Below are 121,896 nucleotides of genomic sequence, written 5' to 3'. Positions count from 1 at the left end.
TAAGTCTGATTAGTAGACAATGAAGTTCATGGTGTGAACAGGGCATGGATGGCATGAAGGCATGCAAAGGTGACTGGAAAATTGAGTGGAATAAGTGAATATTTTTGTATTGGAGGTGTACGCAGTTTTGGTGAATACTCCTGGGCAATTTATTTGCTTTAATAATGTATTTTTGTAGTTTGATATAGGCAACTTTGTGTCTATTCAAAATATGGTTTCAAAATATCAACAGTTTGGTCTTCTTTTCCTGATAAAAATGTAAGAAATATATATAATATAATGGTGCAAACAGATCATCAAAATGACATACGGTTTACGAGAAATAAGCATTTGAAGATAATCCAACTGCCTTTTTCACGTGTTCACACTTACTCCTAGTCTCCAAGGTGCTGACCGCATCATTTTTTAAACTTGGGTGTCCATGAAAAAGGCTCCTGTCGGTTGAGCCTCATGAAAATGGTATTTTTGTGATGCCATATTCATGAGAGGATTTTCATGAGAGTTGAATGTTATGGACTATTTTCGTGACGGTTTTCGCTATTTTCATGACTGCTTTGAGTTCTCACGAAATCTCTGTTTTGTGGTAGTGAACACGAGAATCTGTCGAACTGGTGGCCATTTGATACAGAACGAATGATGAAACGTTTTTATTTACACTTTGTTATATGAAAAAAAAAGAAACAACAACTTGTAGAATCAACAAGTACTGTATATCTTTGGTTCAAAACAAGTATGCATGAGGTATTGGATCCTGGCGTGCAGACAGCGATCACTTGAAAGAGACTAGCTATAAAGAGACATGAATAAACAGCAGAGCCGATCTGGAAAGGAGAAGGGAATAAAGCCTAAAATAAGATGACCTTCTCAAGTGATGCCATGCATGTCTAGGATACACGGCACAGCGATGCTGGTTGCACCCGCTGGATCGATCAGCTCTATAATTTCGTAGAGCTCTCAGCTCAGCCCATGGCTGCCACCCAAAGTTCCACTCAAGCAAGGCACCCAACACTAGCCAAGAATGCTATGGCGGCCGACGAACAGAACCTGGGATCGACGGAGTACCAGCTGAAGAAGTATCTGCTGCTTCTGGCGACCCTGGTGGCGACGGTGACCTACGCGGCGGGGCTCAACCTGCCGGGGGGTTCCTGGCTGGAAGGTGGGCTCGCCGGCGACTCCATCCTCCGGGAGACCAACTACCGGCGCTACATCGTCTTCTACTACTTCAACGCCATCTCCTTCGCGGCGTCGCTCCTGCTCAGCCTCCTCCTCCTCTTCCTGCAAAAGGACGGCAGCGACACCTACCTGCTCCTCATGTGGACGGTGATGCTGGTCGACGTGCTCGGCCTCATGGGGGCCTACGCCGCCGGCGGCAGCAACGACGAGTTCACCACCGTCTGCGCCTCTGTGCTGGTGTCCGGCGCCTCGCTCTACGCTGCCGTCGCCTTCCTCATCTACGTAGAAAAATACTATCGCCGCCGTTGGGCGCCGGCGCGGGGAAGCCAAGACATGGGGACAAAGAAGCTCGGGAAGAAGCATGAGGTCCTGTTGGTCCTCGCCATCTTCGCGGCGACCGTCGCGTACATAGCCGGGCTGAACCCGCCCGGCGGCTTCTGGCGCCAGGAGGGCCACGGCGGCGCCGCCGGCCACCCGGTGCTGCAGGGCTCCCATCCCCGCCGCTACAAGGCTTTCTTCTTCTGCAACACGACTGCCTTCGCCGCGTCCCTGCTCGCAATCATGCTCACCGTGGACTACGAGAAGCTCGACCTGGAGGGGGATATCAAACAAAGGGTCGTTGCGCTCTACGGGCTCATCGTCACCGCGCTTTTGGGGCTCGGAGGTGCCTACGCCGCCGGGAGCTGCAGGGACGGGAAGCACAGCGCCTATGTTCTTCTTCTAGTTCTCCCGGTTGGTGCCTGCATTGCTCTTCAGTATGCTCTCGTGCGACTTCGTCGTCAAGGCTGTTGTGGATCACTCATCAAATTGTTCAAGGAATCCAAGTTTGGCAGGTATATATGAAGTTCGTTTACAAGTCTTTTAAGATGATTTTGCATTGATATCGCATTTCCTGCCTACATAATGTTTATATGCAGTAGTATGGCTTTGTGTATGCAGTAGGGTTAGTTCCTACGTAATGTTTTATCTTACTATTACTAATTGGAGGCTCCTTTTAAAGCCTCCAGATGAAGCCATCTAGGATTCTTAGGTGGACACTCTAGAAAAAGAGAGAAATCCTAGAAATTCTCAAAAAAGGCAAAATATCCGACCATCAATCGACAGATTCAAATTATCATAACCGTTGCATCTATTATATTTTCTAAAAAATTACCCATCTGTGCCATTATAAAAATAGCCTAAAGTAACCTCCTAAATCTCTATATAAATTACCCACCTCTGCCATTATATAAAATAAATTAAAGTAACCCCCTAATCTTCATCAAAATTACCCACTTATGCCATTATAAACAATATTTAAAATAACTCCCTAATTTGCAACTAAATTGCCTACCACTATTACTTTAAAAAACTTAAAGTAACCCCTTAAATTTGCATCTATATTACCCACACATGCTATTATTAAAAATAACATGAGGTAACCCTACGTTTGAATCAAATAACCTTAATTAAAAATATACAACAATATATGATTCTAAATCGTCTATATCTTACACTATTGGTATACGATATAATAATTAAGGTCTATACGCATGATGTGTGATGTGTGTCACCATTTATAAGGATATAAACTTATGGGAATGTACATTTGTATGCTAAAATTATATTTAGCATTATGGATAGTTCTATTAAATTTATGAGCACTCAAACTTAGGGTTCATTAAACAAATTCAAGCCCATACATGCGGTCCAAAGTGGAAAGTTATAGATTATAAATGTCGATGAAAATATTATAGAGTAATTACTAATTGAAATCTATCACAATTGGATGAAGATATTAAGTATAATATCTACATAAGTATTGTGTTCGAATATTTAACAAATGAGAGGTAGCTTATGGTACCATAGTTTTGTAGCAATGTAATCTCATTTTTTTCAATTAGAGACTCCGTATTAGTTCCCATGAGACAAGCAAGAAAAAAGAGAGATTCTCATAAAAATTAAAAACATCAAACACCAATCCTGTAAACTCTAATAATCATAGCCATTGATTTATTATATTTTCTAAAAAGTTATCCACCACTATCATTGTGGAAATATTCAAAAATGAGCTCTAAACCTATATCTAAATTACCGAGCTCAGCTATTATAAAACATAATCTAAAGTAACCCTATAATCTTCATCCAATTTACTAATGCACATCATTGTAAAGCATAACTTAAAATGTCATTCTAAAATTTTATCTATGTTACCCACGTATGTCGTTATTAAAAATAAGCTAAAGTAAATACCTAAATCTTAATCTAATTATCTTCATGTGCATCATATAGAAATGTCAAAAAGTAAACTAATATATGATTCTAAATTACCTATTTATGTCATTGTTAATATAAAAATACTACATTAAAGTATATACACATGATGAGTACCACCATTAGACCATGTATACATGTATGTGCGGAATCGATGAAAAATATTGATTTGTACGCTAAACATAATGTATAGAGGATTGGAGGTGCGATACAAAATGGAAAAAGTATGAATATGAATGAAAAAGTGCATAGAATAATTATTAATTAAAAATCAATCACAACTGGACAAAGATAGATACATATCTATATAAGTATTATGTTAAAGTATTGGAAAAATAATAGTAGTAGGTAAACAAATTTGATTATTAGCTAAGAGTTTAATTTCTAAATAATTTTCAAATCCAATAACTTATAAAAATATTAGCCCGTGCGGGAGCACGGGTTGATGGACTAGTTAACATAACACTAGAAGCACTTTTCTCATTCTTGAAATCATGGTAGTCATTCACATAAGATGGTTGTATAAGATGTATTCACGTCATACTAGACAGTGGTGATGACAAATAGTGTGGTGGGGCTAAGATAGTGAGGGAAAATAGTTAGTCAAAATTAAAATGGTAAATAGTGATACAATTTTAATTTGTCACCTTTTTGTTTCTTCTCACTAATGTGGCATTCTGTGGCAATATAATAATCTTTTACTAACAAATTACTATGCAATAGTAAGAGAAACTAATTTAGTGACAATTGCCATGGTGGAAGTGTCACCAATGACATGTTACGGCAATATAATGTTTAGTCACAAATAGACATGCCATAGGGTATAAATAGTGGTTTTTGTTGGGCCAACAACGATCCAGGACAGCATATATTTCGTCAGCGTTTTTGTCACTATTAAAATAGTGGACAGTGACAAAACAGTTTTATCACTAATGATCGATGATATACATGTTGTGATATAGAATTTAATTTGTTACAAATAGACAACGTAATATGTAGTGACAAAATTAAATGTTGTTTCATTTCATCATGGTTACCTTGTGGTTAAACAAGATGTCGTCACTTTTTCCTTCTCTGCTAATGATCTGCTGCTTTAATTTCTTGTAGGTTTATTTGTTCAATTAAGAGGGATGGCATGAGCGAAGATCTGAAAAGGACTAGTGAATATATTCAGTTGCTTGCCACTCTTGCAGCGACCATTGCTTACCAAGCAGGACTAGATCCACCTGGTGGCGTCTGGGCAGGCAACGGGGAGGGTCACAATGTGGGAGATCCAATACTCCTCACAACCCACCCTGGGCGGTACAAGATCTTCTTCTACTTTAACTCGGCGGCCTTCGTGGCATCCATAGTCATCGTGATAATGTTGCAGAATGAGCATCTGGTTCGAGGCCACGCACTGGAGGTGGCCATGATACTGGATTTCTTTGGCCTCATAGGCGCATACGCCGCCGGAAGCTGCAGGGACACGAGCACCTCCATCTACACCGTCGCCTTGGCTGGCAGCGTCCTTATCTACGTGGTCATTCACATTGTCTTCTTCACATTAGACCACAGTGACAACGGCGAGGAAAAAGACAAGTATGAGAACCATCGTGAGGTGCTCCTCCTTCTTGCGATCCTGGCCGCAACACTCACCTACCAAGCCGGCATGACCCCACCGGGTGGCTTCTGGGAAGATGATGACAAGTTTGGGCGGCACCACGCGGGCTTCCCGGTTCTCCAAGACAAGTTCCCTCGCCGCTACAAGGCATTCTTCTACTGCAATGCGGTGAGCTTCATGGCGTCCGTGGCTCTCATCGTCCTGCTTCTGAACCCAAATCTGTACAAGCCGGGCATACGGTGCTCTGCACTCGTTGTCTGCATGGTAGCCGGCTTGTTCGGCCTCCTGGGAGCCTATGCTGCTGGAAGCTCCCTGCATCTACGAACCTCCATCATCTTCTTGGTGTTGGTTGTTGTAGGTTTTGCAATTGTAGTCTGTCTAACAATCCACCACCGTTGTGTGCAAAAACAAAAGCCTCCCGTGACAACCAAAACTCCGAAACCCAACTCCAATATTAATCCACCACCACCCACAAATGATGTGAGCACCAATGCACAAAAGCCCAATAATCCTCCCAATTCCAATAATCCACCACCACCTCCATCCAATGATGCTGAAGAAACTGCAATAATGTACCTGATGCTGGTAGGAATACTGGCTGCGAGCGTGACCTACCTGACGGGCCTGAAACCACCTGGTGGCATGTGGAGGGACGACGGTAATGGGTACTCTGCTGGCAACCCGGTCCTCTACGACATCAACAAGTCGCGGTACAATGTTTTCTTCTACAGCAACTCCATTTCCTTCGTAGCTTCCATCATCATCATCGCCTTGCTTATTTTACGGATGATGATGTTGCCTGCTAAGAAGAATCACGAAGATCCTGCTAGGAAGCAAATCGAAATGCCTCTTGGGCCGATCCACGCAGCCATGGTACTAGACATGCTCTTCCTCCTGGTAGCCTACGCAGCAGGCAGTGTCCGTGAGTCGCGAAGATCTTGGAAAGTCATCATGCTCTTCCCCCTAGTTGTCTTGGTTGTGTTTTTCTTCTTCCTCGCGTCCAGGAAACAAACACAGAAACCAGAAGACGGAAAAGTTGATGGAGGAGAAAAGGCATTAGCAGAAGTCCACAACTCTACTGCTACTACAGAGTTGCAAGCTTCTGCTTAAGAGTGGTCCGGTATCAGATGTCTCTCATGTCTTCGGATAGTGCGAATTACACAAATAAAAGATGTGTGGCACAGTCGTTTGTTTGCCTTTATGAAGTAGAAGTCAAATATGTGCTATGATACCGAGCTATTTGCTCTCATATATATGCATTCCAACCAGTTCCCTCCAAACAATATTGACTAAGGCCAGGGTCATTTTCATAATTGTTGTTATGATATAGCATTTTGTTACAGATAGATCACATATATTATATATTGACAAATTAAATGTTGTTTCATCATGGTGAAAATTTCTTTGCTTTTTTTTTCTGCTAATGCTCCACTTTCTTGTAGTTTATATTTGTGCAATTAGGAGGGATGGCATGAGTGAAGACCTAAAAAGGACAAGTGAATATATTCAGGTGCTTGCCACTCCTGTGGCGACCATTGATTATTACCAAGCAGGACTATGGGCCTATTTGGATGGTGACCACAAGTTAGGCATGTCGCAACATTTTAGGCTAGTGTTTTGTTTCTGCCACAGTTGTGGCTTGCCAGAATTTTTCAACTAAATGACCCACCACATGTGATAGACTCTTCTCTTTGCCAAACCTTTCTTAAAGTGCGGCTAACAAATTTTTGGCCACTACACCTTTGGTGAAGTTTTGCAAGAAAGTGTGGCAATGTGTGGACACCATCCAAACATGCTCGCCTGATCTAACACCAGGGAGGATCAAATTGTAGGAGATCCAATACTCCTCACAACACACCTAGTATAGGGCGGTACAAGGTCTTATGCTAGAATCAGTGGCTTTTGTACTTGTGGCATTCCGTATCATCATGGTAATGGTGCAGAATAAACTCCATGCGATGCAGGCGGCCATGATACTGGATCTGTTTGGCCTCATAGGCGCATACGCTGCCGGAAGTTGCAGGGACACAAGCACATCTGCTTACACGCTTGCCTTGGCTGGTGGTGTCCTTATGATCAATGCGGTCATTCACATCCTCTTCATCACACTACTAGACCCCAGTAAGAAGCCTGAGAGAAGTGAGTTGGATCATAAGAAGCTAAGCATGAAGAAGACAAGCTGGAGAAGAAGCGTGAGGTGCTGCTGCTTCTTGCAATCTTGTCTGCAACGCTCACCTACCAAGCCGGCTTGACCCCGCTAGGCGGCTTATGGGAAAACGATAGGTTTGGGCACCGAGCCGGCTTCCCAGTCCTCCAAGACAAGTACCCTCGCCGTTACAAGGCCTTCTTCTGCTGCAAATCTGCAATGCAGCAAGCTTCATGGCATCCGTGGCTCTCATCGTCCTCCTCCTGAACCCAACTCTGTATAGACCAGGCAAAAGGTGCTATGCGCTCTATGTCTGCATGGTTGCCGGCATGTTCGGCCTCATGGGTGCCTACGCTGCTGGGAGCTCCCTACATCTGGGAACCTCCATCGTTGACTTAGCAACCATCTGGGAGTTATTAATAGAAAAATCCTAAAAATGGAAGCGATCACTTCTTTTTTGAATATAAAAATAGTGGTGCACCAGCAGCACTGTACGTTTTTCAAAAAAAAACCGTTCACAATAACGGCCGGAACATGACCGGCGCACCGTGCTGAGGGTGAAGTATCATGAGCACCCTCGGCGCGTGCACGTACGCCGGCGACAGCCGGAGCTCGAACCGCTGCAGCACGACGGCCAGCGCCACCTCTTGGCCTCCATCAGCGCCAGGTTCTGGCCGATGCACGCCCGCGCGCCGCCGCCAAACGGCATGAACGCCGCCCCCGGTTCGCCTCCTTGGCCCTCGTCCGCGAAGCGTGCGGGGTTGAACTCCGTGGCGTCGCCGCCCCACGCCTCGGCGTCGTGGTGCGCGGCCATGATCGGGATCATGATCTCCATGCCCGCCGCCCAGCTCCACGTCCTGCTTTGCCTTCCGGATCATCGCCACCGCCGGCGGTGTACAGCCTCAGCGTCTCGTTCACGATCATCCCCACCTGCAAATTAAACGCCGTCGCGCATGGTTGTCGATCAGCCAAGATATCGATCCATCGTTTTATTACCGTAATGACACATGACAGTGCGTTCGAATTCGTACGGTCCTGAGCTTGGTGATGTGATCCTTGGTAGGGAGGCTCCGGCGGCCGCAGACGACGACGACCTCCCGGCGAGCGCGGTCCTGCCACTCCGGATGCATGGCGAGGGCGACGGTGGCCCAGGTGAGGAGGCTGGTCATCGTCTCCTTCCCGACGAAGAAGAGGTTCTTGGTCTCCTCGACGATCTCCAGCGTCCGCCGCGCCGCCTCGCCGGCAGCACGAGCTCCTCCAGCGTCCGCCGCGCCGCCTCGCCGACGAGCGGCACGAGGAGGTTGGTGTTCTCCGCGTGGAAAGCGGGGGCGAGGATCGCACGGCGGCGCGCCCCACTCGCCGCCGTGGAGGTTGCTGAGGCCGAGGCCCTCGAACTGGCGGATGAGCGGGTGGGCCTCGTACCGGTCGAAAGCGCGCGAGAGAAGCACCACCTTCCGGATCAGCTCCGGTTCGCTGACGATCTGCCGCGGCGTGCTCCCAAACCAAACCAGGTGCCACAATCCACAACACACAATTTAGCACAATAATACCGATCATTCCGTAACTGACCAAGAACAAGATTCGCAATATCATGCCCTGTAGTATGCAGTTAGGATTGTACATATATTATTAGTTTGGTTTGTCCGATAGAATAATGGCAATCGAGGTTGATAATTGATGAATAAGTTTTGGTCAATCTGTTCCGAACGAAATCAAAGGTGAGGTAGCGAGAGGAACACACAGAAGATGGAAAAGGGATCGTGAAAGATCGGTGGTGCTACCTCTCTTGACTTGATCAATGAATTCGGATGTTCCTCTGAGGACGAGCCCTTGCCACGACCACGACGACGACGGCCACCACATGACGGAGACGGAGGCGTGTAGACGTACGTGGGAGTGCTCTGAGCGGACCTCCGGTAAGGGCACGTACGTCTCCAGGCTCATATATACTCTGTTTTTTGTTTTTATTTGTAAAACGCATATGCATATTAAGATTCAAACTTTACGATGTCTAACAATAATTTAACTATTAATATTTTATTTTTATAATATTTTATTTTTATAATGTAAACTTTATATGCAGGCATGGCTCTGACCTCAGGGCAGCTAGAATTCTATGTGTACAAGTACATGTGTATACCTGCATTTGACCTCGGCGCTCACGCCTGCCGGTCTGCACCGCATCTGATTCTTGTCCACGATTCCGCAAAATCGAACTTGATTAGCAAATCAATCCAATTAACGAGTTCATCTTCATCCTACTCTGCTCCGGTGAGTGAATCTTTACTTACTTCCTTAACAGTTAGCACCCTAACAGGTTATTGACTTCCTATCTAGATTTCATGAGTTTCAATCTTCTGTTTCTAATGTTTAATGTCCTTTGAAATTTAGGTGCTAGAATCATATAATGTTACCTAAGAAATATTTGTCAGATTTTCAGAAAAAGGAAAAAATAAGTTTGTAGTATTGATATGGTTTTTCAAAAGTACAGGTTATTAGTAATACTATTTTCTTTTTTAAGTTACAAATGAAAAAGAAATATTTAGATCAAAGGGCTCATAGTTTTTAGTCTGCTCAAGGGCCCTCAAAATCGTAGAGCCGCCCTGTTTATATGATTAGATTCGTAATCTAATATACTCTACAATGATCATAAGTTTATAACCATAAATAATACTCCCTCTGTTCCAAAAAGAATGACTTCCTCGGATTTTTCAGATAGATTAGGGGTGAATAAAAAAGATGCATGTATCCTTAGTTGGTTCAGTTTGCATATGGAAAATGGAGAAAATATGTTTCAATTTAATCATGCATGCACGAGATCAACACGTTAAATTATGCATGCATAAGATTTAAATCCGAGAACATCATTCTTTTTTGGATAAATTTTGAATACCAAAACATCATTCTTTTTGGGGCGGACAGAGTATAATATAAGGTAAATAAATGGTCAAATGTAAGTTGGAAGACCGTGCCAAGTCATACCATACCTTATAAATATAAACGGAGGGAGTAGCTGCTTGGGGAGATTGTGAGCTTTAATTTCCCTATTTGATTTGAATATATCTTTTCACACAATACTCTCAGCGCGTTGTTATATCGCGCATATTAATTAGATATTTATATCTGGGCAACATTGGATTATTTGATGACGTGAAAAATGGAGAGAATGTTCATAACTTGTGTGTACGCGGAATCCTAGATTCAAAAACCGTTTAGCTCCATCCATCAATACAAGGTATCACTTGATTCAAAAAGTTAAACTACAACATTTTCGAACAAGTAGTCAAACTTGTTTATGTTTAGCATATAAAGTGGCATCAACTCATTCATGTTTTCAAATGAATTATATTTTAGAAAAGGTTACAATTTTATATCAATCAGTAATATATTGTAAGAGAAACTAAAATTTTAAAATAATACTTTTAACGGATCCACTAAAAATTATGTTGAACACTAATGGGCCGAGGTATATTATATTATATAATAAAGAATTTGTTTTCAAAACACAAAATGGTCACCTCCCGCACCTAGCCCCTGAGCCTAGGAGGTCGGCCGGGTGATAGGAGGCATACCGAGTCAGTTTAATCTAGTTAGAAGATGGAAGGTGTACCACCGCTATCATTATTAATTACATGGTATCAGTTTAATCTAGTTCAAGTTCCGTGCTTCGATATATGATGGCAGGACACTACTAGAGAAGAGAGCATCATACCAGTCGGAAAACCCCCTTCACTCCTAGAAAGTAAACCGAGAGTGATGAGACACTACCGGAAACAGTAAATTCGCCGAGTGTAAAAATTTTGCCGAGTGCTTTCTTTCGGGCACTCGGCAAACAACCTCTTTGCCGAGTGTATACAAGGGGGCACTCCGCAAACATATTACACTCGGCAAATAGGTTGTTTGCCGAGTGCCAGAAATACAATACTTGGCAAACCACTCCCAGACACTCGGCAAAGTTTCGACACTCGGTAAATCAGCGGCGTGTGCGTCGCACGTGCACCGTCCTTCAGCGGATTGGGCCGGCCGTTAGTCCTTTGCCGACTGTTGGACGCCGACACTCGGCAAAAAGGACGTTCGCCGAGGGCCACCCTCCCACACTCGGCAAAACCAAAAGGTCGCCGAGTGCCACTGCAAGACACTCGGCAAACCTATTACTTCGCCGAGTGCCGCACCATAGACACTCGGCCAACACAAGATTTCGCCGAGTGTTTCTGTTGGCACTCGGCGAACAAAAAAAAAATTTCCGTCCCCTAGCCTCCACACTTTTTCTATGACCCACGTATGAGATTTTGTAATCCATAATAAAAGTTGGTATATTTTGTGGTCTGTTTGCTATTTTTAATGAAATGATTGCATTAATAGGAATTTTTTTATTCATGTCAGATTTTAACTGCAAGTACTTGAAATAATGGATTATAATCAGTGAAAAAATTATATTCATATTATGGAGTCCGGATTGAGGTCTCAACCAGGAAATGAAAAGAAATTTTGAACATTGTTTTTAAAAAACACGACCACGAACATTTGGTTGAATGGTTGTTAAATTCTAAAAAAAGCAAACGAAATCTGAAAATCATAAGATTTGTCAAGATGTCATGATATTATGTGTGGAGGCTGTGGTAAAAAATTAAGAAGGTTTCACCCAGTTTTTGACATATGATGCTTAGAAGCCGACTCATCTCCTGGAAGGATTCATAGAAGTTAGAGAGAACACAATAAGATTTGGCGTCCAAGTGACACTTGAGTTAAGGTTTGGGTTCAAATCTTTTTGTATAGGCAACATACAACATAGATTGGTTCATGTCAAAATTTGGAAATTTTTTCGGATCGTTTGCTATTTTTTATTGATTAAATGCAATTATAGATTTTTAGTAGATATAAATGCAATTTGCGTTATAACTGCATGAAATAATAGAACAATATCAGTAGAAAAATAATTTAACCATCGTTGAGTGATGTTGACACGATTTTACCCAAGTATATTAGAAAAAGTTTTGTAAAACACGTTATTGAAGAAGGTACATGAAATGTCAGTGTATTTTGCCGAGTGTATAGAAAAAACACTTTAGCAAAGGTACCTTTTGCCGAGTGTTTTCCTTAGACACTCGGCAAAGAAGGTACACGGACCCACTGGCAGTATTTTCCTCTTTCTTTAAAAAAAGATAAACATGGGATTGCAGAGTGCCTTGAATCTGGCACTCGGCAAAGATAGAAGGTTTGTCGAGTGCCAGATCGCAGGCACTCGGCAAACTACCTGCCAGGCCGACATTCGTGCGCCAACTGTTTTAAAAAAAAAAATAAATCTTTACTTTGCCAAGTGCCAGATCACGGGCACTCGGCAAAGAACAAGACTTAGCTTTTTCTCCCGAACCGCCGCGCGTGGCCCTTTATCCCAAAAATTGAAACCACTCATGCCTCGCCCGCCGCTCTTGCCCGTCGCCGACGCCCCGGCACCCCCGCCCCCGGCCCCGGCGCCCCGCCGCCCCGCCGCCCGTGCCCTGGTGCGCCGCCGCCCCGCCCCGGCCCCGGCGCCCCGGCCCCGGCACCCTGCCGTCCCGACGCCCCGCGGCCCCGGCCCTAGCGACCCCGCCCCCGGCCCGGCGCCCCCGCCCTCGGCCTCAGCGCCCCACCCCGCCGCGCCGCGCCCCCGGCCATCATCGACTTCTATGCTGAATACAGAAGGATGAGGGTCAAAAAAGAAGAGGCCAGGACAATGAACCTGACCAAGGAAGAATTCATGACGGTACGTACAGAAAGTAAATATTTACTATTTCTGAGATTAATTACGCTTAATTTCTTTTGTTATATGTCACACACTTGATGATGTAGGTGCCTCCGTGGTGGTGCCCGATCCTGTACCCGGTGCTGGGAACAAATGGTGGACGTGTGGTTGCAGCCCGGGTGGTTGGAGAACCACGTTGCTTGCCGGGAGCGGCGTCTGCAGATGCCATATACACCACACCATCAAGGCAGCTTGAGCCTTGATGAATACAAGGAAAAATGGGTACGTGAATTCATTTCTTTATTCTCACACATAATACACATAATACTGCATATTTTGTAATCCTTTTGTATTTTTACCGCAGACGTCATCACATGATGGCCAGGAGTGCTCCCGGTTCAAGGCATGGGTTATGTCCAAAAAGGGCAAGGCCACGGCAGACATCAACTTCAACCCGGAGGACCCGCCCGAGTCATACAGCCATCCCAGCATCCACAGCCGCGTCACCGAGTACACAGCAATGGCGAGGGAGGTTCATGGGCCAGAGTTCGATCCGAGCTCTCAGGATATTGATGCTGAAATTGTGATGAGGGTGGGAAGAGGGAAGAAGCATGGCAGGTATTGGATTGGAGATAGCGTGATCGACACTGCCAGTACTCCCACTCTCTCCCAGATCCGAGCAAGGAGCACGGACTCGAGCCCCACGATATGGGCACGGCCTACCGCTGCACAGTTACAGATGCAGGCTCTGCAGGTTATTCCTGTTTCTTTAAATTTTCCTTCATTTTGTACATATCTTTTGCTTGGAAATAAGACATTGGGATGAAATATTGTAGGCCCAGGTGGAGGTAGAACGGAAGCGCCGGGAGGAACTAGAGGCGAGGATCGAGGCGGATCGGCAGCTAGAAAGGTAGAGGACGGAGCAGATGTTCCAATACATGCAGAGTGTCTTTCATAGTTTAGGTCAGACTCCACCACCTATGCCACCGAACCTATTCCCGCCACCTCCACCACCTCCTGCAGCTACTCCTGTGAGTCACTCTCAACCTTACAATCAATCTAGAGTTAAACTAGAAACTACACGCACTACAGACTTACACTAGAAAAGTGACTAATGCAATCTCTTTAACTTTGTGCAGAATCAATCGACTACATCCAATGCAGAATCTTCCTGAGGGCAGTGGCCACCTGCACATCCTCCTCAGCCTCCTCATCCTCCTTAGTGACTTGTTATTTGTGTGTTTGTGATGCAAAACTTGTGAATTACTTGTTTAGACGAGAACTTGTGAATGTTATTTGTGTGCTTGTGATGCTTGTGGTGCAATTTATATGCCTGTGTTTCTGTGGTTGTTTTTTGAGAGGGGTCCTTTATACGTAACATTTCTATTTTTTCAGAAGGTGGGTGGATACTTTGCCGAGTGTTAACACTCAGCAAAGAGGCCATTTTCTGTTAGTGTTCGACGACTTTGCCGAGTGCATTGCCAAAACACTCGGCAAAGGTGTCATAAATTTTTTGCGGGAGGGGCCTCTTTGCCGAGTGCCAAGGGTCAGGCACTCAGCAAACTATGTATCTTCGCCGAGTGCCACTGGAAAACACTCGGCAAACAGCACAAAAAAATCTGGCGGATGGGGCCAGTTTGCTGAGTGCCACGAGGCAGACACTCGGCAAATCATGTACCTTCACCGAGTGCCGTTTGAAAATACACTCGGCAAAGATTTTCTTTTTGCCGAGTGTCATTTAAAATACACTCGGCAAAACTTAAGTATTCGCCGAGTGTCAGCCGTCTGGCACTCGGCAAATGAGCTATTACCGTGACAGACCGTTATCTCCTTTGTGCCTAGTGTTATATTTTGCCGAGTGTTTTCTGGCACTCGGCAAAGCCTTCGCCGAGTGCCCGACGATAGACACTCGGCCAACACACTGTTTGCTGAGGGAAAGTTTGCCGAGTAAAGTTCGCCGAGTGTTACACTCGGCAAACCCTTTGCCGAGTGTATTTGGGCCTTCGCCGAGTGCCTGGGGCACTCGGCAAAGTTACTATTTCCGGTAGTGAGATGCCTATGATCATCAGTTCCGGTTAATATAAGAACCGGGAATGATGCTCTAATTCGTTCCTGGTTTGCGGTACAAACCGCTTGCAAGAACCGGGAATGAGCATTTTTCATCAAAGAACCCTCCACCACCACCCTTCCCCACTTCAACAAATGCAAGATCGCCCATTTATAATTCAAGTCTCTGATGCATTTGTAAATTATACTATAATACATGCACGACGGTCCAACTTACACATCATGCTGAGCAATCTATAGTTGCACACTTGCACTGACATCCCACAGTCACCACCGACGACAAAAGCAAAGAAAGCAAGCTGCCACTGCCATGGCGCACGGCGGCGCAGCAGCAGCGCCGCTGCTCCCCTCTGCCGCCGCGGCGCCGGACGCGTACGCGCCGCGCCGGAACAGGTTCTCCTTCGTCTGCGCCACGCTGGCCTCCATGACGACCATCCTCATGGGCTACAACCTCGCGCTGATGAGCGGGGCGCAGCTGTTCATCCGGGAGGACCTGGGCCTCTCCGGAGTGCAGGTCGAGGTGCTCACCGGGTCCATGAACGTGTTCATGCTCGTGTCCATCCTCGCCGGCGGGTGGGCTGCCGACCTTCTCGGCCGCCGGGGCACGCTCGTGCTCGCCAACGCCTTCCTCATGGCCGGCGCGCTCGCCATGTCGGCCAGCGGCAGCTACGCGGAGCTCATGGCCGCACGCTTCGTCACCAGCGTCGGCGCCGGGTTCGCCCGCGTCGTCGCTCCCGTCTACAACGCCGAGATCTCGCCGGCGTCCACCCGCGGCGTCCTGTCGTCCTTGCTAGACGTACGTGTATTATATGCCTGGATCCTTGTCTAGGTTCTCCATTTGAAAGCTTACTTCTGTACTCGTGCAGATGTTCGTCAATGTCGGCATCTTGCTCAGCTACGTGTCGAATTACGTTTTCGCCGGCTTGCCGGTGCACCTTGGCTGGCGCGTCATGTTCGCCGCCGGCGCGCTCCCGCCGGTGTTCCTCGCCGCGGGGGTGCTCGCCATGCCGGAGTCGCCGCGGTGGCTGGTGATGTGCGATCGCCACGCCGACGCGCACGCCGTGCTCGTGCGCACCTCCGACACCCCGGCCGAGGCCGACCTCCGCCTCGCGGAGATCAAGCAGGCCGTCTCGGCGCCGTCGCAGGCCGGCGCCGGCGCCGGCGGCGTGTGGAAGGAGATGCTCGTGCGGCCGACGAAGAGCGTGCGCCGGATCCTCGTCTGCGTGCTCGGGCTGCAGTTTTTCCAGCAAGCCTCCGGCATCGATGCCATCGTGCTCTACAGCCCGCTGGTGTTCGAGAAGGCCGGCATGCCGTCGAGCACCGCCGTCCTCGGCGCCACCGTCGCCGTCGGGGTGGTCAAGACGGGCTTCATCCTCGTGGCGACGTTCCTCTCCGACCGCGTCGGCCGGCGCCCGCTCCTCCTCGCCAGCGCCGGGGGCGCCGCCGTGGCGCTGGCCTCCGTAGCCCTGACGCTCTGCGTCGGCGCGCGGCGATGCGTCGTCGTCGTCCCCTCTGACGACGGCGGCGTGCGTCGCGTCGGTGCTGGCGTTCGTGGCGGCCTTCTCGGTCGGGCTCGGGCCGGTGGTGCCGACGTACAGCTCGGAGATCGTGCCGCTGCGGCTGCGCGCGCAGGGCACGAGCCTCGGCACGGCGGCGAACCGGGTCACGTGCGGGCTGGTGACCATGACGTTCATCTCTCTCGCCGACTGGATCACCATGCCTGGGTGCTTCCTCCTCTACGCTGGCGTGGCGGCAGCCGCGTGCGTCTTCGTGTACATGAAGCTTCCGGAGACTAGTGGGAGGAGCTTGGAGGACATGGACGTGCTTTTCGCCAAGTGATGTTGGTTGCGTAAATTGGACAGTGAAGTGAGGTTTTGCAGTAAAAATTGGGCAGTAAATTGCGTAAATTGTGATTAAGGCATTTGCTAGTGTATGGGTTTGTGTCTGGGATCGATTTCAACTTAGAATTTGGCAACAAATCATTTAGGAACCACCCGTAATAATTCATATAGCTTTGAGTATAACGGTCTAGTTCTTTTTTTCCTCCCTATAAATAAAACATTTGAAATAATTTATGATCATGTCATTCCAAACATTTTTTTGGAAAACATGCAAAGTGCAACCTGATATTTCAAACAGTTTTTTTTTAAAAAAAATCTGTTTGTAAAGTTTGAAATGTCATTTTAAAGAACTGCTTGAAATGTTTCTATTCACCGATGATGGTCGACGGAACTGCTGACCAGTTCATTCTCTCTTAATTATTTTCTGCATCTTTCCACATTAAATTTTGCTAATATGTCTTGACTTGACATATGTTAATTAGCGTTGACATTACTTGCTCTTAGTGTTGATCTGACCTCTGGCTCAGTGCCCCACCTTTTGTTTACATTGGTTGCCTGTCCTGGCGTCACATGCATGATTCACATCCCTTCTCTTCCCTTTTCATTGCTCCATCGCCCTCCTGCAGAGTTGGCAAAGTCACCTCTTTTGCTAAGCAGGAGAGCTTCTCCAGGTAATTACATTTTTGTTCTTCTGTAAACGACCTCCTCCTTATGGTTCAGTTGGGAGCTATTGCAAATGCTCTTCCCATATGATCTCTATTCTCTAGCTGTGGAGCATTAATCCACATGTTACAAAGTAGATTCTACCCCTCCGTATATCAAGCATCCGCAACAGGTCGATAGTAGCTCTCTACAACATTGCCACATCAGCTTTTAAGGAGAGAAAAAACTGTGGCTAGATGTAGCAGGAGCCACTAGCACACGGCTCAATATCGAGCGGGCTGCACCCACACGGTTTCCAACGCCAAGCGGGAGAACCGTCGAGGCAGAGTACGGGCAAGGTTGAGGGTGGGGTGCGCGCGCCGCCGAGCGGGCCTGGCACAGCTCGACCACTGCTGAGCGGATGAGGTGGGGTTCAACTAGCCACCGGGGCCCGCGTAGGAGCTCACGGCTGCGGGCGTGGGGAGACGTGTGGCGGCCACCAACTTGGGGAGAGATGTGTCGTCAAGCTTGTTCTGGTCGCCGAGGGGGCTCTTGTCCATGACCTTCATGGTGGAGAGGAGTGCTGCAGCCGGCTCCACAGCGAGGAAGATGCTACCGACTTTGCCACAGTGCAGCCGAGCTCGGCCGCTGAAGGCGAGGCTGACCTCGCGAGCCGCAGCAAGCGAGGCTAATATCAGGGCAGGACGGATCACCAACTGAGGATTTGAAAATATTGTGCGATTCATGCATTTTCTAGTGATATGGTTGTGTCTGGAATTAAACATAGAATTTGGCACCAGCATGCCATAATATATAATTCACAATAGCTAAGATATCTTATGATGGGAATGGAAATAAATGATAAAAAAGTTGGTATTCAATATATATCGATGAAGCCAACAACCAACAAACACTAGAATCGAATTGGGTTGTAGATTTGCATACAAAATATTTAGCCGCACTGCAATTGGGATTCACACGAATTTCATTTCACCATGAATTGAGTTAACCAAGTGGACCGTACCATGCTTACTTTTTCCTATTTCATTTCGTTACTAAAAGTTCCATGGAAATTTTTTACCTACTAAAAAGCCCAAGAGTTCATGCGGCCCAGCACAATTTTGTTGTCCTCCCATCCATTTACTGGCCCAACTAGATTAATAATACTTGAGATAATTCCCTATTTGACACTGATAAAATGACTCATTCCTTCCTTGACCTTCAAAAGTTTTTCGTTCCTTATTTGGTCACGGTTTCAACTTCCGTTCCCAATTTGACACTCCGTTTGAGTTTCGGTCAAGCTGCTGTTAGATGCCATGTGAAAAGACCAATTTGCCTTCCCCTCTCTTATGGCTTGAACAACCCCGGCCGTCCCTGTGCAGTGTCGCGGCATAGCCAAGCCGAGCCCCCAAAATCAAAGCGTCGTCGGCCCCCACCGTCGTCGTCCTTGTGCAGTGCTGCCATCCGCCGCCGCCGCTAGGCCTCGGGACGAAGCCTCCCGCACGGCAGGCCCCTCCTTGCTCGTCCCCGTGCCGCCGCTTGGCGTGCACCCGCAGTGCCCCCATGGCTGGCCACACGCCCACAGCGCCACCGCCGCCTGCTGCGCCCGGCTCGATCCCCGTTCGTCTCGGCGCCACCTGCCGCCCGCCGCTAGGCCTCAAGACGGAGCCTCCCGCGCGGCAGGCCCCTCCTGCTCGTCCCCACGCCGCCGCCGGCAACACCCCCACGCCCGCACGCGTGCCGTCTGCTGTAGATGTGCATTGCCGTGGAGCTGTTCAGGCCATGAGATAAGGGGAGGGAGGAAGGAGAAGGGTGGTTGCGGTGGAGCCTATGTTCTTCAAGGGGCAAAATTATCTTTTCCTAGGAAATTTAACTGTGGTTGGATAGAAAATTGAACGGAGTATCAATTTGGGAACGGAAGTTGAAACCATGACCAAATAAGAAATGAAAAATTTTTGAGAACCAAGAAAGGAATGGATTATTTCAAATAGAGAATTCTCTCGTAATAGTCGCCTAACCCATCCTTATCATAAAGGTAAAATTTGCTACACGATACGAAGAATGATGTCGGTTTGCTGGAGGAAACTGATGACTACACACTATGCTGCGAGACACTCTACTTTTGTGCCAATTTGTTGAAAGGCATTGGCTCGATCAAAATAATATTTCTGAGGTGAGCAGGAGAGAGAAAGGGAGTGCCTTTTATACAGGAAAAAAGAAGCAGCAAAAGGAGGTGCAGGAGCCGCCAACCAACAGGTTTCTTCTGCATAAGAGTGATGTAGCCTTGTTATTACAAGGGAAGTCTACATTTTTTTTTGCGAATCAAACAGTACAAACGTAAACGCTCATACATACATACGCACACTCGCCCTTATGAACAAATACACGCAACGCTACCCCTATGAGCATCTTCGAAAGACTGAGCCGACAAATCCTCAAGATTGAGAAAGTCACCACTGAAAAAATAGTGCCCGGTTAAATCCTAGAATAAATGTAGGAAAATACGAGCACAAGTGACGAGCTGAGGACTTAAATCTTGGTGGGCAGGTTCCACCACAAGGAACCTTACCAGCTGAGCTACGCACTACATTTTGTAGAACAGTCACCACCCAACTACAAAAAAGTTGTTACAGGGTCGTTAGCTTGCCTCAGGCTTTTCTGAAGTAGGACTCCAATAAGATATCGAATTATTTGCTCCCACATACAATTTTTTGCTTCTCCAAAATATTGAATAAGGTAGATTCCTCAATGCCATTGTGGATTATGAATTATCTGTTCCTGTAAAGGATATTAATTTCATGGATAGTTTCCCCAATGAAGTGTTCTCAGTTGCTGCATGTTTCAAGAATAATTGAGAGAAGAAAGTGTTCATTCTCATTTCTTTTGTTTCTCCGCCGCCAGCCTGCCACCGCTCCCCCGCCCTTGCTCCCCCACCGCGAGGTCCCCGCCGGTCGCCCTCAGCGTCACCTGCGAATCCCGCTTGCGCCAGCCCTCACTCCTCATGCCGCCACCGCTCCCTCCACCCTTGCTCCCCCCGCCGCGAGGTCCCCGCCGGCCACCGCCCGCCCTCGGTGGTTCGACCATCGAATCCCTCCGCGAGGTCACCCCCCCTCCACCGCCGTGAGGTCCCCTGCCACCGCTCCGCCCGGTGCCCGGCCACCTTCCCGCCGCCACACGGTCCACCGCCATCTGGCATTTGGCTGGAGGGTACGGGTGTGCCCGCGGGTGACAGGTGCTGGTTTAAGTTTGTACCCGTCACGGGTCGCGGGCGCGGGTGCGGGCACAGGGTTTGCCTCGTGGGTGCGGGTTTATAAACCCTCTACCCGCGGGTAATGTGCCCATTGCCATCTATACCCGAGGAGGAGGAGGAGGAGGAGACTACGGAGGAGGCTGAGGGGCCAGTGTAGGGTAAGTTGATGTGGTGCGTCCATGGAAGGAATCATCTTCTAAGAAACTCGATTTCATCTCTAGCCTCTAAGCACCATTATGTTGAGGAAGTAGGGGGAACAAAGAGAAGGGTGAGTACAACAAGTTGTACTATGCAATTGTAGCAAAATATGACATGAGGCCAACAAATTGTACTATTCTATAAAACTCCTAAGCCAACATGTCTTCTTTGCAGGCCCGTATAGGACCCAGTGCAAGTGGGGTCGTCGACTCGTTCGTCCCGTCATGTTCTGCCTGACACCGCAACCGCAACACCGATGGCCCGGCGCTAACCAGAAGGCAGCAGCGCAGAATGCAGTCTGCGGGTACGTGGCTATGGATGAGTGTCTCCCTTTATTTGCATTTTGCAAATCGTCAATGCATGTCTCGATGATTTATTTGCAAAAACCTGAATAGCTCATGGCTGAAACAACTGCTCGGTGCCGATGATATCTGAATTGGATTGGATTTCAGTATAATTTGCGGAGCAAGTGTATAGATGACATGAGGAACTGAAACCTGGCGTGCAGAGCCCATTTACTGTTGCGTGGGCACAACTTAATTAGGCAGAGCTGCAGAGATACCTTGCATTATATTGCCTCTGCGTTACATATATAGTACTTGCAGTTTGCAAAACAACCTGAGAAAAAAAGGTGCTAGCATTTCAAAAAGACCACCATTTTATTTGAACGCATGAATACGACTAAAAATCACATGATTCTTTTAGAGCTTTGCTCATGCGAAAGAAAAAGGAAAACAACTTGTACAAATGTATCACACACACGAGGTATTGGAACCTGGCGTGCACACAGTGGTCACTTGAATGAGACACTACCGGATACAAAAGTAGCACGAGACGAGAAGGGAATAAAGTTTAAAAATATGGTGACCTGCTCAAGTAATACCACGATTGGGACACACGCATACAGAAAGACAGACAGACGCGCACAGTGATGCTGTCAGCTCTATAAATAGAGAGAACTCGATCGATAAAAACCCATGGTTACGGTGTCACTCAAAGAACCCAACAGTACAGAATGAACTCCCGCGACCAGCGGCCGCCGGGCAGCAAGCCGCAATCGACGGAGTATGAGCTGAAGAAGTACCTGCTGCTCCTGGCCACCCTGGTGGCGACGGTGACCTACGCGGCGGGGCTCAACCTGCCGGGTGGTTCCTGGCTGGAGGACTCGCCGGCGGAAGGGCGGCTCGCCGGCGACTCCATCCTCCGGCAGACCAACTACACTCGCTACATCGTCTTCTACTACTTCAACGCCATCTCCTTCGCCGCGTCGCTCCTGGCCGGCCTCCTCCTCCTCATCCTGCACCAGGATGGCGAGGACAGCTTTGGCGGCTGGCTGCTGCTCCAACTCGTGCGGTTAATGATGGTGGTCGACCTTCTGGGCCTCATGGGGGCCTACGGCGTCGGCAGCAGCCACGACAGGTTCACCACCACCTGCGCCGCCTGCCTGCTGGCCTCTGGCATCGCCGCCTTCGGGGCCATTGCCCTCGCTTTCATCATCTCGCTCCGCCACAGTGGGAAAGGGAAGGCGGGCGAGGACAACGAGCAGCTCGAGAATCTCGAGACCCTGCTGGTGCTCGCCATCTTCGCGGCGACGATCGCGTACGTGGCCGGGCTGAACCCGCCCGGCGGTTTCTGGCGGAGCTCCGAGGCGGGACACCACACCGCCGGCGAGCCGGTGCTGCAGGGCCTCCATCCCAGGCGCTACAGGGCTTTCTTCTTCCTCAACACCACCGCCTTCGTCGCGTCCCTGCTCGCCATCATGCTCATCGTGAGCTACGACAAGCTGCAGGACCTGCTCCAGCAGAAGATCTCGGCGAGCGTAAGGAAGGTCGCGCTTTATGGGCCCATCGTCGTAGCGTTGCTGGGCCTCGTGGGCGCTTACGCCTTCGGGAGCTGCAGGGACAGCAGGCACACCACCTATGTTGTCCTTCTGCTTGTCGCCTTCGCTGCGGCCTCCATTCTTCTTCAGATTGTTGCCCACCGGTTTCAAGCCAAGATCACTTCTTGCGGTGAAAGGATCAAGAACCTTTTCAACAAGGTCCTTAACTCCAGCAGGTACATATATGCACTGGCATTCAAACTTCAATTATCGAATTTTTTCATCTCTGCATTCACCCTACTTTATTAGTATATATGACGTGCACGTTTCTTTTAGAGAAATTTATTTACATTTTAAAGAAGTCCAGGGAAAAAATCATAGATGTACTCTCTCTCTCCCCCTCTCTCCCCTCCTCTCTCTCCCTCCCTCCCTCCCTCTCCCTCTCTCCCTCTAGCATGCAGCCGTGACTTTTTGTATAACACACACAACTACAACTACGGGAAACTCGGCGTTTGCCGAGTGTTTTATTTTTACCGAGTGCAATCTCTCGGGCACTCGGCAAACAAAGGATTCGCCGAGTGCATACACAAAAACACTCGGTTAAAAAAACACACGGCAATCAACGGGTTCGCCGAGTGTATACATAAAAACACTCGGCAAACAAGGGTTCGCCGAGTGTTTTTTCTCCCACACTCGGCGAACCCGTGTTCCCGCAACCGCACCGTCCCCCCGGCCCCACGCCCTGTCCCCCCGGCACGCACACCGTCCCCCTCCCACCACACGCCCCGGCCCCTCACCTCCCCCCACACACGGCACACCCAGGACCACGACCCTCCCCTCCCTCCCACACTCACGCCCCTCCCCTCCCGTACCACACCCCTCTCCTCCCCTCCCTCCCGCACTCACGCCCCTCCCGCACGCGAGCCGGGAGCCCCCTCGCCTCCCTCTCCTCCAGCGTGGGGGGCGTCCCTCCCCTCCCTCTCCTCCTCTGGCGGCGCGAGTCACCTCCCTCTCCTCCGGCGGGAGGCGGCACTCGCCCCCTCTCCCGGCTGGATCTGGCCGCCGCCCCCTCCATCCCGGCCGGATCTGGCCGCCGCCTCCTCCATCCCGGCCGGATCCGGCGGAGGCCGTGGTGGGCGGGGGCGGGCGTGGCGGCCGGGTGGTGTGGTGGTGCGGTGGTGGTGCTGTGGTGGTGCGGTGGTGGTGGTGCTGGTGGCGTGGGTGGTGGTGGTGCGGCGGTCGTGGGTGGTGGTGGTGCCGGCGGCGTGGGTGGTGGTGGTGCGGCGGCCGTGGGTGGGTGACGACGGCCGTGGGTGCGTGACGGCGGCTGTTTTTTTTTTTATTTTTTTCAAAAAAAGTACGCTGAGTGTTTTTTTGGGCACTCAGCATCTCTTTGCCGGGTGCCCAACAAAAAACACTCGGCAAACTAGTGTTTGCCGACAATTTTTTTGCCGTGTGCCCTTTGCCGAGTGTTACACTCGGCAAAGGGTTCACCGAGTGTTTTAGGGGCTTCGCCGTGTGCCCTAGGCACACGGCAAACCTTCCGTTTCCGGTAGTGTACCTTTGATCTTTATTAGTGACAAACACACAAGTTTTATAAAAAAAAAAGGAATAGACATATATAGGTTTTAGCAGGGGCGGATCCAGAACGGAACTACGCCCCGAGCTGAGCTGCTGATTAACACCTCCTGAGCCTCCTTTTCTCTGATGAGATTATAGTTTTTTAGCTAAACACTATATATGTTAAAGGGGCTACATGGGCTCGCCCCGAGCTGCAGCCCGGGCAACCCGAGCCCTAGGTCCGCCCCTGGGTTTTAGGGCACGTTTGGTTCTCGTTGCAGCAATTCGCCGCCAAACCGTTGGCAAGCCAAATTTTTGGTGCAGCAATTCGCCGCTAGCGTTTTGGCGCAGATCGAGTTGGCGTGAAAATGAACTGGCTGCAGGTTTGCCAAACCTTGGCTGCAATCCAAACGGCGTGGGGGGAGATGAGGTCATCAATGATCAAAACATTGACGGAGAGCTGCCATTGGAAGCAATCCAAAAGCATCGTCCTCAGTCACCCGAGTCTGATCCACCCTTAAGTGATACATCGCTTTTTTTATCCACATTTGAAAATTCTTTAAAAGTGATTTTGCATTGATTTCATTTCTTATTAGACCATCACTACCGGAAACGGGAGCTTTGCCGCGTGCCACTCAGCGAACTCTTTGCCGAGTGTTAGGCACACGGCAAAAAAATTTAAATGGCAAACTAACTTTGCCGAGTGTTTTTCGTCGGGCACTCGGCAAACACTTAGCTGAGCATCCAAAAACACTCGGCAAACATTTTTCGCAAAAAATAAAAAGAAAACAAATTGCCACCATCACACGCCACCACCGGCCGCCGCCCACCACGGCCGCCGCCAATATCAGCTCCCTCGCCAGGCTCACCGCCGCCGCCTGGATCCACCGTGGGCGAGGCTCGCTAAGGCCCACCGCTGCCCCGCCACCACCACCCGCCTCGCATACACCGGGCGTGGAGCTCCCTCTGCCTATGAGCGGCCTTGCCTGCGCGTCACCGTCGGCATCACCCTGGAGCCACGCCACTCCGCCACCACCGAGCCGCTGCTGCATGCGTAGCTCGCGGGGCCCGGCCATTGCTCCCTCCGGGCCGTGCCGCACGCTTGCACTGAGGACGCCGCCCTCGATCCGCGCACGCTCGGCGGGAGGAGGGGAGGGGCACCGCCCCTGGAGAAGAGGGAGGCGGCGGATCCAAGGTGGCGCCGGCGAGAGGAGGCGGCAGCGGGGCGGATCCAGGGTGGCGCAGGGCAAGGAGGGGAGGGGCCGGGGCCGGCCGCCGACGGGAGGAGGGGAGGAGGCCCAGGAGAGGGAGGGAGGGGAGGGCCGGCGGCGGCAGGAAGGGGAGGGACGCTGGGGATCGGGCGTGTCAAGGAAGAAGGGATGGGGATGGGAGGGGTGGGTGGAGGCACTAGGGACGGGAGGGGTGCATGGGGTGCTGGGGGGTTAATAGGATAGTTTTTGTTTGCCGAGTGCCCCAGATCGGGGGCACTTGGCAAAGTTTTCTTTCATTTTTTTCTTCTCCTTCTTTTTTTTGCCAAGTGCAAAAAAGAAAACACTCAGCAAACTCTTTGTTTGCCGAGTGCAAAAAAGAAAACACTCGACAAACTCTTTGTTTACCGAGTGTAATTATTTTGCCGAGTGTTTTTCGCATAGCACTCGGCAAAGAGCTCTTTGCCGAGTGCTCGAGGGAATGCACTTGGCAAACATAATTACACTCGGCAAATTAGAGGTTTCCGGTAGTGCATCTTGCACTGCTCCCTAGATATTCAAACAAAAAAAATCTAGCAGCCTAGCTCCATAATTTTACATGACTTCTGAGTCTTGATAGTATGGCTTTTTGTATCACTTCATGTGCATGATTAAGTCCCCTTTTTGTTTATGAATGGTGTTTTGTCATCAAAAGGTTTTGCATAGGCTTATCTTTTTCCCAGTAACTTTGGAAAGCTCTAGAGTTTCATTCTTGAAGTCATGCTAGGAGATCTTGGCACTCACTTAAGAAGATGATATAGTATTTATTCACATTCTACTAAATACTATTGAGGACACAGGCTACAATAGCCAGGACAAATGGTCAGTCACAATTAATATAGTATATAGTGATATAATAATATTTTGATGACTGATAAATACTACATAATAGAAAGGAAGAAATAGTTCAGTCACAATAACATACCATGGCGAATACTGAAAAAACAGTATTTTGTCACTAATAAAGACATATATTGTGGTGCTATAACAATTTTTTTTTCACAAATAGACTACGCCACAGGGTGGAAATAGTCCGGTTTGTGGCGACCAGTGACCCAATAATATTCCGTAACTAACTTTTTTAATCGCTGATGTGATACGAGCAAAAAAAATTGGTGGAAATACTATACATTAGTTAAGAACAAAAATATATCTCAGTCACAATAAACAGGCGGTGAGTAGTGACAATACAGTGTTTTGGCACTACAGACATAGGAGTATGCTGTCGCATTATGACACTTTATTACCCCAATTAACAGTGACAAAACAATACTTTGCCACTAATAATAGTAATCACCTAAATATATATTCTGGTTTATTTGTAGCGGTACATCTGCGGAGGACAATAGGACACCAGTGCAATTACTGCTGGAAAAGACACGTGAAGATATTCAGTTGCTTGCCATTCTTGCGGCGACCATTGCTTACCAAGCGGGAGTGGATCCGCCTGGTGGCGTCTGGGCAGAAAGTGGGGAGGGTCACAAGGTTGGAGACCCAATACTCCTAACAACGCACCCTGTGCGGTACAAGGTCTTCTTCTATTTCAACTCGGCAGCCTTCGTGGCATCCCTAGTCATCATGGTAATGTTGCAGAGCGAACGCCTGGTTAGACTCCATGCGCTGGAGGCGGCCATGATACTGGATCTGTTTGGCCTCATAGGCGCATACGCTGCCGGAAGTGCCAGGGACACAAGCACCTCCATTTACACGGTTGCCATGGCTGGTGCTGTCCTCATCTATGTGGTGATCCACATCGTCTTCTTCACTCTAGACAGCACGCCTGCGGGCAGCACATCAGGCAGCAGTACGACCAATGAAGGAGAAGAAAAAGAAGAAGAAGGCAGGTTGACGAAGAAGCGTGATGTGCTGCTGTTGCTTTCAGTCTTGGGCGCAACGCTCGCGTACCAAGCCGGCTTGACACCTCCAGGCGGCTTCTGGGAGGAGGATGACAAGTCTGGGCACCGCGCCGGCTTCCCGGTGCTCCTGGACAAGTACCCTATCCGTTACAAGATATTCTACTACTTCAATGCGGCAAGCTTCATGGCTTCCGTGGCCCTCATTGTCCTCCTCCTCAACCCAAATCTGTACAAGCCTGGAATAGAGTGCTATGCGCTCTACGTCTGCATGGTTGCCGGCATGTTCGGCCTCATGGGTGCCTACTCTGCTGGAAGCTCCATGCATCTGCGAACCTCCATCATCGTGTTGGCACTGGCTTCTGCATTGACTATTGCATCTTTTGCGGTTGCAATCTATGTGAGATGCTTCCGGAGTAAGGGTGAAGCCAAGAAGAAGAAACAAGCCAAGGAGAAGAAGAATGCACAAGACGATACCATGATCATGTTCCTCATGCTGGTAGGAATACTGGGTGCGAGCGTGACGTACCTGACGGGTCTGAAACCACCTGGTGGTATGTGGAGGGACGACGCCAACGGACACTCGGCCGCTGGCTACCCGGTCCTCTATGACACCAACAAGCGGAGGTACAATGTTTTCTTCTACAGCAACTCCACCTCCTTCATGGCGTCCATCGCCATCATAGCCTCGCTGCTTTTACGGATGATCATGCACGTGCCTAGGAAGAGCCATAAAATTCATCTTTGGCCGATGCACACTGCCATGGTGCTGGACATGTTCGCCCTCCTGGTAGCCTACGCGGCAGGCACTGCTCGGAAATGGGGTACATCCACCAAGGTCGTCCTGATGCTCGTTCCCATCCTGCTCCTGATTTTGGGGGTTCTGTTCCTCTGCAACAAATGCCAAGGATGCATGAAACAGAGGAGAACCCAATCCTCATCCGTATAGTACAAATTCTGAAGGTCGGTTTGGACATGGTACGGTTGTAAGTAATAACAGCTGTGACACGGTCGTTATTAGTTTGCTTATTTAAGAGTTTGTTGGAGTCCAATGTGTGCATGGACATGTATGTATTATTCTTTGTACGGTATGATCCACCCAATGCGTATGTATTCTTTGTTTATCTACAAGTAATGAATAAAAGGGTTTGCTCGATGTCATTATGCCGTGCATTATTCTCTGATGCTTAAATGGGTATTTCATGGGCATTTCTACACCAAGGATCCTCATATAGTAGTACGTTTCTAAAATAATCGAGAAGAGGAAAAGAGTTGAGACTACCAAATACAAAATATGGGCATAAAACACAGTCCATTCCATCTGAGAAAGCAGGGAGTCTATGAAGTCTAAAATAGCAAAAAATTAAAGGACACGACGTGTTTCTAATGTTCTCAGCACCCGGTCTTTTTGTCTGTCTGATCACACCCCTCACTCGCTCCTTTTGCACCATATGATCTAGAGCTACTCTGCCGGAGAATATTTTGGTACAGCGTATAATGTTTTGGTAGCCGTGCCCAAATTTTCTCGAATCCGTCTTTTCATTTTCTTCGTATCTCTCCTACCTAGAGTAGAGGAGCAAGTCCATGATGAGGCTATTCTAGGGTTCATTTATTTGCATGAGACTACCGAATGCAAATAGAGGGCATAAAGTAGGCCAGAGAAGAAGGGACATGGGAATAAAGTCTAAAATAAGATGACTTGATCAAGTAATGCCATGATTGGGTCACACGCAGACATGATGCTAGCTGTGTGCGCCCCATAAATTCATGCATAGAGAGCCCATGGGTGTCGCTCAAAGTTTTTTCTTCCTGGTAGTCGCTCAAAGTTTCATTTCGCCAAATAGAACAAGAGTACCAGCTCCATCGTCGTCAATGGAGTACCAGCTGAAGAAGTACCTGCTGCTCCTGGCGACCCTGGTTGCGACGATGACCTACTATACGCGGCGGGGCTCAACCCGCCGGAGGCAGCCAGGACAAGTTCACCACCATTTGCGCCGCCGTGCTGGTCGGCGGCACCTTCGCCGGGGTGGTCTTCGCCGTCCCCAAATGTTCACTAGACAAGGGAAGGAGGCGTCGTTGGACGCCGACGACCTCGAGAAGCACGAAATCGTGATGGTGCTCGCCATCTTCGTGGCGACCATCGCCTACGTGGCCGGTCTGAACCTGCCCGGTGGCTTCTGGCGGGGCACCGAGACCGCCGGCGAACCGGTGCTGCAGGGCCTCCACCCCATCCGCTACAAGTTCTTCTTCAGCAACACGACAGCCTTCATCACGTCCCTGCTGGCCATCACCATCACCGTGCACTGCGAGAAGTTCCACCTCAAGGATATCAAGGTCCCGCTCTATGGTCTCATCATCACGGCCACCGGGAGCTGCAGGGACAGCAGGCACACCACCTACGTCCTCGCCCTAATCGTCCCAGTTCATACCTTTAATATGCCTTTAATATTACTAGGTAACCCTGGAGAATCTTAGAAGACATAAGTATTAGAGGTCCATGGATAAATTTAATATATCTATATAACTAATCAAGATTGCTTATCTTTGTTCTCTCTCTGTTCAATTTTCAATCAAGATTTGTGCTTAAATTTTTGTTTTAGTTAAGCTGAACAATAAATTCGCAACATACCTTTTATTCAAAACTCTCCTTTTCTATTCTATTAAAAAATGTGATTTAGGTCCTATTCTACGCTTTAAGTTACTACAATGGCGTGAATAGTCATTTCAGTAGCATGCATGTCACACCCAGAAATTTTTGAATTTCAGGATGTGATTAGAAGAAATAATTAAACAATAATTTTCTCATAATTTAAAAAAAAAGTTCCAACATTTATTTTTCTTCCCAGGAAATTTAGTATAGAAAATATAATTGTTTATTTTTTGGAATTAAATAATGTTGTTCTGTGTCTGCAGATTCATGCCAGTGCATCTTGGTGTTTCATTAGTGCAAAAGTTTCAAAAATGCGTTTAGACGATGCCCAGACCCTTCTGAGAGTTTTTCAATTTTTTCTGGAATTTATTCTCCTTTTCCTAGAACTAAATCCAAATTTTTGGAAGGATCTAGAATCCTTTTCATGAGATCCAAGTGTTTTATTTGGACTCCTCGTGTCCCAAACTATCTCTAGGAATTTTTAGGATTTTTAGAGTATTTTTTCATGAGTTAAATGATTTATCTAGAATTTTCTAGATTTATCTTTACACGCAAAATTATTTCTGAAAATAATCTATCTTTTCTATCGAGCCGAGCCTGTGGGCCCGACCCGCTCCGATCGGCCCAGCAGACAGCAGGCCACCGGCCCCCTTCTTTCGCCAGCCCATCTCCCCTTTCCCTCTCTCCCCCTCACCGCTAGGTGGGCCCCACAATTAAAAAAAAGGGTAATGCTTGGGATAGGGTGTGTGACGTTCGGGTGAAATATCGGACGTGGCCCCACCCACCACTCCCATGCCTCATATGGATGTTACCCACCGCTCATTTCACACCACCAAATCTCTCTCTCTCTCTCTCACACACACACACGGATGGGGGAGGAGCTCCGCCGGGGAGGGGCATGGTCGTCGGGAGGTGCTCTGCTGGAGGAGCTGCGCCGGCCACCACTCTCCCACGGCTAGGGGCGAGCTGTGCTGGCTGCCGAAGGAGCTCCACTGGGAACGGCGCCGGGCGCCGCTCGAGTGCCAGGGGCATGGGCCGCTGCTGCCCCACGGCTAGGGGCCGAGCCATGCCGGTCGCCGGAGGAGCTGCTCCGCCGGCAATGGGCTTGGCCGCCTGAGGAGCTCCACAGGGAAGGGTGCCAAGCGCTACTCCCCTACAGCCAGGGGCGAGCCGCACTGGCCGCCGCCATCCTCCTCCTCCACCATTTCCTAGCGTCGGATCCCGTTGTGCAGTGCTCCTCCTGCTAGGGTTTGCTGCATGTTGCAAGCGTATGTTTCAAGTGTTTCAAATATTTTCAGAAGCATGTTGCAAGTGTTTCATGTGGATGTTGCAAATTAGATCTAGATGTTGCGATGTTGCATATGTTTCACACACATGTTGCAAGTGTTTTATCTGGATGTTGCATTTTCAATGAGAGATTTGAATGTTCCATGCAACACGAAATAGATATTGTGGCAGGTTTTTTCTCATCATCAACAGATGGCTAATAAAGTTTTTTCAACATGTTTTTTGATGTTGCAAATGGTGATTTTCTATGTTGCAAACATTTATTTGTATGTTGCAGACGTTATTTTTTGATGTTGCGATGGACCAATGGAGCGTTTGATGGGAAGTTTTCCCATCGGACTTCCAGGCGCTAGCAACACCTTTAAAAAAAAAGAAAAAGTACTTTTTGGGGTCAAGAGAATGGGCTTAGAGCAACTCCAAGAGTATCCTAAAAAATTCTTCCCCAAAACTATGTATTGGGGGTTCTTCCAAAAAAAATTTCCCCCAAAAACATATCAGTCCACAGCAGATCGCTAATAAATAGCCCCCAATATTTCAAACACACGCCACGTCATCGTATTGGGTCTATCGGAAGGGACGCGTGGGCGTGCGGGAATCAGGATTGGGGGAGGAACGCCAACGCTAAAATATACGCGGTGGCAGGCTGTTTTTTAGCGTCGCTAAAAAATTGGGGAAGGTTTAGGTGGATTGTTGGAGTTCATCTTTTCTCTCTTTTTTCCTTAAAAAAGATATTGGGGGTAAGATTAGCAGCCTCTTGGAGTTGCTGGCCCGGTTCGTTTCAGTTCTAGCGTTCCTTTGTTGAGGACTATACGCTAGCATGCCTTCATTTTCGGGCATAACTAGGTCGGCCTGAGTTACATGCACAAGTCTAGTTTTTTTTCTAAAGTACTCAATCCAGTACGATTTGTGGACCCAGAATAAGGGAAGCAAATTGAGAGAAATTGTTACCTCAACTCTGCTGCATTTGTTGGAGCACCGGATATTTTTTCAAATCCCAGCGAGCACGTTGCTTCTTTCACCAGCATTACCTGAGCAACTTGAAAACAAGAGAAAACGACTGCCTTCCTCGCAATACTTTCATGGTGACAGTGGAGAACCCTAACATGGAATAAGTTCCATTTATACACCGATGTGGAGCCATTGCCTCAGTTCCATGTACACGCGCGAAGTGGTCGTAACTGCTACATGGCCTCCTTCTTGGGAACAGAGACAACTCATGTCAATGGATTGTACATGGAAAAAGAGTTGAATTGGTGTCTTTTATAGGGGCTTATGAGAGACAAATCTCCTCACTGCATATGCTCAATCCCAAACCTGAACCATTCATTGTTCAGGTTCTAGTTCATTTTCCGCAATAAATTTTTGGATGGCAAATGCAGGACACTGGTGTGGTAGGGCTGGATATTGAGCCGGCTTTACTTTCCTCGGTCTAGCTTATTAACTCAGCTCAACTTTAACTAAACTTGAAAAAAAAAACTGGTACAACTAATGTGTTTCTAAGCATACTTTTGTCTTGCTCTTACACAAATCGCATCCACCACCACAAAATTTAACCTAGAATCAAAATAAGATACAAACTCATAGTAATAACATCTCCAGGTAGCAAACCATAAACTCTCAAAAGTCAAATCCCTTAGTTTGTAGCTGTCACTAAGTTTAATATGCTAAATCACAAACAACGAATGCCATGACTATATTTTTCTAAAATAGAAAAGTTGCTTGCCCACGACCCTTTGACTTACTATGGCTCATTTGGCTTCCTTATTCATCAGCTTATTTAGAAAAGTTTTGTTTGGTATACCTTTTCAAAGTATCTTTTTGGCAATCTTTTCTCCTAGAAAACATAGTTTCTCCTACTGGGGCCCACACATGCAAGTAAACAGAAGGTCACAACCAGGGACCCTACAAGTGGTCTTTTATGTCGGAGTGTTCCGGCTGCTGAGGAGCCCTGTCCATGACCTTTGTGGTGAAGAGGAAGGATACCGCACATTGGCAGCTCTGATTCTTTGCTGCGGTTTTTGCCATATGCCCATTTTCAGTCCTACAGTAGACATATAGCCTTGAGTTCTTGTACTTTTTTCTTCCCTCATGAATCCATTTGACCATTTCCATGTTTGCATTTGGATATTAATTGCATGATTGCATCATCTACAATATGCAGGACACAGTGTTGCATTATAAGCTTGATGAATACGGAAGGCTTTTCAAGCTTTGCAAAAGGCCCTCTTTCGTAAACCTGGCATTAGGAATTGAAACCTGGCCTGGCGTTCAGACCACTTTTACTGTTGCGTGGGAATAACTTGAGGGCAGAGCTGGAAAGATATACAACTATAGTCGTCAACTCTCTCCTCTCTAGCAGGATTCAAGGTGATCAATAGCTAACTTTATTTATTTTTCTTAAAATTCAATATAACCTTGATTTAGTATGTTTGTTCAAGAAAAAATAGTTCAATTAACTTTTATGCAATAATATAATTAATAGTCAAATACATGAACCTTTCTAACAATCAAAGAGCGAGGGGGAGGGGTATTATTTTCGCTTTTGTTTCCATATCTTTTTCGTTAATTTATTTTTAAAAAAACACTGTTATTTTTGTTAATTTCCTCATAATTGTGGAGCAAGTGTACAGATGACATAATTAAGGAACTGAAATCCAGTTTACCTTGCATTGGCTCTGCCTCACAGAGTACTGCCAGTTTGCAAAACAATACGACGAAAAAGCAGCTATTTTTCCTCAAAAACAAAGACCACCATATGATAGATACAAAATCACATGTTTTTTATTGCCTTTTGCTCATACGAAAAAAAAAGAGAAAACACTTGTACAAGTGTACGTATAACACGTTCAAACACAAAGCATACGCGTGACTGTTCACACCAGGTATTGAAACCTAGCGTGCAGAGAGTGGTCGCCTGAATGAGACTACCGAATACAAAAAAAGTACCACGACAAGGGAATAAAGTTTAAAATAAGGTGACCTGCTCAAGTAATGCCACGATTGGGACACACGCATAGACAGACAGACTGTATAAATCCATGGAGCCCATGGTGTCACTCAAAGCGCTTGACGAAAAGCTCCCAGCACGGCAATGGCCGAGCATGGCGCGGCACAGCCGCCGCAAAGTGGCAAGAACAGTAGCGAGCCGGCGGAGTACCAGCTGAAGAAGTACCTGCTGCTCCTGGCCACCCTGGTGGCGACGGTGACCTACGCGGCGGGGCTCAACCCGCCGGGGGGTTCCTGGCTTGAGGACACGCCGGCCAAAGGGCAGCTCGCCGGCGACTCCATCCTCCGGGAGACCAACTACATCCGCTACATCGTCTTCTACTGCTTCAACGCCATCTCCTTCGCCGCGTCGGTCGTCGTCAGCCTCCTCCTCCTCCTCCTGCACCGGGACGACCAGGGCAGCTGGCTGCTCAAGCTCACGCGGGCGGTGATGGTGGTCGACTTGCTCGGCCTCATGGGGGCCTACGCCGCCGGAGGCAGCCAGGACAAGTTCACCACCATTTGCGCCGCCGTGCTGGTCGGAGGCACTTTTGCCGGCGTGGTCTTCGCCGTCCCCAAATTGTTCACTAGACAAGAGAGGGGAGAGTTGGTCGACAATGACCTCGAGAAGCACGAGATCGTGATGGTGCTCGCCATCTTCGTGGCGACCATCGCCTACGTGGCCGGGCTGAACCCGCCCGGTGGCTTCTGGCGGGGCACCGAGGCCGCCGGCGAACCGATGCTGCAGGGCCTCCACCCCATTCGCTACAAGTTCTTCTTCTTCAGCAACACCACAGCCTTCATCACGTCCCTGCTGGCCATCACCATCACCGTGCACTGCGAGAAGTTCCACCTCAAGGATATCGAGGTTCCGCTCTATGGGCTCATCATCACGGCCATCTTGGGCCTTGGGGGCGCCTACGCCACCGGGAGCTGCAGGGACAGCAGGCACACCATCTATGTCCTCGCCCTAATCGTCCCAGTTCTTGTCTGCATCTTCCTCCAGCGAGTTCTTGCCATCAACTTCGGTTGCATTCTTATCAGGTATTATTGATCTTTATCATTGCCAACCGTACTCACTCTACATTCTTTATACTAGGTTGAAGTTAACTTCTTACCCTTTAACAAGAATTAGCTTAAGAATCTGTAGATTATTACTAGCTAACCATGAAGAATCTTAGGAGACATAAAGTATTGAAAGTCCATGGATATATTTAATATATCTACAACTAATTAGTTCTCTCTCTGTTAAATTTTCAATCTAGATTTGGGCATAAATTTTGGTTTTAGTTCCTTCAAATTTTTGGTCAGCATGCTCTAAGCTCAACAGTAAATTGCATCATACATTTTATTCGAAACTCTCCTGTTCTATTCTATTAAAAATGTGATATATTCTAGGTCCTATACTATACACTTTAAGTTATTATACAATGGCGTGAATAGTCATTTCAGCATGCACTTCGGCGATCAAGATTTTGAATTTCCTCTATTAAATAAGTATATGTGTAGTAGTTTTTCATAAAATAGAGTGCCTACAACCAAACTAACAATGTAAATATGTTGTAGTGTCTTAGTCAAAATGCATAAATTTATCTAACTTAAAAACTTACATAATTTATTGTCATGGGGTACTAATACAATTTTGTGTCATTAGTACGTGATTTGTTAAAGAAACATTTTTTGAGATTGTTAAGATATAAAATATATATTTATCTCTCATGCTTGCATGTATACTTGGTCTACATGGTAGCACACATCATGTATGTTTAGTTTGAGTTAGCTTTTTGTATAATAATAGTGATATAAGTGGGGAATTTAGAAATAGACATAGGCATCCATTATGGTTATTTACTTTTTTCATAATGACACATGTTGGTAATTTTTATGTAGATTTAAAGGAATATTTAAGTTTATTTTTATGAGACTTAATTTTAGAATTTTTTAAATAAATATGAGACCCATGTCAAATTGTCTATATTTGCACTCTCTCATTCTTTTTCACATTATAACATAGTATTCATACAAATACTTGTTGTCTGTAATCGGTTGCACAACATATATAGTTTAGTTACTAATTACCTTGCATGATTTTTTTATCTCCATTAGTTAATGGTTTTCCTCCTTTGCGTCATACCCCCATATGTTGTTTGACGTATATTTAGTTGAAACCTTAGCTTAAGTTATGTGTTCAACATAAAAATTGATATGCCGATTGCTTCTGGCATACATGTGTGATGTGTACACACTGCATGCTCACATATATCATGTATGCATAACATAAGTTATTTTTTTGTATATCAACAATGGTAGAAGTGGGTGAAGACTGGGTAATAATTTATTTTCTATAATAGCAAAGGTGGGTAATTTGGATGAAGACTGGGTTTCTTTTATTATTTTTTATAATGGTAGATGTGGGTAATTTATACATAGATTTAGAGGGGATGTTAATTTGTGCTATTTTCATAATGGCAGTGGTGTGTTACTTTTCAAAAAAATAGAATAGATCCAATGACTATTATTGGTAATGATAATTAGAGCTTACTGAAATTGATTATTAGATAATAATTTCTATGACTTATCTTTCCTCTAACACGTCTTAAGAGGATCAATGTGGATGCTCAGATTCTAATAACAAGAACATTTCCATGCTGTCTAGGCCGCTATTGAAATGTTACAACCAAGCAGTCTAGCTACATATATAATTCTACGTGAGCATTGAGTCTTGACACTTGACAAGAACTTCATTATCACCAAACGAAAAGCATTCTTTCATATCGCAATTTAATTATCTCTTTGTGCAATTTAGGACTAGCAAAAAAAAGCGCGATGATCTTCTGGACAAGACTCGTGAATTCATCCAGTTGCTTGCCACTCTTGCGGCGACCGTTGCTTACCAAGCTGGAGTAGATCCACCGGGTGGCGTCTGGGCAGACAGTGGGGAGGGCCATACTGTAGGAGACCCAATACTCCTGACAACACACCCTCGGCGTTACAGGGTCTTCTTCTACTTCAACTCGGCCGCTTTCGCGGCCTCCCTGGTCATCATGGTGATGTTGCAGAACGAACGACTCCTGATAGCCCATGCGCTGGAGGCAACCCTTATACTGGATCTGTTCTGCCTCATAGGCGCATACGCTGCCGGAAGTTGCAGGGACACAGGCACCTCCGTCTACACTCTTGCCTTGGCTGGTGGCGTCCTCGTCTACGTGGTGATCCACATCGTCTTCTTCACACTAGACCTCAGTAAGAAGCCTGAGAGATGAGTTGGAGAAGAAGCATGAACAAGACAAGCTGGAGAAGAAGCGTGAGGTGCTGCTGCTTCTTGCAATCTTGGCTGCAACGCTCACCTACCAAGCCGGCTTGACCCCGCCGGGCGGCTTATGGGAGAACGATAGGTTTGGGCACCGGGCCGGCTTCCCGGTCCTCCAAGACAAGTACCCTCGCCGTTACAAGGCCTTCTTCTACTGCAATGCAGCAAGCTTCATGGCATCCGTGGCTCTCATCGTCCTCCTCCTGAACCCTACTCTGTATGGACCTGGCATAAGGTGCTATGCACTCTTCGTCTGCATGGTAGCGGGCATGTTCGGCCTCATCGGTGCCTACGCTGCTGGGAGCTCCCTACATCTGGGAACCTCCATCGTTGACTTAGCATTGGTTCTTGCAGTTTTTTCGTTTGTAGCCTATGTGGTAATCATCCGCCATAGCCAGAAGAACAAAGCAGCTGGGACTGGGAGCCAAAGCCAAGCTGAGCCTTCGAAACCCAGTGGTGCAGCAAGTAATCATCAGCATGGTGAGGCTTCAAAGCAGGAGCAGAAGATGATGGCCAAGTACCTGATGCTGGTAGGAATACTGGCCGCGAGCGTGACTTACCTGACAGGCCTAAAACCACCTGGTGGCCTGTGGAGGGAAGACGACGGCAATGGCCACTCCGCAGGCAACCCGGTGCTCTACAACATCGACAAGCATCGGTACAACGCTTTCTTCTACAGCAACTCCACTTCCTTCATGGCTTCCATCACCGTCATCGCCTTGCTCCTTTCACGGATGATACTGTTCGACAGCAAGAAGCCTCTTTGGCCAATGCATACAGCCATGTTGCTGGACATGCTTGCCCTCCTGGGAGCCTATGCGGCAGGCAGCGCTCGGGACTGGTGCACATCCAAGGATGTCATCCTGCTGCTCTTCCCTATTCTGGGCTTCGTCGCGCTTCTCTTCTTCTGGAAGAAACAAGGTGATAGGGCTACCATCCCCCAGAATATTGCTAATAACACCACTAATCACAGTTTAGATGCTTAAAAGTGATCCGGTTTCGGATGATTCATGTGTTGATCCTATAATGACGAGTATGTCACTTATTTTAAAGAATAGTCACCACTCTGCTACATAAATAAAAGTTGTGACATTGTCTTTTGTTTGATTTAATGTTTTTTGGAGTTGTTTGTTCCCATGTGTGTATTCTCTGTTTTTGTGTAAACCAGCATAATTGCCCACGCAGCATATGTCTATATGGTAATTTTCTTAGGGAATGTATCTGATGCAAACCATCTACCCGTGCAACCTTGAAAACTATGAATCAAGCCGTGCAACCTTGGAAACTATGAATCAAGGTAACAGGGTGTTAATCCAATGGATAAAGTTAGTGGTGGGATTATTTTATAGTTAAGCCCCCTCCACCTGCTGGTCACTTTTGTGAATCCCCCTGCCCCTTCGCCTGTAACCTGTCCTGCCCATTGCGAGTAGGCCGCCACTGCCCGTGCGCCCCTGGCGCTCCGCCGGCCCGCGTGCCTTCTGGATATCTCGATTCTGCTCTCCTCTGTGCTGCACCATTGATTGCTGTGCTCACTTCCAGCCAGCGTGTGTGGTTGGCGTCGTTGTCCGGTGGTTGAGCATGTCGGCGCTGGGGTGAAGGGAAGGGGATTAACGTTGTTGATGAAGGTCGCCGGAGCAGGTGATTTCATTTCCATTCCCTGAGAACGGTGCTTGTCTGATTTTCAAGTTATTGTACCTTCCATTTCACAATTCCACCTCAATTCTTCACGGGGAGGCTTAAACATGGTGCCATGGCAACGAGCGGCGGCGAGCTTGATCCGTACGTCATCCACAGCATGGCCTGGGCAGAGGCAGCACTAGCAAGCGGGCGGGATGGCGGGAAATCCGGAGGAAATCGACAGAGTGGGCCGGCGGAGCGCCAGGGGCGCACGGGCGGAGGCAGCCTACTCGCGATGGAAACCACGATTCGGGGTGGCGGCGGCCTACTTGCGATGGGGTAGGACAGGTTATAGGCGAAGAGGTAGGGATTCGCAAAAGTGGCCAGCGGTGGGGGTTTAACTGTAAAATAATCCCACCACTAACCCTATCCATTGGATTAGCATCATATGGCCTTGATTTATAGTTTCCAAGGTTGCATGGGGTAGATGGTTTGCACCAGATACGTTGCCATTTTCTTAGGTTTTGCGAATATGTAGTTCGTCGATTATCCCTCTTCCCTCTCAGCACTGATTTGATCACTGCTGATCTGAATCTCCACTAGTTAATGAAAAAGGAATGATATATGGTTGGATGTACTTGTGTAGAGAAAATAGTGGTACTAAAAAGACCGCTACGCCAAAAAAAAAAGTTAAACAAAGTTAAAGATAAGCTATAAATATGCAGATCTTAAACGGTAAGACGCACCGGCAAAAAAGAATAAAAATGTATTTTATGATGTTGCATGTCAAAGGAAATTCTTTAGGAATTATTAATAGAAAAATGGTAACACAGGGATACAAGGTTTAGACAGGTTCGGACCTGCAGAGAGTAATACAATACGTCTTTGTGTTCTAGTGGATTATATTGTTGATCACAAGTGCGAAGAGTTAACGTGCCCTCGTGGGATGCCCCTAGCTGCATTATATAGGCTGACGATATAGGGTTACAAGTCGGATAGGATCTAATCCTAGTCGCTTGTTACAAGAAAATCAATCTGACTCGGTTTACAATAAGTATCCCGTGATATCCGGGCTGAATCGGTTCTCCCGGCCTCCTAACTTGTACTTCACGGAACTTCATGCCTTGCCTCGCATGCCATGGTCGGTCGGGCCTACTTATCAAGCCGGTCAGTATCCTTGTCGTTGGGGACCCGTGGGTACCTTTATCCCTCAACTTTCTTTTTGTTCATTTTGTCATGTTCCTAGTTCTCGCCGCCGCAACACCCATCACATGTTCCCTACCCAGATCTTTACTTCTAATCTGCAGACAATATATCCAATGAATAAATTTATACAAACAAAATTATAGGAAAAAACATATATTTGTGTATTAAATATGTATCACACAATTTATATGGAAACAAAATTTATATAAACAAATTTCTAAAACAAGGAATAGAACAAAATGCTTTAGAAACAAAGATTCAAAGAAAGTTTTCCATAAAATATGTTGAAAGTTGAATACAAAAAGCTGAAGCACAAAATATTGTTAAAAATGACAAACATTAATTTTGAAAATTTAAATATAAAAAATATTTAAAAATGTTTCTACAAAGGTTGTGCCAAGAAATCTATGTACTTAATTTTTTACAAAAAATTGTGCACACCAGTTTGTACACTATGTTGAAAAAAGTAACATGTATAAATTTAATTTGTACATGAACAACAAATTTGTGTAACATGTATAGATGTATACAACAGATAATTCAAAAAACAAGAAATATGAAGGAAAAAAAGAACTTCACACACTCCGTGGGTCGGACACTTGGAGGTGCCACGCTCTGGTGTCTCCTCCGCAGATTAGCATTGCGCTGCACTTCAACGGTCACCACGCTTTCAGCCACTATGTTCTAATAAAAGCGAATCTGAAGTGTGAAGATGAAGCCCACAAGAATTGGGTGTCGCATTGGAGCATCCCCCCCCCCCCCCCCCCCCCCCCGGCACATAAAATGTTTGACCTTTTTCATGAGATTTGCAAAAGACAATCCTGGCCTTTGAGTTACATTCTAATAATTTTGAAGTTATGTTACTTTTTTCTTTAAAGTTTTTTGAATCTTTTATAACTTATTCATATAAATTATTTGTACAACATGTTAAGAAAATGCGATTTGAGTAATGGTTCTCTATAAATTATTCATATAACTTTTTATGGAAAGGTAATTTGATTAACTTCTATGAAATTCTATTTAACTAACTTTTTTGGAGAAGTTTGTTTGCAGTTGTTTCAAAACTTGGATTTATGAAGGTACTAACTTTTTTGGGTAAAAAAAATCCTTATGATCTTAACAATGTTGAAGGTCTAGTCCACATGGTTTGGACCGTTGTCCTGATCTTTTCAATCATCTGATTGATAGCCCGGTGTCATTTGACGTTGCGGGGCTACCATCGCTAGTTGCTGCTGTAGCTGTAAGCTGTGTGTAATCCATGATCCTCTTCAATCTTTCATTGCCTGTCAGAGCCGAGCTAGTGGCATCCGTGTCAGCAAAGGCCCCCCATCATGTTGTGTTAGGTGATAATCACTGTCATTCTCATCAGCTAATGGACAAAGCAAAAGGTACACCATCAGTACATCACTACCCCCCTGGCTATCACCGAATCCCACTGGCTTTGCACGCTTGTCCTCGTCCTCTTTCATAGGATCATGCTCGTATTCTTCCTTGGCAAAGTGAAAACGCTTTGATTCCCTTTTGCCAGATGCTTTCATTTTATTGCACAATAAGCTTAAATTCCACAGCTTGCAAGGTGACCCTCACTGGAATAGGTTCAGTGAGAGTGTGAGACAGTGAACTAGCCACTATCCGTTGCACTTCGTCGTCCCCTTGGTCCGATCCTCACCGTCGACAAGCCAAGAAACCAATCCATGGGCTCCACGGAGCAGCACCATGGCGCCGCCGATGCCTGCGTCGCTGCGCCGCTACTCCCCTCGCCAGCGCCGGAGCCGCCACGCCGTAACATGTTCGCCTTCGTCTGCGCCACGCTCGCCTCCATGACAACCATCCTCATGGGCTACAACCTCGCGCTGATGAGCGGTGCGGAGCTGTTCATGCGGGAGGACCTGGGGCTCAGCGACGAGCAGGTCGAGGTGCTGTCGGGGTCCATGAACCTGTTCATGCTGGCATCCATCCTCGCCGCCGGCTGGGCGGCGGACGCCATCGGCCGCCGGGGCACCATCGTGCTCGCCAACGCCTTCCTCATGGCCGGCGCGCTCGCCATGTCGCTGGGCGGCAGCTACGGGGCGCTCCTGGCCGCGCGCTTCGTCACCAGCGTCGGCGTCGGGTTCGCCGTCGTCGTGGCCCCGGTCTACGCCGCCGAGATCGCGCCGGCCTCGTCGCGGGGGCTCCTCTCGTCCCTCGTCGATATCTTCATCACCGGCGGGATCCTCCTTAGCTACATCTCCAACTACGCCCTCGCCGGCCTGCCGCTGCGCCTCGGCTGGCGCGTCATGTTCGCCCTCGGCGTCCCGCCGCCGCTGCTCCTCGCCGCCGGCGTGCTCGCCATGCCGGAGTCGCCCCGGTGGCTCGCCTTGCGCGGGCGCGACGGGGAGGCGCGCGCCGTGCTCGAGCGCACCTCCGACACGCCCGCCGAGGCCGGCGACCGGCTTGAGGAGATCCGGCAGGCCGTCGCGGCGGAGGTCGGCGGCGCGGGGGTCTGGCGGGAGCTGTTCGTCACGCCGTCGCCGGTGGTGCGGCGGATCCTCACCAACGTCCTCGTGCTCTACTCCTTCCAGCAGGCCTCCGGCATCGACGCCATCGTGCTCTACAGCCCGCTGGTGTTCAAGGCGGCGGGCATCTCGTCGAACAGCACCGTCCTCGCCGCCACCGTCGCCGTCGGGGTGGTCAAGACGCTGTCCATCTTCGTGGCCACCTTCCTCTCCGACCGCCTAGGCCGCCGGCCGCTCCTCCTCGCCAGCGCCGCCGGCATGGCTACCTCGCTCACCGCGCTCGGGATCACGCTGCTGTGCGCCGGCGTGGCGACAACGACCGCCGGCGCGGCGGCGTGCGTGGCGTCGGTGGTAGCCTTCGTCACGGCATTCTCGATCGGCATGGGGCCGCTGGCGCCTACCTACGGCGCCGAGATCCTGCCGCTGCGGCTGCGCGCGCAGGGCATGAGCCTCGGCATCGCGGCGAACCGGCTCACGTGCGGCATCCTGAGCATGACCTTCATCTCCCTCGCCAACACCATCACCATGCCCGGGTGCTTCTTCCTGTACGCCAGCACGGCGGTGGCGGCATGGGTGTTCGTCTATGTGCGGCTGCCGGAAACGAAAGGCCGGAACTTGGAGGACATAGGCGTGCTCTTTGCCAAGTGATCATGAACTGGAGTCAGGAGTTTAATAGGAGTTTAATAGGCGTGCTGGGCTTAGGGTTTACATGGCTGTGAAATAGAAAAAAGTGTCAAGAGCAGAAACCAGTTATGTTTTCTGCCTCACTCCATAAATTCCATAAAAAATAATGTTGCTGGTGGCTATCTTAAAATTTTCGTCTGGTTCATAACCCAAGTTTTGCCAAAGATACTAATGATTGTGACTGTTTTCTTCCTTTTGCCAAAGATGACATTCGCCACGAGGAAGACGCTGGGGCGAGGACGAGCGTGCCGCGGCGGCCCAGCAGGTCGATCGGCCGCCCATCCGGCGGCGTGGATTGACGCCAACATAAACGCGTTCATGGGGGAATAAACGTATACAATTTATTGCACGAACCTGATTTTTTTGGGTACTAAAAAATTCAGGTATTCTCTTTTTTGGGTGAAGTTCAGATAGCTATTTTGAAAATCCGAATTTACAAATACCCAAATTTCCAGAATTATCCGAATGCCCACCCCTAATTAATTGCCAATGGGGATTAGGAATCTAACAAGGAGATGCGGGCTTTGTGGGCCGGATATGACCAAAATGCTATTTCATTTCTCCTCCTTGAAGCCCAAGAACGCCCCAACTTGAGCCCACAGTTCCAATCTTTGTCTGCTCATCCGTGAGCTGCCAGGCCAGTTGGGTGAGGGGCCTACCGCTGGATCCGCCCCCTGCTGCTAGCCAACCCAATCCGAATTGTTGTGTTGTGCGCATGATGTGGTCCACCGAGGTCCACCATGTTACAACAAATTTTCCTTTTTTTTTAATGTTGTACTCGCTCCGTTCTCGTTTCGGCTAGAATTTAGTTCCCAATTTGGTACAAAGTTGGTATTTTGCCATAAATGCGTAACTATAGCATTTCGTTTGTATTTGTGAATTATTGTCCAAACATTGACTAATTAGGCTCAAAAGATTCATCTCGCAAAGTACAACAAAACTGTGCAATTAGATTTTAATTTCGTCTACATTTAGTACTCCATGCATGTACCGCAAGTTTGATGTGATAAGGAATCTTCTTTTTACATAGTGCCAAAGTTTATTGGGAATCTTCTATGAGTGCATAGATACTCGGTGCAATAATAACGCTTACTTGGACGAGACAGGGCGGGTGAGTGGCCACGTGGCAGCCTGCTTGTGGTGGAAACAGAGATACAAGCCGTTCGAATTTAGAATGCGTGGGGGCCTGCACAATGGCTGCAATAATATTGCTCGGAAAGACAGTGACAGGGAACAGCTACTTGTGTTTGAATTTTTTTTTCTAAAGGAACATGAAATTTTGAGAGCGTGGTGTGGTTACTTTTAAATTCATTTCATTAGCGAAACCAATAAAATTCCATATTGCTAATACCTCCTGCGGCTGCCGCAACTTAGGATCCGTTCATTGAAAGTTTGAAACCGAGGAAGATTCAGTTTTGGCATCTTCCCAATAAGGGTTTTTCTATTTTGGTTTGTCTTTCCCTAGCGAAATTTACAAAATTCGTGATTTTTGCTGAAAAATTCATTCGAAATTTATCAAAAGCATTGAAAAATTGAAATCTTGGATAGCTTCAATAAAATATTGTTCGGTTCCCATTGCTCCGGACCATATAAGCAAACTTCTCTAAAATTATAAACAACCTTATTTTAAGACAAAAGTCATAACTTTTTTGGTATAAAGTCAGATAAAGACATATTTTATATCAAAGGAGTAGAAATTTTTATAGTCGACAAGCTTTTTCACAAGGAGCTGACACTACTTTACAATCCTACAAATATGTATTTACCAGATAGAACCAAATAGTGAGAATTTGAAAACTGTCGCTTAAATTGTATCGCCACTCATGTGACGACACAATGTCGACATAATTTTTTGTTTTTCTGATGGTGATGGCCCACCATAAAGAGCTTTTCCAGCATCGACAACCTTGCAGAGCGCTTTGAATACTGAGCTGTACTACTGGTCCATACTCAACGTGCAGGTCCTGTTCCGCTCCTCCAGGTCCCTTTCAAGCCGTCATGTACTGGAAGTCAGGAACCATACGGTACCCCAATGGCTTCAGATCGCACCGATGATAGAGAGTGATCCCCAACCTTGTCATTGTGATGAAGCATCCAACACCATACAAGTCCTTGCCGACGAGAAGCCAAGAGCGTCATGGCGCAGCAGGCTGCCGATGGCACGGAGGTGCCGCTCCTCCCCTCGTCGGCGGCGGGTCGCCGGGACAGGTTCGCCTTCGTCTGCGCCACGCTCGCCTCCATGACAACCATGATACATAGCTACAGTACGTCGTTATCCTAGCAGTTACCACTTGCCCCTTTTGATCTTCTTGCTCGAATACATGCTCCATGACCATCCATGGCGGCGATGGATATGATGCTCTCTGTAAACGTGCTTGTAGATCTCACGCTGATGAGCGGAGCGCAGCTGTTCATCCGGGAGGACGTGGGCCTCACCGACGCGCAGATCGAGGTGCTCGCGGGCTCCATGAACGTGTTCATGCTCGTCTCCATCCTCGGCGCCGGGTGGGTCGCCGACCGGCTGGGCCGCCGGTGCGTCCTCGTGCTCGCCAACGTCTTCCTCATGGCCGGCGCGCTCGCCATGTCGATGGGCGGCAGCTACGCCGCCCTCATGGCGGCGCGCTTCGTCACCGGCATCGGAGCCGGGTTCGGCCGCGTCGTCGCGCCGGTGTACAACACCGAGATCTCGCCGGCGTCGACGCGCGGCGTCTTGTCGTCCTTACAAAACGTATGCATTTCATTTTATATAATTAAATTATATGTACATGACGTGTTGGTTGATATGATTCTAATCTTTTATCATTTTGATGGCGATTTTCGTTGACTAAAGGAAAAAAATCTGCTTGCCACCTCAGCAGCAGCGCACGAGAATAGTCAATGTATAATCGAAAAGATAACCATCGAGTCATTTTTGCACTACATTGTGATGGCGACCAAGTCGCAAGCAGCGATAACTTTTCTTCCTTCTAAATATCTTGGTGGCGATGATTTCGTGCAGATATTCATCAACGTCGGGACCTTGCTTAGCTACGTGTCCAACTACGCCTTCTCCGGCCTGCCGGTGCACATCGGATGGCGCCTCATGTACGGCATCGGCGTCGTCCCGCCGGTGTTCGTCGCCGCCGCCGTCTTCTTCATGCCAGAGTCGCCGCGGTGGCTGGCGATGCGGGGTCGCCACGCCGACGCGCGCGCGGTGCTCCTTCGCACATCGGACACCCCAGCTGACGCCGACCTCCGCCTCTCGGAGATCAAGCAAGACGTCGCTCACCAGCCGGAGCAGCAGGGTGGCAGCCATAGCGGCGGCGGCGGCGGCTGCGGCGTCTGGAAGGAGCTCGTGTTCCGGCCGTCGGCGAGCGTGCGGCGGGTCCTGGCGTGCGTCATCGGGCTGGAGTTCTTCGTGCCGGCGTCGGGCGTCGAGGCCATCCTCCTCTACAGCCCGCTGGTGTTCAAGGCGGCCGGGATGGCGTCGAAGGGCGCCGCGCTCGGCGCCACCGTGGCCATCGGGGTGGTCAAGATGTGCTTCATCCTCGTGGGCGTGCTCCTCACCGACCGCGTCGGCCGGCGCCCGCTCCTCCTCGTCAGCACCGCCGGCGTCGCCGTGACCACGGCCTCCCTCGCCCTGACGCTCTCCGTGGGCACGCGCGCGGCTCCGGCGGCGGCGCCGGCGATGTGCCTCGCGTCGGTGCTCGCCGTCGTGGCCACGTTCTCGGTCGGGTACGCGCTGGTGGTGAACACGTACAGCGCCGAGATCCTGCCGACGCGGCTGCGCGCGCAGGGCTTGAGCATGGGCGTGGCGGTGAACCGGCTCGCCAGCGGGTTGGTGACCATGACGTTCATCTCGCTCGCCGATGCGATCACCATGCCCGGGTGCTTCTTCTTGTTTGCTGGGCTGACGGTGGCGGCGTTCGTGTTCGTGTATACACGGCTGCCGGAGACGAAAGGACGGAGCCTGGAGGACATGGACGAGCTCTTCGACAAGTGATGATATATTTTCCCGCTGATCCTAGATGTCTGGATTATTAGGCATCGAATTGAAGTATACACCTAATACAAACTGTAGTTAAATTCTTGGTTGCCATTTTCATTTTTGCTATTGGAAATTTTCATATTTATAGCTCATAATAGTAACACGCGATGTACTTTTCTCCGGTCTCTATATACGTTCTCTCGTGATCGCACGAAAAGCAAATCCATGATTTTTTTAACAAGCTTTCGCAAAATTATTCAGGTATATTTTTTAAGAAAACATTATTGAACGAATTGCTTTGTAAACTCATTTTGAGCAAGTTTATTTACTGGAGAAGCTGAACTAAAAGAAACATATGTATATTGGTTATCTAGAAAAAGCTAAAAAAAACATAAACCTTTTTCCCGAACAAGTTATCCTAACATCATTATCGATTGCTAGGCTTGCTACAAACGTGACAGCGCAACAAATGGAAGGGGAAAAACACTTCTAATCTCTTAAAAAATCATGAGTCTCCCTTTACAATGGGTAGGGCTCCCTCTTTTATAGTGACTCGGAGGTCATTTTACATATCGTAAATATTCTTTCTCTTCCTCACCTACTATATTCTTAGGATATGCTGTTGATAAAGGTCTTTGGGATAACGTGTACAAATTGAACTCTTCTACGTGGTCACGTATCTCATGTCTCTTTGTAGTCACGCTTCTCACACTTTTTAAGTCCTTAACCTTAGGACTTCTTCTCTGCATGTGGGATATGTGTGGTAAGCTGTTGTCCTGGAAGTGATGGTTGTGGTGACGTGACGTGTAGGTATTGCAGCTCATCCAACTCTTGGTGCAATTTTGCTCGCTATTTTCTTGCCTCATATAATTTTGCTATTTTGCATGCTGCTAGCTGTTGTGCTTGCAACTCTTGAGCGAATTATTCTTTTTCTTTTTTCAACATTTCAAGTTGGTTTAGCACCGAGGCTAACTCCCTCTCCATCTCTCCAAGTGGATCATTTTTTGTACTTGCTTGTGGTTGTGCTTGGCCCGAGGTCTCCGCCTCGTCTCTTTTTTGCTCACTCCTTGTTCTTAAGCTAGCTTCTATTCTTTTTAATTTTTCTAGAGTGTCTGTGTTGTCTTGTTCAACAAGAACGAGCTGTTTCTCCTTCTCTCTCTCACCCTCGGTGGTCTTCTTCTTCTTTTGTGGTGGCATCGTGAGTTACTTCGTGACTGAGAATACGGTGGCTGAGAGCACAACAGATGGAATGGGAAAAACACTTGCAATCTCTTGAAAACCATGAGTCTCCCTTTACAACAGGGTAGGGCTCCCACTTTTATAGTGACCCGAAGGTCATTTTACATACCGTAAATGTCCTTCCTCACCTACTAAGAATATCCCATACATAAAAGTCTTTGGGATAACGTGTACAAATTGAACTCTTCTACATGGTCACGCATCTCACGCCTCCCTGTAGTCGCACTTCTCACGCCTTTATGTAGTCATGCTTCTCACGCCTTTATGTAGTCATGCTTCTCACGCCTTTGAGTCCTTAACCTCGGGACTTCTTCTCTGCGTTAGTTTAAATCTTCAGCTTCGCACCCTTAGCCTTGTGTCGAAAGAACTCCTTAACATCGTGCCTTCAACTTCGCGGCGTATAGCTCAATTCCGATCCTGAGTAAAAGATAGAGTGAAAAGCTCGATGCTTAAGACTAGCTTCGATCACTCGAGGGTAAGTTAATTTATAACTTAGCCATTAGCCAATAGTCGCTAGCTTCATAGCCAAAATAAGAAAGAGGTTGCGAGGTTAACGTTATTTCTGAACCTGCGAGGTTAAATGAGTTTTATGCGTTGGTCCTAATCTTGCAACGTTAGGAAGTTTTGCTTATGAACGTCGCTCGAGGTTGCTCGGCTTTTGGGCGATCCCAACAACCCTGCCAGCCCTTACTAGCTAGTATGTATGGCCCATGGCATATTGCCAACATATTCTGTAGCAGCTTATATATATTGTTATAAACATTGTTAGGCCCCGTATAGATCATAGTAATTTTGTAGGAAAATCAAAGGAAACCAAAACATAGGAAAGGAATGCTACAAACGCGTTTGGAATGCAGGAAAACATCCGTCCCTTTCCTTTGGAATACTGTAGCCTCTTCACGATTCCGCAGGAAAGGAAGAATCCACTCCAAGCTCTGGTTTTCTTCTCCTTCGCGGAAGCCCGAGGCAGCTGGCCATTAATCTCGCTGGGAAGAGAAGGATTAGAGAACGCGCTCGCCGGCATATTCATTTCCTGCATTTTTCCCCTCCTCTGTTTTGAGTATACCATTATATGGTTTTCCCATTCCTCTGTTTTCTATTCCTTCGTTACAAACAGAGCCTCGCGAAAACTCCAATTCCTATGTTTTTACTGCAGTGTAAAACAGCTGAGAAGAATGTGATACATGGCAGGGGCAGATGGCAATGGCATCAGATTTGCCTAGAGCTCACATGAGCAGATGTGTTTTTAACGCTGGAGACTGTCTCATCTGCATGCTGTCCGACATCGACAACACTGCAGAACGTAACAATCGTACGCATGCACTTGACGACGCTGAATGTTGAGCTGTAAACTGGTCCATCTCCAACAGTGCTTATATATCTGCCTCTCGTGCTCATTGATCAGTGACCCTGATTTTTCCTCCATGTCTCTTTCAATAATTCATATCACAAATCGAATCGTCGTCGTCATCATCAGCAGCAGCACAACCTTGTAATAAAGCATCCGACGCTATCTTTTTTTTTTTGAAAGACTGAGCATATCCAACACTTCACCAATAAAGTCCTTGCAGACGAGAGAGAGCTAGCTAGGCCGTCATGGCTCCGCATGCAGGCGGCGGCGCTGATGGCACGGAGATGCCGCTCCTCCCCTCGCGGGCGGCAGGAACGCCGGCAGGTGGCGGCGCCGCGCCGCGCCGCCGCAGCAGGTTCGCGTTCGTCTGCGCCACGCTCGCCTCCATGACCACCATGCTACACGGCTACAGTACGTTACCCTTATCCCAGTCACCACACGTTCTGTGCTCGTGTCCGTGGAGATGGAGATAACAATTGTGCTCTTGAATGCTCGTGCGCTTTGAAGATCTCACGCTGATGAGCGGCGCGCAGCTGTTCATGCGGGAGGACGTGGGCCTCACCGACGGCGAGGTCGAGGTGCTGGCGGGGTCCATGAACGTGTTCATGCTCGCCTCCATCCTCGGCGGCGGGTGGTTCGCCGACCGGCTGGGCCGCCGGCGCGTCCTCGTGCTCGCCAACGCCTTCCTCATGGCCGGCGCGCTCGCCATGTCGCTGGGCGGCAGCTTCGCCGCGCTCATGGCGGCGCGGTTCGTCACCAGCGTCGGCGCCGGGTTCGCCCGCGTCGTCGCGCCGGTGTACAACGCCGAGATCTCGCCGCCGTCCACGCGCGGCGTCCTATCGTCGTTGCTCGACGTGTTCATCAACGTCGGCATCTTGCTTAGCTACGTGTCGAACTACGCCCTCGCCGGCCTGCCGGAGCACCTCGGGTGGCGCCTCATGTACGCGATCGGCGTGGTCCCGCCGGTGTTCATAGCTGCCGGCGTGTTCTTCATGCCGGAATCGCCGCGGTGGCTCGCCATGCGCGGCCGCTACGCCGACGCGCACGCCGTGCTCTTGCGCACCTTGGACACCCCGGCCGAGGCCGACCTCCGCCTCGCCGAGATCAAGCAAGCCGTTGCCCATCAGCGGCCTCAACCGGAAGCAGCAGGCAGCCATGGCGGCGGCGTCTGGAAGGAGCTCCTCTTCCGGCCGTCGGCGAGCGTGCGGCGGATCCTGACATGCGTCCTCGGGCTTCAGTTCTTCGTGCAGGCGTCGGGCATCGACGCCATCCTCCTCTACAGCCCGCTGGTCTTCAAGGCGGCCGGCATGGCGTCGAACGGCGCCATCCTCGGCGCCACCGTGGCCATCGGAGCGGTCAAGACGTGCTTCATCCTCGTCGGCATGCTCTTCACCGACCGCCTCGGCCGCCGCCCGCTCCTCCTCGCCAGCACCGCCGGCGTCTCGGTGACCACGGCCTCCCTCGCCGTGACCCTCTGCGTCAGCGCAGCTTCGTCAGCAGCAGCGACGACGGCGTGCCTCGCGTCGGTGCTCGCCATCGTGGCGGCGTACTCGGTCGGGTACGGGTCGGTGGTGAACACGTACAGCGCGGAGATCCTACCGCTGCGGCTGCGCGCCCAGGGCTCGAGCCTGGGCGTGGCCGTGAACCGGCTGACGTGCGGGTTGGTCGGCATGACATTCATCTCGCTCGCCGACGGGATCACCATGGCCGGGTGCTTCTTCTTGTACGCCGGGGTGACGGCGGCAGCGTTCGTGTTCGTGTATGCGCGGCTGCCGGAGACGAGGGGGCGGAGCCTCGAGGACGTGGAGGTGCTCTTCGACAAGTGACGTGCTTCCTAGTTCCGACTGCTATCTTCTTTTTTCTAGTTGATGATCCTATTTCCGACTCGAGAATTGGGCAGAAAATTTAGGGATTGAATTCTCATCCACTATTATTTGGGGCAGGCGCCAAGGAGGAACAGACGATAAGAGTGCTCTCCTCTCCTCTCAGCCTCAGAAATATCCATCCAAAATCCAATTACATTGGGCCGAATCCATTCTAGCAGGAAATCCTAACGCTGGACCGACGGGCCTCCCATACCTGAGAGGCCCATGGGCCAACTCCCCTTAAAAACTATAGGCCATAACTTACTTCCTTTTATTTTTCCTTCTAATAAATTTTGTACTAAAACTACTTGTAGATCTAGGATACCGACTAGAGGGGTGGGTGAATAGTCAGTTTCAACTAACATCACAACACTAAATAAATTTAATTAGTAACATAAGAAATTGTGAAGTAATACATTTATTTTTTATACAATACAATCTTTATTAGTTACTAACTTCTATTCTTTTTAAGTGATACTTAATTATCATTTAGAGTTATATACTTCATCGCAAAGGCAATATATTAAGGGATTTTTTGTCCGCAGCACACCACCAAATGACCATAGTGTCATTTTGTGAGCAGCACATCTCACTCATCAATTTAGTCTATGAGACATTGCGAAAACAGGTATTTGTGCGCAGCACATCGTCTCCATTAAACAAAACTTTTTCTGGCTGAAATAACATAGTCGCCCGGTAAAATGAACAAAAAGACCTGAGAGTGGGTCCCATTGTCATTCCCGACCATCCCATTCACCCTCTGTCTCTCTCTACTCATTTTTTTCACCATGGCCTTTGGGCGGCTGCCTCCTCCCCTTTGCAATCTCCTCTTGCGCAATCCGTGGTACTGCTCGCTACGGGAGCACTATGCTAGCTCTTCTTGGTCACCTATGACGACTAGACGGGAAGCGGCACTGGCACCATGGCATGCTGGTGCGGGTGTGGTTGGATCCAGATGTCCGGCTGCAGGCCCATGATGGCAGGAGATGAGCTGCGGCTTTTGCTGCTGGTGTGGCGGCGCTGGCTGTCACCTTAGCTCATGCTGAATTCGTGCACAGCCGCCCAACGACTCCTATGAATCGAAATCACTCGTGCCAGCTTATCCTGCAGCTGTAGCAGACCGCATATCCTGTTGGAGCGTCGATCGCGATGTCGCACACGTGTCTACAGTGCTAGCCAACTGGAGCATGAGGGCTTTGATCCGTTCGCGAAAGTGCCAGAGAAGGTGCAAAAGGATGGCGCCAACACTTCTCCATTGTAGGGCGGCACAGCTGTTGCATTCACCGCACAAAAGCAGGAGCTTCGCCTGTGCCATGGTCAACACGGCTGCCTCGCATGTGCCATTTGCAAACAGAATAAAGACATTGCATTGCGGCACGGTGTAATGATTGGTCGGGTGCATAAGTACTAGCTCCTCCTATGCAGTTTACACCTGTTTGGTAGGCTGCATAAGCCCACTAGTCAGGCTCAACTTATGCATGGCAGCCCTCTTAGCCTGGCTAGTTGGAAAAGAGAGGGCATGTCACATCCATGAAGTCAGGCTTCATCCAACTCCAATTGCGCATCCGCTCACCTCCCAAAATCAATCCGCCACCCCTCCCTTCTTCATCATGTCCGTCGTCCTCCCACGCAGCCGCCTCCACTCGCTGATGGTGTCGTTTGCGGGACCTGTGCTTGCGTCACATCGAAAGCGGGTCCTCACCAGCGCTGCTGCCAGCGCCCTTCGCGGCCTCGACATCGTACTGTCGACGGCGGCATCAGAGGCTGGCTTCTTCCTGTGCTTCTTTGACTTCTGGAGGGAGGCGGCCTCGCCGCCCTTAAAGACAAGACGGGCGGCCTTACTTTCTTATACACGTCAGACATGGAGGATGGGGTGGAGAGACTCGGGCGAGGTGAAGATGAGGATGAAGTAGGTGCGTCGCACGGTCGATTTCTCATCGATGAAGCTTCGTTCTTCCTTTCACCACTTTCTTGCTCATTACCGATCAGTAACAGAGAGTATTTGGTGCCACGCTAATTGTTTTTTTGATTGTTGGGGTTAACAAAAGTTGGATGCTATGATTTGTTAGATCCAAGTTGCTGCCTCAATAGTGACTGATTTAAGCAATGATGATGGACTGATGTTGTTTGTTTTTTCCTTCGTTGTTGACCTGACGACATGAATGTTTTTTTGTTTCTTTGAACTTCTTTATGAATCAAATTAAAAGTGAAAAAGAAATTGCAGCTGATGGTGAGAACGATGAGAGCAAGAAAGCAACAACTGATAGTAAAGATGATGGAGAAGGAAAGAAATAGGATGGTAAGTTCATCTTCAACCAATACAAGGTCACCATGTCACACTGTGCACCCAACCAAACATGAGCATAGCAAACTAGGCTATCTTTAGCCACCCAACCAAACCCGAGCAATTTGCATTGGTTTAGCCCGATCAGAATCATTCTAGGTTATAGTTAGCCTGGCTAGAAACTAGTGCATCCTACCAATCACTACCTTAGTGTTTATATCTATACAATGAGAACCAATCATCTCCTAATGATTCGCACTAGGGATGTAATAGCATCTCCGAAATGCATTACCCTAAAATACCTAAATACAAAGCTTATACAAAATATAATTAATTTAAGCTAAAATTAGGATTAAATATGAAAAAAATATTGTACCAGAGCGAGAGCATTATAAGATCAATTTCTAGCATCGTAGTAAGGCTAAGCGATTGCTCAAGGACAGGGAAATCCTATTGATCAGGATCAAGATGCTGAAAAAGGACATAAGCATCACAATGGATATGTAGGTAAAGCTTGCCATGATGAGTGGGAACGTGGATACCAAGCTGATCAGGATGGAGCAGGTGCATGCCGTAGAGAGGAACCATAACCAAGAAGGCAAGAACAAAGACACATCAATGGCTAAGGCGACGTAGAAAGCACAAAATAAGGCACTTCTATATGCTATACATGAAGGCCATAAACATAGTCAAAAGAGCAAGCAAATATCAAAGTGGCGAGGTCTAGATCCATCCGGGGCCAAAAAAAAGTCCATAAGAATCTTGGGCGAGGTTTAGTTTATGATGTCGATGGATTACACATGCATCGAGATAATGATCATTAGCAAGGAAATTGGATTACTTAAGGTGCGAAAAAAAGGTGGTGCATTGGTATAGTTGCTTAAAATGACATTGGAAGCATAACAACTCAAAATATCCTACACAAAACCCAGAGTGAACGTGGTAAAAAAGTAGTCGGAGAATATCAAGCTGGTCCATGAAAAAATGTCCACTGACTATGGGTACTGAGCTAAACACACTAAAAAAAGAGTAGGAGAATATCAAGAGTATAGGTCTGTCTCATGATGTACATGCACCAGATGTCCACAGAAGATCTGGATCGTTGATCGACGAGGAACTTGGCTTGCTTAAGGCGCAAGAAAGAAAATGGTACATTGATGTAGTTGCTCAGGAAGACAACGGGAGAAGAACAACTAGAACCCACCCATGTACGTATCCTTGAGAAATTGGACAAAATGGACCAAATCTATGATAAGCAGCTCACTAGTTTAAAGCGACTAGAAGTGATGCGGGAGAACATCGTGAGAGGTAATTCATATACACACCACTTTTGCTTAGTTCTCTTTGCACATATGTTCATACCGATTAGTTTGTTTGTAGGCGTAGAAAAGTGTTGGTGCGTGGGTCCATTTTCATTGGCGTTGCCATCTTCGTGAAGAAACAGGCTGTGTTCGGTAGTGATTTTTATGCAGCGCTGGCTATTCAAAAAAATGTACTGTTGCTGCTTGTTGATTGGCTGTACAGCCGCAGCCAAACAGCTGCAACAAGAGGCCAAGGAGATGACCGGGAGTAGTTGAGCCCTTGTTTCAGAGGGCATGCCTTGTATATACAGACCTTGGTTATCGTAATAAAAGCTTATGCTTGCGTTTGAAACACAAGATACACAGTTTGAATGCTGAATTACCTTTCTATCCATGTCGTCAGACATCATGCATCCGGTCGTAGTAACCAAAGCCATCGGTTGTCAGGAACAGTAGAAAACGTTCACCTGTGGCAGCCGTGCCCACTGTGCTGCAGGTGGACCGCGCCGTAGATCGCCGTCTATCGAGCCCCCTGCCCCCCTCGCCGTGGCCCGCGGAACGACGCGCGCGAGCTGGCGCTGGCGATCCGGCCGAGCAGTGTCCACGACGGCGAACGAGCTCGCACTGGACGGCGTCGACGTCCGGGCCGGGTGGGCGGCGCCTCGATCAGGTCCTTCCGCCGGCACGCCGCACGGGAGTCTCTGGAGGGGGCATGGGTCGCGTGACGGAGTGAGCATGGCGCAGCGAGCGGCGATAGGCATGGTCAGGGGGTGGACGGGATTTCATTCACCGTCCACCCCTTGAGCCCGTCATAACCGTCCGATCGGATACCTATGGCCCCGATTCGGCAGGAGATGATCCCTCGGACTTGCCGTTTTTCGTTCTAGGGAGCCGGAGCCCGGAGGACGGAGCCCGTGGGCCTCGGCCGAGTGAGCCACGCAGCCGTGGAGCTCGACGGGGGCCGCGATGCTCGGGGCCGTCTCGGTCGTCTCGCCGCTGCTTCCTTCAAGGGTTTCTGAATCTGCGGGGATACAGGCTGGCCGGACATGGGGCGCATTCCCCAGGACGTGCGACGCATGCAGACGACGGCGGCGTCGCGGACACCCGGCCGGGTGCATCGGAGGCGCCAGGCGTATCCCACGAGGTCGTGTTATCACCGGAGTGAAATCCTTGTTATCACCGTTTCGTTCTCGCGCCAGCCCGTGATGTCACGGAGGCTGCTGAGCGCTTGCGGCGGATCACCATGACCGGCGAGGCGACACGCGAACCACAGTGATCTGATGAGCTGTGATGAGCAGATCGACCCTGATGAGTTGGTCTTCAGTTGCTGGAAACGTGCATTCTTCACTCTTCAATTTTTATATGGCCAGGGAATTGCATCACACGGCTTTGTCGTCTACCAATGTTTCAACCGGCTACTTGTGAAAACTGCAGGATTAGGCCACTCACAATGAAAGTTTCATTCTAATTAAATAGGGTGACATATGAGCATTTTTGATGATGTGGTAAGGCCATTCTCAATGTAGATTTTATGGGTAATAAATGAGCTGACATGTAGGCACTTTAGATGACATGGCACACTATTTATAAATTGAGAAAAGAAACTAGTTTCATGGTGATAAAATCATATGTACACTGTTTCCAACATAACTTGTATCTTGCATGTAGTCTTGAAAACAACCAAAGTTGAAACAATGCATTGTGTGATCTATTTCATCCAAACACTAAATGCTCTCTTGCTTACGTGGCATTCTTGGAAACATAAATATGAAGCTTTGCACTGAGAATGGCCTTGAAACCCTGTATACACTATTTTCAAGATAAATTGTGTCTTGCATGTAGTCTAGGAAACAATAAGAAATGAAACAATGTATTGTATGAAGCTATTTCAACCCTAAATTAAATATTCTTTTTACTTATGTAGCATTTTGGAAACATAAATACAAAATCACCCAACGAGAATGGCCTTAGTACAAACTGCCAGTCAATCTACCCGGAACAATCTTATTTTTTTTAAAGGGAAAGTCCAAATTACTATGCTCTTTTATTGTCTTCCCATTCTTCTTCTCCCGTGTCGTTCTTCACTTCGACTGCCTCCTTTTTATCCATGGATTTGTCAGACTCCTATGCTTTTGCATCCTCCACCTCAACTGTTATTGCCTCCGCTTTCTCCATGGATTTCTTTTCTTCCTTCTCGTTTGCTTTCACTTCCTCCTCCACCTTGTCCGGGACTGCCTCCTGTTTCTCCATGAATTTCTTTGCCTCCTTCACAATTTCTTTCCCTTCCTCCTTCACTTTGACCGTGACTGCCTCCTCTTTCTCCCTGGATTTCTCCGTCTCCTTCTCCTTTGCGTTCGCATCCTCCTTCACCTTGATCGAAACCGCCTCCTCTTTGTCCATGGATTTTTCTGCGTCCTCCTCCTTTTTTGCTTCCTCCATCACCTTGGCTGCCGCGTCCACCTTGGCATTTTTCAGAGCCACCACGAGACCTGCCAAGCACATGCCAGGATCCTTCTTCTTCGTGGACATGGGCATCAGGTTCTCGGCAACGTCCGCCGGAGACATGTCGATCTCCTCCAAGAGCTGCTGTATCTCGCCGAACTGCTCGAAAAATTCGTGCTCCGTGATCTGGAGGTAGTTGCTGGCCAGCAGCTTGAAGGCCTCGTAGCGGCAGTAGGACATCTCGATGTGCTTGTCCATCCTGCCTCGCCGGATCAGTGCTGGGTCGAGCTTATCCTTGTTGTTTGTGGTGAATATGATGATGCGCTCGCCGCCGCACGCCGACCATAGCCCATCAATGAAGTTGAGCACCCCGGACAGGGTCAGCTTGGTGCTTTCGTCGTCCTCCTTGGCCTCTATCGGCAGCCTGGTCACGTTGTCGCTCGACTCGCTTTCGCTACTGGACTTCTTCTTGTGGACCTTCTTGTCCTTGCGCTTGCCGGTGAGGTCGACGGAGCAGTCAATGTCCTCGATGACGATGATGGACTTTGCTGTCGTCTCGATGAAGAGCTGCCGCAGCTCGGTGTTGTTCTTGACCGCCGTGAGCTCCAGGTCGTAGACATCATAGTCAAGGAAGTTGGCCATGGCGGCGATCATGGTGGACTTGCCAGTGCCTGGGGGGCCGAACAGCAGGTATCCACGCTTCCATGCCTTGCCGACCTTGGTGTAGTAGTCCTTCGCCTCTTGGAATGCCCTGAGGTCATCCATGATGTCCTCCTTCACATCAGGGTTCATGGCGAGCGTGTCGAACTTTGCCGGGTGCTCGAACGGGACGTGGCTCCAGATGGTCTTTGGTGAGTAGGAGCTCCAGCGGCTGCTTGGGTTGTTGGTGAAGAGGCGGCGCTGGCGGTTCTCGGAGATGACGGCGCGGCCCTTCTCGAGGACGTGCGGCAGGTAGGAGTCGAGGACTTTGTCGCGGAAGCTGCGATGGAAGGAGAGTCGGTAGTAACGGCGCTCGTCATCACCGGGCGACAAGCTGATGACGTTGTACTTTTTTGGCACCATGGCGGCGTACCACCAGAGCATGGCGCCATCAAAGTTGTCAATGATCTCCTGCCCGTCGTCAACAGAGGCCTGGGGTTTCTTCCGAACATTGCCAAGATCGGCCTTGAGCTTTCGCGCCTGGGAAGCACATTTGTGGGAGAGGTAGGCTTCGATCGCGACGAAGAAGTCGCTGCGCTGGAAACGGTCGGCGCCGTACTCAGGGATGGTAATTTGGATGTATGGGTTGAAGTAGCCAACGATCTTGTTGATCCACAGGATGATTTTGGCTTGGTGCATTGCCATCGAACAGAGGGCGAGGATGAACGCCAGGGTTGATCCAATCGCGGTCCACAAGTCCTTCGCCGCCATGGGTTGGTTTTGGTTGGCTGGCTTGCTAGGATTAGAAAGTAAGCTCTTGATTGATGAGGCCAAGCTAAGCTCGCCGTGGCTTGATTGATATGTCAATATATACCCAACTAGCAAGGTTCCCCGCGCAAATAGCGTGGGTATCTAGTTTTTATTAGCTGAAATTTTGTTTTTCTTACTTCAATATAAATAGATGCAAATAGTTTGTCTAATTGTGTTATTGTAATTATTAGGTCCTAATGGTCCGAACACTACCTACGGCTTCCTATGGATGGTTGTGCATGTCAGCACTTCACCGTGACTACATCATCTATTGTTCCTTCAATTCTCTACTAAATGTTTTTCTGCTCATAAGAGAAAGACAAATGCTTCTCATTTTTACTGGTGGTGATCACCATATGAGAGACATGGGTACCCACGAGTCCGCACCAATCAGGATATTGGCCGGCCTGACAGATGGGCTCCGCCCGACCTAGGCGTGCGGGGCAAGACATAGAGCTGCGTGGAGCATAAGTTAGGAGACCGGGTGAAAAGATTTTTCCCAGATTATCACGGGATATGTGTTGTAGCCCGACTCATATTGATGTCCTTGTAACAACCGACTAGGATTAGATCCTATCCAATTTGTAACCCTAGGTCGTCAGTCTATATAAGGCGGTCAAGGGCACCCTCAGAGGACACCTGATCATATACGAGCAATACAATCAATCACAACATAGGATGTAGGGTGTTACACCTCCCTGATGGCCCGAACCTATCTAAACCTCGCGCCCTTGTGATACCATTCGAGTTCTTGGTTTCACGATCTCCCCTCCTACAAATCTACCACTTGGAAACCCCCCAGGTGGACTGCCAGTCACTAAATCTGATAGTTGGTGCGCCAGGTAGGGGTGATCGTGAGATCCTCACCAGCGAGCTCGATGGCATCTCGTCCTGGTGTCATCTTCCCGAACAGCATGAAGGACTTCCTCGCAACCCGGTTTAGCTTCGCTTCGAGAGCATGCCGGCCAACTTCGACTCCACTGCCACTACCGCTAGCTCGGCACCTGCTGGATCCGCGTCATCGGAGCAAGGTCTTCACCCGAGGATCATCGCACCGGTCATCTAGCAGATCGGCGATCTCTCTATCACCAAGAGAGTTCCACGCATCCTTGTGCCATCCCACCCACCCGCACCCTTCGATATGATCGTGGAGTTAGATCACATCAGTGCGACAATTGCGGAGTGCATAACCCTCTCTGAATCGGCTCTACGCCTAGGGGGTCGGGCCAGGGATCCTCACGCGCCCCGTTTTGTCTAAGGAACTCGGCCACAGTGTATTCGCTAGATCTTCTGTGGTCAGATCAAGTTGGATCTGATGTCCCACCTGAACCGCCCAGTTCCCGAACTGCGATGAGTTTTAGGTTGCTTGCTTCACCCTAACTTGAAACCCTTATGGAGAAGGCGATGAAGGTAGCTTCACCCCGCCAAACAGGGATATCTTTGTCTCAGCCGACAAGAAGCCCTAGGACGGTGAAACCTCCTCGCAGGAGGAAGGCTGCAACGCAGGAACCAAGACTGCATGAGGTGTCACCTGCAGGAACAAGCCAACCCACAGGCCAACCAGGCCTTGTTAGCACTGTGGCCGGTGTTGCACCCCATGTTCCGCTTGTCCAGCCAAACGGAGCCGATGACAATGGCTAGAATGATGAAAGAGGTCCACGCAGATGCCGCAATGGCCCACTACGCGGCTGTAACCTTCAGGCGTAGTTCAAGCAAGATGGCAACAATGTCTTCAACACACTCCAAGCCAATTTGGGGGTTGTTTTCCCCAAGCTTGAGAATCTTCTGGACTCAGAGCAGATACAACGGATCCAGGCACACATCCTCATTGCTAACACCCAGATTGAGGAACAGGCCCAAGCTCCACTCGCTCAAGAAATCGCTTGTCCCACTCTTGATCTACATCTATGCGGCACTCCCAAAACTGATCTACCCAAAGAAGATCCACCCACAGCCGGGCTAATCAGGACCGCCGTAGAGGAGGTTGGCCGGAGCCTGTACACGAAGAAGAGGTGGAGCAATACCAGCACGACGATGGTCGACCTGATGACAATCGCCGTGATGATCACCATTAAGACAGGAGAAGGGGCGACGAGCGTTGTGGCCGATCTGGTCAGCAACACAACGGTGCCTCCGCCATGGCCTCAACAACTGCCATCAAGAGTGGGAAGAGGTGGAGCTGCGACACCGTGCGTAGTGCAACCGTGACTACGGTGTCCCAGGGCTCGACGATCCACTAACCAATCATGATGCTGAATAGGAAGCCTGCAATCGCGAATACGAGGAGTTGTTCCATCGGGATCAGTATGATCGCCGCTATGACACACCAGGGCTCCGCCGTGCAATACTGCCTCATGGAAGATGATGACATGAACATCGACGGATTTGCGGCGTTCACCCCACAACTTAGGGCTATCAACTCGCCCGAGTCTTTCAAGCTAGCCATTGTGACGGTCGCTCCTACCCAAAGATCTGGCTAAAAACCTACTACACTGCGGTCAAGGCTGCCCATGGCACCTATGACCAGATGGCCGCCTACTTTCCAGTGGTGATGGGCAACACAGTGCTCCTATGGATAGAAGGCCTCCCCCAAGGCGGCATCGACACATGGGGACAGCTAGAATTATCAAGCCATATACGCCCAGCCAGGAACAAGATGGGACCTCAGCCAAGTCTGTCAGTGAAAAAATGAAACCCTCCGAGAATATGTCAATTGCTTCTTCGACAACCGCAACTAGCTAGCCCACGTCGAAGATCGTGATGTCATCGACTTCTTCCATACCGGCCTCAAGAACCGGTGCATGTTCCGCACCATGTTACAAGTCGACCCCAAGACTATTGGGCACATGATGCAAATCGTGAACATACACGCTGACACGGATAACGCCGAGTGCATCTAGTTGAATGATGACAAGAACCGCCACCACGATGACGATGAGCAGCCGACCTACAACGACAACCAGCGGCATGACCGACGAGATCATCCCTGACCTCGGAAGAGGGCCCCTGAGGTTCTAGCAGCCACATCAGAACCCCGAACAGCAGTTGACCTTCCTCTACGAGGAGTTCGATGACACGCTCAATGCACCTTGCCCGTTCCACAAGGACGCGCGCCACAATCTCTGCAATTGTTCGATCCTGAAGAAGGAGCTTGGCGCTCCAGTAGAATTCAATAGGCCCCGTCGTGATGACAATCGACAGGACAACAATTGGCATAACGCAGATCGCCACTAGGACAGCTACTACCATGACAACCACGACAGCCAGCGCAGAGAAGATCACCAAGAGCAGCGCAACCCCACGGCCGACCAAGTTGCTCGGAATGACAATGATGAGTTCCAGCACGCCGCGCGGGAGGTTGACATCATCATTGGCGGCCCCTAGGCCTTTTGTAGCAGGTGCAAGTAGAAGCTCTAGAGGCGGGAGGTTAAATTCATCTCCATCGCAATAGTCCAGTACCTGTGCTAGTTGGAAATGCCCATAACCATCTCTAGGGAAGATCATTGGGTTCATCTACCGGGTCCCGGGTCCTACCTGCTGGTCGTCTACCCCGTGGTGGATAGAGTTTCTCCTATCCAAGGTCCTGATCGATGGCGGAAGCGGCCTCAACATCATCTTCACAGAGATGCTAAAGCACATGGACTTCGACTTCAATCGGCTCCTCCCATTTGATGACCCTTTCTATGGCATCGTGCCCGGCAAAGGATCCTACCCCATTAGGAGGGTGGTCCTAGTGATCACATTCGGCACGCTCGACAACTACTGCACAAAGAACCTCACCTTCGAGGTGGCTAATTTCAAGACGTCCTACCACACCATCCTTTGTAGGCCCATGCTGGGGAGGTTCATGGCGATCCCCAACCACACCAACCTCATCCTCAAGATGCCACCTCCGAAAGGCATGCTATCCATCTTCGGCGATATCAAGATGTCACTGTGACACGGAAGCTGTAAAGCTCGCCGAGAGCCTAGAGTACTCAGCCAACGCTATCATGATGCTCGCCGAGTCCAAGAAGGTGGACCAGAACCAATTGATGATCCCGGAGATGGAGCCAACACCCCTGGCACTAAAGCTCGACTAGCAAGTCAAGACAGTCAGCCTTGGCCTCGATGACCCTTCCAAGATGGTCCTCATCGAGACTGGCCTCTCTCCCAAATAGGAAGACGTGCTCACCAGTTTCCTTCAGGCCAACTTGGATATTTTTGCGTGGAAACCATTCGATATGCCTAAGATTACAATATCAAGAAGATCAAAGGCTTGAGGACATCATAGCCTCATGGCAGGCTTAAAAAACTTTGAATATTCATAAGAAAGTACTCGAAGCTATCGCTCGGGGGCTTGCCAGGGATAGATCCCCAGGTACCCGCAAGGAAGGAAGAAGATACACTCCTACTAGGATTCCTGTAATCCTACTTTGACTCATACCTTGTAATCGTACTAGGACTCCATTATAACCAACTAGTAATCCTGCCCCATGGGATATATAAAGGAGGGCAGGGGTCCCTAGATCAGCAGATCAACAACTCAAACCAAACAACACCCAAGCACAGGGTGGAATATACAACACCCCAAACATGATGTAGGATATTATGCTACTCTCAAACCAAACAACACCCAAGCATAGGGCGCAATATATAACACCCCAAACAGGACGTAGGGTATTACGCAACTTGGAACCGGATAAGGACCCATAGTGATGATGCACTAATTCTACAAGTGGAGACACCAATCTTATTGCACTCATCGCAGCAGCTAATTTATCCATTAATCCAAAGAATCTATCCCAAGAACACGCACTTGCAATATTGACCTTCTCTAGCATGATTCGTCTACTCTATTCGCAAATATATGGCGACGAAATGGGGAGCTGCTGGTCAGCGCTTGATCTCAGGCAGTCCCACCACTTTCTTTTTTTAAATTTATCTAAAATGTGTTACTTTTAAGAGTTATAACGTACTGGTGATCAATTAGCTCTGATTCAAAAATACTTCTTCGACACCTGGACCGTACTATGCCTTACGTCTTTGAGCATCTAGAGTGATGAGACACTTGCTAATGGAATGCCATCTTCCCACATTTAGTTAGGATCTCATCGTTACGTGTGCCCATATAAGAGCATCTCCACCAGCAGCAAACACTTCTTCACCATCTGGACCGCACTATCCCTTATGTCTTTGAGCATCCAGAGTGATCAGCCACTAGCTAATGGAATGCCATCTTGCCCACAGTGGCTAGGATCTCATTATTATGTGCGCTAATAATATAAGAGCATCTATCCCTTCCCAACAAGGTAGTAATGGGGAAGTGCTTTTGTAGTTCCCCAATAAACTAATTTAATATCTCATCCAACAGTGGGATCCACTTGTCACACATTTCTTTCCCTCTCTCTTCTCTCCTCCGCCCCCCTCTTCTACACTGAGCAGAAACATCTCCGTGCAACTCTACAGTCGCACCATTCCCTACCTGTGCTGGCTTCCCTCCTTACTGTCATAAGCGTGACACTGTAGCATCCGGCGGATATCGGGTGGGACTGGTGCATGGGAGTGGTTGGCTCTCGACTGGCTGGTGGCGGAGTTATCGCAAGACATTGGGGGTTGGCATCTATAGGTTCGGGTGGAGGGGGCCAAAGACAACTATCATATTGGGGGAGTACCAACTCCCATCTATTGGGGGAGTTAAGAAAAAAATGTTAGGGTAAATATAAAAATATTTGAAAATGGGAGAGCTGGTAGAATGCAGTTTCTTTCTTTATAATTACAGTTTTTTTAGAAAAGGGAGGCACACCAATTTGTCATATTGCCTCAAATTGTATATGCAAGTTTAAAAAAGATGCACATTATGTATAGAAGTAGGAGTACAAAATTACAAAATGCACGATATAAATAAAAGTTTCATAAAATTGTAAATTCAAGACATGAAGTTCAAAAATTGCCAAAATCAGGATAGAAATAGTTCAGGAATTAATCCACAAACCACGCTATCTTATTCTTTCATGAAATTTGTTTCATTAGTTAATTCTCAAAATTCTGCTTGAACAATGACATTACAAGAGAGAAAAAAAATGAATCAGCTGCCTGCTTGAACCGGTTGGTTCCACATTCTTGGACCACGCACAATGCTTTCCCAACAAGCTTGGTTCCACATTCTGGATTCATATATCGGTTAGGAATATCAAGCTAACCAAACGCCAGCACATTATGATATTCTCATGGTGACATCGTCTATAGAGTAGCGGCCTCACATCCTCGAAAAAAGGCAAGGTGCGAGGGCATCTCCATTTGAAAAAAAGGCACAAGGAGAAACAGCGAGTGCACCATCTCCTCATTCGAATACAGGGAAAAGGAGAAAGACTGCACTAGGGCATCAACTTCCATCGTTGTCCTGAAAATGTGTCTGAATTCTGTGGAAGGCAGCTAGAAATTTCGGTTGCCCTACGTGGGCGGGGCTCTCACAACCTAACTCTTGCCAGCGTGCAGGTTGAGGTCTTCCCTGCTAAGTTTGTGTCAAATACGTGTGTAAAATAAGTCATTACATTTGGGCTTGAGTGCTATACTTAGGGGCTAGAACGGAGTTGAATCGAACAGTGTAACCTAGAAGCCACAGATATGAGTCTGACACTAATGCCAGAAATGATTTGTGCTGGTTCAGGCAAATTAGTGTGCTGGCAGGTGTGATTGGCTCCTGCCAGCACAAAGATTCGTTGGGCCGGCGAGGGGAGCGCCCGCCAGCATAGTGGCCACTTCTCGGAGAAGGGAACTTCTCGGAGAAGGGAGAAAAATAAAAAATAAAGTTCAGTTTTTTATTTTACAGGAATATGAGCTGACTTCTCGGAGTGGGAACAGAAAGCCTTTAAAAGGTGAATTTTTTGACAGCTACACCTGTAATATTTTTTTGAACGAACGGGCACGAGAAAGTGCCTATTTCATTGATAGAGCAGGAGTGTACAGGAAAAAAACCAAAAAACTGAGAAGGTAAAAGAAAAAAGAGGAGCCTTAAGGGACTACTCGCGTGCTAGGAGTAACGCTAAATCTTTGGCCCCCGCCAAGAGCCAAGCTGAGGCCTCATCCTTAATTTTCGCCATCAGTGTCGTTGGTGAGGTCTCGTGCCTGTTGAAAATACGTGCATTCCGTTCTTTCCAAACTTCGCACATGATTAGAAGAGTGAGGCTTCTTAGGGCCTTACGTGATGAGTCCGGTGTTGTGGTGATAGAAGTCCACCACTCCAGAGCGTTGGATGAAGGTCGCCATGCATTAGGCCGTAGATTAGGCTACGCCAGCCATGTCGCCGTTTGATCCCAGATTCTCCTTGTGTATCTGCACTCGGCTAATAAGTGGTGTCCAGTCTCCATAGTGCATCTGCACAGAGCGCAAGTGGCGTTGTGGGGCCAACCGCGCTTGGCCAATCGATCAGCTGACCAAACTCGGTTTGGTGTAATTAGCCACGTGAAGAATTTGCACTTTGGTGGCGCCCATGATTTCCAGATGGAAGATATATTGGGTGTTTCGGTGCAACCCAGGAATTGTGCTCTATATGCCGAGGCCGTTGTATACATGCCCGATTTTGTCAGCTTCCAGGTAATAGTGTTTGCCTCCCCTGTCCTGAGTTCTGTACCATTGACCATGTGCCATAAGTGGGCAAACGACGCTAGATGAGAAGCGATAATGTTACTGTCAATTGTGAGGTCGCGGATCCAATTATTATTACTGATGGCATCATGGACGCTCCTGTTCTTTCTGCGTGAAATGGCGTAGAGGAGCGGGGCGATGTCCTTGGGGCGCTGGCCATGTAGCCATCCAGATGCCCAGAAACTGGTTTTTTTGCCGTCTCCCAGGGTGATAGACGTGCATGCAGCAAACAGTTGCCTGTCAGTCTCGTCGCATGGGGTTTCCGTGTTGTTCCAGGGTTTTTCCGGTGACACCCATTCATGCCAAAGCCACCTGATCTGGAGGGCTCGTGCGAATTTTTCTAGGTCTGGGATGCCCAGGCCCCATATTGTTTTAGTAGGTAGGTTTTCGTCCAATTGACTTTGCATTTACCCCCAATTAGTTGTTGGTCTCCTGCCCATAGGAATTTTTTTCGGATTTTGTCTATGTCGTGGAGTACTTCGTTGCTTGGTTTTAGAGCTGTAAAGAAATATACTGGTTGCGATGAGAGGACCGACTTTGTGAGGGTTATTCGTCCTGCCTGGTGACGTCCCGTCCATGTTGATAGTTTACCTGCCACTTACACCTGTAATAGTACTTTCGTGTGATTGTTCTGAACCTACACGATCATGATTCATGAGAAACAGAGAGCACGCTACTCTTCTGAAATACAGGGGCACGTGGATGTGGAGGTGGCATGCAACCCCTTAATTTGGTCGTGCTAATGGGGACAGCATTGCAGTTCTTGTGAAGAGACACAGAGTTTCTGTAGATGTTCAGAAAGATTGCACCAGTCTGCCTACTGACGGCTCGAACGCATTGGTTCTGAATTTCCTCGTGCAAATTTAGTTAATGGGAAAAAATCTATAAATTGCAAGTTTGCAACATCAGACGACGCAGTCGCCAACACCAAACGCAGCTCGACAGTAAAGAGCAGTCGTCAGCGATCCTGATCGCTGCTCAGTTCGGCAAGCTCCGGCGAGGCCTGGTCCATCGGTAGCCGGCCGGCGCGTTGGCGAATGGCAAGGTCGTCACCGCCGCTCAATCGTGTGGCTTACAAATTACAATGCGTTGGGCTGCTCCTCGAGTTGCAATGCGCCACCGTGATAATTCGCTGCTCGAGGACGGCGGCAGTCTTGGGGGGGCCGATGCTTCCTTCGCGCCGTACGACCTCCTCTTACGGCGGCAGTTTCAATGGCGTTGTGACCTGTACATGACGCGTCAGAGGAAGACAAGGACCCTGGCCTGATGCGTTGGTTCCTCTTGACGACCAGGTGTGTGTGCCACTCTGCGCTGTGCATTCTTCACTCTTAAGTGTTTATGGTCAAGTAATTGCATCACACAATTATGTTGTCTAGCAATATAATGTTGCAACGGGCAATTTGAGAATTGAGAAACCAACTGCAGGATTAGTACCAACCGCTAGTCAAACCATCCCAGAATACTTTTCTTTTTTAAAAAAATAACTGAAACAGAAAGCATGCAACAGCTAATAACTACAAGCTTTTAAAACTACAAAAATTGTAGTTTTGAAAAGTATTGTTAAAATTGTAGTTCTTTTTGGTGTCTCCACTATCCAACGTAACTAATAGCCTGCGCCCAACTTCTGCCTTACCAACAGATAAAGGTGCTATCCTTTGTATCTTTATCATTGTGTATCACCTTTTTCTCATCATGCCTTGTGTTTTCTATCACCCACTAATTGCTTTTTTTTCTATTTTGAAATCTATGCCCTATTGTTATGTGACCTCAGAAAAATAAAATATCATAAAAACACTATGCTTTCTCTTGATGAACCTTTGAAATGCTATAAAAAACACTCTGAAAACACAAAACATTGTGAAAGTAGCTTCGTGTGTTTGTTCTGAACCTGCATGATCATGACAAACAGAGAGCCCGCTAATCTTCTGAAGTACAGGGACACATGGAGCAGCGGAGGTGATAACCCCTTAATTTGGCGGTCCGTACGCACCCAGGATGTCATCCACGGCCGCGTCGTTGATGGCAGCTAGGATGCCGCCGCGGCGGAGATGCTCAACGGCCGCCGCCGCCGTGCTGCTTCGCTGGTCGAGGACTCCGGCTGCTTCGGTGACGCTTTCTTCACTGCTGCAGTGTACGTCTTGTTTAGACGCCGCCTTGTGCGGAGCGTTCACAGCAAGCGTGCGCGATCCCCTGGACGTACGACGACCTCCTCGGCGGCACCATCAACGGCTTTGGGGACGGCTGGCTGGGCGTCGCAGGCGCTGTGCGTCATCTTGCCTTGGACTTGACCCGCGAGACCTTTGCCTGATCGGCGGCGCGCCCGCGTCCGCGCGCTTGGACGCCTCGAGCAATGGCGAGGCCACGGCAGCGGCGCCGATGGCATCGCAGGCGCTGGACGAAGCCTCATCGGCAGGCACGGTGACGACGTCGTCGGCTTGCGTGCGTCGTCGCCAGGGAGCAATGGCAAGGCTCACATCGTGGAGAGGAGTGCCCAGGGCGCTCGGGCATGGCGACGGTCGAGGCACGGAGCTCCCTGCCCAGGGTCGGGGCGTGGACGGTATTTCATTTACCGTCCACCTCTTGGTACATGTAAACCGTCGGATGGAGCACATGCGGCCCGGATTCGGTAGGATAGCAATCTTGACTTGGTCTTTTTCCCTCCTCGACGCCACGACGGCGCTGGTGGAGGGCGCCGGCAGCCTCGCCGCCGGCGGTGGCAGGCACTTGCTGTTGCGCTGTTGCTCGATCGAAGCTGACGACCTCCCGGCCGGCGGTTTGGAGCGACCGTCTCGTTCTCGCCGCGTTGATGTGGCGGAGGAAGTCGAGCAGCGCGGGTGCTCGGGACCGAACGCGGATGGAGCTGTCGTCCAGGAGCTCCAGCTGCCGGGTCGCGGAGACAGGAACTCTTCGTCGCCGGTCGATCCTGCGCTCTGTAGGTGTCAGTGACCGCGGTAATTCATTTCCTATCACTGAACCTGCATCTCATGGCGAGTTGCAGCAGGAACGCACACAGCGGTGCTGACGAGCTGAGGAATGCACCAAGCAGAGGAGGCGCTAAGGAAGCCCCTGAGCAGATAGTCACAGCGCCGCTGTGTGCTCCCTCTACTCTTCGGATTACCGCTTTAACCATTCTAAATTATAGTTCTTTTGTTTTTGTTTTTGAAAAGGAGCAGGAGCACTGCTAATTGCGGGTACAATCAATTGTAAGCTACATAGGTACAACGAATACTCAAGCGTCTTATACATAAGAAACTAAAGAAACACTACCCCAAGTCAGGTTTCCCACAGGTCTGCTGCCTAAGGTGAATGTCTTCCTGAATGAGATGAAGAACTTGCATCTGCGATAGAGATTTGTTTTCGAAGTTCTTTTGTCATAAATCAAATCTTTTAGATTTCAACAAAGTTTATTGGAAAATCATATCTTCCTTAGGCCTGTCCCAGTGGGAGTTTCATAGAGAGTTTCATCAGCATTAATTTGTATGTCACATCAGTAATTTTGCTGACTTGGCAAGATCTTTACGAGGAGAGAGGATGAAGTTTCATTAAAAGAGAAGTTTCATCCTCATGAAATCAGCATGCACAGTTACCTAGTTTGCAGTTTAGGTAACAGTGCAATGAAATTCATGCAACAAACTTTCATGAAAGTCACATGTATGCATAGATAGAAAGAGCAAATTAATGCAAATATTAATTAGTTCCAATTCTGAATAATTCAAGGCGAATGTGTTGGGGCTGGATATTCGTGTAAATTACACCGCATGTTTTCTTTTTCACTAGGCAGAAGAATTGAAGAGACGAATTTGAGCATTCCCCGGTGAGCACCGAGCCAACAACGACACGTCGACACCTATGTATTAAAATTTCCCTAATAAATATATAAATAACTGAATATGCAAGAGATTGAGATGATAGAAAATTAAAGTTCAGAGCATGAACATAACAATAACATAGTACATAGTTTATGGTTGGAAGGCTAAAATGGAAGACATGGAAGGAAAGAACAAAGTGCTCAATCAATCAACCCTGAACCACGTGTGAACAGCAAGCTAGCAAGGCCCAGACATTGTTGGCTTTGACCAAGGATTGAATGCACATTAGTATAGGAAAAATCTAAGAACTCAACATGAACACGAGAGAATTTGTGGTGGAACACAACTAGCACCTTATTCTCTGTTGATTGTTGTTTCACATTGCTAAGACACGTTCACATTACCTAAGACATGTTCACATGAAGTAATTAATCATGGCTTCTCAGTTTGCCACCAGTCATGTGACTCCTTGTCTGCTTCCAAGTCTATTCAAATTCTGCGTCAGGATTAATTTCCAACATTCTCCCCCCTAATCTTGACACATCTCAAGCTCGTTGAAGCAGTCAGTCTCAACTATGGCTTGCTCAACTCACAAATATGACGGAGAACTCATCTCTTCAATGTCTTCACACACATAGGATGGAGACTCGTCTCATCAACATCCTGTGCTCATATTCCTATGGTGTCTCAACTCAGGACGGTGATCACATCTCTTCCACATCCTGGACGCACATCTACCATAGACATACGTTTTCTTGTGGGACACAACTGACACAAGAACTCACCCCTCTCGTGGACACAACTTCATGAGAGAAACACACACCATTAGTAACTTAATTTCCCATACATAAATTATAATATATAATAAGATATGGTTCTTCATCAAGGCAATGTCAACAGCTCGAATCAAATGTGCCTCTGCTCCTTCAACTTTGTCTTGCTGCACTCCCAAGAATAATGCCCAAAATCTTAGCAATTGTAACCGCACCTTTGTCTTGTCAAATTTCCTATTGCGTTTGCCTTTTGTTGCCTCCTGTGCCGAGCACGCGTGAGAAGTAGATGCTCCTCTCCATCATCAGTATATCCTTTGGTGCGTTCCTCATGTGACTTCAGCCGCCCGATAAGATCTTCTACCGTCATGGTCTTCATATTGGCAAACTGTTCAATGCTAGAAGCAATTTCAAGAAACTTACGAGAGACGGCACAGAGGAATTTCTTGTCTGCATAAATCTCTTCTACTTTCTCACCAAGTGCTCAAATCTTATTGATGATAGTCATCAACCGGAGAGCAAAATCATCAACAGATTATGATTCCTTCACGCAAATCATCTCGAGCTCCGACTTGAGAGTTTGCACCTTGACATCCTTTATACGATAAGCAAATTGGTTCATCGTCTTGAGAGTCTCCCAAGCTTATATCGCTGTCTCCTTTTCAGCCAATAAGAAGAGGGTTGCTTCAGGTACTGCTTGATAGATGGCTGCCAATGCCATCTAATCCTTTCTTTCACTCACCAACTCCACTGGATCTGAGGGCTCAATTGCCTCCCAAACTCATTGAGCGCGCATGAACGCCTTCATCTTCATAGCCTCGATTGTATAGTTGGTCTTCGACAACACGGGATAGTGGAGGGGCACACCACTGCCCTCTAGGGCTCGAGATGTCGAGCCACCATACTTGCTGCCAGTGAGGTCGCCTCCCACCATGATATACACCAAGCTCTTGATACCACTTGTTGGCTTTGTTGAAGGATCGAATGCACATAAGTATAGGAAAATCTAAGAACTCAACATGAACATGAGAGAATTTGTGTGGTATTGCTAAGACATGTTCACATTACCTAAGACATGTTCACATGAAGTAATTAGCCATGACTCCTTGGTTTGTCATCAGTCATGTGACTCCGTATTTGCTTCCAAGTCTATTCAAATTCTGTGTCAGGATTAATTTCCAAAAGACATTTCAGAAATCTATATTGACAAATCGGACGCGTATCACAAATTTATTTAATTCTTTTTTAATTTCATTATTAATCAATTCGGATATGTGTAGGATGACACCCTTCCTACTGAGTAGTGATCCTAATGCTGGATGCACGACGTGGTGGACAATGCAGCTAACGTGCATGTTTTTGTCACCTGTGTTTCAGAGTGATCCTGATGCATTCAGCAATTTCAGCTACTTGATGATGGAGCCTGCTGCAGGTTGTTGGTAGGCTGGGTGTTTGTCACCGTGATCACGAGGAACCAACTAAAGTACCATGCCCATGGCATAGCATAATGATCATTGATTGCTCGCATTGTGCACCTATCCTCAAACAATTTATTTTCTTTTTTTCACCTTAATTTACCTCTTGTCCTGTCTCCAACCCGACTTCAGTGCTTGGAGGTTGAGAAGCATTACACCTCCTGGTATCAATACACCATCATCATCAATCACCTGCTCGGTTTCTTCTCCCATGTCTCATCTAGCTTCTTTAGATCTTCTTCATATATAGGAACATGCCAAATGTTGCTACACAGGTTGTTGACGCTTGATTTGGTGACACACCAAAGTGCTAGAACGCGCAGATTCACAACAAATCAACTCGCACGACACACCCTGCCGGTTTTGGAAATAGGCTTAGCCGGTTTTCTCGGGTTCGCCGCGAAGACCTATGAACGCCTGATCCCATCTGGGCTGGCACACCTAGGGTTGCTCTGAGATCGGTAAGCCACTCAGAACACCTTCGAACACCGTAGAGACACAAGAAGAACAGCAATTTAGGTTTGGAAAAGTAGGGTTGGAAATAAAGTAAAGGCAAATGCATTTTGATCGATTGGATGCCCTCAATCGGTCATGGCCATTCATATTTATAGGGTGGGGAGGTCTTGCTCCTATTGGAGATCGTTTACAAATCAAATCCTGCACAAATCTCCAATTTCTACTCGGATTTGACCAAAACTAGCTTAGCCGATTCTAGAAACCGGCTTAGCCAGGTTTGAAAATAGGCTTGGTCGACATTGGAAACCGGCTTAGCCGGTTCTGCCCAGAAAATCAGCCTTGTGCCAATTTTGGTCATCACACATACCCTCCTATTTTTTGGTAAAGCTTGCATACCAGAAAACATTTAGAACTAAAATTCATCTAAGGGCGATGTTTCCTACAAGTTCCATCAGCCATTTTTTATGCTAAGAGCTATACTCAGAAATATCGGCCATTTCGACATCAAGCCACTTGCCATATGCGCGGATAATACTTTTTTAAGTATCTCCTATTCAGAGATTTAGGCAAATGCTCTCCTTGTAACGTTTCCACCATATAAGCATTACCGACAATCACTTTGACAACCTTGTATGGACCTTCCCAACTTGGAAACCATTTATAAAACTTATTGATTTTGGTGCCAATAGGTAGAATAGTCTTCCAAACCAGATCGCCCACTTGAAATGACTTTTCTTTTCTTTGACTTTCTTGTTATAAGCTCTGGCAACTCTAGCTTTGTCTTTTTCAATCTCCTTCAACTCTCCCAATCGCTTATCGGTCACCTCATCAATGTTATCCATCATCAAAGCATGATAATCAATAGAAGTCAAATCATTTTGCTTAGCTAACTGATATGCACCAAGATTCACCTTAACGGACAAAACGGCTTCCTAAAGGAGTAACTTTAGTAGCACTATGTCGAGATATGCGATGAGCCCGTATAGCTTCAGACAAAACCTCATACCACCTCCTAGGATTATCCTCTATTTTCTTTTTAATGAACTTAATTAAAATTTTATTACTAGACTCAGCTTGATCATTAGCCTGAGCATAGTATGGGGATGAATTGAGCAATTTAATTATGCCCTTGTTTACTTCACCCCCAACTCCCAACTTTGGCACTATGCAAAAAGAAGATTCCCCATCACATCAAACTTGCGGTGCATGAATGGAGTACTAAATGTAAACGAAATTAAAAACTAATTGCACAGTTTTGTTGTACTTTGCGAGACGAATCTTTTAAGCCTAATTAGTCAATGTTTGGACAATAATTCACAAATACAAACGAAATGCTACAGTGTGCTACAGTGCTGTAACAGTAATTTGTCACCTCCCAACTTTAGCAACTAAACAATACAAGAGCCAGCAAACTCACATACTTTCTTAGACATAAATGATGTGCCTTCCGTAGTCAAAGTTTGTGTCTTGGTCCATGTCGGAATGAGCCGCGCGCGCGCTGCATATCTCTGACGGATTAATTGCAGGAACTCGTGCCGGCCGGCCGCCTTGTCGTGTCCGTCGACGCTTACTACCCCAGAACGGTCTGCAAGGCCGACAGCGGTGTGATCTGTAGGAGATGCATCTGAGGAACGAGGAGAGGGAGACAAGGACCCTGACGAGTTGGTTCCTCTTATTAGACGAGCATTCGCGCGTGCTGCTCTGAAGAAGCAAAGCAAAGCAAGCTAGCACTCTTTGCTCGTCTTCAGTTGCTGCAGGCGTGCATTATTCTTCAGAGTTTGGTGGAACGACGCATCGGCAGGCACAAAGCATCTCCAAGCTGCTGCGCTTCTGCATCGACGATCAATCAAAGAGAGATAGCCTCATCTAGGATCATGCCATCTGTGTCGTTTAATAGATGAAGCGAGCACTTTTGGTAAGGTAAAACATAAAAGAAACATGCGCTAAACTTCAACCAGTCTGAAAATGCAATGGAACAGATAACGTTCCATGCATATGGGAAGGGAGTGATCTCGATCTCTTGCGAAACAAAGTCCGGTTAGCATGCTAAAATAGATCTTGGCTTGCAAAGAACATCCATACATCCATAGATATAAGTGTTTTTAAAATTTCTAGCTACCTGATTCTTTTCCAAACTCTAAGGATCTTTTGTCGGCTTGAGAAGAACAAGATATGTACGAGGAACAAGATACAAGAGTAGAATAGAAAAGTTGCGCATGAGGATAGAATTACTGCATGTTGAGCAACGTCGGCGCAGACCGGGCATGCGCTACTTGCTACTTGCACGGAGAAACGGGTCTACGCCTACAAATGCATGTACGCTATGTTTAGGCAGCAACGGTGCTCGCTAAACCATACCGTGTGTAAAATATAGCCCTCGCTAACACTTGAATAAGAGAATACAACTAAGGATGCGGTGTCATCGTATGGTACAATATGGTTTGTATTGATTTTTGCAAGTAGCAACTCTTTTCCTTAAATAAAAAGGTAGAAATGTAATGAGTATTTGAGTAGAGAAAATACGTTAGGTCAAAATATATTGGCTTCCTAGCAAATCTGAAGAGATCCATTGAGTGCAATAAAAATAGTGGTAAAAATTTGAAGACTTTGAGTTTAAAAGACGTACACAATTGATATTTTACTATAGCAATGCACGAGCATTTTGCTTGTAATGTACTAATATACAGTAGTTAGTCACCATATATGCGGCCATCTAAGATAAATAAATAAATGGCAAGCGTGCTGCAAAAGGGTACACTAGTATTCGATAATCATGCTAGTGGTGAAATCAAATGTTAAAGAAATATAAATGTTATGTTCAAGTCATATTCAATCAGCCGATGCATGCATGCCATATCATATCATGTTCAAATCAAATGTAAGAAGCCGTCATCCAGCAAGAGACTGAAGACTTTTCTTTTATATTTTTGTATTAACTAGCCACATGTTATAATTTTCTTTTCATGCTGAAATAATCAGGGGTTTTCTCTAAAGAAATGTGATTAACATAATTTATGTAAATGTAAGAATTATGGAAATATGGGTCTAGTGGGGGCTTAAGCCCCATTACCACCCTATAAACAATGGAGCCCCTCCTGAAGGAAAGAGAACCAACTCCGGTCGTCTTATCTTGAAGAAAAGAACATAAACAACATGATGAGCAATGTCATCGATCTTAGGGTGAAGCCTTCGAATTCCGTTCTAATAAGTTCTCTGGCGTTCCATGTGATGGGCAAGCTCGTTTATAAGAAGTGTCAGCACACCCATCCTCTGAAGCGGGCGTACAACCCCGTCGATCCAATCGCCCGGATGCAGATGCATGCATGGGTTCGTTCTCGGGGGTGGTCTCGCCATCATTCCACAAACATGTGCTACGTGTGTTGTGGAGACCTGAGCATTTGTTGAGTCGGGCAGAATAAATCCTAGTTCGCTTGGGGTTGAAACTATAATTTATGCCCACGACCATCCCATGGCGTTGTAGGGCCAATTTTTTGAGCCGGTCTTGGGATTCCTATTCTTTTAGTAGAAAAATAAATAAAATTAATTGTGTAGGTGGGCTCGGGCCAACCCAAATTTTTTTGGCCTGATTTTCGCTGACCAAGCTTGGCCCTAAGCAGGCCATAACATAGCGGGCTCAGCTCGGCGGGGCGTAAATGCTCAGGTTTACTATGCTGCAGGCTGATCCACGAGCTGGCTCTTATGGAGACAAGGCTCAACTCAAGCTCCTCCTCAGGCTTGATCTCACATGTCTCTATGTTAGTTTCTGAACCACGGATAGGGATAGATTCATCATTGCCAATGTCGACATTCTGGATGATGTCTCTAGGAAATGTGTGTCTGTCCCTATCCATATATAATGATGCCACCATCAGATCCTTATAGCCAGTCAAGTGGTGGGTTCCTTGCGGGCAGTGGTGGAGATAGGGGAACAGGGCCAGGCCCCCTATGACAGTGATTTTCTACTTAAAATTTAAAATTCAAATAAAATTTAAAAAATTAGCATGGTTGCCCCCTGCGCGCGCACCCGCAGCGGCATGACCTCCGTGGACGCACGCCGCGCCGCGCCGCCGGCGGCGGCGACGCGGAGCGTCAGCCTTACCGAGGCCATCGAGGCGGCGACGCCGGCCGCGCTGGCGAGGAGGAGCGGGCGCCGGCCGACGCGGTCGGAGAGGAGCGACGCCATGAGGATGAAGCACGTCTTGACCAACCCGACGGCGACGGTGGCGCCGAGCACGGCGCCGGTCGACGCCATGCCGGGCTTCTTGAACACCAACGGGCCGTACAGGAGGATGGCGTCGATGCCGGCTGCCTGCTGAAAGACGTGAAGCCCGACCACGCAGACGAGGATCCGGCGCACGCTCGCCAACGGCCGGACGAGGAGCTCCGTCCACACGCCGCCTCCACCAGGGCCGACACGCGCCGGCGCCTCGGTGGCCTGCTTGATCTCCTCGAGGCGGAGGTCGGCCTCGGCCACGTCGTCCGATGTCCGCACCAGCACCGTACGCGCCTCGCCGTGGCGCCCACGCATAACGAGCCACCGCGGTGACTCCGGCATGGCGAGCACACCGGCGGCAAGGAACACCGGAGGGAGCACGCCGGCGGCATACATGACGCGCCAGCCAATGCGCACCGGCAGACCGGCAAAGGCGTAGTTCGACACGTAGCTAATAAGCAGGATGCCGGCGTTGACGAAGATCTGTACAAACCCAACGTAAGGCTTCAAGATCAATGTGGAATCGCGTGGACGGACGCCGGCGAGATCTCGGGGTTGTACACCGGCGCGACGACGACGGAGAACCCGACGCCGGTGACGAACCGCGCAGCCATGAGCGCCGCGTAGCAGCCGCCGAGCGACATGGCGAGCGCGCCGGCCATGAGGAAGACGTTGGCGCCCACCAACGTTCCACGACGGCCCAGCACGTCGGCGACCCAGCTGGCGGCGAGGATGGACCCGAGCATGTACACGTTCATGGACCTCGATCTGCTCATCGGAGAGGCCCGGCCGCCCGGATGAACAGCTGCGCGCTGCTCATCAGCGCGAGGTTGTAGTCCATGAGGATGGTGGTCATGGAGGCGAGCGTGGCAGGCGAAGGCGTGCATGTTCAGCTGCGTGGCTTCCCGGCATTCGTCGACGAAGCGAAAAACATTGGGAGAGAGGGGAAAGAAATGAAGCGGTACGCTCATAACGAGTGGCAGTTGGTAATTTCTTCGAACTTGAGAAAGTCGAAGGCTCGAGGAAGCACCTCCCCACCTGCTGCCAGAAATGAGCTTTTCACCCCTTTGGTCGGCTTTTGGCTTTTGGGAAGCAAAAGTAGCCCCCGAAAATCCAACCGAAGGGAGCCTAAGATGTCTCACGCGGAGTCACGATTTATGTAAAGTTTTTCAAAGGTTCACCATTTCATCCAACATAGTTACACACACAAGCTAGCATCCACACTATACATTGTCCATCAACACAGCTTGCCAAATTGGACAACAACCACATCCCCATTCGGTCAAATGCAATCTACGCGTGAAAGTAAGACATATATACTCCTCTCTTCAGCACACCTTTCACAATCTATCAAGCAAACAACAAGAACCATTATTCTCGAAGGCCTACCATCACACCACTACCCCATAGCTTCAAAAGTTCGCTTGTTCCCAATGGAGGAACAAACCATGGTCCTCATTGTTGGGGCAGGCCCAGCGGGGCTCGCAACGGCAGCATGCCTCACACAACTCTCCATCCCTTATGTAATCGTCGAGCGTGAGTATTGCAGCGCATCCCTGTGGCGCAACCGTGCCTATGACCGCCTCAAGCTACACCTTGCAAAGGAGTTTTGCGAGTTGCCCCACATGTCGTACCCGGCAGATGCCCCAACCTACATCCCAAAGGATCAGTTTGTAAAGTACCTCGACAGTTACATCGAGTGCTTCAACATCCGACCAAAGTACCATACTGCCATCGAGTCATGCACATATGACGAAGCTAGAAGATGTTGGCTCGGTGTGGCTCATGACATGAAAACATCCGTGGCTGTTAGGTACATGGCGAGGTTCCTTGTTGTCGCAAGTGGTGAGAATAGTGCAGAGAACATTCCTGTGATCCCTGGGCTACACTGCTTTACTGGAGAGACTATCCACTCATCAAGATACAAGTCAGGTGCTACCTACTTGGGGAAGAACGTACTAGTGGTTGGGTGTGGCAACTCTGGAATGGAGATCGCCTACGACCTTGCGTCTCATGGTGCCAATACATCAATTATTGTTCGAAGCCCGGTAAGTTCACTTTTTTTGCATTAAAAAGCAGACATGGAGCTTCTGTTACATTGTTTGATAAAGTTTTAAATTGATGTAAAGGAGCATTCATAATATAAGATCTTGAATTTGTTACAATTTTTCTAAATTAAGGAAAAGAACATATATATAGTCCTAAACATTAGGAAATGTGGGGTGACACTTCTAGAAAGACAAAAGCTCTATGCATATGTATGTTGTTGTGCTCTTACAAAATATATGTGTGTGACATGTTGTGTGCTTGCAGTTACATGTAGTGACAAAAGAAATAATCCGGTTGGGCATGACATTGGTCCAACATACACCGGTGAATGTTGTAGATGATCTTCTTGTGAGGTTGTCAAATTATGTGTTTGGAGACCTGTCAAGGCATGGAATTGTGAGACCTAAAATGGGTCCTCTCCTTCTCAAGGAAAAAATTGGTAGATCTGCTGTGATTGATGTTGGGACAGTTGGTTTAATTAAGAAAGGAACCATCAAAGTGAGACTATTTCCTCATATGACAAAATTTTATATAATAAAGTTTCTTTGGTGACTTATTTGAGTCTGTTTATCTCTACAGGTGCTTGGAAACATTTCCAAAATCAAGGGAAAGATAGTTGAATTTGAAGATAGAAACGAAGACACTTTTGATGCTATTGTATTTGCAACAGGATATAAAAGCACTGCAAATACATGGCTCAAGGTACATAGTAATGTCAGTATTTGGTCTTCCCTTGCAAAAAAAAAAAATTTTGAATGGTGTGTCATTTGTTTTACAACGAATTTACAAATATATCATTGTAATTTGTTATTGCAGAATGGTGAAAGCATGCTGAATAATGATGGATTGCCTAAGAAAGAATTCCCAAATCATTGGAAGGGTGAAAACGGGCTCTATTGTGCTGGTTTGGCAAAGAGAGGCCTGGCTGGAATCGCAATGGATGCCAAGAACATCGCCAATGACATATTGTCTTGTCTAGCTTCCGTGCATGATATCTAGATTTTTTAACTATAGCCGGCTTTTAACTGCATTTTTGGCTATCTTCTAGCCATATTTGTGTGGGTGTGTGTGTGATCTTCGTCTTGTGACAAAATTTCATGTAATTATAGTTTGTAAAAAAAAATCACTTGAACACTTTGCTTCATATTTATCAGGAAATGTCTAGTTTTCCACTTTCCCAAGTCTCATCTGGCTATAGGGTTTATCATTGCTTTTATGTGCATGTTGTGTCCCACATGGATCTCACATGCTAACTCAACTGGTAATTTTGGCAAATGCTTTGCATGACGGCATTAGGAGGGTTGTACGATTATTTGTAGGCATGATACTTGAAAAGTATTCTTAAAAAGAATTTGCCATGCATTTATCTATTTTCTAATCCTACGAGAACCAGAGCATCTAGGCCACGGCGGCTCTCATGTTAGGTAGCAATCGCTTGTCGTTTTCATGAGCTCGACTAGAGAGTACCAGACGAACACAAGGAACAAAATATCGATCCCATCAGTGTAGCGAAGCGTCTCACTAAAGACTGAGGCTTTGACAGGCTGACTTGCTCGTCGGCTTGCGCGGCATCCAAGCATGTGTGGCCACTGGCCAGATCTCTCTCTCGACATCAATCATGGCTCCTGAGCATAGCTTTCACTTGTACAGATAAATTGATGCCCATTTGTATTGTAAACTTTTAACAGATTGTAGGTAAATTCTCATTTTTCTAGACAAGAACTTGTAATTTGATCACTGTTCTCGATTTGGATCCATGTGTGGTGCAAACAAAGAGATTTACTGAAGAAAGAACGACGAGCTTAGATCGATGCATGTGAACCTTCTGCCCGGAAGCCTTTTAAAAGCAACACAACGATACAACATTCCACAACTTTTCATCACATCACAACTTTTGCAAGGATCCATCGCTCTTCCAAGAGTCCAAGACCTTGCCGGCGCGTGGCGGTGGCAAAACCATGGCGCACGCCGACGATACCGCGGCCGTGCCGCTGCTCCCCTCTCCGACAACGACGACGAAGGCCGGCGACGAGCCGCCGCGCCGTAACATGTACGCCTTCGGCTGCGCCACGCTGGCCTCCATGACCACCATCCTCATGGGCTACAACCTGGCGCTGATGAGCGGCGCGCAGCTGTTCATCCGGGAGGACCTGGGCCTCTCGGACGCGCAGATCGAGGTGCTCGCGGGCTCCATCAACGTGTTCATGCTCGCGTCCATCCTCGCCGCCGGATGGGCGGCCGACGTCCTCGGCCGCCGCGGCACGCTCGTGCTCGCCAACGTCTCCCTCATGGCCGGCGCGCTCGCCATGGCGCTCGGCGGCAGCTTCCCCGCGCTCATGTTCGCGCGATGCGTCACCAGCGTCGGGTCCGGGTTCTCCATCGTCGTCACCTCCGTCTACAACGCCGAGATCTCGCCGCCGTCCATGCGCGGATTCTTGTCGTCCTTCCTCGACGTATGTGTTTGAACTATGAACATCCTTCTTGCTGTGATCTTTAACTTAACGTGGTTGGTGTGGTCGCGCAGCTGTTCATCAGCCTCGGCTTGCTCCTCAGCTACGTGTCGAACTACGCCTTCGCCAGCTTGCCGGTGCACCTCGGTTGGCGCGTCATGTACGCCGCCGGAGTGCTCCCGCCGGTGCTTCTGGCCGCCGGCGTGCTTGCCATGCCGGAGTCGCCGCGGTGGCTCGCGATGCGCGGGCGCCACGCCGACGCGCGCGCCGTGCTCTTGCGCACCTCCGACACGCCCGCCGAAGCCGACCTCCGCCTCGAGGAGATCAAGCAGGCCGTCGTCAAGGAGCAGCCACAGGCCAACGACGGCGGCGGCGGCGACGTCTGGAAGGAGCTCCTCCTCCGCCCGTCGGCGAGCGTGCGCCGGATGCTCATCTGCGTCGTCGGCGTGCACTTCTTCCAGCAGGCCTCCGGCATCGACGCCATCGTGCTCTACAGCCCGCTGGTGTTCCGGAAGGCCGGCATGTCGTCGAACGACGCCGTCCTCGGCGCCACCGTGGGAATCGGAGTCGTCAAGATGTGCTTTGTCCTCGTGGCGTCGCTCCTCTCCGACGGCGTCGGCCGGCGGCCGCTCCTCCTCGCCAGCACGGCCGGCGTGGCCGCGTCGATGGCGTCGCTGGGGACGGCGCTCTGTGTTGGCTCGACCTCGCCGGTGAGCATGGCGGCCACCATCGCGTCAGTGCTAGCGTTCATAGCGGCGTTCTCGATCGGGTTCGGGCCGCTGGCCGGCACGTACAGCGCCGAGATCATGCCGCTGCGGCTGCGGGCGCAGGGGGCGAGCCTGGGCATGGCGGTGAACCGGCTGACGTGCGCGCTGGTGAGCATGACGTTCATCTCGCTGGCGGACGCGATCACCATGCCCGGGTGCTTCTTCCTGTACGCCGGGGTGGCGGCGGCCGCGTGTGTGTTCGTGTACGCGCGGATGCCGGAGACGAGGGGCAGGAGCCTCGAGGACATGGACGTGCTCTTCGCCAAGTGATCTTTGATGGCTTCGATCATCACTAGCTAGTGACCGAGGCGGTGCAGCGGTTCTTGAGAAGATGAGTGCTAGATTGCTAGTATCTTGTTGTTTTTATGTTACCCGACAGTTTGCACAAATTGTTGTGCAAATTGACGCCTTTTTTGTTTCACGTTTTGGCTCTGAACTTGTCGAATTACTTTATCCAGACACAGTTGCCTCTATAACATTTTGTATTCTCTTAGTTCAGGATCTTTTTTTTTCAAAAATAGAAAAGATGCTACCATGATTTTTTTTTGGGGGGTCAGCCGCGAAAACTTGAATTAAACCATACACACGATGTAGGTGGGGAGGGTGTTCCCGGTGTATGAAAACACGTCATGGTTGAGTATTATGTAGATGACTCACCGCTAAAACAAATAAAAATACGGCACAAAAAAATTAAAAAAGTGGCACTGAACAATCTAACTGGGTTAGAGGAACAATAAATTATGAAAATAATCTCAAGTAAAACAAATTATCACATAATTGGAAAACTTAGTTAGAAATACTCAATACATGGTAACAAAATAAAAATTCTAAAATTGTACTGTTGTTCTAAAAAAACCCAGAAAAGTGTTACCTACATCACTTATACGGCCACATTTGCGTATAGTAAGAAAAAGAAAAAACAAAGTGGCACATTTCATAGGCCGTAATGCTGGAAACAGCCCAACCCGTTCTTGGATTGTACCCAGCACTTGCCAAAGTTTCATGGGCTGAACTGGCTTTCTAACTAAGAAAACATTGTTTGTTTTGAGGAAAAGAATGTTATGGCCACCTAAAACAAAATAAGGCCCAAACTAGCCCAATATATTTCGCGCCGGAGCCGAAAATCGTGCGGGCGCCACACGGGCTTTGTTCCCGGTCCGCGAACAGTTCGATTGATGATGATTTGAGAGGCAAGCCGAGCGCGCCAGCCCGCTAGAGCCCAAGACGCAAAGCCCAACAAAGCACGTTTTCTTTTTATTTTTTTTGAGAAAGCCCAACAAAGCACTTGCCGTCGAACACTGAAACCGCCACGAACTCCAACGCTCCCCGGCCCCACCTGCCAGTGACAGATCGCATCGAACACCCACCGTGCCCACGAGCCAGTGACCCGCCGCCTCCACCGCAAACCGCCACGAACCCGCGCGCGCCTCGTATATAGCCAGACCCCCCTCCCCCACCTCGCGTGCTCCTCCTTCCAAATCCGCCTCCCGGCCCAACCAACCTACCAAACCCTAGCTAGAATTAGAAAAATTCCCCATCCCGAGCCCGCCGCCGCAGACGCCGCGTCGCCGGGGGATGGCCGAGTACGACGAGCGCTACGAGGGCAACGGCGGCCCCGTCTCCGGGGCGGACGCGGCTGGTGCCTACGCCCAGGCCGAGTACGGCGCCGCTCCCCCGGCTGCGGGGGGCTCGCCGCCCGCCGGAGCCAAGCCCACCGGGTTCTCCGACCACGCCGACGGCCGCAACTCCCAGCCCCAGGTTCGTGCGCGCGTGGCCCCGATCTGATTTGCTACCATGCCTGTGGCTCCTAGTTGGTAGAAACCGCTAGGTTGCGGGAGGGTGTGCGGCGAAATGCTGGATTTTTCGTATTTGATGCTGGCGCGAGGGGGTCGCGTTGGGCTAGGTCCGATGTCTCGGGTTAGATTGGTTCGGTTGGGGCGTTATGTTCCCGGAGTCTAATGTAGCGCGGCGGTTATTATTGCCAACCTGATTTCTTATTGTGGTTGTTGGTGATTTGCTTCCAATTGAGTAATAACGCAAATAATACAACTAAAAATAGGTGGATAATTTGGGTTCTGTACGAGTTATTGGTTGGAATGAGCCTCTTTAGGTCTAGTGACTTGGATGGGATCATTTCTATACGAAATCTTCTGTTCCCGTCAGTCCTGAGATTGGTGGCAGGAGGAGGCTAATTTTACAAACTTTTACCATGCTTGTTATAGTTTGTATCGTTCTTATTCCACAATCTTAGTTTTTAAGTTTAATAATTCATATTTTGCTGATCATGCCCCATTGGGTAGAATACAAAATAAGTCACATGTTGGCATTTGATTGCTGACATTTTGTTCAGCTACTGCATGGTAGGTTGTAACCTCCAATTGGATTAGCAGCTGCTTGTGGATTCATGCGAAAATATCAATCTCTGTCAGCCTTTGTACATGCTTAGCAACATGTTTTACAGTTATTTCCTTTGGATATACTGGGCTGATTGTATTCTTAACTTTTGTTAGCACGAGACACAGTCACATGACAGTGGTTCCTCAAAATCTCGAGAAAGGGACAGAGACCGTGAGAAGGGCAAGGACAGGGAGCGCGACAGGGACCGTGGCCGAGATAGGGAGAGGGACTGTGACAGGGATAAGGACCGTCAAAGAGGTGACAGGGACCGAGATCGTGATCGCCACCACAGGGATCGCCGCGAGCGCAGCGAGAAAAGGGAACACCGCGATCGTTCTCATGATCGTGACCGCCACCGTGATGATCGTGACCGTCACAGGAGCCTTGATTCTGAAAGGTAATGGGTCAATTATTTGTGTAATTTAGTTTTGCATTTTCAGCTTTTGTCTTCTGAGTTATTTTTGCTAGTTTTGAACTTTGTTTACTGAATTGATGATTGCGCAATCGGCTAGCCACCTAACTTGATAGGCTATGTTCAGGAGATTCTGAAACTTGTGCCTGTGCAATCTACGTTTACCTCATAATAATCTTCTGAAACTGTATAACATGCTAATTCACTGTATTGTATTGATATTTCTAAGCAACCTAATGTAGTGAAAAACTACTAGTGCAGATGCAAACCAATCTATATTCCTCCTATTGCAATGATACACAGTTCTCCTGCGTTTTCTAGAGAAAATCTTATATAGTGAAAATCTGAGTCACTGGAACAATTTGCTGTTCAATAGTCATCTACTTGTGATGTATTTTTTTGTTAATTGTTTCACTTTCTTTAGTCAGAAAACTGCTGAAATTTTTTGGCCAGCTATATTCTGGAAACCTGGGTCTTCATAAACTGATGACAAAACCATTCAGTCAAAAAAAATAATTTGAATGAAAAAGAGGATATATGTTTCTTTATAATAAACATTGTTGCAAAAACAAAAGGCACTTAGTTGCAGCGGAAATCTGATGTATGGATCATAATGCAGGAGAAGAGATCGTGACAGAGATGGCCACCGTAGGCATCGATCCCGCTCCCGCTCTCCGTCCAAGAGTCGTGACCGTGACCGTAGATCTAGATCTCGTTCACGCTCTCGTTCAAAGAGGTACGTAATTGGATGCTCTCTCTCTCTCTCTACATGTTTTTAGTTTGATTTCTTTTGTCGGTGCCTTTAGAGGTTTTTGAATAGACAACTCATCTTGTGCTTTGATGCCTTCTATGTATAAATGCTCTTTCCATGGCTAATTGTTGTCTTTTGGTTTTGCATATTGAAAACTCACTGCAAAATGTGCATTTCTGAATTGCTATGCATTGATTCCTTCCTATCAAATTTTAACTTGAGTAAATGTGTATTTCTTTTGACATGATTTATTCTTTTTAAGCATGGTCTGTTGTTTTATTGTACTATCTACTCCATTTTAAACTGAAAAGTTAATTAGTCCATGTTTTATTTAATTAGCTTGTCCTAAACTTAATATATTTAAAAGTGAAGGGGAGTGCCTGCAACCTGTTTTCTTTTAACTACTTGCTAACATCTGTTCTTTTAAACAGCAAGCGTGTGAGTGGATTTGATCAAGGACCGCTGCAACAGACAATGCCTATAGTTACTGCTGGTGCTGTTCCTGGTATGTTATCATAGTTCTGTAGTGTAATTTGCTTTTTACATATATTTATCTATGATTGGAGTTGCCACTGGTGGACTTTCGATAATTGCATACACATTAATAAAAAAAATGTTAAGTTTATTGTTCTTTCAACTTTCTTAGCAGTGCCAAATTCAGTCTAAACTGGTGGCTTTAGCGATGCAAAGTATAGCCTCATTCTTATTATTCTTTTATGCCTAAGAATCTTTAAGGAGTAGGATACTTTTCTGGCTTGTCTCCAGAATGTATGCTTGAGCTCTTGGAATTTGTCCCATCTGGCACCTTCTGTTTAGGCTTCGTTAGATTCTGTTGATTTTTTTTTTGTACAGAAGACCTGTGTATTTTGTTCTTAAAATTTTATTATGAATGTAATTGAATCTGAGCAAAATTTTCTTGTCTGTTGTTGGTGTTTGCTTTGTTGTTGTGTATGTGTATGGTTTAGAAGGCAATCTTGGGCTGCCTTGTCCAATCTGCTGCCAATGGAATGAGCTGGCTACTGTAGCTTTAATGTACGAGGACACTCTGGTTTGATATCTTGTTCGTCTCCGTATCCACATGTATTATATTTTGATAGTTTCAGATCTAATATTTCAGTAATTTTCTAAAAACAATATACTACCCTGTTCCTCTTGTGAAATGTGGCAAATTTAACTAAGCTTCGTAGCAATGGTGGGTGTGTATTCATTGTGTGATGCTCAAATTTTGTTTTCTTTATCGTAACAGCTTTCTTTGAATTGCAGGTCAGCTGCCTGTAGTCACTCCTATACCAGGGATGTTTCCAAACTTATTAATGGGACCGGTAGGTTTCCTTTCACGGTTGCTTAACTAGAAGCTTATACTATGATTGGTCCTTTTGTCATGATCTGGTAATGGAATTCAATCTTTAATTATTAGATTTTTTTATTCCTAATTTTGACTTGCCTTTTCATCAGATGAACCCCCTTATTCAACCTCAAGCCATGACACAACAGGCTACTCGACATGCTCGGCGTGTGTATGTTGGTGGACTTCCTCCAACTGCTAATGAGCAGGTAAGTACTTAGATTAATTTTCTTTTTGCTAGTTTCTCTTTTTGTCTTCCATATTTACCAGTTTCGTATTGTTTCATGCAGACTGTTGCCATATTCTTCAATGGAGTTATGGCAGCTATTGGAGGAAACACTGCTGGTCCAGGTGATGCTGTTCTTAATGTCTACATAAACCATGACAAGAAATTTGCTTTTGTTGAGATGAGATCTGTGGAGGAAGCAAGCAATGCAATGGCCTTAGATGGCATAATGTTCGAGGGAGCACCAGTGAAGGTCAGAAGGCCGACGGACTATAATCCTTCCTTAGCAGCTGCGCTTGGCCCAAGCCAGCCAAACCCCAATCTTAATCTTGCTGCTGTTGGCTTAACGCCTGGCTCTGCTGGAGGATTAGAAGGTCCTGATCGCATTTTTGTGGGTGGTCTCCCCTATTACTTCACTGAGGCCCAAGTGCGGGAGTTGCTCGAGTCCTTTGGTCCTCTGCGGGGATTTGATCTTGTGAAGGATAGGGAAACTGGTAACTCGAAGGGCTATGCTTTCTGTGTGTACCAGGATCTTACTGTTACCGACATTGCCTGTGCTGCTCTTAACGGTATCAAGATGGGAGACAAGACCCTTACTGTTAGGCGGGCGAACCAAGGAGCTGCTCAGCCTAGACCAGAGCAGGAAAGTATCCTGTTGCAGGCACAACAACAGGTGCAAATGCAGGTACAAGCAGGCTTTCTATTTAGACTTACTTTATTAAAGATACATCTTTTATGTAACGATTGTTGTTGTTCAATTTCTGACTGCAATCTTTGAACAGAAACTCGTGTACCAAGTTGGAGGTGCCCTTCCAACAAAAGTCGTATGTCTGACACAGGTAGTCACAGCAGATGAACTGAGAGATGATGAGGAATATGAGGACATTGTGGAGGACATGAGGGAAGAAGGACGCAAATATGGTATGCCGCATGAAACCCTGGACTTCTGTCCCCTCCTTGTTTTGACCTCTTATATTCTGTTCTATAATTGTTTTGATTGCCTTCCCTCAGTTACTGAACTGGTTTCCTTTTGTGTGTTTGTCTTTTTGTGTGTCTTTTTTGTAGTCCCACATAATGCCATTGCAGAGTGTTTTATAGTCCGACCCTATGCAATATTGGCAATCGGGCCTTAACCTACAGAAGACACACTTTCTTTTGAGTTTGATTAATCATGTATATTATTATATTATTATTACCCTCTGTCTATGGATGTACTCACTAACACTTGGACAGGTAACTTGGTGAAAGTTGTAATCCCACGGCCTGACCCCAGCGGGGCTCCTGTTGCTGGAGTTGGGAAGGTGAGTTCTTATTTAGTCTCAACTTAAGCATAGCATTTGGATTGCACTAATTGAACTTCAATCCCGACCCATGAACTTGTGCTGCAGGTGTTTTTGGAATATGCAGATGTGGACGGATCGACCAAGGCGAAGACGGGCATGCACGGGAGGAAGTTTGGCGGGAACCAGGTGGTGGCCGTGTTCTACCCCGAGGACAAGTTCGCTGCCGAGCAGTATGACGGATGAAGTTTGGCTTGAGCCAGGTGTTCTACCCGAGGATAGGTTCGCTGCTGAGCAGTATGGACAGATGAAGTTAGAATTATGCTAGAGTTGGAGTCACGCCACATTGGTTGTTTTTATCTTAGTTTGAGGAAGTTAGAACTCTATTTTTGTTTTTATCTTAGTTTGATGAAGTTCTATTTTTGGCTATTGCATTCGGCCATATGCCCATATTGTAGTCTAAAGTTTATTGCAGAACCATAATAGTTGGATGCATGCTGCTAAGACGAACTAAGATGAAAGAATCCGATTGGTGTTTGCGTTGCATTCGTTTATTTTTTTAAATGAGTTTTTGTTTGATGATCCAATAACCAAAGGTAGACTCCGCTACATATTAACCTGTTTGTAACCTCACTTGGACCGATTCGTTCGACTGGGCTGTCCCGGGCTGACTAGTTCACGTGCGCGTGATCGAAAAGGGTATTTGGTCTGTAAAACGTAGGAGTGGTTTCGGCCTTGCTCGATGGGTCGGCCACTTGGTGCTGATTGTTTGGGCCGGTTTGGTTTCACACCGATTAGAGTTTTCAGGTTAAGATGGTTTGAGCCCATGGGAAACCGGTTCAACGAGCTTGTCACATGACATGGTTCCTTCGGCTCGTCACCAGCAGATATTAAAGAAAATAAAAGACAAATCCATCTTATTGTCCTCTTCGCCTGATTCGTACCATTTGTTTGATCTGTTTTATCCATCTGAATTTAGCTAGGTGTAGTGCAGTTTCTTCCAAATTTGAACAAGACATCACCGTTGGCAGTTCATTACCGAAGAAGCTCCTAGGCTAGCTAAGGATCCGAATGAGCTTCCAGGCATGCAATTCGGGACGCATCAAAGTACAAAGACAGGACAAAGGGCGCTGCCTGGTTGTGACGAGAGATGCAGCATGGCCAGATCTGGACACTCAGATGGAAAGAGATGGAGCCATGGAGAACATAGATCCATGGTGTGTACTATAATAAGTAGGGAGGCCTGAGTATGCAAACAAAAAAATGAACGAAATGGCCTTGAAAATAAACGAACTCATACTATGTCCATTCCAAGTTTTCCCTATTTAATTTGGACCATATTTTGTAGACATAAAGTTTGGTGCAGAACCATAATAATTGTTGGACGTGTGCTGCTAAAGAATTCATTTGATATTTTGATGCTTCTCCTTGTTTGCTTGCTTGGATGCGAGATAGGCTGCAAGCGTTTGGTTCTTCCACTCGAAACACAAGCAGTTGCTCGTGTAGGTGTGGTGTGAAAAAAAGGGATCGATCTTGTGAAGAAATGATGAAAAGCCTCGTCCGAAGGGGGTATACAAATTTCCTGCATCGTGCAATTGTGATCCAGTTCGACTACTTGCCACGAGTTTGGCTCCTGAATCTTACGACAAAGTCATCAAATTTTCAACCAGACATCCCCATAGACGCGTGATTCCTTACTGAAGCCGAGGCGGCCAGCTACGAATTGAATCAGGATAAGCTTCCAGTACCTGTTGTGTGATTACAAAGAAGATGCAAATAAACAGGTGCTACCTTGTTGATTTGTGACTAGGTACCATTTAGTGGAGCCAGGTGATGGTGTGCAATGGGAGTATGAAGATACCAAGGCGCACAAAAATTCTGTATCTGGACAACATAGTTTCATGATATCCTTCCATTTCCGATCCTTAAAAGGAAACACGCTTCTCCTGATGCCACTCATTCGTATTGAGAATTCCTCTCAACATCATATCAAATCCAGGTGGGATATTTTGTGGATGAATATATGTAGAGATGGTAATAGGTTGGGAGGCTTGAAGTGGTAACCACGTGTGAAAAAAAAGAATAGTAGGTGTTGATTTATTATAAAATTTACATATTAGTGGACCAGCAGTTCTTGCACATGTTGACCTTAAAGTTGAGCATCAAAATTGAACCTAATTAACTAGAAAAATAAATGAATTGATACAACATCTACCTATCTAGATCTATACTAATCACACAGTCTGATGATTAGTAAGATCATACGGTCGATTTGGTGTAAGATCACAGCAGCTGAGATTTGGTGTTCTCAATCTAAAAGGATATACTTCATTGGTCTCCTTGAAACAAATATTTAATAAAAAAACGATATGTTAGCTACCTCAGGCGTGCATACAAGAGTCCAGTGCATACATGTATGGGCTTAAGAGTTGAGAATCTACTTAATAAGATGCAACACTAAGAGCCATTAAGGATTTAAATAACAAATTATGTACCATAAATTTAAGTAGAAAACTTTTCTTCAGCCTAAGACATAGCATTAACACGAGCATGGACCCAAAAGATTGTCACTGTATTATTTCACTTTCCAACAAGGAATGAATAGACGTTTGCGTGATTATCTTCAATTTGTATAAATTAATCAAGAAGTATACTAATTCTCATGTCATCACGGTAAAAGTAGAAGCTTGCATTGCTTATGGCAACATTTAATTGGATAATAAAATAATCATAGACTTAAGTATAGACACACAATTGTGCATACACTGTGAGAAGACAAATCCATTTGTCCTCTTACGTCATCATTGTTTTATCTGTTCGCGTCTCCCGTTCATGCACCAAATCTGTTGCCGACACTCTTGGCTGATGTTGCCATCCGTCGAATGTTTGTCTCGAGCGACTCATATACCTTGTCTGCATAGCTACGAAATGATAATTAAAGTCCATGTAACATTGCATAGGTGTAGTGCAGTTTCTTAAAAATTTCAACGAGACATCACCAGTGCAGAAGAAGCTCCTGGGCTAGCTAAGGATCGGAATGAGCTTCCGGTAACTGTTCATCAACACGAACGCATAATCAAAGTAGGAAGAAGTTAAGCTACGAAGGGCGCTGCCTTGTTGTGACGAGGTGGCACTCAGTGGAGCTACACTCAGATGGAGCCATGGAGAACATAGGTCCATCGTGCACTTCAGTTTGGAGCCATTTCAGTGAAGCGCGTTACTCCTGATACCACTCATTCCCATTGAGAAAAAGCTGCTCGATCGGCATCATAGTGAACTCAGATGGGATGTTGTAGATGAATATATATAGAGTTGATAATAAGTTGGGAGGCCAGAGTGTGCAAACAAAGAAAAGAAAGAGAAAGTAGCACTATGGGAAAGTTAAAAATTGCCGAGTGTTTTTTCTTTGCCGGGTGTTTTTTTTTGAACACTCAGCAAACAAGCTCTTTGCCGAGTGCCAAGCTAAAAACACTCGGTAAAGAAAAAACACTCAGCAAATCGGAACTTGACCGAGTGTAAAAAAAAACGCTCGGCAAACCCCCCTCTTTGCCGAGTGTCAAAAAAAAACACTCGGCAAAGAGGGGGCTTTGCCGAGTGTCAAAAAAGACACTCGGCAAAAAAATAATTTTTTTCCTCTTTTCACCTTGAATTTTTTTCTACTCCCCACATACAACATGTGGTACTCCATGTTAAAATTTGGTATATTTTTGGATTTATTTGCTATATTTATTTAATTAATTGCATTTCAAGGAAATTTTTGTTATAAGTCAAATTTGAACTGCAAGTGATTCAAATTATGGAACAAAATGAGTAGAAAAATGATATTCATGTTATTTGGCCCAATTTGAGACCTGACCCATGAAATAAAAAAAATTCGAACATCTTGTTCAGGAAACATGACCATGAACGTGTGGCAGGAGTATTTTTAAATTGTAAAAAAAACAAGCAAAGTCTGAAAATCATGAGATTTGTCATGATGTGATGATATAACATGTGGAGGCTGTGGAAAAAAATTGAGAAGGTTTTGCACATTTCATCATGTACGATGTTTACAAACCGAAGCATCTCAGAAGAAGAATAGTAACTTTGAGAAGGATTCGATAAGATTTAGAGTCTAAGTGACGGTCGAGTTTGGTTTGACTACAAAACCTTTTGTATAGTCAATAGAGAACATATATTGTTTTATGTTAAAATTTGGTATTTTTTTTGAAATTGTTGGATATTTTTTAATTTTTTTAAAGAAAACTTTACCGAGTGTCCTAGGTTAGACACTCGGCAAAGAAACCTTTACCAAGTGTCACATATAGGACACTCGGCGATTTTTTTCCCCGTATCGGGCCCGCCTCCCCTCACGCCGCCCCCCTCAAGACACCCCCGGCCCGTCTCCCCTCATGCCGTCCCCGCCCCCGCCCCCCGCCGCGCCTCCTCTCATGCCGCCCCCCTCCTCCCCCACCCACGCCGGACCCCAGCTCCCCCACCCACGCCGCCGGATGCCGCCCCTTCCCTCCCACCGGACGCCGCCTCCCTTTTCCCCTTCTCCCCTGGCGGGGGCCAGATCCGGGCGAGGATGGGAGGCGGCCCTCCCTCCCCTCGGCAGACGGGCCAGATCCAGGCGGCGGGGGCCAGATCCGGGTGAGGATGGGAGGCGGCCCTCCCTTCCCCGGCGGCTGCCCCCTCCCCTTCTCTTCGGCACCTCTCCCCTCTAGGTCGGATGCGGCAACGACACCTCCCCTCCAGGCCAGATTCGACAGCGGCTCCTCCCCTCCTAGCCGGATCCCCTCCCCTCGCCGCCGGATCCGGCGGCAGCCGGTCGCCCTCTCCCCTTCTCCTCGGCGACAGGTGGTGTGGCGGCGGGTGGCCCCCTCCCCTTCTCCTCGGCGGGTGGCGGTGGTTGGCCGGGCGCCCCCTCCCCTTCTCCCCGGCGACGCGCGGCCCGCCCCTCCCCTTCTCCCCGGTGGATGTGGCGGCGTGGTGGGCGGCGGCCGTGGTGAGGCGGCGGCCGTGGCGAGGCGGCATGGTGGCAGGTGGCAGTGGTGGCGGTGGTGGAGGCCGGTGGTGGTGGCCGGTGGTGGAGGCCGGTGGGCGGCGGCCGTGGCGAGGCGGCGTGGTGGGCGGCGGCTATGGCGAGGCGGTGGTGGTGGAGGCCGGTGGTGGTTGCCGGCAGTGGTGCCGGTGGTGGTGGCGGCCGGAGTTTTTGGTTTTTTTAATTTTTTTCGAAAAATATGTTTGCCGAGTGTTTTTTGGCGCTCGGCGAAGCTTTCGCCGAGTGCCCGACATAAAACACTCGGCAAAGTTAACTTTGCCGAGTGTATTTTTACCGTGTGCCATTTGCCGAGTGTTACACTCGGCAAACGTTTCGTCGAGTGTTTTTTGCCCTTCGCCGAGTGCCCCCGGCACTCGGCAATTTTCCTGTGTCCCGTAGTGTAGGTGGGTGATTTCTTGTTGTAGTTACAGCTGTTGCACCTGCAGTTTTCCTTGCCATGCTGTCCTTCATGTTGAGAGCCAAAATGAACGAAATGGCCTTGAAAACAAACGAATAATACTATCTTTTTTTCGAGAATTAAATAAATGAATTAATACTATGTCCATTCCTAGCGTTCCCTATTTAATTCGGACCATATTGCATACATAGTTGTTGGATGTGTGCTGGTAGCCTGCTAAATAATTCATTTGATGTTTCTCCTTGTTGCTTGCTTGGATGCGAGACGGCTGCAAACGTTTGGTTCTTGCACTTGAAACGCAAGCAGTTGCGCGTGTAGATGAGGTGTGAAAAAGAATGGATCTTGTGAAGAAATGTTGAAAAGCCTTGTCCGAAGGGGATATACAAATTGTGACCCAGTTCGGTTACTTGCCACGAGTTTGGAAGAAGGAATTATTCAAACTTTCCTGAATCTTACGAAAAAGTTATCATATTTTATTAGGATTTAGGACAACCGGCTCACCTGGAACTCCTTTCACCATTTCGTTGTATGGGCCATATCAGGTCGAAGCTCACGCGCCCAATGGATTGACGATGGATTACAACAACAGCGCGCTGTTCCACAGAGAGGCTGCTGGGCTGAGGAGGCTATTTGGTGGTTTGCCTCGAGCGATTCATATACCATGTCCTTCCAAACGACAGAACCCGAGTACCATTATAGTATTGCCTAGGTGTTGTAAAGTCTCTCAAATTTTCATTCAGACATCCCCATAGACGATAACTTACTGAAGCCGAGGCGGCTAGCTACTAATCAGGATACCAGTAGCTGTTGTGTGATTATGACTCACATATTACATCATAAGCAGTGATTGGTCAGATGGTTACGTAGCATATAAACCACCGTTAGATGGCATAAATCATTGTTAAACTAAGATGGATGATAGATGCACTAGTTTAGTTAGTTGAGTTGATTTGCACTAAATGAAACATGAAGGATGAATGTAACATTTTTACAATACTTTAGGGATGAAAAATACACTTATTCCTAAAAAATAATCATATAGTACACTACTAGAAAAACAGCCTCTAATACCGGTTCCAAACCTCCCTCTAGTACCGGTTGTGCAACCGGTACTAACCATCCAGTACTAAAGGGGGTCCTCTAGTACCGGTTGAAAGGATGTTAAAAAATTAAAAAAAAGAAAATCCCTCCACCCCCGCCACACCGCCGCCCCTCCCCGCCGATCCCTCCGCCGCCACCGGCCCCCGCCGGCCCCTCCTCCCCGCCGCCCCCTCCTCCCCTGCCGCCGCCTCCGCCTCGCCGGCCTCCTGCCGTCCCTCCGCCCTCCTCCCGCCTCAGCCCGGTGCTTGGCCCGTCCCCACCACCTCCGTCCGGCGCCCGCACCATATATATAGAGTGGTTCATAAGTTGGGAGGATTGAGTGCGTAAATAAATAGTAGTAGGTGGGTGATTTTTTTATTACATTTACACCTAAGTGGACCAGCAGTTTTTGTTGCATATTCCATTACTAGAAAATTGAGCATTCGTCCTAGCCCATAGTACCGGTTGCATTTTGGTTTGGTACTAATGTGAGCATTAGTACCGGGCCTAACGGCTAGTCTCCGAGAAGCCCCCGTGAGGGCCTTTAGTACCGGGTGGAGGCTTCACCCGGTACTAAAGATTGACAATTAGTACCGGTTGAAGCCTCCAATTGGTACTTTAGTACCGGGTGAAGCCTTCAACCAGAATTCTGTCCTTCATTTGAGCATCAAATTGCACTGAATGACCTTGAAAGTGGACGAACTAATATTACGGGTTGACACCATCTTTAATATTTATCCACTAAATTAAAAAAATGAATGAATAGCAGGACTGCACATATCACAAGTAACGCAAGGCCACTATCTATACTACAAGTGCCTGGATTAAATTAGTTGTCAAGGCACGTTCCAGGGTCAGTAATCTTTAACAGGATACTCAACTTTGAACAAGAGATGATGGCAGAGTTGAAGAAGTGAATCGTTCAACTTCATTCTGTTCGCCCTTTGGTCTTGATGGGTTTTATTATTTGGTAGCACCATCTTTGAACCTCATTGACCCCATGAATTAGTCAATGTTGGGAGCCCGAGACTGTTTTGTCAGATGTTTCAATTCTCCGGCAATTTGCAGGCTTGTGTAAATTCCCTATTACCTAACTAATGCCACAGTTTATTACTTTGAGAATGCTATTTCAGCGATGTCTCTCATTCCCATCCCATTCATGTGTGCTGTATCAACTTAGCTGCACACATGAATAATACTTAGCTGCTTATTAGTCTATAACATCATTGTGTTTGACTGGATGAGCATGGAAGTTATATAACATATCCGAAAAGGCAATAATACTGCGTGCAAGCTGTGGTGGTTATAGTAGGTGTAAATTTACAGTAAAGCTAGTAAGTAGGTGTAAATTTATAGTAGGTGGTCATAAAAGGAAGAGCTGTACAGGCTGAATGTCTGTTCATGTAAAATGCAAGCGAGGTTTTCTACAGAAAATATGCGATAACAATATGTACAGTCTAGTGGCAGATGCTGTATTACAGGTAAGTGGAAAACTAGTGAAGCCGAAATGAAACAAGTGGAACTGATGACTGGGATCATTTGTTTTGCTGATAGGATGTGAAAATTTCTGAGAAAGAAGGTTATTGTAAGACCCGTAAATCTGGATAGTGTAGATGCGAAGTAATTGTTCAAAAAGCACACCCATTAAACACTATAATTTCATTAACAAAATTGTAATCACTAGTTGACATATAAAGGTTACATGCTTACTACACATATAAATATTAGAAACCACAAATATATTTCTCTCGATCCTGCGATTGCTAGTTTCCGGTGTAGAGCCAGAAACTCAAGATAGTTTAGGCAGTCTGCAGGATGGTGGTGATAAGTATGATCACGGTAACCACTGACATTGGGACTGCAACACTGTTTTGTCGCATGTTTAATTTCTTTTACACAGAGTTGTATGGTACAACCTCTGATAATAGCCTACTATGTAAATTCCCTATTTCCTTCTGGTCCCTCTACCAGTTGCAGTGAGAATGTTATTTCCTCGATGTCCCTCATGCCTATCCTATTGCAAAAGCTGACTATGCCTGTTTTTCTTTTACCTAGCTTAGGATTGCAACGCTCATCAGGCCGGGTTGTACCTACTAGCTGCTTATTTTGTCCGGGTGCATGAGTGTATCCCCCACAGTTTTATGGTAAAAAAAAAAGTGTGGGAGTTATATAGATGGCCAATATCTGAAAAGCAAAAATATTGTGTGCTATCTGTGATAAGTATAGTAGGCGTGTAAAGTTACAGTGAAGCTATACAAGTAGGATCAGAGTATGTAGGACTAGCTCTTCGGTTTTTTTTATTTATAGTAAAAGGAGAGCTGTACAAGCTGAGTCTCCAAAAGTGATGGATGTTTACAGACTGTGCAGTTAACGAAGTAAACAAAAGTAATTATGACGGAAAAATTATTTTGTACTCCACTAGCTTAATGTAGCTTAATGGATCTGAAATACTTGTCACATCGAATGTTCGGATGCTAATTAAAAAGGCTAAACATGAGCTAATTATAAAACTAATTGTAGAAGCCCTAGGCTAATTCGCGAGACGAATCTATTAAGCCTAATTAATCCACAATTAGCAAATAGTTACTATAGCACCACATTGTTAAATCATGGACTAATTAGACTTAATAGATTCGTCCCGCGAATTAACCTCCATTTGTGCAATTAGTTTTATAATTAGCATATATTTAATACTCCTAATTAGTATCTAAACATCCGATGTGATAAGAGCTAAAGTTTAACTCCCTGTGAACCAAACAGGCCCTAACTCCATGAATCAAGTCCACAATTGACACCCGCAAGTAGATGTGCCTTGGTAGCTGAAAGTTATTGCGAGCTAAATAAAAACAGTGTGCACTCTTAACTTTGAAAGTTTGTCCTGTAATATCTCAAACACCCTCCACATTTTCCAAAGAATATACTTTCACTTTAAATTATATTCCCTTCATCACTACTACTTTTGCAGCTAAGTGCAACGGAACAACTATACAAGTTTGCTATAGGAAGTGGATGGGGCACAGTTTGTGGATATATTTTTTGAACATTCAAACTTTTGAAACACATTACTTTCTACTTTATTTCCATGTGTTCGGATGTGGTAAAGAAGGCCCATGTTGGGAATAGGACCATGGAAGTTGGTCAAGCCAAAGCAGGGTAAACTAGTAGGACCATGGAGAACGGATCGTGCAGCTCCGAGTCACGGGACAATAGAAAGATTGCAGACAGGCAGGTTTTATGCCTTATATGGGTGTTGTTTTTAGTAGAAAGTGATCAATGCATGGATCCCAACTAAAACTTTGAACATCTAAGGTGTATGCAAAGTGAGTGTTTTCATGCAACGTGACACAAAATTCCTGCAAACTAAACACTCCGACAAATTTAAAGTGGCATAGTGATTTGAAAATTTGTAAGCAGAATGAAATTTTTTGCTTACAGCATATGTAATGAAACACCATTAATTGAAGAATGCCATTCATAAAGTGTTATTGTCATGTGGGTACTAGTCTATTTTCCTGCCGTAGGCTTTGCACTTGCTGCAGAACCTGACCGTCCAGTGCATCTTGATTTCCAATTCGAGCGGTGGGCTGTTGCCAGACAAAACAGATTGAAAGGTGGGAGACTCTCTAGCAATGGATCAGCCCCAGATCACCATGCACCACTCCTAAGGCTTTTTTCAAAGGATGCTGCCATGCATCAATCCTAAGCTCCAACTCTGCGTAGGAGGCTGGTGAGATGGGGCTTGGCACGCTACTGGCATAGAAAGACGGCAGACGGACAGGAGAAATAGCCGGTCTGATGACGTCTGCCCATGCATCTTGAAACAATGCGAATCTACAATCCCGGACGCCTCTCATCCCCAACCATAGCATAATATCCGGATGAAGGCTATGAGTGCCAACGAACCAGAATATTCTATTAATAGTCTTGGGCATCACCAGCAAAAGGACGGAGCATAATAGCATCATATTAGCCATTTATTTACTGGTATGCATATATTGTTTATTCCTAAGCCAATCAGCGGGGACCTTCCTAGCCGCGGGTTTTGCCCCGGTATTTTAGGTTAGTGAAAAGTAAAATGTATACAACAACACATCACTCGAGAATCCAAGTTTAGGTTTTTGTTCGAGTAGTCTGTTGAATTTGTCCCAAGCTTGATCTATTTCTTCATCATTTCCTTGCACAAACATGATCACTTCCTTCCGAAGGTTCTGAAGTTTGCTAACAGAGAAAAATCTCTCACAAAACTTTATCGTTAGTGTCTCCCAATTTCCCTTCGCATCGAAAGAAACTTCTGCATACCATCGTCTCGGTTCACCTGCAAGTGAAAACGGGAATAAATTCCACCTAAACCAAGCTAGCGGAATTTCATCTTATTGTAGTGTGTTGCATAGCATCGTGAATCGCTCAATGTGTCTATATGGATTTCCTTGGAAAGGATTGCTTCGAGCCATGTCAATTATCCATTTATCCAAGATGTACTCCTTGGCTGCAAGCACTAAGTCGGATTTCTACATGTCAAATTGATCGGTTAATGGAATTGCATAGTCCCTTAGCGACTTTTCTCCTTCCTCCTTGTAGTGATTGATTAGAGCCATCTAGACACCAAAAATAAAAACAAAGATTTTATTTTCTAGAGAAAAAGTTAGGTGTTAGAGATTAACAAAAATTAATATAAAGTTAAACGTAGCAAAATTGACTTGTTCCCAGCAACGGCGCCAAAAAAGCTTGTTAACAGCAATTAGCACGTCAATTTATGAACCGCAAGCGTATATATCAGTTGTAGTTCTTCCCTTAGAGTAATCCCCCAAGTATTATCAATCCGTGGAACAATTGGATTTGCACGCTTAACTAAGCGCTAATCTATGTAACTGAAGGTTCTTTGTATATGATAAGATTGATCTAACAAAAGAACTAGTGACCTAGATTAAAACAGGTAGAGAGTATGAATGTAAATAAGATAGATAAAATGCTTGTCCTAGGGATGTAGAATCACTTGTAGATATAATCATCATGCATGAAAGAACTGGATCTAAGTGTAGTGCTCGGGGGCTAAGCGGTGGGGGAGGATGGCACTCAAAGCTCAAAGGATCACAAGCAGCGGTGCGAGGGCTACAGTGAGGAAGATGAACGGGCAGAATGGCTCAGGTGAAACAGAAAGAATGAATTACTCCATTATTTATAACCGCGGCACAATTAAATCGGGGTGAGATTAACGGGAATATTATGTTTTTCAAACGCCCAAAGTTATTGCTAGCAGTTTCCAAATTTTCTCTGAAAGAGATAAGGTTACTGTTGGTGAACGGTCACGTTTACCAGTGGTTGACCCTTATATCCAAACTAGTCGTGTAACGGCTCGAGGGCTGTGTGCCATGTGCCCATCGGCTAAAAAGTTTTTCTTTGGGTTTTAAGGTAAAAGAGATGTGAAATTACAAGATTGACCCTTAGCCTGATTCTTCGATTCAACCTAAGGCTCGGGGGCTACTCCATATGGAGTGCGATTTTCATCGTACTTCCATATAAAATTCAAGGTTGAAAATTCAAGACCAAGTTAAATGAGGTTATGAGACTTGAGCACATTCTAGCCACATAGCAGTACTCGAGTTCTTTCAAAGACTCAATCCGATGGAGTACTCAAAGAGCACCACAAACTAGTTGGAGATGTCTACAGAAGTACTCGGGACTGCTACATTTGACTAAAAAGTACTTGAAGGCTTGTCGTCCATACATATATGGGTCCACTAGAAGGTTTGGACAGTCCTACAATATGGGACTGTTCACTGAGATGTGTCAAACATGGAGACTACGGTGTAGGATGGCATGGTCTACATGGAGGACAAGAACTAGTCGAGGATTAGGAAACTACTCGTAGCAATTAGAATAGGACTCTCTAGTCGAATCTGACGAGTATTCTTGTAAACAACCAACCTGTAACCCTACCCCCGGTAATATAAGATGAGGCAGGGACCCCCTCCAAACAAGTTCAATTAATACAACACAACCAACACACATGATGTAGGGTATTATGCGACATAAGCGGCCCAAACTTGTCTAAATCGTGTGTTCAAGTTCATCATCGAGTTCTTGATCTCGGTGAGCTCCACACATAAAACACTACCTCGGGTACCTCTCGGTAGGTTGTCGGGTCTAAACACTGACAACTGGATAGTTACAAAAGTAGTCTCCAGGTGTATCATGAAATATAGAATGTGATGTGAGTGGATCAATATGGAATTTGCCCCTCCTAAATAACAGGAGAGATATCTCTAGGCCCCTCGAGATAGTTGGATTGGAAAGTGCACGACCATGCCAATATGATTAAAGAGTTAATCATGATGATTAAAGGTTAGTGCTATTTGATCAAGTGAATGGTGGAGCTATCACAAGGGTAGCACATATCTCACCTTGAGTCTGACTGGTATCGTGTGGCAAAGGGATTAGTATGTGAATGAATGTAACTAGGTTCGGTCGAGGTCGATAAGATCTTTATGTACATTCGAGAGTGTCCTGCTAGGTACCGCTGCTTACTTGTGATTCAGAAGCGGTTTTCGTTCACAGCCATTTGTACATGAACCTAACAGGTCACACACTTAAGGGTTTGAATATTGGAAGAACTTGCCTATATGATTGTCTGTGATGCAAGTGGGAGATTTTTGGTGATGTGCCCAAGAGGCAATCATAACAATTCGGATTAAAGGCCCATAGAACATTTGATCCATGAGGGATTAGGGTAACTAATAGGCCTTCAGACTAGAAGCCTATTAGTGTGCTCTATAAATATGAGGGGTGGGGCTAGGGGCGCACTAATCCACCATGCCACAACCCTAGCCGCCACTTCCTCTTGGCCTGACCCTGAGACCCCTGCCGAGCGCGCAGTGCTAGCACACCGGCGCACGACGTTCCTTCCCCGTACGTGTGGACTCCATGGAGGCGCTGCTGATGTTGCTGTTGTGCTGCAGCTACGACGGTGTGAGGTGGCTGTTGGTGAGAGGATGAGGAGACGATCGTGATTGACTACTTCCTCTACATCGATGCGCATTTACATGGACCGGCTGCTCCAACTCTCCGCTGCGCTGCGCGTCTTGGGGTAACGATCGGTGACCTCTTTGCTCAAAGTTTCCGGTGATACGTATCTATAACGTTAGAGTACCCCGTTTCCCTTCCAGGTGAGACACCATACCCAAGCCGAATCTCATGCAAGCTCGATCCCGAAACCTTAGAATATATAAATGCTCGCCAGGAGAGTCGCAGTGACAGAGTCCGTCGTCTTCTCCTCGCGGTACGCTAGATCTTATAGTTGTGAGTCAGAATTGTTCCAGGGGAGAGAAGCACGAGTTCCTAAACCTACAGGTTGCACTCTGCACATCATAGGCCCTTGATTTTTCCTAATGCCTCTCATTTCAAACGTTGCCATCCTCTCCTATACGTGGCCTGTTATTTGCATAACAAGTCGATCTGTCAACTATGTATACATCTGGATGACAAATTAGAACTTGAGCTGTCTCACTTTTTGCGGCCTCCTATATGTTCTCTTCTCCTCGTCAACATTTATATCTTCTACGTACTGTACGCAGTATTCTCATATTGCATCTTCTCTACTCAAAAAACAAAAATAGCTTTATATCTTCCATGTGAAGTTACCAGTTGATATAAAGGAGAACCGAGTAATGACGCAGAGATCATAGAATGACGCATTATATAGAGAGGTAGGTAGATGTGGCAGGAAAGCAGAGTTAATTGTAGAATAACAAGTGAAATTAGCAAGTGTTGTACATAAGAAACAAAGACGTATATAAGCATTAGTTATGGGCAATGAGCCAAAATCGTGTTATTTGATGTATACTACTATTCCCTTTCGCTTCATAACCACCATTTCTTCTAGAGCTCTTTTACGGTGAACAATACTACTCTATACTACCGTTCAAAAAGGACTCATATGTAAGGATTGGACGGTTAAGATTAATTGTATACTACTGGAACCTTAAGTTGTAGTATAGGTAGTATGCATGAGTAGTATGGGTAGTATATGGATATGATTGGAAAACAAATCTTTCTTAATTATCATCACATTTCCTTTTATTCATCTTCTCATTTCCAATCGGTCGCTAGGTTCCTCATTTACAATCAGTCGCTAGGGTTGCAACGGGCGGCGGTGGCGGCGGCGGCGGCTGTGCAGGAGCTGCCAGCGCAGCAGCATCCCCCAGCGGCAGCATGCTGGGCCAAGTTCAGAGGCGTCAGCAGCAACGGGAGGCCAGGACCGGCGTGAGGCCGCCGCCATCGTCGGCTGACGGAGCGGCCTGGCGTCATGCGTGCTCGCCGCCCTGGCGGCGTCGTTCTCCCCGTTTGCCGCCGACCGCCCCGCGCGGGCCCTTGTGCTCGAGGAGGACGACGACATCGAGCTTCTGGAGCACGTCAAGGAGGACAGGAAGAAGCGCCTGGAGAAGCAAGGGATCATCAGCGCCTCAGGCACCGAGACTGGTCAGTCAGTAAGTGGATTTACATTTTCCGTGAATTTACCTCCACTTCTTCTCATGCAGTTTTTTTTAAATTTCCCTGAAAAAGAGAGAGGAAATCTCCGATTCTTTGCAATAGCAGTAATGCTGTAGTTTGACTACAAACCACAGGGTACTTGCAGGACCTCATTTACAAGTTGAGCAAATTTAGGCAGGCCATTGACAAGGACGATCTCCCAGCCGCGAGCAACGTCCTGGGTCCAAGCACAGATGCCCAGTGGGTGCAGAACATCAATGCAGCTTTCTCCAAGGTTAGTCTTTCCTCATCCATCCTGAATTGCTTCCCTTTCACTGCAGACAGTTGTTTCATTTCCTTCTCAACTTGTACATTTTCTTGACCTGTTTAGTTCTCTGTGCAACAGTGCAGCTCGAGCCCAGAGGATAGGAGCACGGTTGATAGCTTCAACGCCTCCTTGGCCTCATTGTTCACATCAGGTATACGTGCAGTCTTATGATCTGTAGGACTAGATCTTTATCTGAACTTTCTATTTCTGAAACATACCTGAATATTCATCTTCCAGTGATCCATGCTTTTTCTGCCGGCATGAATCTGAAATGTTCCATGCGTGTGTCCCTCTCGTTGCAGTGAACAAGCTTGATGCTGGATCCTCCAAGTCGGCGTTTGTGTCGTCAGCCACAGCGTTGGAGAAATGGATAGCGTTAGCCGGGCTGAGTGGCCAGCTCAAAGGCTTCTGATATGCGAGTGAAGTGGCTTGCTGACAAATAGCTGGGTGCTTCTCTTACTCGAAGCACTGGCTGTGATCGCAAGACGTGTGTATGCATCCGGCACTTGTGAATCTTCTAAAGAGGGTACCGTAACAGAGAACTGAGGTCACTTGGAGAACAGCAACATTCTCATCAAGAAATTGGAATTAATTTCCGATGTATTATCACAGTAATAGGAAATGAAGCTAAAAATTGCTTTTGTTTGGTTGTCTAGTCTCTGTCTTTCAAATTCCAAGCAGCTCATGGGCAGTTTCTATCCTCGAAATTGGGGTATGTCAAGAGAGATTGAGGTGTATGAAACATCAAGCAGGGTTTTTTTTTCCAGTTTTCACCAATCACATGCCATGCCAGGTCAGATAGTGAGACAACCTGCACATAGATAGCTATCACATCACAGGCCAAACACTGATTTGAGAATTGCTTTATCAATTAAAATTTTTTGTGTGCAAGCCAAACAAGAAACATTGCCCAATAAAACGCAGATGCATACACCGCTACGCCTAACCATTATATTACAGAAGCACGACAATGTACACAGCAGTACAGCACCGCGACAATACCATCAGAAAGCATACAGGAAGACCAGACTCAGGATACCCTATGATGAAATATACATTCTTGATTAAAATGTCAAAGACCACCAGATTCAGCATACCTACTTTCAACAAGGTCATCAACTAGTAAAGAAACATATTAGTTCTAATCGGCTGCAAAGGAAAAGGCGAAACACAGATATTGAGTTGCAACAAGGGGGGGAACATTGCTCAAGATGGCTTTGTAGTTGATGTCATCTTTCTGCTGCATAATGGGCCAGCTTCAGTCTTACCTCCTCCAGTTCAACATCTTCCATGTCATCATTGCTTGACCATGAAGATAAGCAGAAATCAACAACATCAATACCAGTGTTTATTGGAGAAAAAGCATCAGCATTGGTAAGTCGTCCAAACTTAATTATGTTTCCTAGATTTGCAGAAGATGGCTCCTCTGCAAATTTAAGTAGGATGTCCTTCATACCAGTAGACCAGATAGGCCTAGCCATCTTCAAGAAACAGCACAAAGTTGTAATAGCAAGCTTGACCGTGCCAGTGTCAGATTCATCTTTCCCGCCTCTTCCGTGGAAATCTGAACCTCCAAGTTTCAGAAGTCCATACTTCTCGGCTAATTCACTAAAGCCTGTACAAATAAATAATATAATGTAACTTAAAATATCATAATGAGTAATGACCAAAATAACCTTTCAATAGAAGGACCAACGTATGCAACAAATAAAATTTTAGCGCATGACTGGACTACCGGAGTCCTCTGTTCTATTTCAAGTCATAGTGCATAAAGTGTAAGTGTGTAGCACACATACCATCAACCTTTCCATCACTTCTGTAGACCTCCATACCATTAAGGCCAGCACCTAAAGACCTGATTACTTCATCCAGGTTCTTCAATGACCAAGGATGAGCGAGTGCAGATATACCCCCAGTACGACTAATTAACTGCACAACAGTCTCAGCAAATGGTTCACTTCCTCTGCAAAAAACACAGGCCCTATTATTAACACAAAGATCTTGCTACATGCAATCGACCAGGTGCCACGCTCCCTCACCAGCAATTTTAGTTATATGCTCCCACCTTATCGTCACCTTGAGTCTATTTAGCTTTGCCAGCATATTCTTTGCACGTAAGTATCTCCCATCTCTGATGTTCAATAGCATGCTGTACAACTCATCATATCTTGATGGACCGCATGTACCATAGTATGCAAGGATATGAACAGGCTCACCAGCACCGGCAACTTCCCTTAGGGCCCGTTTGTTAGGATGGAATTGAATCTCATTCTAAGAATCTCATTCTAGCAATTAGATTCAATAGGAATTAAATTCCATAGAATTAGATTCATTTCAATTTTCTTGTTTGGATGTACAAAGAAACTAATTCCTAGAATTAGATTCCAAATATTGTTTGGTTGATTAGAGAGGAAACTACTTCTTTGGAAAATATAGGTTAAATCTGATAGCTTCGAAATTCCTAGCTTAAAGATGAGTACTTAGCACTGTTTTCTCAGGAATTAAAGATGAGTACTTAGCACTGTTTTCCGACTAATACTTAGCACTGTTTTCGAAGAAAACCACATCATACACGAGTTACATACCTCCAGCTAGGAAAATACACATAAAATACAAGATAATACTTTCAGATGAGCTACATATTATTACAAGTTCAATAGATATTATCCATCACTTGATATAGATGAACTAGTTTCTTCACTTGTTGAGCTGTTTTAGAAGCCACCTCTTCCTCATCCTCTCTGGAAGCGCCAACAGAGACTCGTACTTGCGTGCGTCACCGGTCAGGATATCAAATAGGTCCAACAAAGTGTCTTCATCCAATCCTTGTACTTCATTCAGTGTGTCTAGAATTTCTTTTGATGTTGGTCCTTTAGGGGCTTCCTCCTTTAGTGCTTCAGCAAACTTGTCTAGTTTTTCAGCCATCATAGAGGTAAAAGAGTCGCCTGACCGTTGCCTCTTTAAACTTCCTGAAGTTGCCGATGATGTGGGCTCTTTGTTACTAAGATCTTCCTTACTCATGTCTTTTGAGCTCTCAGCTGCAGTCCTTGCCGCTTCACCGGTAGCATGGTCTTTGCCAAACACCAAGCTGATTGAGTCCCAGTACAAGACAGTCTTGTGCCTATAATCAGAAGCTTCTTTGTTTTTCTACAAAAAAACAAATGGTTAACACATATATATCCAACTTCAAGCCACACGGAATAACAATGAACATATAAACATATGTTGCTAACCAGGCAATCCCTGACATTGACAACAGGCACTATAATTATAACAACAGGCAATTATAGTAAGTACGTCTTTTGACAGAGCAATTATAGGCAATTATAACAACAGGCACTATAATTATAACAACAGGCAATCCAAGTCTTCACTAAATCGTCAATACGAGTTTTGACAGAGCTCATCCAATTACGTCTTTTCTAATCCCTGACATTGACAACAGGCACTAACCAGGACAATTACCATGGCAGAACTCACAATGGAATTATAGTAAGTAGCTAACAGCACTATAATTATGGCGTTTATTATTTCTTAAACCACTGGCCATGCCACACGTAGTAAGAAAAGACTACAAACTTGGAAAGTTCAACCAACTCTAGAAGCAGCTTAAAACCAACCAAATTACTGCTCGACAAAGAACAGTCAAGTCCACGGTGCAGTTCAGCACGAAAAACTACCAAGTTGCAAAAGAACACCTCAGCTCTGATAATTTGGTCATACTTCACAAAAGTTAAACGACCAAAACGGCAGAAACACAAGGTAAGGCTAACTAGTTAACTCATCAGTGCACTTCCTCTATGGCTACGCCACGTGATAAAGCAATGGAAAGATCAATTAGAACAACCATAAGCAACACAGACCTTACATCATTTTATACCAAATATAGCGCATAAGGAAAAGTAGGCTTAAGGCTTAACATGAGTGCACAAAAGAACAAATTTAAGTAAATAAGTGGTTTTTGAAACTTACCGCCACATATTCTTCCCATACAGCATCATTATCAACAGATATTTTATTTTTGTTCCAATCCCAACCAAATCCACTTGATTCCAGCATACCATTGATGATAGTGTAATGTTTGTCAAAGGTCTTGTTCCTCGCCATGATATTGTCTTTTGAGATATCCACATTACACTTTTCTCGGACATTCTTGATAGCAGCTGTATAGACATGAGACTTTCACCCATTCTGGCATCTGTCACCCTTGTTATAGTACTCCACAAATGTGTCAAGAAGAGCCTTGTCCATGTCATCATTCCAAGAAATGTAACCCCTGCCCGAGCCTGACTTCTTGCCCTTCTCCATATCCTACAGGAAAAATGTTCACAAAAGGTTATTAGTAAAATATTAGGAGCAAAACCAAATATCATAAGTTTAAGCATGCATTGATGATAGAATTTATCATACATTGACCACATCTTGCTTGGTAATCAGCAAACATTTGGTTAGCTTTGGTATCCCTAAAATTGCTCCATTCATTTGTTGATTGAACATTAGTAATCATACCCACTTCACTTTGAACTTCATGAGGTTCAAAAGATATTACTTGATCAACTTGGTGTATAAGTAAATCATCCATATCTCTCTGTCTATCAATTACAAAGTTGTGCAATATGCAGCAAGCATTAATGATCCTATGCACATATGCAAAAAGGAATATTTTGGATAATCAGTAACTATTTTGGATAATCAGTAACTTCTTGTGTTAAAAAGGTTATGTCAAGTTCTTGTGCTAACAGAATGCACTCAACAAGGTTCAAGGTCCAAAAAACAGAATGCACTCAACAGGTCCAAAAAACAGAATGCATCTCAATACTGAACCAGACAACTCCTTGATGATAACACAATAACTAACTGCCTTTATAGTTGGAGATGTCAAGTTCTGAGTGATGATAACACAATAACCAGACAACTCCTTGATGATAACACAATAACTAACAGAATTAAGCCGACCATTTCTAGCTTGTTTGGATGCTCACAATACCATTCCTGCTAGGAGCAATCTACAGTATTAACATTTTTTAAGCTGTTAATGGAGTTAGATAACAAACAAGCAGAGCACTCTATTTTCTGTGATAGACAGAAGGCAAGTTATTTCTATTGCGACACTGATGGTACTATTTCTGATAGACAGGTTATTTCTGTGATAGACAGATGGCATCTCACGACAGTATGGTAGATATTTCTGACTCAAGACAGCTCATGGCTAAAGAGTACTTGCAAGCTTAAAACTTATAAAGAGTACTTGCATTGGTTCCATCCAGAGTATATCACATATAAATCACATAGTCCTACTGAAGTTGTGCGGAACAGAAAAAAGATAGCTATACATTCTTAAGTATACAGAAGAATAAAGGACCATCATTTTCTATGGTTAGAAAATTGTTTCTTTAAATAGAACAAGACAAAACACGAGCTGCTTCCAATCATTTCAACCATATAGTTAGCAATTCAAGAACTGACTAAACAAGTCACCAACACATCATCCTTTCAATAATTAAGAGTCCACACGAGGAACTATGATTTTTCAACTAAGGATCCACTCGCTAATCTTTGAACTTACAATGTATCAGTGCCTCAGCATATCAGTTCCTTGAACCCTTCTTGAAGCCGCCCAGCAACGCCTTAACCAATAGCTAACAAAAGAGAAAAGAATCTGAGACAGTGAAATAATTGGCCTTAAGTAACATTAAATAATCTGGTACGAAGTGATCCATAATAGAAGAAAACGTCTACATGCTACACTCTGAGAAAGAAACTTGTCTTCCCAGGCAGTTACCGGGAGTTGACTGAAACCTGCTGTATCCAAAGAGCGACAGAAAGCAAGTAGTGCTGATAGGAAGGATCCAAACAGCTAAAACATACACTGCTGTCACTAATAATATTTAATTACACTAATCATGCATCAATCATAAGCTTTTCTGAAGCACTACTAGTGTTTTTCCTTAGTCAGTTGTCCTATGTCCTTGTCAGAGATCGAACATCCTGCAGCTTCAAACTATTTACAGATTAGTTTCCTTTTCAAATGCTATGCTTTCTTATGAGCAGGTAAGAGTTGATGCCTTTTCCTCCAAGATATTGACGGCTAGCGTTAACAAACTCATTTTAAATCTCTACCAATAACAGCATGGCTTTACCTGACACTGACATGTATCAATTACAAGGTTAGACACCGCATTAAGCTTCCCATGTCACTGAAGAAAACTAACATGGAGGCACAGAGTGATTGGAACTGGGAAAGAAAAATGCACATAAGACAAACTCATCCAGGTCACTCCGTACCATGCTTTAATATTTCAAATAGCCCAGCATGAATCCCAGTGTATATAACAGGAAGAAAAGGACCAATGTAAACAAATATATAACAGGAAGATGGGTAAAAAAGCCAATATCAACCAGAGAGTTGCATCGCTCTAGTAATTTGCACTGCACTACCTATTGATTTTGACACTAGTTTCAGTAATTGAACCTAGGCAAACAGCACATCCAAGGCAAACAGCACATCCGACTCACCGCAAGCTTAAAACTAGCAAGGTTAAAACTTAGATCTGCAGGACTCACCAGGCAGGACTCTGTGCCGGCTCTGGAGATCCTTCTCAGGAAGTGGAGGGGGTCGACGGAGGAGGGGGCAGCGGAGGAGGGGGCCGGCGGAGGAAGTGGAGGAGGGGGCGGTGGAGAAGTGGAGGAGGGGGCGGCGGAGGAACGGGGGCGGAGGCGAGCGGGTGGAACGGGGTGCGGGCGGGTTGGCTGGGGGCGGCGGCGGCGGCGCGGATTCAGGGGTGGCGGAGGAGGGGCTGGCGGAGGGGGCGCCGGAGGAGGAGGCGGCGGCGCGGGAGGTGGCGGCGCGGAGTAGGGGGCGGCGGCACAGGGGCGAGTCGGGAGGCGTCGGGAGCAGGCGAGTGGGGGAGAGGAGTCGGGGCCTCGGGGGGGGGAATCAGTTTCCTGATATTTTGCTCGGAATGTGGGGAAGGGAAGATGGAATCCTCAGGAATCCCTCTTTCCAATTCCGGGAGCAGCCAAACAAGATGACTTTGGAAATTAATTCCAATTCCAGCCAATTCCAATGAAACAAACAGGCCCTTATAGAAAATGAAATTCATAATATAATGAATCATCATATGAAATATCCCTAGTCATAATACAACTGCTTAAATGTTGTTTACAGTATCATTTTATTAGACAGGCAATGGAGCATTAAAACAATATTGCAGATCTAATTATGAGAGTCCGCAACGACAGGATGCTTGATTCATTAAGCTGCATGCAATTGATGATTTTTATTCAAAACACAATAGAAAAAGCTCTCTTCTCTAAAAGCTAAAGGGCACTTACCTTGGATTATACAGCGCACTGATTTCAACTCCAGGAATTATTCTAATGCCGAACTTGGAAGCTGCTGAAACAGCTTCTGGTATGCCAGCCATAGTGTCGTGATCTGTTAGGGCAAGAACTTTCACCTACGCCACAAACATATATAGTTTAGTCACTCCAAGATTTGCAATATGTGCCCATCAATATATAACTTTTAAACAGCACACAACCAAACCCAAACTTTAGGAGGTAGGTTATGGTATATAATCCATAAAACATTTCAAGGGGAAACAGGCACTAGTGCATCTCAATCATTTTTTTCAGCAGCAATTAGCTAAGCAATACACCGTCTGAACTAACCAATGATGACAGCTTCATTCAAATTTAAACAAACCGATCATCAGAGGGGAGTTGAAACATCCAAGGAAACTGCTTCCCTGTTAGATAATGTAGTCACCAGTGCAGCACTGTCATCCAGATACTAAGACGGGGAACAGTCCTATAAGACGGGGAACAGCTACGCACACGGCACACTGGCAGGTACAACAAACGCAATGCTCGGATAAGCATCACAGCTAAAGACGATGAGGCCATCGAAGTAGAATTCCAGAAAGCACAATACAACGCCGCCGAACAAACGTCACAAGCATTTCCTCAAACACCTAGCGGGCAAACGGACTAGAGGCCATTCAGGATTCATTCACTTACCCCGTTGCGGTGGGCGCGCTCGACGAACGCGGTGGGGGAGAGGAAGCCGTCGCTGTGGTTTGAGTGGGAGTGAAGCTCAAACAGCACGTCGTCGCCACGCGCAGCCTGAGCCGGCAGGAAGTCGTCAGTGTCAGCACCAGCCGCCGAGGGTTCCGGGGGCGCGGGGTGCGGCGGTGCGCCTAGGCGCGGACGTGGGGGGACTGGCGGCGCGTGGGGAGAAGGGCTCGCGGAAAAAAAATCTCCAAATAATATATACATACTAATTACAATTTTACCCATGCTAAAAAAGGATCTGTACTCTATACTACCACCTGGTAGTATTGTGCATCGTAAAAGAGCTCTTCTAGAGGAGTTTGCAGACATCCTACAGTTCTCCTCTAGATTACTATTCAGCGCTAAAACCGGCTCAAGGGGAGGCAGGAAGAGGAGAGTCACGTTGGATGCCTTGCCAGACCCTTTTCCACCCATCGTTCATCGCATGGCATCATAGCAGGTCCACCTGAAAACTCCATGCTGGTGAGTTTCCAGAGTAGGTTGCTGTTCCGTAAGAAGCTCGCGAGACACCGTACCCAAGCTCGAATCTGATGCGCGCTCGATCCCAAAACCCGAGGATAAATGCTAGATCTTCTAGGTTGTGAGCCGGAGTTGTTCCAAGGGAGAGAGGCAGGAGTACGTAAACGGTAAACCTATACGTCGCACTCTGCGCATCGCAGCACCTTGGTTTTTCCTAATGCCCCTCATTTCAAACGTTGCCATCCTCTCCTTCTGTGACATGTTATTTTCATAACAGGTCTCTCAACCATACATCCGGATGAGAAATTAGGATTTCATCTGTCTCACCTTTTTTAGCCTCCTATATGTTTCCTTCACATCCAACACTGAATGATTTATATAAGTTCTAGAAGCCCATGTGGATCAAGCCAACTGAGAAGGGGAAGTAAAGTAGCAAGAAAGCATGTCACACATATTAGGTGTGTTGTTAACTCAAAGTTATATGGGATATACAAGAGCATTAATGAAGAGAAGTGTTAGATGCAGTGATATGGAAGTGCATCTGACTGCCTTAATAACTGAAATATTATGTGGTGGCACTAGAGATACTCTGACCAATACAGAGGCCTATTCTAGATAAGTTATCATGGACTACAAAATAGAAGTGATGATACTATATGAAGTACATCTTCCTTTTTATGGATTTTTTACAAATAAATTGGGTACCAGAGAAAACTGGCAATAAGAAGATTGTGGGGAAATTAACGAACAGAACAGTGGTGATGGGAAAACAGAGGAACGGGGCAGGGTACTCCATTTTAAGCAATTTACACAGGATTTTACATGTCTACTTTGGCAATCAAGTAAAGTTTTAGGCAAAATGCTCACTTGGGTATGCCGATCAACTGAAGTGCTTATTTCGATGCTGCACAGCCTCAAACTGTCACACTAGGATGCTGCCAGTGAACTGTGGATGGAGTTGGGATTGTGATCATTCTCTGTTTCCCGATTCCGAATGGTCAAGTGCGTGTCTGCTTGCAAGGATCTTTTCTCACAAGGCGCACATCAACCAAGCGAAAGTATCTTCCTTGGTGCCACTCATTCACAATGTGTAGACCATACCATATTAGCATCGTAGCGAGCTTTCCTTTCTTCACTAAAGAATGTAAAACTGATGCTTTTCATCTTCATACTTCTCTTTTTTCTTGGCATACAATGATTAGAATAACTAGTATATATAGATGAAAAGGAAGTTATAAGAAAACAATGTGTCAAAAAAAAGTAGAGGTGTTGTGTTAACTGAAATTCAATGCGAGTTAAATTCTTTCAGTCAACGAGCAAACCGCCCAAAGCTGGGATAAATATAATGTACTGGTATGTAATACAGTAGGTTTGTGAGATTCTGGGTGGCAGGAAGAAGCACAGCGTAGCAGATAAACATATCACATAGCACATAGTTCCCACCATAGAAGAAGGGAATTGACAGGGCCAAATTCACATCCATTGGCAGATAAGGTTAGGAAAGCACAGGTGATTTAAATTTCACATCTTGATAAATTGATAGCGGAGCCTTAGTTTGTTACATGATACTGTTCCCTAAGCAAGTGAGATCGAGGGAGGATGAGGCCTCTTAGGTTCTTGGCGACAACCTAGCAGTTGGGCAGCAGCGACAGTGGCCTCTTGTTTAGCTGGGTCAAACTATCAGGGAGATGAGGTTGCGGATGGTGGCAATAACACGCCTGATGAATGCAACCTCCGGTGTCTCTAAGTTCTCGCATACACTGTGCATAGTGCATGGAGTCATTCAGTTTTCCCTGATGCCACTCATTTCCAATGTTCCTAGCGATGCCATGAGCTTCTATTTGCATAATGTGACAAAGCTCTCTCTCCCTCTCCCTCTCCCTAATTAAGCCCCAAATGGATGGATATATAAGTACTGAAATTCAGAGTGGACAGAATTTATGCGCTGGTAGCCATAAGCAATGTTGGAGTGATTGCTCAAATAAAAATAATTATGTACTGAAACTCAAGAGTGGATTGAGGGGAAGAGCAGTCTCCTAACTTTGCACGGTATCATCATCTCCAAATTAGTTGTTCAAGGCTCAGTATTTGTCTCGCTGTACTTGATGGTATTTCTTTATGGAGATAATTGTCCATGTAAGGATTGGGCCAGCATCTGTGCGTGTGCCTTCCTACACGAACTTTATTCATTCTGTATGCCTATAAAAAGGCTCTGAACGTCCAAACTGTATCTTACCTGGCTCTCACAAAAAATGTCCTAATTACCCAACTTCACTTTTTATGTTTTTTATTTGGAAAAAAAGTATTCTCATCATGTAATTCATGTTACTAAATTGAATTGTTTTTATAATTGCACTTGATATTCCAATTTAGTAGCGTATTATTTAAATTGTCTACCATTTCCTTAACGAAATAGACTATCCCATTGTCTAAAAAGATTAATACAGTTTCATCACCAAGCATATAACTTGTTTCCATTGAAGCCTGGATGCATTACGGATCTTGAAAGCATGTAAAAGTATTTCATCACTACGTTGTGACTACGTACCCTATTTCATCACTAGACAATGGGGTATTCAAGTAAAAGTATTTTCCTTGATGCCGCTCATTCCCGAGCTGTATTCCAATGTCATCGAAACAGTATATAACTACTCATCATTGGAGAACAGAAGAACGTAATCCTCTCTTCCGGCTAGTCCTCTGTTATCTGTTGGCAACCATATAGTTGAGAAAAACTGGCAGTATATATAGAAGAAAGGGCACTGTGTAAGTAATCAATATGTCGAACAAAAGTAGATGTGGTGTTAGCTCATAGTTAATGTGAACAGGACAGGACCAGTGTTACTCCCCTTGTAAAATTATGTGCAGGTAAGAAAATATGTCTGAATTCGCCCAAGAGGAAAAAAAAGTAAGCATTTCTTCTGAACATTTGGCGTATTTGTTGCCTTCCATTTGAGATGGGAAAATTGATCATGAATTCCCTAAACAGCTCATTTCGGTGATACACTATTTCTCAAGAAATGTATGTTCTGCATGGAAATATCATATAGAACACAAAAAGGACTGTTTGTATGCAGAGAAATATTTTGTCCCCTGTTCGGCATACGCAGCTTGCTATCTTATTTGTACCGTGTGCCTAACAGTTGCCTTCCCAATTGCTAGTGCTGACTGTCGTGCTCATTACACGCTGCTAGGACGTGGCTGGGATGTCCAAATAGAAAATGAAAAGTGCCAAAACTACACCTCAATTTTTCCCAGTACCTCTCATTCCCTACAACCTTGATGCGTTTGTCCCTTCTCCGCCTCTCCGGCTCAGATTGCGTACATCATTTGTTTTTTCCTAATCGAAATGCTCGGACCTATGCAAGAAAGCAATACATATAGACACTGAGAAGATCATTGTACAAGAGCTAAATGGGTGTGATGCACGTCGAGTACGCAGCAACAGGATGTGTTACGGTGCAATTTTTATTTCCTGGGTGAGCTGATTGTACTATCGAAGATGGCCTCAGCGTATCCGTACGTGCTTTTGCAGAGATACCCGGCAGAAAAGCAATGCACATGCTTCATCCAGATGACCTTGTGGCTGATCTCTACTAGTTGGCAACGATTGGGAAGTGCAGGCTGGAAGGCTTGAGGATAACTTCTTAGTGTCGTCCTCCTTGGACCTGTTGAATGAAGTGCACGAATGGAAGGGGACGGTGCTGGTGGTCATGGTCATGAGTGCGCTTGCCTCCACGGGCACCCGGGAGATGAAGGCAGTTGTCCTTGTTGAGGTCCGCCTGCAGCAAGCAGAGGTGAGATTCCTCATCAAGTTCACCCATCGGCGACATGCCAAGGAGGACACAAGGACCATTGATTTGTGGGCCTGCTTGGACCGCGGAGAAGCTCATCGGCAGAACCTGCTCTCTGGAGTGCATTAAGCCCAATCTCCTGCACCTGGAGGACACAAGGACCATTGATTTGTGAGCCTGCTAGCTTGTCCGAAAATCCAAAGATGACATCTCCTCTGTCTTCCTGTCTCAAAGAAAAGCAAAGTCAGTTCTACCAAACTCTGTCTCCAAGAGTCCTACGTAGGCCTCATGGTTTTTCCTTGCAGATAGCTCAACTACTTTTCAAATTGACCAACTGATGAATTTAAACAATCCGATCTTTATTTTACAATCCACTCCATCGACCAATTTGCATTGTGCTAGATCGTCCACTGGTACCTCAAGCTGGCGAATCTCTTCACCCCCATTGACTTCAATGTTTCCAAGTAGATCTTTAACTTCCTCCCAGAGTTTTAAGACTCGTGGCCATGTTGAACTCCGAGATGAACTCAGGAAGAAATGCCAACACATAAACAAGTCGTCAGTTATTTTTTGGTGGAATAATGGGCGCAATGCCACACACCCATAAGCAACATTTGTCTTCTCACAGGGCCAGAAACAACCCGATTGCCACAAGGAGGGAAGCTACTGCTGAAAGGATTTTCCACGGCCACTCATTCCCGATTAATGCATATATCTTTATTTTTCTTAGTTTTTCATTCGCTTCGCATTAGTGAGCAGATGGTGGAAGCTAGTATGGGTTGTATATACACCTGCAGGAAATGAACTTGCTAATGAACCGAGAAATAACAAAAAAACCAATAAAAATAAATTGATGAGACGCTATAGCTAGCAGGAAAGCATCAGAATGTTTTACAAGCACTGTATATATGTGTAGAGTTCATTTTTTTAGTATGGAAAACAATGTATTTTTAGGTACTGGTGGATGATTGAAACATGTTATAGCGTTTTGCCCAACTAGTCTGCGCTGCATACACAAAGAATGAGACAAATCTTCAGACTTAGTTACTTACACAAGGCTACTTATTTCCCTGGCCGGCTCCTACAAATAATCCTGTCTATATAGTGTTTGAACTCGGTGGCATCGAAGGTTTTGGCGCCTCTATTTTCCATGGTGTCTCTCATCCCCACACCGTTAGAAATGACTAAAATCAAGACAAATTGGTTGCATATAGTGTTGCAGCACGAGCCGATTTCTGATGAGTGGCTCATGTCTTTGCTCGCTAAGCTCGTGTGCATATTCACTACATCCAGTCATGAAAATTCATGAATCTATATGTATTGATGAACACGGCAACAGGGAAGTGATGCTGTCCTATCAATATGTTTAGGTTGTCAGGGCAGGATAATAAAATCAGAGCCATAAGCAGAGCTGTGGTACGTAATGGAAGCTAATCAGATCCAAAAAGGATAGGGGAGGTACTGCATGTCTCAAAGAAAAGTTATATGCTATGAATCTATGAGTACCTGTCCACCGCATGTTTGCTAACATGCAGATGCTTCCTTTGAGTTTTGTTGTTCTGTCCAAACACGTGGTCTAACAACAGTTTTAGGCGGCCTGGAAGTTCTATGACGAAGCCTCCTATCACAAGGATTAACTTCACCCATTCTCGATGCTTCTAATGCCTAGCACTTTTCTCCCTAATTTACATCGTCATCACAATATGATGTTCAAGAACAAACTCAACGTTTTAACGCAGAATGACTGTCTGTATCTCACTGCACGTACATACCACGCATGCAATACTCTCTGATCTCTTCCATTTTTAGCTTTGCCTCCATGCCTGCTTCTTTCTCTCGAACAACAATATTACGGATGCAAAGCATTGGTATCGAGGCAGGCTGGGACATGGCGATCAAGAGCTGCCTAGAAAATTTGTTAGGTGATTCACGTCCATGGATCGGCATGTTTTGTAGTGCTTGCTTAAAAGCAGCCCATGTACAGTACAGCACATGCTGAACTAGCGCACAAAAAGCCTTTCTTTTTTTATTAGGAGGTGCCAGCGCAGGACCATGCTTCTGTTGTACTCCTTCCGTCCCACAAAGCATGCACGAAAATAGGATTAAACTACGATAATGTTCTTTTGTTGGCAACTCGAAAGGGAATTCATAGTTCTCTACATGAACTAGAACTAAATTTTATCTGAAATAAACAGCCTGGCCTCATGCATTTTCCTTTGCAAAATTTGAGATGTTCAGCTGCTTGATGTTACCAAATTTTCCGCGGCTAGTATATATTTATGGATCACCTCAATCATTTCTAAAATAAACACTAATTCTTTATCATATTTTTGTGAAAATAGTGTAGAAGCAGAAGTTAATGTACACACGCATACTCATTCTATGTGCTCTGTTATATGTTAAGACAATTTAGTACATATATAGTTGTTTTTTTCAAAAGTAAAGTGTAAATAGAGATATTAATACATTCAGGATAGCATAAAAAATGCGTGAAGATATTAGTGGAACGGGCCAAATAAAATGATTTTTAAATCTATTAAGGCATGCATTAGCTTCTATTCTTATCATTATCATTGCACATAGCATAATATCCGCATGTTCGATTAACAGTCTTGGACATCACCAGCAAAAGGATGGAGCATATAACCGGTTACAAGAATGCTTCGTGTTGTTAGCTGCTAGTACTGAATAGCAGCATATTAGCTACATTTATTTACTGGTATGCATATATTGTTTATTCCTAAGCCAATCAGTGGGGCTTTTCCCAGCCGTGGGGTCTTGGGCGGCTGCCCCGCTCGCCCTACCCCACGGCTAGGCCTGTTCACGGCATGCCACGAATCAAGCTTCCATTCTAGCCGTTCATTCAGTTTAACAATTTCTCTAGGATATAGCAAAGTAAGTACTACAATTGATTTTGCAGGCTTTAGTCAGTTTGACAAAAGGCTATGTGCAGTTAGTTTTTTTCTGTAACAGAAATCCTATCTATTTTTGGGCCGGTCAGGCTAGGTGACTCGACTACACCATACTACGGCTCTCTTTGGGAGAGCTCCGGCTTCGGCTTCTTCAATGGCTGCTCGTGAAGCTCTACCAAACGGCGAGACGCGAACGGCTTCAGTGGAGAAGCTCCGCAAATTGCGTTGAGTGGAGCCATTCCACGGGAAGGGAGCCGAAAAAAAAAAATGCTCCCCGCAGCTCCTTCCCATCGTTTGTCATCCATGTCCTCGGGAGTGGCCTGTAGGTGGAGCGCCACAGCAGAGGACGACATGCCGCGGCCGGCAGCAAGAGGTGGGGGAGGGAGGCGAAGGGCGACGGGAAGGCTGGGCGGAGGTTGCCGGCGGCGCAGGGGCCGAAGCAGCGCGGCGAGGCGTGGCGGCGCAGGGGCCGGAGCAACGCGGCGAGACGAGGGGCCAGAGGGACGGCAGAGCTGTGCGGCGCTGCAGGGCCCGAGCGGCGCGAGAGCTGGGCAGCACCAGCCCTGCTGCCTGCTGGGACGGACCGACGGAGGGACGGGCTTGCGGCGGGGAAGAAAGAGACGGAGGAAGAGGATTAAGGATCGAAGCAGCATCTGGTGAGAGAGCACGGTTCGGTTTAACCGAACAGAGTACACTAGAGCAGTCGACGTCTCGATGTCAGAATCAAAATCGACGTTTGCAGACCATTCGAACCATGCTGCGCTGCTCCGATTAAAATATTTCATGAACAGAACTGGGCGGGCGTCCTGCGCATGCATGGAGCTCAGTCACCAAGCAACTTTGAATTTTTTTTTTATTTGCTCTGGGCAGCACGCCAGATGCAGCACTGGAGCTCATGAACTGAAGTCAACCAAAGCGAATTCTGTCAGTTTGGTTCGCTGTAGGACTGGAGCTGCTCTAAGGGGGAAAAAACAGATAAGGGAGAATAAGTAAAGGAGAAGAAACAGTAGGAAGGGAAAAAAAACAAAAAGAGAGGAGTTCTTTTTCATTTATTTTTCAATTTCAAATGAACTCAAATTATAAAATGATATGAAACATTCAAATTTATCTTTTCAAACAAGCCATTGGCGTGCTATATAAGGTTGTAAATATTACTTTACGATATAACAAGGCACACTAATTATTGCTTAAACACTAATTATCAGCTCTTAGAACTCCTAGCCCAAGCAGGGTTACCAATCAAATATGGACACTGTTTGCCTTTTCTTTTTGCTCCTGCCAAGCGAGACAACAGATTGCCTGGGGCTCGTTTGCAAGTATTTGCATGGCTGACTCATTCACTGTCGGTTGTAGCGAGGTGGAACACAGTCAGTTGGTGTTTCCTGATGCCGCTCATTTGCGATTTTGTTACTCTGTCACCTGATACGTGCATAATAACAAAAGTTCTCTCAGCTTCTTATACACGCAAGGAGACATATTTCTTCCAGCTTCTTATACAAGCAAGTCACACATCAGGAAAGTTCAGAGCAAACCAAATAAAGGACAATGATTTTGTATACTCAGCAATTAGGCATCACAGGGCTGAAGCTTAAAACAGTTCGCTCTGCACAAGTACCATCATCTGTTGGTGATCTCAAATTGAAGTTCAATTTGAGATGGCATCACATCAATTTGAGATCAGGGCACATATAAGTCTTGCGCTACATTGGTGATACACATTCAAATCAAATGCGATTGGTAACCTCATATTTTTCATGAAAACAGTAAACCTATGTTGGCTGCTTTTTGCAAGGGCTATTGAAAACTAG

The 121,896-nt window shown here is 46.8% G+C and overlaps 10 protein-coding genes and 6 pseudogenes across 13 annotated transcripts; 11 read left to right on the top strand and 5 right to left on the bottom strand.

The window, feature by feature from the left end:
• Window positions 1-882: 882 nt before the first annotated feature.
• On the top strand, window positions 883-6,743 carry LOC117866783 (uncharacterized). The gene is made up of 2 exons (XM_034751065.2): window positions 883-2,006; window positions 4,534-6,743. Exons 1-2 carry the CDS (start codon window positions 967-969, stop codon window positions 6,137-6,139), a joined length of 2,646 nt encoding a protein of 881 aa, XP_034606956.1. The 5' UTR covers window positions 883-966; the 3' UTR covers window positions 6,140-6,743.
• Window positions 6,744-7,690: 947 nt separating this feature from the next.
• LOC117834604 (cytochrome P450 734A5-like) lies at window positions 7,691-9,038 on the bottom strand (annotated as a pseudogene).
• A 6,210-nt stretch (window positions 9,039-15,248) lies between these two features.
• On the top strand, window positions 15,249-16,949 carry LOC117834729 (polyol transporter 5-like; annotated as a pseudogene).
• Window positions 16,950-21,877: 4,928 nt separating this feature from the next.
• Window positions 21,878-28,535, top strand: LOC117866473 (uncharacterized). Its single transcript, XM_034750681.2, has 2 exons — window positions 21,878-22,950; window positions 26,847-28,535. The coding sequence occupies exons 1-2, from the start codon at window positions 21,911-21,913 to the stop codon at window positions 28,321-28,323; spliced, it is 2,517 nt and encodes an 838-aa protein (XP_034606572.1). The 5' UTR covers window positions 21,878-21,910; the 3' UTR covers window positions 28,324-28,535.
• Window positions 28,536-34,387: 5,852 nt separating this feature from the next.
• Window positions 34,388-38,869, top strand: LOC117866964 (uncharacterized; annotated as a pseudogene).
• A 2,799-nt stretch (window positions 38,870-41,668) lies between these two features.
• LOC117866862 (polyol transporter 5) lies at window positions 41,669-43,730 on the top strand. The gene has a single exon (XM_034751153.2). The coding sequence runs from the start codon at window positions 42,124-42,126 to the stop codon at window positions 43,570-43,572; it is 1,449 nt and encodes a 482-aa protein (XP_034607044.1). The 5' UTR covers window positions 41,669-42,123; the 3' UTR covers window positions 43,573-43,730.
• A 1,812-nt stretch (window positions 43,731-45,542) lies between these two features.
• LOC117834117 (polyol transporter 5) lies at window positions 45,543-47,764 on the top strand. The gene is made up of 3 exons (XM_034713737.2): window positions 45,543-45,872; window positions 45,990-46,336; window positions 46,607-47,764. Exons 1-3 carry the CDS (start codon window positions 45,746-45,748, stop codon window positions 47,588-47,590), a joined length of 1,458 nt encoding a protein of 485 aa, XP_034569628.1. The 5' UTR covers window positions 45,543-45,745; the 3' UTR covers window positions 47,591-47,764.
• A 2,456-nt stretch (window positions 47,765-50,220) lies between these two features.
• LOC117866438 (polyol transporter 5) lies at window positions 50,221-52,196 on the top strand. 2 transcript variants are annotated; one of them, XM_034750646.2, is made up of 3 exons: window positions 50,221-50,306; window positions 50,386-50,576; window positions 50,673-52,196. In XM_034750646.2, exons 2-3 carry the CDS (start codon window positions 50,411-50,413, stop codon window positions 51,989-51,991), a joined length of 1,485 nt encoding a protein of 494 aa, XP_034606537.1. In that variant the 5' UTR covers window positions 50,221-50,306; window positions 50,386-50,410; the 3' UTR covers window positions 51,992-52,196. The 2 variants fall into 2 exon arrangements, with proteins under 2 accessions (XP_034606537.1, XP_034606536.1); XM_034750645.2 differs by lacking the exon at window positions 50,221-50,306 and having other exon boundaries at window positions 50,324-50,576.
• Window positions 52,197-57,510: 5,314 nt separating this feature from the next.
• Window positions 57,511-59,549, bottom strand: LOC117866497 (AAA-ATPase At3g28580). The gene has a single exon (XM_034750717.2). It carries the CDS (start codon window positions 59,465-59,467, stop codon window positions 57,740-57,742), a length of 1,728 nt encoding a protein of 575 aa, XP_034606608.1. The 5' UTR covers window positions 59,468-59,549; the 3' UTR covers window positions 57,511-57,739.
• An 18,081-nt stretch (window positions 59,550-77,630) lies between these two features.
• LOC117834603 (polyol transporter 5-like) lies at window positions 77,631-78,943 on the bottom strand (annotated as a pseudogene).
• A 345-nt stretch (window positions 78,944-79,288) lies between these two features.
• LOC117834601 (probable indole-3-pyruvate monooxygenase YUCCA10) lies at window positions 79,289-80,903 on the top strand. Its single transcript, XM_034714142.1, has 4 exons — window positions 79,289-79,903; window positions 80,169-80,402; window positions 80,484-80,606; window positions 80,721-80,903. The coding sequence occupies exons 1-4, from the start codon at window positions 79,289-79,291 to the stop codon at window positions 80,901-80,903; spliced, it is 1,155 nt and encodes a 384-aa protein (XP_034570033.1).
• Window positions 80,904-81,556: 653 nt separating this feature from the next.
• LOC117866565 (polyol transporter 5) lies at window positions 81,557-83,614 on the top strand. The gene is made up of 2 exons (XM_034750804.2): window positions 81,557-82,357; window positions 82,429-83,614. Exons 1-2 carry the CDS (start codon window positions 81,863-81,865, stop codon window positions 83,389-83,391), a joined length of 1,458 nt encoding a protein of 485 aa, XP_034606695.1. The 5' UTR covers window positions 81,557-81,862; the 3' UTR covers window positions 83,392-83,614.
• A 981-nt stretch (window positions 83,615-84,595) lies between these two features.
• Window positions 84,596-90,078, top strand: LOC117833318 (splicing factor U2af large subunit B). 3 transcript variants are annotated; one of them, XR_004635391.2, is made up of 10 exons: window positions 84,596-84,879; window positions 85,632-85,915; window positions 86,550-86,666; window positions 87,113-87,186; window positions 87,945-88,003; window positions 88,137-88,235; window positions 88,317-88,937; window positions 89,035-89,173; window positions 89,318-89,553; window positions 89,641-89,722. XR_004635391.2 is itself a non-coding variant. In XM_034712769.2 (10 exons), the coding sequence occupies exons 1-10, from the start codon at window positions 84,697-84,699 to the stop codon at window positions 89,776-89,778; spliced, it is 1,782 nt and encodes a 593-aa protein (XP_034568660.1). In that variant the 5' UTR covers window positions 84,596-84,696; the 3' UTR covers window positions 89,779-90,078. The 3 variants fall into 3 exon arrangements, 2 of the variants coding, with proteins under 2 accessions (XP_034568660.1, XP_072151642.1); XM_034712769.2 differs by having other exon boundaries at window positions 89,486-89,553; window positions 89,641-90,078; XM_072295541.1 differs by lacking the exons at window positions 84,596-84,879; window positions 85,632-85,915; window positions 86,550-86,666 and adding an exon at window positions 87,647-87,713 and having other exon boundaries at window positions 87,114-87,186; window positions 89,486-89,553; window positions 89,641-90,078.
• Window positions 90,079-103,081: 13,003 nt separating this feature from the next.
• Window positions 103,082-105,584, top strand: LOC117834600 (thylakoid lumenal 16.5 kDa protein, chloroplastic-like; annotated as a pseudogene).
• A 492-nt stretch (window positions 105,585-106,076) lies between these two features.
• On the bottom strand, window positions 106,077-106,995 carry LOC117834599 (uncharacterized). Its single transcript, XM_072290321.1, has 3 exons — window positions 106,913-106,995; window positions 106,644-106,810; window positions 106,077-106,462 (listed from the first exon to the last, which is right to left on the bottom strand). The coding sequence occupies exons 1-3, from the start codon at window positions 106,993-106,995 to the stop codon at window positions 106,077-106,079; spliced, it is 636 nt and encodes a 211-aa protein (XP_072146422.1).
• Window positions 106,996-107,433: 438 nt separating this feature from the next.
• On the bottom strand, window positions 107,434-109,155 carry LOC117866884 (uncharacterized; annotated as a pseudogene).
• Window positions 109,156-121,896: the final 12,741 nt, after the last annotated feature.

Source organism: Setaria viridis, chromosome 8 (assembly GCF_005286985.2).
Source record: "Setaria viridis chromosome 8, Setaria_viridis_v4.0, whole genome shotgun sequence".
Lineage (NCBI taxonomy): Eukaryota > Viridiplantae > Streptophyta > Magnoliopsida > Poales > Poaceae > Setaria > Setaria viridis.
The sequence above is the reverse complement of the archived record's forward strand: the minus strand, read 5'-3'. Positions and strand labels throughout refer to the sequence as shown.

Bases quoted from the DNA above. Each gene is read 5' to 3' on its own strand.
- LOC117866783 (XM_034751065.2), top strand. From the start codon at position 967: ATGGCTGCCACCCAAAGTTCCACTCAAGCAAGGCACCCAACACTAGCC. The intron at 2,007-4,533 runs GTATATATGAAG...AATTTCTTGTAG, and splicing joins AAGGAATCCAAGTTTGGCAG to GTTTATTTGTTCAATTAAGA.
- LOC117866473 (XM_034750681.2), top strand. From the start codon at position 21,911: ATGAACTCCCGCGACCAGCGGCCGCCGGGCAGCAAGCCGCAATCGACG. The intron at 22,951-26,846 runs GTACATATATGC...GTTTATTTGTAG, and splicing joins AAGGTCCTTAACTCCAGCAG to CGGTACATCTGCGGAGGACA.
- LOC117866862 (XM_034751153.2), top strand. From the start codon at position 42,124: ATGGGCTCCACGGAGCAGCACCATGGCGCCGCCGATGCCTGCGTCGCT.
- LOC117834117 (XM_034713737.2), top strand. From the start codon at position 45,746: ATGGCGCAGCAGGCTGCCGATGGCACGGAGGTGCCGCTCCTCCCCTCG. The intron at 45,873-45,989 runs GTACGTCGTTAT...ACGTGCTTGTAG, and splicing joins AACCATGATACATAGCTACA to ATCTCACGCTGATGAGCGGA. The intron at 46,337-46,606 runs GTATGCATTTCA...GATTTCGTGCAG, and splicing joins TCTTGTCGTCCTTACAAAAC to ATATTCATCAACGTCGGGAC.
- LOC117866438 (XM_034750646.2), top strand. From the start codon at position 50,411: ATGGCTCCGCATGCAGGCGGCGGCGCTGATGGCACGGAGATGCCGCTC. The intron at 50,577-50,672 runs GTACGTTACCCT...TGCGCTTTGAAG, and splicing joins CACCATGCTACACGGCTACA to ATCTCACGCTGATGAGCGGC.
- LOC117866497 (XM_034750717.2), bottom strand. From the start codon at position 59,467: ATGGCGGCGAAGGACTTGTGGACCGCGATTGGATCAACCCTGGCGTTC.
- LOC117834601 (XM_034714142.1), top strand. From the start codon at position 79,289: ATGGAGGAACAAACCATGGTCCTCATTGTTGGGGCAGGCCCAGCGGGG. The intron at 79,904-80,168 runs GTAAGTTCACTT...GTGTGCTTGCAG, and splicing joins CAATTATTGTTCGAAGCCCG to TTACATGTAGTGACAAAAGA. The intron at 80,403-80,483 runs GTGAGACTATTT...TTATCTCTACAG, and splicing joins TTAAGAAAGGAACCATCAAA to GTGCTTGGAAACATTTCCAA.
- LOC117866565 (XM_034750804.2), top strand. From the start codon at position 81,863: ATGGCGCACGCCGACGATACCGCGGCCGTGCCGCTGCTCCCCTCTCCG. The intron at 82,358-82,428 runs GTATGTGTTTGA...GTGGTCGCGCAG, and splicing joins TCTTGTCGTCCTTCCTCGAC to CTGTTCATCAGCCTCGGCTT.
- LOC117833318 (XM_034712769.2), top strand. From the start codon at position 84,697: ATGGCCGAGTACGACGAGCGCTACGAGGGCAACGGCGGCCCCGTCTCC. The intron at 88,236-88,316 runs GTAAGTACTTAG...TGTTTCATGCAG, and splicing joins CTCCAACTGCTAATGAGCAG to ACTGTTGCCATATTCTTCAA. The intron at 89,554-89,640 runs GTGAGTTCTTAT...CTTGTGCTGCAG, and splicing joins CTGTTGCTGGAGTTGGGAAG to GTGTTTTTGGAATATGCAGA.
- LOC117834599 (XM_072290321.1), bottom strand. From the start codon at position 106,995: ATGCTATTGAACATCAGAGATGGGAGATACTTACGTGCAAAGAATATG. The intron at 106,811-106,912 runs GTGGGAGCATAT...TGTTTTTTGCAG, and splicing joins AGACTCAAGGTGACGATAAG to AGGAAGTGAACCATTTGCTG. The intron at 106,463-106,643 runs GTATGTGTGCTA...TTATTTGTACAG, and splicing joins AAGTGATGGAAAGGTTGATG to GCTTTAGTGAATTAGCCGAG.